The sequence below is a fragment of the Sander lucioperca genome, chromosome 3, assembly GCF_008315115.2.
Source record: "Sander lucioperca isolate FBNREF2018 chromosome 3, SLUC_FBN_1.2, whole genome shotgun sequence".
Classification (NCBI taxonomy): Eukaryota; Metazoa; Chordata; class Actinopteri; order Perciformes; family Percidae; genus Sander; species Sander lucioperca.
Genome location: NC_050175.1, coordinates 32,149,095 through 32,293,273, shown reverse-complemented (window position 1 = coordinate 32,293,273; position 144,179 = coordinate 32,149,095). Strand labels below are relative to the sequence as shown.

Here is a 144,179-nt window from a genome sequence, read left to right as displayed (position 1 = left end):
GTCAAAATAATCCAGCATTTATGTTTTTTAGTACTCGATCGAATTCAAGATGTATAAGCTCAGATCAATGAGGCATACAGGCCATAAATAACAAATAGACAAAAAGAATTGTATTATTCATAAGAATTTAAGTTAATAAAAACACCTAAAACAAAGAATTAATGTATTATTTAAATTTGTATGATGAGTATTAATGGAACGGTCATTTTGTCAGTCATGACAGACTGAGAAAGTAATTTGTCCCCAGGGCCATACAACTCTACAATGCTTCATTAAAGAGAAGAGGAGAGAGAGACTTCTTTGCATAATCTGTCTGCCTCTCCACCACTTCCACTACCTCCTATAATAACAGTTATGTACTGACTGTCCACTGGCCCACTGTATACTGTTTACACTGTTTACACTGTTTACACTGTTAACTGGCTATATTAGCCCATATATGCACAATCCCTCCCTCCCTCCACCCGCCAGCCTGGACTGAGGTCTAACATAACTTAATACTTGAACAATGGCTGTAACACTATTACTTCAAACCTCTTATATTGACTTTTGATCTCTTATATTGTCCATATTTAATGCTGGTCTCTAGACTTTATCCTTGCACTATTGGACCTATTTGCACTACCACCATGACGCACAATCTCATACTGAATCACAGGGTCAGTCCCTGCCCTCTCACTGCAAGCGTCTCATATTTATACATCCCTTAGTACATTCATGTGGATTTTTTATTGGATTTTTTTTATTTTTTTATTTATTTAGTATTATTATTTTTTTTATTTATTTACTATTTAGTATTTTTTCATGTGAATTTGCTTTTTTTTTATGATGTATGTGTATGTTGTGTGTGATGTCTTAAGCTATTGGGACCTTGAATTTCCCCTTGGGGATCAATAACGTATCTATCTATCTATCTATCTATCTATCTATATGTCTATCTATTTTTGACTGGGAACAAAAAATGGTTTAACATGACTTTGAACACAACAGGATTAAACGATGAGATGGGTCTTCCCCTCTCATACAAAAACAGATCGTGCCTTTTGTCTGTCAATGTGTGAACATATATTTAGGCTATTTCAATAGATTTTTTCAGTGAGTTAAGCCAAATAATTGGGTGACAAAAAGCATGCATATAGACTATTAATTTTACATATAGACTATTAATTTTACAGGCTAACAAATACAGTGTGGGTAAAATCTTAATTTGAAAAACAATGAATGCATATCCTGCCAATCAGATTTAGCACCACCAACAGGGGAACATCGGAATATCAAGTGGTTTTTCTGATTTCCGTGCAAGAACGGGAAAACCAAAAATCAAGTCATAATTTAGTTTTTTCGTTTTTCTAAAAAAACGGAAAAACGGAAAAAGGAGTTGTTTTCTCATTTTTTCATTTTCATATGTGAAAACAAAAACAAATGATCGGATGATACACGGACCGGATTCACCCTTCCTTTTGTTCCTTTAGAATATACCAGATAAATTAACCAAGTTAATTCAGATCGGTATTTTAAAGGGAACACCACCGATATGAGACTGTTTCACAGTTTGATTATTGGTCCCTGACTTCCAGGGTGGTGCCCCGTTTTGATTGTCGATTTGATAAAGTTATTAATAACCATATTCATAACTTTATTAATATTGATAAAACATCTTTGATAATTTGCCAATAATTAAATCTGTAGCCTACCGATACCCAACAGTATGTATAGTAATGTTTTGGTTTCAAGAAAATAATAAAATGTTCTTGTATTGTCTTGATAACTGACACAACAATTTCAGTATAATAAATAAAGACAAATACTCTAATGACGTTTTTCCCCTGTAATTACAATTGTACAGGCCTAGCGAATGCCTAAAATAACGCCAAATATCCATTGTGTTCCCCCTATTTTTATTCTGTGCATAGCTGTGGACTGCAGCGAAGCACTGTCTTGAGTCCATTAATGAGGCAACTGTCTGTGGTTAGTTTACATCTGTAAGAGCAGGACAATCAAGTGCTAAAGTCAGTTGAAATGTTGTCGGTAGCCTTACGGTTACAAACAGGCTCGGTAGTCAACAACACGCTAATGTGCTGACAGATTCTGTGTTTTTAGCTGAGCTGGACCAGCAGCTTAGTCCGTAGGGACTTGGCTTGGGAACCAGAGGGTTACCGTTCCACACGGACCAAGTACGGACTGTGGCAGTGCAAAGGCACCAAACTCTCAACTACTCGGGGCGCCTTTAATGGGCAGCCCCACCACTCTGACATCTCTCCATTAGTGCATGTATAGATACCGCTTGTGCATGTATGTGTATTTTGGGCCTGTGTGTAACATGTCATTTATTACCAGGGTGTAATTTCCCCCTGGGGATCAATAAAAGTATCTCTTCTTTCTTGTTCAGAGAATATTCAGATAAAACCATTAACTGGTTGAAGCAGATCAGTGATGCTGTTTTGCCCTCATTGTTCTCCTTGAAGTTTGATGGAAATTATGTAATGAAGCGTTTTAAGTTGGTGTGAGCACTGCGCCAGACTCTTTGCTGCTAGGGAAATAACGGGAGTAACAGGTGAACCAGCTTTAAAGCTTTAGTGCGCAACTTTTTGATATTAATGAAGGTCAGTTACATTCAAGCCATTGCCAAATGAGTTGCTACAAAGCTAATTAAGACTATGAGCTCCACACAACTCTCTCTGTATTTCTCAGTATGGCTATGTTCAGAAGATTGTGTCGTCCGGTGAAGATAATTACCTCTTCTTTTTTTAAAGAGACCATCATGTTATTTTAATCCTCCTCCACGTAGTTGCTAGTAGCCAAGGAGGACCTTATGGTGGTAGGTAATACATCAGATTTCATATACTGCTTTAGTAAAAAAAATATTACCTGGCTGACGATGGGAGCAGCAGGACGCAAAAAACGAAAATTACTGTTGCACTAGTCTGGATATCTTGCCGTGCCAACCTTGCAATAAAGGTTTCCTAAATGCCATGTATATAATAATATAATATAATATAATTTGATGTCAGCTTACTAATTGATTGCGGGTTTTGTGTAGATTTGGACTTTTATACGTTTATTCCACTTTGTTTAAACGGCGAAGTGAAGAGGCCTCGTTCACCTGTTTGGAGCTGGCTGGTGAATGTGATGCTCGTATAGGCCTTGCTGGATACACCGTGACCCTTTGTGGATCTACTGATCGCTGTGGATTACTTTTTTTTTCGTGTCATTGTATTACGGCAAAATACGGATCTTTTTTCTCAACGTGTCTTAACGTTTTATGGTGTGACTGCGCTTCATTTCTGCATTTGGATAGGCATCTCAACAGACTGTAGGTCGAACACTGATTGTTCACTGTTGCATTTTAGTTGAATTTAAGTGTCGGGGCATTCCGCCACCGTCTGTCTATTGCGTTCCAAGACAGCTGTGCCGCGATTGGATTTCATAAGGGCGAATTGTTAAATTTTTACAATGTAATTTAAAATCTGCTTTAAAAATAAACATATATGTTTTGGAATATAATGTTCAGCTTCGGCAGCTTTATCTATGTGCTAAAATATACAATGACTGAGGAAGCCTAGTGACGAGTCCATAGCAACCAGTGTTGAATTTGTTATTTCCCAGTGTCCATTGCTGAATGGTCTCAATTTTATTTCATGTGAATACTAGTTTACTAGAGGAGTAACTTAGTATTTGAAGTAATGCAGGAAGTGTGCATTTAGCTTCCATGCTTATTGTGTTTCCACAACAATGTTAGTGAGTAAATCTACTGAAATGGCCACCACACCATAACAGAGGAGTGTGATGTGTAAGATCAGAAAGCAGAGGTTAACTCATCTATGCCATGGCTGTAAAAGATCTAAGGGCATCTGTACGTCTTCACTAAGTGCAAACTAGCACAGAAGGCATCAATAAATGGCTGGGGAGGGTCATGCCTCTTTTTCATATAATTTTGGAGGGTCATAGAAAAATTATTACTGGCGAGGGGAGGGTCAAGTCTTTTTAGCCTAAAGGTCCCAAAAGTCCTCCGATGGCCTCTGAAATAAATAACGAACAGTCCCTTAGGTGAAAAAAATAAGAGTAAGAAAAAACTAGTTATGTGTTTAAAGTAAGATTAGCTTGCTAAAACAATGGATTGTACAAATGCTATTGTGCTCATGTGGGGTGCCCCAGGGTTAGGTTCTGGGACCAATTTTATTCTCCCTTTATATGCTTCCTCATGGGCACATTATCAGTTAATTTAAAGGTATTTTGTATCACTGCTATGCAGATGATATTCAATTGTATTATCTTTTAAACCTGACCAGATTGAGAATTTAAATATTTTACAAGAGTGTATGTGTGCTATATAGGACTGGATGGCCAGTAACTTTCTTCAGTTAAATGCTGACAAAATTGAGGTTCTGATTGTTGCTGCGAAAAGCATTGGTCCTAAGATGGCTAGCAGTATTGGGTCATTGAACTTCAACGTGCATTCCAGCCTGAGAAATCTTGGTGTGACTTTAGATCAGGCTATGCGCCTTGACAAACATCTTAAGTCCGTAACCCGCACTTGTTTCTTCCACCTTAGAAACATTGCAAAACTCAATGAAATATTATTATACATACCTTTGTTTCCTCACGTTTGGATTAATGTAATTATCTTTTTACTTGCCTCAGTAAATCATCTGTAGATCGTTTACAATTGGTCCAGAATGCTGCTGCTAGGCTGCTGAAAAGGTCAGACAGGTCATGTCACATTACCCCTATCCTGGCCTCTTTGCACTGGCTGTCTGTGAAATTCAGGATCCAGTTCAAGATTCTTGTAATTACATACAGAGCCATCAATGGTCAGGCACCGGCCTACATTAGTGATCTGCTGCACCCTTATGTTGTCAGCAGATCTTTGAGGTCCTCTGATCAGGGCTTACTGGCTGTTCCCTGAACTAAGCTGAAAACTAAAGGTGATAGAGCTTTTGTAAAAGTCGCTTCCTAGACTGTGTAACACATTGCCTCACGTTTTAAGAGTGGCAGCCTCTGCTGACATCTTTAAAAAGCAACTAAAGACGCATCTTTTTAGTCAGGTGTTCGTTTAACCACAGTGTTGACTGTATTACTATGTATTTTATGCTTTTGTGTTTTACTATGATTTACTGTGATTTATTGTGCTTTTTATGATTATCGATTTGTTATAATGTATTTATTTGGCCCGTGAAGCACTTTGTGACTCTGCCTGTGAGAAGTGCTAATAAATAAATTTTACTTACTTACTATTGGAGTACAGTGTGAACGTAAATAATGTACAGTGTTAACAAAATGCAGCAGTGAAGAAGTGGCTGAACCATGTCAGACTACAACAATGTCAGATATTGCACATAATATATTGCAACGAGTAATTATTGCACATAATTGTCCAGTCTAGTGAGTCCAGTGAGTCTAGTTTTGACAACCCCCCCTCCCTGACCCATCCTCCAGGCTAAAGCAGTCAACCTAGTGGAAACACTATAATTGAAGACTCCAGTGTCAGTTTTATTACTTGACAGTGACATGGTAAACAGCTGCTTAATATATGTCCTGACACAGCAACAGAGCTGCATACAGACAGCTCAGTCAGGACCCATTCCAATTAACATCCCCTCCATTTAGCTTTGTGCAGAAAGGTCACAAGGAATGACTAGTGTGTTTAACACCTGCTAAGACATTTTGACATTTCAACATGCTGTTTTAAAAGCCTATCCCCAATCAGCAGGGATGTGTGGGGAGCAAAACAATGAAGATGAAAATGTATCTACAGTAGCTAAAAAAATGTGAAAAGTTCAACATTTTGGAATATATATTTATTTGTGACTTTCTGATCACTATAAATTTCAGGGCGTGCTGGAACTAGGTCTGTGGTACATGGATATTGTTTCATTCTGTAAAATTCTGTCTTTCCTAACTAAACAGAATGGAGAGTTAAAGCATTTGTCTTGCGGACTTGTGACTACTACTTGTGACCTTTATTAACTCTGACAGTCTTCATAACATTCAGATCTAGCCAACTCACACTTGGTCTATGTCACACACTAAACGTTTCCCGGAAACGTACAAACTAGGAACTACAATCCTATTGTTACATCTTTTCTTTCTTTTTTCTTGAAGTAACAAAAAAAACGTTAAAACAGTCGACGGTACAGTGTGTTAAAGTGCTATAGTATGTAGTTAGCAGGGCAGTGTGTTAAAGTGTTATGGTGCTCAACACAGAATATGTTAAGTGGCGATGTGCATTTAGTACAGTCCTTTTAGAAGCAGAAAGGTTAGGGGGGCACCAATAATTTAGGACCAATTCAATGGTGCCATTGTAGAAGGTGGTGAGGTGTAGGGTGGGGAGACCTGCTTTTTTGAGTTTCCGGAGGGGGTGGAGCTGCTGCTGGACTTTCTTGATGATGGCTGAGGTGTTGATGGTGGAGGCTAGGTCATCTGCTAGGTGAACCCCCAGGAACTTGGTGTTTACCCTCTCCACAGTGGCACCCCCCGATGGTCAGCCCTACTCCTAAAGTCAATCAGCATCTCTTTTGTTTTTTCTACGTTGAGGGAAAGTTGAAAAAAAATGTAAATGCTCTACCTCCTTCCTGTATGCATTACATTATATGTCATTTAGCTGACGCTTTTATCCAAAGCGACTTATAATTGCTATATATATGTCAGAGGTTGCACGCCTCTGGAGCAACTATGGGTTAAGTGTTTTGCTCAGGGACACATTGGTTGATGTATTGCAGTGGGAATCAAACCCGGGTCTCCCACACCAAAGGCATGTGTCATATCCACTGCGCCATCACCACCCATGGCACGTATGCAGTCTCATCATCGTTGCTGATGAAACCCACCACTGTTGTATCATCAGCAAACTTAGTGATGTAGTTGTTACTGAACCTGGCGGTGCAGTCATGGGTCAGCAGGCTGAACAGCAGGGGGCTCAGGACACAGCCTTGGGGTGAGCCTGTGCTCATTGAGATGGTTTTGGTTGTGTAGCTGTCAACCCTGACTCTCTTGCTGTCTCTGTGACAGGAAGTTGAGGATTCAGAAGCAGACACCAAAGTCTACATTCAGCCTCCCTAGCTTATTTACCAGTTGTTGTGGGATGATGGTGTTAAAGGCAGAGCTGAAATTGATAAAGAGAAGCCTGGCATAGGTGTTTTTCTCCTTCAGATGTGACAGAGTAAGGTTGAGTACAGTGGAAATTGCATCCTCTGTGGAGTGGTTGGCTCTATATGCAAACTGGAGGGGGTCTAGGTTTGCGGGGAGGTGGTTCTTCATGTGCAGCAGGACAAGCCGCTCAAAACATTTCATAATTATAGGTGTAGGAGCCACAGGGCGGAAGTCATTCAGGTCAGCTGGTTTTGACTTTTTTGGCACAGGAATGATGGTGGCACTCTTGAGGCAAGTGGGGACTACTACCTGAATGAGTGAGATGTTAAAGATGTCTACAAAGACATCTATCAGCTGTTCTGCATAATCTTTCACAACCTGCCCAGCAATATTGTACGGCCCTGCCGCCTTGGGTGGGTTGATACTAGTGAAGTCCCTTCTCACTCTGGCTCGTGGTGGGAGCAACTGGGCCTAATCATCTTTGCCGCTCTCCAGACCCTTTGTGGTTCAAAAAGCTGAACTCTCACACTGTCACCTTCCTTAAGAAAGTCCATGTCCTTCACTGTGCGGTTGTAGTATTTTTCCTTCCTCTGTCTGTTGTGCATCAGTCATTGCATGTTGTTTGTTGTCTTTGGATTTGTTGTTGTCCTTGGATTGTTAATAGGCAGAAGGATCCTTGTTCTCCTACTGCCAAGTCTCTGTGTTGGTAGGTAGTTTTTTTGGGGCATGTTCTACTGCAACAGCACTCTCTGTACTCGCTTGACCGCACGCCTCGTCTTGTCTATGTCCTCCTGTCTCAGTATCTGTCTGTGTATCCCGTTTAGGTTACTACGTATGTTCCTTCTACATTTGTTTAAACATGATCACCTTTTACAAAGCCTTCTTCTATGGCTAATCTGCAACAGCATCGCACTGATTCCTGATTCTGAAAACCGTTAACTTACCTAACCCCCCGCCGTGATGAACCAGGAGTTCATCACGGCACTACACCGTAATTCACTGCTGTATAACATCAAACTGGCGGTATTAATACACCGCAGCTACAGCCAAGAAAAAGAGGGAGACGCAGAGGTGTTCAAAGCAGAATAACTTCACCATCATTCGTTCAGACGGAACAAGGAAATCGGGGAAGACGAGAGGTGGCAGGGTCTATCTATACATCAATGACAGGTGGTGTAGCAACATCAAGACGCATTGGAGGGTCTGTACGTCCGACCTGATAATGCTGACCGTGTCCCTACGTCCCTACTATCACTCCCAGGAATTCCCAACTGTTGTGGTCAGCTGCGTCTACATCGCTCCCAGCGATAACATCAAGGTAACAGCGGAGCTGGTAGCTGAGGATGCTAACGCTATGGCAGCTACACACTAAAAACTCCTGGGTTATTTCTTCAACCCAGTTTCTGGGTTATTTGTGTTGGGTTAAAATTATGGGTTATTTTTTCAGAGAGTAACCATTTTCTGGGTTATAGGGCTAATATTTTGACCCAATTCCTGGGTTGTTTGGGTTTCTGGGTTATTTTTCAAAGAGTAACTGTTCTGGGTTATATGGTTGGCTTTCTCTCTCTCTCTCTCTCTCTCTCTCTCTCTCTCTCTATAATGTATTTTTTGTTGGAGGGGTGTATTTTATGGAGTATGTGTATGTGTATGTCTTGTACAGTCTGTCATGTCAGTTGTCATGTACATGTATATGTCATTGTATTGTCTGCATGAAACTCAAAATCCTTCACTTCCAAATCCTGGTACCCACACACAGACGCACACACTCAGTCTCTCACACACACACACACACACACACACACACACACACACACACACACACACACACACACACACACACACACACACACACACACACACACACGTACACACACACACACACACACACACACACACACACGTACACACACACACACACTCATGAGTCATGACATGGTATGGAAAGAGTAAAAAACGTGACATAAAAGCCGTATAAAATCATTACATCAGATCATATCATATGTGTATAAGTTTAGCTTAGTTTAAAAACAGTCAATTTTATAATAATAGCCTGTTGATTTAGGTTTGTTTTATGCAAGTAACGTTATAAAATATAAAGCCAACACGATATGCGTTGCAAATAGATACCAGCAAAGGACTATGGCGGGTGGAGACAGAAAAACATTGAGGAGTGCGCTCTATCTGGCACCCCACCCGCTGGATCTTCACACAGGAATAAAAAACGAGTGCACCTCTTCAACTGGCGTAACCCAGACGGCCACACATCGTGAGTTGGCATCGGACCAGCAGCTTATTTTCTCCTCTAAACGACACTTCGGTTCCTGGGGCAGGGAGGCGAGGTAAGTGTTTTCATTTGACCGGTAGTTTGTTGCAGAAAATGTGCTTGTTAAAACAGTGCTTCTAGAATAAACTCTCTAATGTTCCACACTCAAAAAATGTAATCAGGGGGGTTGTGCACTTTAAATAGTTGTTTAATGTTCAGTTTACTTAAAATACATGTCTTTGTTAGGTTAAAATGTTATTTTCAAGTAAAGTCCTTGTAATTGTGTCTATTGTTACCTGTAAAAAATATGAATGTGTTGATAAATCCCAAAACATTTAATTAGTGAATTAGGATTGCAATACTTGTTACATCCTGAAGACGGCAGTATAAAACACCAGCTGCCATTTAAACCAAAAAAGGAGAAGAAGACTGAGATGCGTCAGACTGCGCATGCGTATAGATTTGAACTCCTGACCTGACCCCGCCTGACCCTCCTTCGGTTAATTTCGGTAATTCTGTCGGAAAAGTTGCAGTTGGTGTTTGGTGTCTGATTTGGAAAAGATAGGAGGACATTTTCTTTCACTCGAACCTGTTTTGTAATATTTTCATGTTGAGCATGATTGTACTTTGTGTTTGTGATGCAAACTGCTGTAAAAGCAGGTGGGTCTTCGACATGTTCGCTAGCAGACTTAGCTAGCTAGCTAACGTTAGCTGTATGACCCAGGTTGGTTTGCTGTTTATCCAGCAGGGCGCCGCTTAGCTATAGCTAACGTGTGTAGTGTTTCTAAACTTGAATTTAGTGCTGGTGGCCCAATGTAATTAGCTCAGGTTAGCGGTTAGCTCCGGTCAGCTCGAGTGGAGCAGAGGGTGAACAACCAGACAAATGACGTTAGGGGTTGCTTCCACAGTGGTGTGGCCACGGCGCTTTCGCGGTTTATTAGAACAGGTAATCCGGCAGGCCACAACACCACAAGCAGCATGCTGCTACTAACGTTAGCCTCTGAGCCTGAAGTGAATGTTGTGGCTGTGTCATGCTCGCTGCACGCTAAACTTTCTGCATTTATTTAATACAGATAAACAATAGAAAAGGTGCCCATTTGTGGACCTGACCCATCCACTTATTTGTGGTGAATTTGAAAGTTTACTTTGCACATTTATAGTATGTATAGAGTATAAAATATATAGCCCCCCCAGCCAAATCATTAGTTATTTTTTCATTATTTTTTTAATCGGGTTGAGTGTGTGAAAGTCATGCTAAGGAATGATGTAAAAGCAGGCTTTACGGACATTTTTGTCATATTGTAGCTCAGCAACACTATGTAACTACAGCTCGCGCTACCCGTCGCTTCGGTTCCCCTAGAGGTTGTCTCATTGGAACTACAGCTTGCACTACCAGCCACTTCGGTCCCCCTACAGGTTGTCTCATTGGAACTACAGCTCGCACTACCAGCCGCTTCGGTCCCCCTACAGGTTGTCTCATTGGAACTACAGCTCGGGCTACCAGCAGCTTCTGTCCCCCTACAGGTTGTCTCATTGGAACTACAGCTGCAGCTAAAAGTTGCATAGTGTTGCTTTAAGAACCATGTAAAATGTGTCCCAATAATTGATCTGTTAACATCTTTATACATTTATTTGTCTCTTTTAGTAATCATTATGTTGCAACATTTCAGATCCTGAACAATTGCTTCGTTGATGATTTGTACTCCTGTCTGGATAAGACCTACTTCTAAAAGGTAAGATCATAACTAGCTACCTAATTACTGCAAAATCGGGTTTTGCATATTTTTAGGAACACTTATTAGATGACAGCTTCATTATCTTATTCTGAATAGATTTTTTTTATTTTAAGGTATAGAGCTCTCTTAAATGCAAGTAATGCATTTCAGTAGTTGATGGCTTCTGTTAATATGTTGAATTTCAGATCCTGGCTGGGATAGCCTTTGTCAGCTCCCTCCTTATTGATGTGTTATAGCTGGACTGCGGAGCTTGCACGTGGTACGTTATGGCAGAACATAGAAAAACCTTTTTATGAGGTATTACTAAAATAATGAATGTTGACTGTTTTAGTAGGTACCATTAATACAATTTGTGTTCGTGGACATGTTTTCAGATGGAGGCAGAATTTGTCTTACTACTACTCCCCTTCTCTCAAAGTTCCTTACACAACTTGACCAACGCACTGAGCAGCTCATGAAAGTGTTGAAGAACAAAGGAGGCTCTGCAGGGAGGAAAATCAGGATCATTATGGCCCCAATGACACAGGTATGTTTTGCTGTTGATAGAAAATATTATGGAATTATAAGTTGATGTTGACTAGTGAATCTGACTGACTAGACAGTATCTGTGAATGCACCCTTAAGAGTAGGCTATAAAGTTGGGTTTTGATAGTTGCCTGAACAGCAACTCTTGTGCTTCTTTCAAATTATCTTTTATTTGCAGCCTCCTCTGAATATAAACACAGATCAGTCACTGTATGTGTTTAGGGATCAAATGTATTGAAATTTGGAATGAGAAACAGAAGTTTGCTTCTCAACATACAGCACTGATTACACAAACAATTGAGGCCAGTTTTCAGGTTTATCTGTTAGTGAGTGTTGTGAAAAGGTAAGGGACAAAAACTTCAGTTTTCGTACATGAAAGAGATTTAAAACAAACAAGATTCTTTACTGTTTTTTTGTTATGTGGACATCTACAAAGTGGTGGTAACCTTGTTTGAGATGTCATCCAATTAACATGTTTATAGAAATGTGAGGTGTGGGTTTGTGTACGCATTATTGTATTAAACTTGTACATCTATATTTTTTTTTCGGACATTAACAGTAAGGTGATAATTTTACTTCCAGTTAATTACTGAGGTTGTAGTGGGTGTTGGTGGTGTACAGTTTTAATGTAAAAATGTTTTAAGTATTATTATTGCCTACCTACATGAGAATATTAGGAACACAATGTAAACAAAAACTGAAAATATCTAAGTATAGTTAAAGAGAATCTATAGCAGAGCTGTTGGATTGCATGGCCCTACCTAATAAAGTGCTTGGTCAGTGTTTATTAAATAATGTAAATGTTAAAAATGATCTCTATTTGTTACAATCACCCAGCATTACTTCATCTTATTAGTTATACACATACTGTTTAAGGTGTGATGCTATTAAAATTATTATACAGGAAATCTGAATCGCGTAGGTAAAACATTTTCTAATATAATTGTTTTTCTCCTTGTTCTTTCTCCTCTGTAAAGGAAGCCGATGGTACAGCTGTTGAGAGGGAGCTTGAGAAGTCACCTTTGGTATCTACAGCATCAATGTTAAGGGAGGTGATACCACCACTCCTCCAGCCGATGTTGGAATTGTGATTGAGGGTGTTGAAGTTCTGCACAACTTGGGAGACTTGCCTTTGCATGTGCCCTCAGTTATCCTAACAGACTGAAAGCCTTCTTTGAAGTACTTCAAAAGCTCTTCCTTCAAATGGATGCTTGCAGACTCTCAACCAAGGTACAGCTGCTCAAGAATTAACTGTATGAATGAGACAATCACTGATTTGGATGCTGAATGTTCCATAGAACAGGAGAAATATTTTGGGCCGAAACTGAATAAAATTATTACCTGTTTGAAAATAGAGCAGATAAACTTCACTTGAGGAAAACAACCAATTGTTTTGCAAACTTTTGAAAAACTTTTACCATACATGAAAAGTGGTAGTTGAGTGGCACTACTAGAGAACTGATGTAGAACTGAGAGACCATGCTGCGCAAAAACGGTTGATATATAACTATGGATATTTTGTGGATGTTTTAACACTAAGCTGCATCAAAAACAACTGCAAGGAAGTTCAATCATCAGACCATCTTTCATATACCCGTTAAAGAAATACTACTTTAACAGAGTATATGTTTGTTAAAGTGTTAACATCTAAAATAAAGTTTCCAGTGGCAAGGCTGTTAAAGGAAGAGACTCTTATTTTGTTGTAAACAAATTTGAAAACTGTAAAGTTAATTATTTATTAAATCGTAAAAAGTATGTTATTTATTAAAAAGTGTGAATTATTTATTAACTTGCTATCAATCAATCGACTAATATTTGCAGCTGTAATTCCATGTGTTACAAATGTGTACATGCATTTAAATGTTACTTTATTGTATACAATGTTACTGTAGTGTATAGAATTGCACCAAAATGTTACTGAATCACTGCTGTGTTGGTGAATAAAGGAAATAAGAAAACTATGTTGGGTGTACCAAATTCATTTGTGTGGAACCGGTTGACAAACTTGAATTATGTCAAAGTAAATAGTAAAACTTATAGTAGATGAAAACCTAATGTTTTCATTAACTGAACTTAAATGTATTATTTTATGACCACAAATAAGATATATGCTGAATTGACAAATGTAAAATATGTAGCCTATACATAATTATTTAGGTTAATATAACATAACTGACTTAATTTGGTTAAGCTTAAATATATCTTGTTGATCAGAAGTAAAACATTTTAATTAGCTGGATTTACAATCATTGTAACATAAGTTAGTTAAATTAAATGACCTTAATATTTTTGCTTTTAACTAACTGAATAAAAATACGTGGAACCGGTTGACATAATACATTTAATTAAAGTCAATGATTCAATCAAAAAGTGCATTAGCTAATGTAACTTAGCTAGCTAGCTAGCTAGTTTATGAAGATTAACTGACATTTTACACAATTAACGTTATTTCAAAGGAGTCGTTAATGGAGACATTTCAAGGCTGTATCGTTGTTATCTATGTCTGTTTGCACATTCAGATTTACGTTATCTAATAAGTTATCAGTTTTCTTTTTTATTAAGATGTATCTGAGTCATTGTATGCTACATTGGCTGGCTAGCTAGCTAGCTAGGTTAATGCTACAACAAATGTTAGCACGCTAAAACGTAGCTAACATTGATTGAGAATCAGAATCAGAATCAGAAAGGGCTTTATTGCCAAGTACGTTGCACATACGAGGAATTTGTCATGGTGTTATTGGATTTGGATTTAGCTCACTTTAAGGAGATGTTTATGAATAAAACGTTACTAATGATAGCCAGGGGCGGATCTACCGGGGTGGCATAGGGTGGCAAGTGCCACCCTAAAAGAAAGCCTTGCCACCCCTGCTGCCACCCCAGTTGGCAGCAATGAATTAAAAGTTATGGCCAATTTGACAATTTATGAGCGCGAATCTCCAATGTCCGACTGCAGTGAATGCAGCACGAGATGATGCCAGAGCGGCAAGAGCCTGATTTGTTTGGAAAACTGAGTGGCGCAAAGCGAGGGAGCCAGGAGTCGTGAGGAAAGGAGACACAGGAGGAAAGAGGTCAAAACAGATTAACTATCTATCAAGAAATGAAATTATAACGAAAGAACAGTGCTAGCATAGTTGCGATGCTGATTTTGAGATGATAAAAATCAGGTTGAAGAACATTATTTTGCTAACTATACATATAATGTTAGTTAGGTCTGACGTTTGTTCTGTGTAAAGTCGGCTACAAAAGCTAATACTGATTCAACGTCTGTCAAGGAAAACATTGTAAAATTACTTTTAATCTTATAGAAATGAAGAGGAAAGGTAGCATATGTAGTTTTTTCTCACCAAAGAGAAAGGCGAGAGAAATAGAAAATGAACAACTGAGCAAGGTAGACTGAGAAGATGAGGTGGAAGGAGAGAGAAAAGAGGTGGAAGGAGAGAGAGAAGAGGTGAAAGGAGAGAGAGAAGAGGTGAAAGGAGAGAGAGAAGATGAAGACGAGGTGGAGAGAAAAGGGCAACAGAAAGGTGACAGAGATAGAATACAAGGCCAAGGCGACCGGGGACAGGAGGAGGTGGGAGAACACCACAGCGGTGAAGATATGGAGGGAGAGCATCACCAAGATGTGGAGGGAGAAAGTGAGAGACAAGATACCGTGCAGGGCTCAGACAGTGAAAGGGAAAGCAGAGTGCCTGGGCCATCACCAACGAGCTCCAGTCAAGCTGCTCCACATGGTATGGAAACTGTTGCTGCATATATACTAAGTTACATATGAATAAGAACAACATCAAATAAATATAAAAATTCATGTTTGCTTAAATATGAAAAATTAGGGAAAGTTGTCAGTGTGAAAGTGTGATGAGATGGGGAGATGAGTTTTTATATTTTGTGTAGAATGTATTTTAGATCTATTGCTCAGATTAAATAAAAAAAAAATAAACAAATTAACCTAAAATACTCTCCCAGGCTACAATGTTAGTGTGTGTTAACACAGTCTGATGGTTAGAACTAATCAATGACAGTTCCTAATCTTGTACAAATGCTACCTGCAACGCTGCCTCTCTGACACAGTCCAAAACTGTTTGCTTCCCCTCTCATCACCTGTGTCTTACCTTAATGCCTTTCCTGTGATAATGCCCCTTACTTCTATCATACTTCTGTCTCCTATTAAGTGAGATCTCATCGTATGGTCACTTATTCCTAATATGAACTGTTTCAAATGAAACCTCAAATGCCAGATATTGATTGCATGAGATTAAGTTTGTCTGTCTGAGTATGTAAATGGCAGCCTGTGCCCTTTTGTAGTGTGTACAGACTATTTCTCATCAAACTGTGATAAAATTCAGTATATATAAGTCTGCCATATGTTGCCACCCCTCAAAAATTCCTGCCCCCCTCTCGCCACCCCATAATATTTTTCTAGATCCGCCCCTGATGATAGCTAATCCACTGACCATTAGAAATGTACATTATTGGACATTATTATTATTATGGACATTATTATTATTGGATATTTTAATTTAGAAGTGTAAAAATGGGCGGCAAAAGCTTTTTTCACCGGCCACTGTCACTATCCTCAGCCTAACGTTACGTTACATTACGTTATGTCTGTATTAAAAGACGAATGCCGCCATCTTGCTTGCTGAAAAGTGAACATGCAGAAAAAGGAGGAAAATTTGTATTCAGCTATCATGTAGCCTATTTTGAATGCTCACGTCCGTCCCTTTACCTGGCAAAGGGACGGACTGAATTGTTCAGTTGGCTGTTTTTAAGGAACATTGATGGCATCCAAAAGTAAGTGTGACTTTCCAAATTAATTATTGTGAAGTGGTTATGACACACACCTGATGTGTGACTAACTTTACGGCGACTTTGCGGCCTTCACAGCCTCCATTTACGGCCATCGCCCGGGGTTACTCAGTAACCTCCGGGTTTGCGAGGTCGAGGAGGCCGCAGAGGCGCACAAGCCTGGCAATGAGGGTATTGTGATCTCTGTAAGTATAAAAATCTCGACTTGTGTCCTGTTGTCATCACTGCTTGTGAGTCTGTTGTTTTTGTTAATGTTTCCTCTGAAAGAGTCTGTCCGTTTTCTGTGTATTGCAGATCAGGGAACACAAGACTAACAAGTAATTTGGGGTGGCCCAAATGTTCTTGGAGACTGACGAGTTTCGCTGACTGGAGAGGTGGCTGCAGCTGCGGGTGGCCAGCAAGCCACCAAACCAGCTGTTTTGAAGATGGTGGCCACCTTTATGTGCCACAACATGGCCACAGCTGACTGCTTTTACGCCCCCAGCCTGAACGTGGCCCAGTCAAAGAGGATGAGGGAGCATTTCCACCAGGCCCTCACCCACACCATGCCATTACCAGAGTCACCAGAAGCCTCCTCCTCCACCACCAGGAAGAGGTCCCGCAAGCCTGAGTCGTCCTCCAGTTCCGAGGACAAAACCCTTGTCCCCTACCAGGAGTCAGGGACCTCGGGACTAGAGGAGGAACTTCAGGACATGGAGGAGTAGAGGGAGTTTATGGCGAGGCTGCAAAATGTAAGTAAAACTCTTAGATATGTACTTGAAAGACTCAGTCCATTTTATGTCTGTTACACCAGACCTCACTCTGTGTTTTGTGTTTGTGTTTCCTCAACAGACTCCAGAGAAGGCTCGACAAGTCTCGTGAACACGCCAGTGTGCGTCAACCTAACTTGTGTGGAGGGAAACGTCTTCAGGCACACGGGAATCACCGGAAAATAAGTTTTGTTTTTAATTCTTTGCTTTTGTATGAGCTGGATTATACAGTACATCTACCAAATGTATTATGAATAAAACAACATGGATATTCCATTACTATGGGTTCTTACCGACATTTCAGGACCATTTATGACGGATCGGGATATTGCCATCCTTGTGTTACCCACACTAAAGGGTACACAGGCACGGATGGAGGGGGGCACTTTATAGCATTTTGATAAGATGCATAGTGATATTAATCAAATACAGTAATGCACAAAAAAATGTCTATGTTTCTATGGGAAAAAAACAAACAACTTACATATGTACATTAGCCATGCCCTACAGGAATTGGGATTTTGTGCGTTGACACATTTTGAAACCACTGCACCACTTCAATACATGATACATGATGTATGTTCTAATGTCTGCAAGTTTTACATAAATTAAATAATTTGCACATATATGTATGTGTATGTTGTCAGTCATTGTACATTTAGGTTGAAATTGAGTGATGCTTAACAAAAAGAATAACCCAATTTTCTGGGTTGAAATAACCCAGAAATTAGTTGGTCCCTTTTTAACCCAGGAGTTTTTAGTGTGTAAGTACCCTGGAGCTCCGGTGCTTATCCTGGGGACTTCAACACCTGCAGACTCAACTCTGTGCTTCCAAAAAATATCCTGGGTTCGTGCTATGGAAACATCCCAGAAGCTTTCAGGACAAACTCGTATCCACTGCTCAGACTCGCAAACCACAACATAATCTGTTTACTTTCGCTGTACAAACAAGTACTCAAATGTCTTGAACCAATGTCCTACTGCGCCCCACAATGGTCGGAGGACTCCATTACACAACTCCAAGGCTCCCTGGCATGCACTGACTGGAACATCTTTGATGGAGATTTGAATGACAGGGTTACTGCCATAACTGATTATATACATTTCTGCATACATACTACCATTTCAGTGACAGTTATAAAGAAATACCACAACTCCAAACCCTGGATAACATCTGAAATAAAACAAAGCTTGAAGGAGAAGCGCACTGCTTTCAGGCTCAATGACTCAGCTGGTCTCAGAAGTGCAAACCGTAATATTAAAAATAAAATTTATCAAGCCAAACTAAATTTTAAGAACAAACTAGAGCACAAGTTTAGCAACATGAACACAAAACAAGCTTTCGAACAAGCTGTTCAAACCCCTCACAGGATATAAACCCAGTCACAGCATGACAAAAATCACCCAGCACAGATCCTCCCACTACTGAACTAAACTCATTTATCGCCTTCAGCTCAGCCAGTGCAATCCAGGCAAGGCCCCAAAGCCGGACGGCATCCCAGCAAGAGTGCTAAAGACCTGCGCCACTGAACTCGCTCCAATTGTTCACTCCCTCTTCTGTGAATTCTACCGGACAGCCACAATACCCATCCTCTGGAAAAGCGCAACCATAATCCCTTAAATAACATTTATATCTGCATTTATGTCAAAACCTAGAGACTTTCAAAAATCAAAATGTCATTTATTAATAGGTATTTGTGTCAAAATGACATATAAACATCTTTTTGTATTCTATTTTGCCTGGAAACGCTTCCAACATGCTTGCATGTCGCGTGAAAAATAGGCGTCGGACCTATTTCTAGCATGCACGCGTTTCTGAGACGTGCTTGTCACGCAGGCAGTTTGCAAACTCTAACCTGTTAACATAGAAGCCGAAATAAAAACGGGCACGCAACGCAGCTGACACGCTCACGCCACGCAGGCAGTGTGAAGCCAGCCTAAGACTCTCCAGGCACCTTTGCTAGGATCCTCTTCAGATATCAGCTCCGCTTTTAACATCATCCAAATCTGATCTAGAAACTACATAAAGTCAACACTCCACACCTTTTGATTTATCTTCTGCACAACTTCCTCAGTGACATATGGCAAGCTGTTGGCACAACCACCACCACCTTGCACAGCCCGCGGGCCACATCCGGCCCTTTGTCTGTCCCTGACCGGCACGCGTGAGGCCAATGGAAACTAGTAATTAAACATAAATAAGTTTCCATCATGCATGGAATACAACTGCATTGCTTTTATTTTGAAGGTGACTGTTTTGTTTTCTACATACGTGCGTAAGTGACTGTATGTGCACTGTGAACTGAGCTCATGAGACATGTGAGTAACGTTAGCTAGCTCTCCAAAATGTCAGCTCATGTTAAAAAAGCAAGGTTGATACAGAGTGCAAAGCCTTTAACAAAACATGGACTTATAAGTATATATTCACTGAAGTTAAAGGTAAAACCGTGTGCGGGGAAAAATCGCTGTGTTTAAGGATTTTAATTTGAGTTGCCATTACAGACAAAAGAGAAATACAAAAACTTGACTGATGCAGGGCGGGAACATACATCTGAAACTTTTCTAGCTAAGCTGCAAAAGGATGATGCTTTGCACATCCAGGGATGCAGCAGCCAAGACCAGCTTTGTGATATCCCACAAAATCACATGTGATGTCCAGCCCAGTTACTCATCTTTATATGTGGAATAACGAAAGACTTTGAGATAACGGAAGAGCTGGCAGCAATGTGGTCAATGAAAGGGACGACAACGGAGAGTGATTTGTTAACTGAGGTAAATGCATGCTTTGACAAGCTGGGACTTCAATGGGACAAACTGGCATGTGTAACAACCAATGGTTGTCCGAATCTCACAGGGAAAAATGTCAGACTTTTGAAGAGAATGCAAGATAAGTGACTTAAAATATCCCCGAACTGAAATTGGTATTTTTGCAATGTAGTATACATTAGAATGTGTTGTGTAAGTCAGTGCTAAAACTTAACCATGTTGTTGATGTTGTAACTAAAGCTGTTAACTTCATCAGGGCAAGAGCCTTAAATCACAGATAGTTTGTCTCACTTTTGGAGGAGCATGAGACTGAACATGGTGGCATAGGCTACCACACAGCTGTCAGATGTCTCAGCCTGGGCAAAGTACTTAAAAGAGTATGGGACCTGAGGGCAGAGATTCGTGAGTTTTGTGAGCTGAAAGGTAAGGACATCCCAGAGCTCTCAGATGTAAACTGGATGGCAGATCGTGGGAGGGGGGGGGGGGGGGGTTACTTATTTTCGTAACAATCAAGTATCAAAAACTGAGGACACACTGTTGGATGCTGTCCTCTCCTACTCTTTCTTCAATGCCTAACAAATCTATCTCTTTCTCTCCCTGACCCTGTCTTTCTGCTTGAGCAGCACTGGTTGAAGTCTGAAAATATTGTAAACAAATTAATAACATAACTAATTACACTGGTTGGACTGTTCAGCTCTGTTTCAGACTGATACCTCCGGTTCAGGCTGGTCCTCATCCTCAACACATGCCTTTTTCAGTCGTGGAAAATACTTTTCAATACTCATCTGGATTGAAGCAGCAAACATTCAGTGTAAGAGTAAAAAAATTACATAACATTATTTATAAGTTTGTTTGATTCACAGCTGCTACATATAGTGTTTTGACCGCGACAACCCAACTGCATTTTACTGCAAACTTGCGACTAGTTAACTTTCTAAAGCAAGGATCCGGTTGGGACTCCAACATTAACACACTGACAACATTGTATTCAGAATATAAAATATTTTATAGCACATTTTAATGTGTGATTGTGTAAAGGTGTTCACGAGATACCAACCTTTCGTGAACTTGTGAATTTTGCCTGTTATGGTTTTGGTGTTTTGTCTTATTTTGGTAGTCTTTCTGTTTTGTATTTTGCTCTGTTTCCTGTTTTATTTTGATAGTCTGGTTTTCTGTCTTGTCTGGTCTGGTTTTACTTCCTGTCTTGTGTTTTCCCGCCTTTTTTAATTGTTCTGCCCAGCCCTAAAGTGTTTCACCTGTTTCCCAGCCCTTTCTTGTGTGACAGTCACCTGTCTTGTGTTACCTTGTTACCCTGTGTATTTAGTCTTTGTGTTTTCCCTTGTCCTGTGTCAGATCATTGTATTGTTTTTCTGTTTGCTGTGTCTGTTGTTAGTCTACCCGTTTAGTCTCGGTGTTTTGGTTCCTGTTAATCCCGTTTTGACTTTTACTTACTTTGGATTGTCCTTGCCTGCTGTTTTGCTGGACACCTTGTGTTTGTAAGGATTTTTATTATTACATATTCAAGCCTTTCTCTGCCTGCTGCCTCTGCTTTTGGGTCTGCCATTCTCCAGAACAACATCGCCAGCCGTCTTCTCTCATTTACATGGAGACAGATTGTGTGTGTGTGTGTGTGTGTGTGTGTGTGTGTGTGTGTGTGTGTGTGTGTGTGTGTGTGTGTGTGTGTGTGAGAGTGAGAGTGTAAGTGTGAGAGAGAGAGAGAGACGCGTGAGTGACAGAGAGATATGTGACGGCCGGTGTTGATTGTGTGGCGCACCGCCACAAATAGTCTATGTGTGGGAAACACTTATGTTTGTACTTTTTGGTTGTGCTGTGTCCATAACGTACGGTTTTTGACAAAGAATTTCAATAAAGTCTAAAGGTCTAAAGTCCAACAGTCTTTGGTAGGCACAAGGGTCCTTGTTCTCCTACTCGGAAATCATTTGCAGGGTGGAAGCCTGAATAAGTCCCTGTTGCACTGGAACCAATGTTATTTAAAGATTAAACATTTAACTATCGCTCCATATTCATAAACTCCTTTAATGCTAATGGTCTAGTTAGCGCCATCTTGGGAAAGCAGTCATGACCAGTTGAACGACAAATGCCGTGCTTGAGCTATGTTACTGGTTACTAGTTGCTGGTCATGACTGTTTTCCCAAGATGGTGCCCGCATGTATACATGAACGGTACTGTCTTTATAAACTATCTTTTTAATAAACTGTCTGTACACTTACAAAGTTCTCAATGCTTCGGTTTACATGTAGGGACCCTCATTATGCTACTGTGGAAGTGTGGTGCTATTTTGAGCCTTGTTAGTGGTATAGAAATAACGATTTCTTTTTACTTTACCCGTGCCCCGACGACTAGCTTCATAAGCTAATTAGTGGTTTGCGCTAAAACTGGTCACATTCGATTAGCATTAAAACATATCCCAGAGAACGGTCGATTCGGTACACGTGTTATTAACCCCGAGGTTCATTTTGCGCCGGATTTCTCCTTTAAGGGAATGTCTGCAAATTTTCAACCAGCTCTGTGTGCTGCCGTACATGCTGATTAACAGCGCCAGGGCCAGTCTGTCAATCAGCGACTATCCCTCTTTAGCATTTAGCTTAGTGCCATTAAGACCATAAACACTGGCTTAGCCACTTTTGGCTCCAAAATACCAAGATGGCGACGGCCAAAATGCAAACTCCTGGCTTCAAAACAGAAGTCCACAAACCAATGGGTGACGTCACTGATGCTACGTCCATTATTTTTACAGTCTATGGGCAAAACACTTTTTTAAATGTTTATTCACAAAAGAGCTTTCTAAACCTGTGAAATAGGTTGACTGTAAATGACAAACTGCAGTAAAGACTCACGCTGAGCTGAAATGGAAACACTGTTGTGTGGTAGCAAAAATTTATTCTGACATGATTCTCTATATATTTTTCTGATTTATTTCTTTTATGTTTCCGCCACAGATGTAAAGGGAGTTTATTTCACTGACTGGTCTCACATGTAGACTTTTAAATCTTCTCTTTATAATGAGCTGACGCCTGGGAGTCTACTGAAATATAGATGGACTCTGTGTGAACTGATAAGGGTACAAGGTCAACTGAAACATCTTCCTCTGTCTTACAGTAGCTTTCACCAGCCCACTGATGTACGGGGAATGTGACCCAAGAGGTGACAGTAAAGGCTAAGATAGGGACACTGAGGCACCAGAATGTAATTTTGTGATTTAGTTGTGCTGACTGATAGATATGCTGTCTAGGCAATGTTCAGACTTAGATCTTAAACTTAGACCATGTGCGGAGAATCACTCCCCTTAACCTTGTGTATATAAGCTCTGTGTTTCTGTTCACTTATTTCGAAGAGACCTTTCACACCAGTTCTGTGTGCCTTTTGTGTACCGTGTGCTTCCTTGTAAACTTGCAAGTTTATAATAAAATACAAAAACCTAACTTGGCTTAGTCTACGACTGTTCTTTTATTTTTGTTTCACAATTCTATTTTCTTCCAAAACCTCTACACCTGCTGCAAAGAAAACTACCACCACATTGGTTGGTTTAAAAGTGGGGGCGTGCAGAGTGTGTGGTTACATTGCTAATGATTACTGTTTTGCTGATTAATCTGATAATGTTTTTATTAATAAATGGCAAAAATTGTGAAAAATCATGTGTTCAAATGTATTGTTTTATCTGACCATCCAAAACCCAAAAATATGTAGTTTACAATTATCTAAAAGACAAAAGCAGAACATACATTGAAAAGAATAAAAAGATGGAATGTTTGGCATTTATTTTTGATTAATGACTTATGGCTGGCCAACAAGGTTTTTAAAATCTTAACAGATATTGAAAATAAAACTTCACACAGCAACGATGTGGCCAGAACAGCGCACCACACACTAACAGATTCCATTCACAAACAACTAGTCTGTCACTGTAGCTATTCACCAATATTTCATGAACAGAAATCAGTGACGGAACTATTCGACTATATGAAGAAAAAGAGTTATGACATTCTCTAACGATATATACTATGCGGTTTGGATACTCCACAGAGCTCAGTGTCCATTAGTATTGGGCCACATAATACTATTTACTGTGTGATTATACACATTGTGAAGCAGTCAGAGATTTAATACAATGACACAAATCAATGTGCAGGACCGTTTAATGGCAACAAAAACAGACAGTCCTGTTGGTCAGTTTCTCAACAATTTCTTTTTCATATATGTCACAATATACATCAATACCATGACATAAAATTCCATATTTAGTGATAAAAGATTGTATCTATATGCCTCACTCCTACTCCTCCTGTCCATCAACACATTAGATTAGATAATTTCTCCCCCACTTCACTAACCCCCACTAATATCTCATTATCACCATCACAAATGTAAGCACAATTTATCTTCAAATGCAAAGAGTAAGGCTTTTGCTTCATTTGCTAATGACCTTTTGCGAATAATTTATGGTTAGAGTTAAAAAGATCAACATTCACAGCTTCAAAGCTGCTAAAGCAGTTACTGCTAACTTCATACTCCAACAAACTCAGCACTTACTCTTTTTTTCCCTCTCTCTCTCCACCACACACTTGCTAACGTATGGGCTGCAGCGGCCGCTGTGTGCGCAACATTCATGGTGTGGTTGTGCCACTGTGTATGCGAACCATCATGTGGCACGTGTGCAGAAAACAACAATGCTCTCCATCCTATATGCTCTCCTTTCCCACTGAGTTTTTTTCACTTTGATTTTTTGTCTTTGTGTTTCCATACAGTATAAGCAATTGTCTATATTTGACACCTCTATTATGTAATGTACTGCATCTGTTCTATTTAATTATTCCATTTACTAAAGCCATGCTTTAGTTTCTACATATGTGAAATACTGTCTGATTTAAAAGTGAATTTAAAAGTGTATTTACCTCTTTAGCCTTCCGGTGTCTGCCCTTGCTGTCTCGGTCCTTGTCCTCGTCTTCAGGGTGGCAAGAGTAGGAGACTGTCCTCCAGTCTCGTGTAGAGTTGGTGATGCTGGCGACCTTTGAATCAATGGCACTGTTCTCCTCGTTGAGTGAGCGGGACGACCTCCTGATGAACATGGTCTTCTTTAGAGCTTTTACCCTGAGGCTATCGCTGGTACTCCCATCGGAGCAGCACCACTCCCCTGAAGTGCCATTGTCCATTTTAACATTGTGACCGGTGGTGTGGCACTGGAAAACACAAGGTGAGAGGGTGGTGTCGGGATGTGGATGAAGGTGGGGCTGTGGCTTGTCGGGGGTGGCAGTGGATCCAGATCCAGACGCCGTCTTCCCGTGTCTCCCATTGGCCTCAGGCTCCTGGATCTTCTCGTCCAGCTTATTGAGTTTGGAGAGCACCTGGGAGATCTCACTGCGAACCTCTGACAAAGACTCTAGCTTCTTTTCGATCTCACCAATCCTCATAACCAGCTTGCACACACTCAATTTGAGCTCATCGTCTGTGTTTTCCAGCGAATGGAAGAGGCGATCCAGCTTGGACTTGGCTAGTTTGACCGTGTTGCGTTCAGGGGAGCTGTCGCCTTCAGATTTTAGCGTTACCTGAGAGAGAGACCCATTACTGTTGTAGCATGACGATTGGACAAGGCCCAAAGAGTCACAAACACTCATATCATCCAGAAAACGAAAAATGTCACTTATGTCATCACTAATGACCTCAGAGTCCTCATCACAGTGTTTGAAGGCATGACTTTCTCTTTCACTGTACTTAGCTGGGTATTCCTTTACCTTTTTCTGCTCAGGCTGCTCTGTTTGAGTCCCAACACTAGAGGAGCTGTCCACTTTCTGAAAGGATAGACTGTTCATATTTTTGTCCTTAAATCTTTTGGCTGTGTCTCTTTTCTCCAAACCCGCAGACCCACTTACTATCAGTGCTACATCCTTGTTTTTTATTCCATTAGTTTTCTTTGCAAAGCCACATGGAGAAGCTACTACCTTTTCCTTTGAGCTCTGAAAATGCTGCTCGTTGTCAGTGCTTATGATGTTGACATTGCGGTGGTGGTTTTCTTTAAGTGGTTTGCTGTTCAGAAATGACCTCTCAAAGTCTGAAGGCCCATCTTCTGTGTTGAGACTAAGGCTCTTTACCGGCCACGCTGGCTGCTTCCTTGCTTTGTTACTGTACTTCCTGCTGCTAACGCACTCAGAGACTGTGGTCGGACCAAAGTATGTGGATGCCTGTAAGTCGTCCAGGCTCTCGTGCTTCACCCTTCGTCTGTCTTGAAGAGGGGAGTTAAATGTCGGCTCAAAGTAGGGGTTATTGTAGGGTAATTCAAAGCTGTGGTTAAAGAATGTAGCAGGCTTGTGCAGTTCCCTCCGGTGGTAGCCGTCAGCAGCCTTCCGTCCCTGTTTTTCCTCAGTGGTGATCACCTACAAAGTAACCCAGACAAGGACTGTTCATCTTCAAAACACACAAACACAGCAAATAGACAGAGACAGTGCACTAATAGTAACTAAGGAATCATAAAAAAAGGAATTACAAAATATAGCCGCAAGCTGCAATTCGTGGGTTCGAACCCTTTCTCGGCCAACAGAAGGTTGTAGTTCTAGCAGTTACTGTAGTTTCTAGTCTTAATGACTACTCCAAGCGCTTTTACATATTACAGGCACCATTCACACACATTCATACACTGTGGCCTAGGCTGCCATATAAGGTGCCACCTGCTTATCACATAAACATACACATCTGAGCCACAGCCGCTCCTAGGAAGCAGCCCAATTGCCAAAAATCAAAGCAGCAAGCAGCATTGAACAGATGCCCAATCGCCAAAGTCAGAGCTGCAAGCAGCTTTGAATGGATTTCTAGCTTCACAAAGCTGAGCAAAACCAATTCAGATGGTTTAATGCTGTATAGAAAAAGTGGTGAAACCAAGCACACACCTGTTTCATCACTACAATTGGCCGATTTTCACGTGATCGGCCATGATCGGTGACTGGTTGGTCAGTCTGACATATGCCGATTTTATGCCAGTCAGATGCTGTAAATAAATAACATTGTAAAGGCTACCATACACAATGCATAGGAATTATATATAGGCTAGCAAATAATAACAATAAACCCACTATTAATTACATTATCTTAATGCAGTGTAACTACTGTAGCATGTACTGTAAATAATGCACATAAAATACAAACGTGAGCAAGGGCGTTTAACAATCGCCATTATATCGAATCAACAGCCACATGCAACCTAGCTAGCAGGTGAAGAACACAAACAACGAAATCACCAGTTAACAATGAACTGACAACATAAGTTATACGACTTACAAGGACGCACGCACACACGCGATCTCCACTGGCTAGACAGCGAGTCTCTTTTTTCTTTCTCTCACTTCTCCACTGTGTGTCCGCACTATTCTCCGACATGCACTCTAACAATCACTGCTTATAGACGGCCTTTTGTACAAATGCATTACCTGTTTTCCCTGTTTTCATACAGAAGTTTAGTTTGCTAAATATATCACATTTTTTTAGTTGGATATTGGATGTGAAAACAAAGAAATGGTTATTCCATAACATTGCACTTTAGATGTGTGTGAATTTCCCACACCAGGAGTAATTTATATAGTTCTATTTTATAGCGGTCGATTATCTGTTCAAAAATGTTCTATGTTCTATGCCAAATGTAAAATGTTCTATTAAAGAAAAGATAGAAAATAAATATTTGGTAGCACTATACATTACACCATGGTAATAAGATGGTAATAGTAGGGTAACGGTGTGATAATAAAGAGGTAATATATAGGTAATAACATGTAATTACCAAAGTAATTACTAGGAAAGGGTTCGATGATAACCATATGTATATTTGGGTAATGGTAATATAGTTATATTAATATTGTAATAACATGATAATAATGGGGTAATATATGTTGATGTTTTCACAGTATTATAGGCTACTATCAGCGTAATACCTTCCAAATTAGATAAAACTTCTTGGAATTTAAAATTGGTAATTACCATACTATAATGCTGAAATTCATCCACCCTTTATGTTCCAAATATTTCCCTTTTGTTTCAAGGTAATACTTTACAAATTATATGTTTAATCTTGTGCCTTCTTACCTGGAAACGTCTGATAATTTCTGTGTAATAACCATGAATCAGTGCTGCAAAATGCAAAACTAGCTGTTTCTATTTCATTTTGTTCTGTCCCCATCAGGACATTAGTTCACTTAAATGTTTTTTTTCTCCCATTGCTGGCAGTAGTTTGTTCCACATGCGAATGTGTTCCTTTAAGAACTGTAGGACCTTCGCACCATGGGACTTAGTCAGGAAGTTGAATGTGAGCAGGACAGCCTCACGTGTTATCATCTCTCCATACTATCCGCTTCAATCTTCGACGTTCCATGCCTTTGGTAGCATTCTCGGTATGTGAAACAGATGCAATCTAATATTACCATGGGTAACACTTTACAATAAGGGTACATTAATTAGTATTAGTTAATGCATTAATAAGCATTAACTAACCGTTAACAGTTGAATAAATTGTCATAAACATTTATTAACAATGCTCATGTTAACTAAGGTATTAATTGATGCATTATTTACCATTAGTTGATGCCTTAACTAACTGTTAATCACAGTTAACTAAGGTGTCTATTTTACCATTAGTTAATGCATTAATAAGCCTGGACAAACTGTTAGTAACAGTTAACTAAGGCGTCTATTTACCATTTGTTAATGCCTTGACTAACTGTTAACAGTTAAATAATGTGTATATTTAACCATTAGTTAATGCAGTAACAAGCCTTGACTAACTGTTAATAACAGTTAACTAAGGTGTATATTTTAACATTAGGTAACGTACTAAAAAGCCTAAACTGGAAATAACAGCTAACTAAAGTGTCTAAGTAAACCCTTAGTTGATGTTAATTAAGGTATTTCCTAATATTACTAGGTGGTTGATAAAGATGTTTGATAGCATGTATGTCTTAACGTTCACAGCCAAGCCATGTCATTATGAAAAAAATGTTTTTATTGTTTATTTACGGGTAATGGTTGGCCACATACCTTTGTCCATCCTCCAACATATGACTTACTTTTGGTAGAGGGTGAGATCAGTGAAATGACTCCATAGTCTCCATGCAGAGGTTTGCTTCTTCCTTTGTCTTCATGTAGACATTAACTTAAAGCCCAACCTATATAAATTATTGTGCATGCTATGTAAGCATTACTTAACCTTAAATGGTCACTTGAGTAATGTATAATAATACTGAATAAGTATTACTAAACCATAATTAAACAATTATTAATGCTGTTAGATAGCCTTATTGTAAAGTTGAGAACATATGCACCTTAACTAACACTTGATAAATGTATAATAATACTGAATAAGCATTACTAAACCATAACTAAACAGGTATTAATGCTCTTTGGTATCCTTATTGTAAAGTTGAGAACATATGCACCTTAACGAACACTTGATTAATGTATAATAATACTGAATAAGCATTACTAAACCATAACTAAACAGGTGTTAATGCTCTTTGTGAGCCTTATTGTAAAGTTGAAAACATATACACCTTAACTAACACTTGATAAATGCATAAGAGTGCTGAATAAGCATTACTAAACAATGATTCATAGTTTAATACTCTTTGACTTAAACATTCACACAGCTTTTAAACATTAGTGAAACATTGTCAATGTGAAATCAAATCTTCATGACAACCTTCTGTTATGCACACATATTCAAAATGTGAACAAGGTTTTCATTTGATTCTGAGTTTGACTCAGTCAGTTCTCATCTTTCTTTCCACTGAAGACTCAGAGCTATAACAGTGTGAGTCCTGTATGGAGATTACACTGGACATTTTCCCACTCTTGTCATCTTCACTGTCATGTCTTCTGTATAGTTTTCCTCCCTTGAAACCTAACAAACCAAGTGGGATATATCAATTTCTTTTAAATGCATGCAAAAGCTACAGATGCAAGGATTGATTGTTCACTAGATCAACGTCAGGGGTCTCATTTATAAAACTGTGCGTAGGATCCTTACTATAAGTGTACGTACGCCCAAAAGCCCAAAATGGCGTATGCCAAAAAAAAAGTCAGTTTTATAAAACCGTGTGTACGCACACCTGTAAGCAATGTTCCCTTTATAAATCACAGATTACCTACAAGTGTGCGTAGTGAATCAGCCTCTTATCCAGCCCTGTACATGCCCATTTTTAATCATAAATAGTCAATGCAAAGCATCTTGTGAATGCTGATCAGTATATGAATGACACTGGCAGTTGTTACACCGAATCATGATGACTGGCGGAGAAAAAGCAAAAAACTTCTCAGATGTTCAGGAATTGCTGCAAATTGAATTACAATTTCGGCCTGTTCTTGCACAGTGTAGGGAAAACGGATCTATAACTACATGTATTAATAATACGTCCAAAACGGCAGGCATACAGCACTCGGGGCAGCTTCGATATACCAGACGTATATAATAAGATTTAACAGAACTCTATATTATATCCAAACAAGCCTTAGTGATGAAGTTGAAGATTTTATATAATATTTATGAAAAAAAAAAAACACTTAGCTGTCTGCCATTTCCCTCTGGAAACAGCCGGTTGCCCCCAGAGTGGCGAGAACCTGTATTTGGACCGGAATGGCACGGTTCCGGCGCGTTGCCCTCTCTACGGGACCCAATTCACTACATAGATCCAAGAGTGCAGCTTTAGGGAATTTAAATCAGCATATTAGCCAGTCATCATCATGGTCCCTGAAGTCTCTTTTTCTCTTGATTCTTCCATTAGCGTAGTCCTCCTGCAGGGCCATCAGTGCCATCATGCAGCATTACGCACAGGTTCACCACAGTATTTATATGTTTACAACAATTTGTGATTGTTAACACCTTGCCAAAGGTATCCCCATTAAGAACAAATTTTTATTTAAGATTTGAGTTTGAGGTGTTAATAGAAAAACTATCACTCAGTACAAGCGCAAATAACACTCCTGGATTTAATCTTCATGGTAACATGGATGATATGGAGTGAAAAAATGTGCATGAGGCATCAATAATTGAAAATATTACGAGTAATCGTTATTCCCACATTTACTTTCTGCAGTCTGACTTTAGTTCACCACCTCACCATCTACGTCGCCATATTCCTATTCCCATGGGTCAGAGTTTGCATGGAGGACCGCACATTCTCCCGTGAAATTAGTTTTTTATAAATCACAACCTTTGCGTGGGAAGTGGCGTACACACATTTTCAGCCCCGTTTTGTGCGTATGCCACGTTTATAAATGAGACCCCAGGTCTTTACACATGTTGTGCACTCAAATGACAACAAAACATGATAGGGCACCCTTAATGGTAATGGTATACACTCTACCAAGTGAGTGGTGAGCTACATTGACGATCATGATTATCCTTTATCTAAATCAGTGGTTCTCAAACTTTTTTCAATAATGTACCCCTTTTGAATTGTTTCTTTAAGCCAAGTACCCCCTAACCAGTGCTAATCATTTTCGGTAGAAAAAAAAGTGTATATAAACAGGAACAGTACAGCGCTGTCAGTGATAGATTTACTAAACAACAGCCTTGTAACTGAAAAAAACATTTAAATGCTAATGAGAAAAGGAGACAAAAACTGTAAAAAAGACAAAAACTTGGAAAAAGATGGTAGAAAGAAGGAAGGAAGTAAGGCAAGAATAGGTCAAAATAGTATCAAAAACTTCAAAAACAGTGACATAAGAAGAAAAACGCGAGAAACTTGTAAAAAGTAGAAGGACAGTAGAAGGAAGGAAGGCAAGATTAGGTCCAAAGAAGGCGACACAAATGTCACATTTTTGGTAGGAAAAAAAAAAGTCTACATAAAGAGGAACAATGTTCTGGACAACAGCCTTGTAACTATTAAACATTTTGTTAAATATCTCACATACCCCCTGCAGTCCTCCAAAGTACCCCTAGGGGTACACATACCCCCATTTGAGAAACACTGATCTAGATTGTGTCCCGAATATTAATGCACTGATGCATCTGACAGCCAACAATCACAGCATTCAAATGTTTGTTTGTATACATCACAGTATACTATGGACCATAAATAATCATTATCATAGTGTAGCCTCCCCGGCTGAAAGATGGTCTTCATGGTTGGATGGTTTATTCACTCTCTATGCAGAAATCAACCTAAATTAAAGGCCTAATACAATATTAAATTAAATATAAAATGATTCTCCTTTGAACCTTCTGTCACATCCAATATACCGTAGTAATTGCATTTCTATCTCTCACGTTACACCGTTTCATGTAGCTAAACAGGCTCATTAGCGTGGTAATTAACTGCAGGCTAATATGTTGACATGCTAGCTTTACTTGCTCATCTCCAAGTCCTTAAAACTCTTAAACCGCATATCATAAAGTGACTGAAAATACAAACGATATTAGAGGAAACACTGACAAACCTTGTGCCCTTATCAGCCGGATGATAAACAAGATAAGCATACACCATGCTTTCTTTGGCAATCAGCAGCACATGTTGCCCTCGGCCGCAGCCCACTTATAATACGTCCGGTTTCGATCTTTTCAAAATAAAAGTGCTAGCTAGCTAGCTAACTTTAGGTAACCAAAATGACCCTGTTCTCTGGCAGATTTTTCTGCCATTAACTTATGTTAAGCTAACCTAACAGCCAAGCTAGCTCTAAGTGACCCACATATTATTTTGTTTCACTCATTTATTAATCCATAGCAGTTTCCAGCGTTAGCTTTTTATTTTGAAAAGTTCGGAACCGGAAGTATATAGTTGATCCCACAAGCGGGCAACGTGTGCAGCTTGGGGGGGGGGGGGGAGCAAGATGGCGGAGTGAGCAGGCGTAAAAGGTGCAGGTTCCGACAGAAAAAGTGATTTTGACATCTAAAATAGTTCATTTTGAACAACAGTCACCGCTTAAGCTATTGTAAGGTAGACAACACTCTTAAAAGACTATTGTGAGACACTTTTTTGAAAAGACGCACAAAATAATACACGCGGAAAAAATGGCTAACACTCAGGACCAAGCTAGCCTCAATGAACATGACTACAGTCTGGACGGGATACGTGAGGCATGTTTTGACGAATGTGTTGAAGAAGAGATGCAGTTGGCGACCACACTCCGTTACAGAGCCCAAATCCAAAGAAACTGAAGAGGAGAGATACATCTAAAGAAGTAAGCATGGAAAGCATATACGATGCTATTCACTCTCTGTCACAAAGATTTGAGGAAAGACTGGATGCGTTCGAAAAAAAGTTTGAAAACTTCGAACAGCGCATTCAGAATAATGAAAAAGAGGTGACAGAAAATAAAAGTGAAATAATTCAACTCAAAGCGCAAGTGACAAAAGAGAACAAGGAGCTGAAGGAAAGATGCCGGGAAATTGAGCGATACGGAAGACGATGGAATCTCAAATTGATCGGGCTACTGGAGAAGGAAAACGAGGATACAAGAGATGTGGTGGTCGGTATTCTCACAAAAGTGATTCCGATGTCAGTGGAAAAATTACGAGACAAGGTTGATACTGTCCATCGTCTGGGAAAGAAAGATGATCCCGCCTTCAACATGAGACCACGACCGATCATCATACAGTTTGGCATGCGGACGACGAGGGACGAGATCTGGAGGAGGTCGAGGGAGGCCAGAGTCTGCAAGGAGATGCATGTTCAATTCAGACAGGACTGGTAAAAAGAAGATCGTGAAGCCCAAGCTAAGCTGTATCCAATAGTACAGGAGGCCAGACGTAACGGGAAGAAAGCTTACTTGAAGGAAGGGTATGCTATTATAGACGGAATAAGAGTGGAGGCACCTTTCACAGGTTAAATATAGTGTCATCACATTGATTCAGAAAGTTTGATTAAGGGGACTGTTACGGTTAATGCCAAAGTTGAAATCTATGACAGATTGTTCATTCCTGCCTTAAATCCTATTTTTTAAGCGCATTTAAGAGCGTGTACTTTGTTTCATTCGCATGTCTATTGTTTTTAGTTCTTTAAATGTTCGAGGTTTAAAGAATAATATTAAGCGTAAGGCCATTTTTTTATTTTGTAAGGAAGTCAAAGCCAACCTTATTTTGCTACAAGAGACTCATTCTAACAAGGACAACGAAAAATTCTGGAAGCAACAATGGGGAGACAATATTTTGTATTCACATGGAACCTCTCATTCTGCAGGAGTGATGATTTTATTTTTTAGATTTATAGGGAAAATTATTGATTATAAAAATGATGAAGCAGGTCACTGGCTAATGGTTGTGGTGGAAGTATTTGATTTTAAAATGATTTTGATTAATGTATATGGGTACAACAACAGGTCTCTCAATAGAAATGTGATGTTAAAGTTAACTCAAGCCATCAGGGAATGGAGTGCAACTTATGGCACGGATAGCATAATAATAGGAGGTGATTTTAACATAGCACCTAATTCATGGCTTGACAGAAAACCTCCCAAGGGGTTACAACCAGAATATAATGACATGTTACACAACTTTTGTATATCCAATAACTTGGTAGATTATTGGAGCGTGACACACCCTAACACAATGCAATTTACATGGATCAGCCCAGCAGATGCTAACCTATGCTCAAGGTTAGATTATTGGCTTGTGTCTCCAAATATTACTAATCTTACACCAAAATGTGATATTCATTCATCTCCTCTCACGGACCATTGTCTTATTGGTTTGTCACTATCAATAGTCAAACAAAAACAAAAATCAAACAATATTTGGAAATTTAAATATTGTTGCTGAACGAAGAATTCTGTAGCCAGATTAGAATAATATGTCTTGAAACTAATGACATGGATTTATCAGATATAAGTAAATGGGAGTGGTTTAAATTTCGAGAAAAGCAACAAGCTATTGAAGCTGGAAAGAGAATAGCTGACAACCGTAAATGTAAACAAAAGGTAGTGAATAGTTGAAAAGATAAGTTTATTATGTGGAAAACCTAACATGACTGTAGAAGAGACACAAGAGTTACACACGCTCCAGAACAGATTAGATGGTATATACTTGGAGAAGGCAAAAGGCGCCTTTGTTAGATCAAAAGCCAAATGGATTGAACAGGGGGAAAAAAACTCATCATATTTTTATAGCCTTGAAAAATGGAGACAGACTAAAAAATGTATAACAAAATTAAACCAAAATGGAAATATCATTCAAGACACAAAAAAAATAAAAGAGGAAGTATGTCAATTAAATGAAAATGTAACAAAACTAACAGATGAAGACAAATTTTTACTAGATAAAGATGTAACCTTAACAGAAATTGAAACAGCTTTAAAACAAATGAAAAACGGTAAATCACCAGGTATTGATGGTTTATCTATAGAATTTTTTAAGACTTTTTGGACAGATATTAAAAATGTATTATTTAATGCGTATCTCGATTGCATAAAAAAGGGTCAGTTATCCCCAACAATGAAAACTGGTCTGATAACCTTGTTGCCCAAACCCAATAAAGACTTATTATTATTAGATAATTGGAGACCTATAACTTTACTTTGCAATGATTATAAATTACTAGCTTTGGTATATGCTAACAGAGTAAAAAAATGTCTTGAACAAGTTAATAGACGAATTTCAGTCAGCTTTTATTAAAGGTAGACATATTCATAACAATGTGAGACTAATTATGGACATGTTAGATTACCAGAGCCTTATTAACACAGAAAGCCTAATACTGTTTATTGATTTTTTCAAGGCATTTGATTCCATCGAACATGACTTTTTACTGAAATTGCTCCAACTTTTTGGGTTTGGCAATAACTTTTGTAAGGTAATCAGAATGTTTTATGATCAAATATATAGTTATATTTCACTTCAATCAGACATCACTCCAATAATCAATGTCTCTTGTGGAATAAGACAAGGGTGCCCAATTTCACCAAAATTATTCATTCTCTGTACGCAGCTTTTGGCCTATTTTGTAGTAAATAACAAAGACCTTGAAGGGATAAAAGTTTGTGACACCGAATTGAAAATAAGCCAATTTGCTGACGATACAGTCATATTTCTAAAGGACAAATCAATTCTTCAGAAGGCTTTAAATGTAATTTCTGTTTTCTCCAGGGCATCAGGCCTTTGCCTTAATCTTAAAAAATGTGAAATACTACCTTTGTATAATTGCACTGAGACAAACTTGGAGATGATTCCAGTTAAGAATGAGGTAAAATACTTGGGTATTCATCTTTCTAAAAACTTAGTAATAAGAGAATCCAAAAATATCACAGAGAAACTTGAAGAAATAAAAAGAAACCTAAATCATTGGTTAACAAGAGACTTAACTATTTTAGGACATAATCTATTGTCAAAATCAGAAGGGATTTCTAAATTAATTTACCCAAGCTATTCTCTCTATATTAGTTCACAAAACATAAGAAAAGCAAATACTATAATTTACCAATTCATCTGGCGTAATAAAACTTACTACATTAAAAAATCACAACTTGTAAAGGACTATAATAAAGGGGGGTTAAAAATAATTGATTTTGAATCTATGGTTGGAGTTTTTAGAGTTAACTGGGTAAAAGCTTTTTTAGATAAACCTGATTCTCTATGGTATCATATTCCCAAAAACATTTTTGATAAAGTGGGAGGCTTAGAGTTTCTTTTAAAGTGCGATTTCGAGGTATCCAAATTGCCAGTTAAACTGTCTGATTATCATAAACAAGTTCTTCATTACTGGAAGATGGTATTTACTCATAATTTTACACCACATGGCTCCACCTTGTGGAACAACAGAGTGATAACAATAAGTAGTAAAACACTTTTTTTCAAAAATTGGTTTGAAAGGGGAATTATTTTCATCACAGATATATTAGATAAACAAGGTACTTTTCTTAGGTTTACGGATTTTAAAACAAAATTTAATATACAAAGTTCGATAAGGGATTATAATAAGATATGTAAAGCAATACCAATAGCCCTATTAAATATGATACAAAACTATTTACATTATTCCAAAAGTCAAATAAATTTGCCTAAACTGCAACTAAACCAAATTCCCCTGAATAGCAAAAAATGTAACAATAATTGTATTAGCAAAATATTCAAAGGTAAACTATTTCATGATTTTAACCAAAATATAAAAATAAGGCATTTTGATGACAATATAACAAATAAATACATCAAATTCATGAAATGGCCTATACCTCCTAAAATTAAAGAAATGCAATTCAAAATTATAAATGGATATTATCCAGCAGCAGCAATGCTTAAAAAGAGATTTGGTTTTGAAGTGGAGTCATGTGTGTTCTGTTCCCAGGAAGATGAAACTATTGAACATTTGTTTTTCTCTTGTTCAGTGATAAAAAGATTCTGGCAAGATGTCATGAATTGGCTGGAAACAAAAATGGGGAAAATTACACAATTAAAGTTAGAGCAAATTCTTTTTGGTAATGAAAACCTTCCGAAAGAACTTTTTAGAATTTACAATATCATAACAATTATGGGTAAATACCATATCCATAAATGTAAATGGCAAAACAAAAATCCATCCCTAATGGTGTTTAAAATTGAATTGAGGGAATACTTTGCTTCTTTGAAACTTCTGAAAGACTCCAGTGTTAACATTTATTTTCTATGTGAAGATGTCTCAAAATATTTGTCATTATAATTTGTAAGCTTCCATGCAACTTTATTTTAAGAATATATGTAGACTGAAGACAATATATGTATGTAAACAACTTTGACATGTCTTGTGGACTGTAATGCCTTTGCTTAATTTATTTTAGTTTTATTTGTATTTCCCTTTTTATTGTAATTTGTTCTATTTAACTGTGTTTAACTATGTTCTACACATAAGTCTCCCAACGAGAGATTTTGTAAATTATGTTTTTGTAAAAAAAAGTGTGTTCAATAATAAAAAAATAAAAAAAACGTGTGCAGCTCATACAAGCAAAACATTTTATGGTTATCTTGTTTAGCACTTGGCTGATAAGGGCATAAGGTTGGTCATTGTTTCCTCTAATATTGTTTGTATTTTAAGTCACTTTATGATATGCCGTTTAAGAGTTTTACGGACTTGGAGATGAGTGTTGTGAAAGTAAAACTAGCATGTCAACATATTAGCCTGCAGTTAATATTACCAGGCTAATGAGCCTGTTTACATGAAAGGGTGTAACTTCAGAGATAGAAATGCAATTACTACAGTATACTGGATGTGATAGAAGGTTCAAAGGAGAACCATTTTATATTTAATTGAATATTTCATTGTAATTAAGGTTGATTTCTGAAAAACAAGTGAAAAAACAAAACGGGAAGTAACACTCAATTTAAGCACTCAAAGGGACATTTACAATAATGTATGTGTAAAAGGGGTTAAAATGAAAAATGTATGGATATATTTAAAGAAAAAGTATTTAGTTTTCTTTGTTTTCTCAGCTCTTACAGTAGTTAGATGCAGTGTGTTCAAAACATGTTTGAAACTGCAAAGGAAAAATGAAGTCTTTGTGAACCATTAGTTAAAGAGATCCAGACCATCTTTCAGCCGGGGAGGCTACACTATGACAATGCTGTGATTGCTGGCTGTTAGATGCATCAATGCATTCATATTCTGGACACAATCTAGATAATGGATAATCATGATCATCAAGGTAACTCACCACTCACTAGGTAGAGTGTGTACCATTAAGGCTGCCCTATCATGTTTTGTTGTCATTTGAGTGTACAACATGTGTAAAGATCTGATGTTGATCTAGTGAACGATCAATCCTTGCATCTGTAGCTTTTGCATGCATTTAAAAGACATTGATATATCCCACTTGGTTTATTAGGTTTCAAGAGAGGAAAACTATCCAGAAGACATGACAGTGAAGATGACAAGAGGGCGAAAATGTCCACTGTAATCTCCATACAGGACTCACACTGTTATAGCTCTGAGTCTTCAGTGGAAAGAAAGATGAGAACTGACTGAGTCAAACTCAGAATCAAATGAAAACCTTTTTTACAATTTGAATATGTGTGCATAACAAAGGTTGTCACAAAGATTTTATTTCACATTGACAATGTTTCACTAATGTTTAAAAGCTGTGTGAATGTTTAAGTCAAAGAGTATTAATAAACTATGAGTCATTGTTTAGTAATGCTTATTCAGCACTCTTATGCATTTATCAAGTGTTAATTAAGGTGCATATGTTAACTTTACAATAAGGATACCACAGAGCATTAATACCTGTTAAGTTATGGTTTAGTAATGCTTATTCAGTATTATTATACATTAATCAAGTGTTAGTTAAGGTGCATATGTTCTCAACTTTAAAATAAGGCTATCAAACAGCATTAATAACTTTAATTATGGTGTAATAATGCTTCTTCAGTATTGTTATACATTAATTAAGTGATAGTTAAGGTGCATATGTTCTCAACTTTAAAATAAGGCTATCAAACAGCATTAATAACTGTTTAATTATGGTTTAGTAATGCTTATTCAGTATTATTATACATTTATCAAGTGTTAGTTAAGGTTAAGTAATGCTTATATAGCATGCACAATAATTTATATAGGTTGGGCTTTAAGTTAATGTCTACATGAAGACAAAGGAAGAAGCAAACCTCTGCATGGAGTCTTATGGCTTGGCTGTGAACCTTAAGACATACATGCTATATATTAGGAAATACCTTAATTAACATCAACTAAGGGTTTACTTAGACACTTTAGTTAGCTGTTATTTCCAGTTTAGGCTTTTTAGTACATTACCTAATGTTAAAATATACACCTTAGTTAACTGTTTTAAACAGTTAGTCAAGGCTTGTTACTGCATTAACTAATGGTTAAATAGACACATTATTTAACTGTTATTAACAGTTAGTCAAGGCATTAACAAATGGTACATAGATGCCTTAGTTAACTGTTATTAACAGTTTGTTCAGGCTTTTTACTATATTAACTAATGGTAAAATAGACACCTTAGTTAACTGTTATTAACAGTTAGTTAAGGCATCAACTAAAGGTAAATAATGCATCAATTAATACCTTAGTTAACATGAGCACTGTTAATAAATGTTTATCAGACAATTTATTCAACTGTTAATAACGGTTAGTTAATGCTTATTAATTTGAGGACTTTCAGTCAGGATTTAGAATGCATCATAGCATAGAGACGGCACTGGTGAAAATTACTAACGACCTTCTAACTGCTTCAGACAAAGGACTTGTCTCCGTACTTGTCTTACTAGATCTTAGTGCTGCATTCGACACTATTGACCATACCATCCTGTTACAGAGACTGGAACACTTAGTTGGCATTAAAGGAATCGCACTGAGCTGGTTAAGTCCTATTTATCTGATCAATCTCAATTTGTTAATGTAAACCTGTAATGTAATCCTCCAGGCACGCTAAAGTTAGCCATGGCGTTCCACAAGGCTCAGTGCTTGGACCAATTCTATTCACCTTATATATGCTTTATATATATATATGAAACACTCAATTAACTTTCATTGTTATGCGGATGACACCCAATTATACCTATCAATTAAGCCAGACAAAACCAGTCAGTTAACTAAACTCCAAGCATGCCTCAAAGATATAAAATCATGGATCACTTACAATTTTCTGATGTTAAACTCAGACAAAACTGAAGTGATTGTGCTGGGCCCTAAACACCTCTGAACCTCATTATCTAAAGATATAGCTACTCTGGATGGTACTGCCCGGCCACCAGCACTACTGTCAGAAATCTAGGAGTTATTTTTGATCAGGATATATCCTTTAATGCCCACTTAAAACAAACCTCAAGAACTATCCTTACTATCAGGATGCTCAAATAAAACTCTAAAGACTCTCCAGCTGATCCAGAATGCTGCAGCGCGTGTTCTGACAAGAACTAAGAAAAGAGATCATATTTCTCCTGTATTAGCTTCTCTGCATTGGCTTCCTGTAAAATCCAGGATTGAATATAAAATCCTTCTTCTGACCTATAAAGCTCTAAATGGTCAATCACCATCATATCTTGAAGAGCTCATAGTACCTTATTGCCCCACTAGAGCACTGCGCTCCCAGAATGCAGAGTTACTTGTGGTTCCTAGAGTCTCTAAAAGTAGAATGGGAGCCAGAGCCTTCAGCTATCAGGCTCCTCTCCTGTGGAACCAGCTTCCAGTCTGGGTTCGGGGGGCAGACACCGTCACCACATTTAAGAGTAAACTTAAAACTCTCCTCTTCGATAAAGCTTATAGTTAGGGAGTGAGGAGTTGCAGCGTTCAGCCAGACCGGCGGAGGAGGGTGTGTGTCTGCAGATGCAGCACCCCTTCTCTTCTCTGTTTCTCTTCACAGTCGTCAGATTCATCTACCATATAATCAATGATATAATCAAAGTAGAGGGAGGCAGGCCAGTACAGCCCGGGGGAAGAGTTCTAGCCCGACCAGGCTCCTCTCCTTAACCTGTCTCTCTTAATTATGCTATTATAGTTTTGGACTGCCGGGGGACTTCCTTTGACACACTGAGCTTCTTTCTCCTCCCTCTTTCCATCTGTGTGCTTCCATGTCCCATAAATGCTTGTTACTAACCTAGCTCTGGGGAGCTTATTCCCCGTAGTCCTTATGTTTTTTTTTCACCAAGCATGTTTCCTTGGATTAGGGTGGCACCTAAATCATGGTTGCAGCTGTCGCCGTGCTATGCCCTGTTACACCCTGCTACGCTCTGCAGTGCCCTGCTACATCCTGTAACGCCCTGCAGTGCCCTGCTATGCCATGAACTACTACAACTACTATTTCTAGTCACTGTTCCATTATCTTTATTGTGACTATTATTGCCACTGTTCATCACACCCCCAACCGGCACTGTTAGACACTGCCTACCAAGAGCCTGGGTCTGTCCGAGGTTTCTCCCTTAAAGGAAGTTTTTCTCACCACCAAGGTTTCTTCCTAAAAGGGAGTTTTTCCTCGCCACTGTCGCACTAAATGCTTGCTCTTGGGGGAATTACTGGAATTGTTGGATCTTTGTATATTTTAGAGTGTGGTCTAGACCTACTCTATCTGTAAAGTGTCTTGAGATAACTCTTATGATTTGATACTATAAATACAATTGAATTGAATATAAATAGTTTTAAAGGTATATGATTGTAGTGAGTATCACTTACTGTTTGTAAACACACAGCAATCATGTAAATGAAGACAGGGAGCACCAAACAAACCAGTGAATTAGAGGAATAAACGTTATTTTCTGATTGTTTTACAGCAGTTATTTTTTAAAACATAAATGAGCACACACATCTCTGCTGTATGCTGCCGCACTGTCGGATTATAAGTGAATGTAGAGCTTCATCCTGTCCGTTTCTGTTTCAGTTAGACTTGTGTGTCCATGTGATATGAGACACTAAGGGGCAAAGTGGCGATTGGGAATGAGAACGCCCCCCTAATGGCTCTCTGCTGACACCCATAAATGTACTTGGTTTTACCATATAGCATAGGAAAAGGGCCTTGTGGATTTGTGTTTTGTAATTTATTTTTTTTTTAATTATAACTGGTTACACATATATCATATACAGTGCACAGAGAGGCCAGAGAAATGTGTGCAACTGCTGGCAACAAAACTACCTGTACAATGTGCTGAATAGCCGGAGATCCTGGGAATTCATCGACCATGTGTTTGTCTTTGCAGCTGTCACCTGCTGATGCTGTTCTACCCTCTCTGCAGTAACCACAGGCTGTAAAAAATAATGGACGTAGCATCTTACAAAGTAATGTTAAAGCATGGATTAAATTAGCGGAGGTATTTTGCAGGCAGTTAGTGTAACCCAGTGACAAATAAAGGGTTAAAACAGAGACATTTATTAAATAAAGTAACGTTGTGTAACCCAGTGTGTGATAAGAGCATTAGAATATATTATTTTAAGATTATTTTATTATTTATTTTATTTCCACCATTCCTATTCGCTAAAATGGTATTTCAATTTTATTATTCACACCTCAGGCTCCGTGAAGGAAAAAAAGAGTAGTATAATATGGCTTTGAGTGAAATAAACCACACGGAGAGATGATTAATTTTAAAACTAGTTGAACTACAAGTGGGAGTGGAACAATAGTTGTATGCTTGTTGAAGTGAAGGATAACCTGTGTATCAGAGGTAAACCGCTTCTGGCGTTGTTTCAGTGAGTTTCACACAGTTGGGCTAAGGCTAATTATAGTAACAGGTGTTGCCTGCCAATACATGGCTACGGCTAATAATAGTAACAGACCTGTGTCGCCTGACGATACATGGCTAATGTGGCTAAATATTAGCTGGTATGTTTTTCCACGTGCAGTGTCACGGAGAGTATGTGTTTTCTTTACTAATGTGTAAAAGTAAGTGTGTTAATGCTTTAGTTATAGCAGCCTTCTTGCATTATTAGCCTAATACGAGAGTAGAACTATGAGTCATAGTTAAATAATTTTACTTTAATGCTTGATTTATTTTGTACACTTATTGTGTTGTATGCTGTACACATGCAGCGTAGCTGTATTATTGTGAACTGTTAGTATTGATATAAATATGTAGCATGTTTGGGAAGACATTTGAGTACTCACTGTACTTGAAATTATATAATTGAATGAGAATGTGAGTTATATGATCTAATGTCATTTAGGCTAGTTCATGACTTAAAGAAAGAAACAAAATGTATAATCACAGTTCATGGTTAAAAAATATAATCCTTATTCATGGTTAAAAAAAGCTGAACATTCATTAAATCTACTGAGTTACAATAGTATTTTGAGAGTTTGTTATGATATTCATTATGGCAATATATGACTTTGTGACGTACGAAAATAATAGCCTCATTTTGTACAGGCTAGGTTTTTTTCCCTGGGAACACTTGATTGGATCTGGATTCTGAATACTCCTTGATGAAGAAGATGGCAAGCCACCCTAAGACCTGATTACTTTCTTATCTGAGGAGTTGAAGCTGATTTTGTTTCATCCTGAGGGAAGAATCATCTATCCTTTCTTCCACCTTTGGAATTCACAGGTGCGGTAGGATTTTTGAAGACTACTCAAACTGACTATTTTCTTTTTGGTTGACTAAATTACTTACTAAGTGACTTGACATTACACTCTGGATTGGAGACACATGACCATACTTTCCGATATCGAAGACACTTGACATTACAGTCTGGAATGAGACATTTCTACTTAGGACAGCACAGGAAAGTTAAACTTAAAAGGACCACAAACATTAAAAGCCACAAAAGAGGGACATTTATTGCATTTCAAATGAACTGTTTATTCATGGGATTTGTTACATTGTGTGTTAAACTGAGAAGAACAGTAAAATTGTTATTGTTGAAATTACTGCACCAAATACAGTGTCCACTGTAAATACCTCTAAGCTAATTGCTAATTGAGGAAACTTTATTTTATTTCCAGTTTTCAATACATTTACATTTTAAAAGTGAGGGCCATATTTTAACGATCTAAGTGCACGGCGTGAAGCGCCTGGCGCAGGTGCGTTAAGGGCGTGTACGAATCCACTTTTGCTAGTTTAACGGTGGAAAAAAGGGTCCGTGTGCCAGGTTCAACAACACATTCTCATACCCATCTCGTAAAATATGGAAGCTTGGTCAGGTGCCTTTGTCGTTCTTATTGACGCTAAAAGTCTCCTTTAGCGCATTAAGTAAACGCGCTTAGTCGGGACTATTGCCGTCCCTTTAGCGCCGTCCCTTTAGCGTTTTAAGTAAACACGCTTGGTCGGGACTATTGCCGTCCCTTTTGACGCAGTTACGTTAAGGAAAAGGTCGTGGGTGAAAGCCTTGTGTTTGACCCATCCACCACCCCAACCAACCTCCTTACATACTACTCGCTAAATCCTATCTAACTGCTGCTCTCCCCGGTGCGTTACACAAACACGCTGAAAGACGCCTTTTTCGTCGCATCAGACGCTGACAGCCACTGACAGCCACTGTCCAAACGTCCTTATTTTACGAGTTCGAAATGAGAACGGGTTGGGTTCACAAGGGTTGTACTTAGTGTCTTAATTAATCTGGTGTGTTTTGGGCGTAACAAGCAATATACTAATCAGAGTGAAATCTCCCATTCTCTTTATAAGTCAGGCGCGTTTGTACCTTGGCGCATTGCTATTATGATGGCGGATTTGCTAAGCAGGAAGGAGAGATTTTCAGGAGAAGAAACTGATCTGCTCGTGTGTGAAGTGAAAGCACGCGAGCAGATCATATCATAATACTATTTCACATTGTAATATTTTCATTTTTATTCTTTTGCATGTTTGTGTGCTGTTATGTTTGCGTCCGTGTGTGTAACAAGCATAGTGTGCACACGCTGTCCACGAGCCTAGGCGCATTTTACTAATGCCCTGTTAAAATAACAATGATATGCTGCGTTATTGACTTCAGACCAGACCATTTTTGTTGGTCAATGGCGCGATCACTTTCCACTGCCTCAAGAACACTAAGAATGCACCTGAACACACCTCCCTGTAAGACCAGCACGCCCAAGGGGCACAGATGGGCGCAGGTGCATTTGCTATTTAAACGATGTGGGTGCTGGACGGGAAATTGACAACTGCGTCAGCCATAAACTAGCAAAGATAGGGCCCTTAATGTATATAAACTTATCTTGGTAATTACATGTGTAGTCAATGTGTCACTTAGCTCCTCCCGAACCTAGAGCAAGTGTTACTTGCATAGAAGCTTTGTGAGTGTTACCATACATGAAACCACCTGTAGCACCACCTACAGGTTAAAATTCTGAATTGCAATTTTACTTTTTCTATAATTGTGGTGCTTTTCTTGTTGAAAAAAAGATTTAAGGGTGAAAATTTAAGTTTTAATGGTTACATTTTCAAAATGGAGATTGTTATGTAATGTAATAATAATATAATGTTTACAATAATAAACATTAACCTTCTATAAGAACAAGGAGCGATGCATTGTACCAGGTTGTAGCACAATTGCTATTTTCCACCCGTAGTCCCTAGGCAGGTAGGTAAAACAAATATTCAATGCAAGTGAAGTAAAAAACATCAGAATATAGAATTTTACAAACACATTCACACATAATTTTCAATCATGGGCTCAATCATTCCCACATCCTAAAACCAGTCCCCCCCACCCCTTCCCAACAAAGCTATGCAATCAAAATCCTAATCCCTCCCATTACACAAGGTGTGTTGGGAGAGTATTCCACTGACTGAATAGAAAAGGATGATTTGTCAAATGAAATATTGCGATTGGGAATACTGCACTATCCTCTATTAGCTGACCGAGTGGCTCATCTTTTTTTCTGAGTTGGCAAAGTAGTGAACACCCCCTTGTCATTCACCATGTGAAACTGGCTAGTGACTATGACACCTGGCGAACCAGTGTTAATTTCTACTTGACTGACCCCACCGTTTCCCATTCACAGTTGGTCAGAAGAATTGTTGACAGCATCTTACCTCCTGTTTCTAATGTGGTAAGGCCTTTAGGTCCCCAGGCTACTCCAAGAGATTACCTGGATTTGCTTGATTCAGCCTACGCAACTGTTAAAGATGGTGATGAGTTATTTGCCAGATTTCTCAACACTCACCAGGATTCAGGAGAGAAACCCTCTAGTTATCTCCACAGACTGCAATCATCTTAGAGTGCAGTTGTGAAGAAAAAGGTTGTAAGTGACAGGCAGCTGCTCAAACAATTCTGTGGAGGGTGCTGGGACAACACATTAATTGCAACTCTCCAGCTGAAACAGAGACAAAATAACCCACCAACCTTCTCAAAACTTTTTCTGTTGTACTAAAGAAGATAAGCAAGCCGCCAAGGTGAGTGGAATGAAGCAGTATCTTTGATTCACAAAGACAAAAGCTCAGGCTAATGGACAAGCTGCATGTGTCTATAAGATAACCGATTATGACATGAAAACCCAAGATACAGTATACCAAATTAATGCTCAGCAAGATGGCGCCTGTGTTCGGCTTTGCCTCTGCTCTGTCTCTGCTCTCACGTGTATCTGTGGTTTTTCTAGTGTTGTTCTTTGTTTTATCAGCCCTGAAAACTAATAGCTGTGTCTCAGCTGTTTTAAAATATGATCGTCACACGCTATTCCGCATCAAGGAGACTATAAATGACTTTTCTATTACCTGGGCCAGGTCCTCTGAGTTTTTTCCTCCAAACTTTGAATATTCCACGTCATCGCCGGTGTACCTCCTTGTCACCAAGCATCGCGGCAGGAGAAGGAAGCGGGGATCCAGGGCTGGTGTCCAGGCCAGGCTGAGGAAACAACGTGGACAGCCACCATGTTCAGTTGGTCCCGGATCTTTCTGGGTCGAGCGGTGCTTGCAGTCAGTTCCTGTCGGTAAGGTGTTCTGTGCGCCTCCGTCCCTTTGGAGTAGTCAACCTGACCGAAGTTTTCTGACTCGACGGCTCCGAAATCCCTTTCCGTGAGAGCGGATTCTGTGTCCTGTGACATGCCAGCTAGCAAGTGTCAACCCCGACCCATCTGAACGTGCCCAGCCAGCGCGATTTGCTTTGTTTAACGCGTGCTCCATTGCCAACAAAGCGTTCATCCTCAATGATTTATTTACAAAGGAACATATTGACTTTATGTTCCTAACTGAGACTTGGCAGCGAGAAATGGAGTACACCCATCTAAATGAACTGTGTCCTCCGGACTGTCCTGTGTTTGGGACACCGCGGGTGTCACGGCGAGGAGGTGGACTCGCACTCGTGTACCGGGACCGTTTCTGCTGCAGGATGATAAATTCGGACTGCGTTTTAATTTACCGACCTCCTGGTTCTGCTCGCTTGTTTTTAGATGATTTTGCAGAGTTTTTATCTTCAATTATCAAACTTGAAAGTGTTCTGATACTTGGGGATTTTAACTTCCATATCGATGACTCTTCATGTACTGTGGCATCTGAGTTCTTAACACTCACTGAATCATTTCATTTTAAACAGTATGTCTCCGGTCCTACATATATAAAAGGCCATACTCTGGACCTTGTTTTTTCTTTAGGCCTGAGCATTGACCAACTGAGTGTTATGAACATTAATGTGACAGATCATTGTTGCATATTTTTCAATCTGTCTTCTAATGTGGACTGCCTTCCTTGTAGACCGATGCTGCAAAGACGCATTATTAATCAAACTACAGCTGAGACATTTTCTGAGTCATTTGACCCTAGTTCTTTTATTGACTGTAGTGATGCTGAATCATTTCTTCAGTCTTTTAATAATCATTGTCTGTCGGTTTTAAATAATGTTGCTCCCCTGAAAAGTAAAAGCACATTCCCTAAAAATTCTTGCCCTTGGATGAATGAAGAAATAATGTCTTTCAGGAGAAAGTGCCGTAAAGTCGAACGTTTGTGGAAATCCACAAGTCTGGAAGTACATAGACTGCATTTGAGGGAGCTTATCACACTGCTTAATGTTATGATAAAACAGGCCAGGTCGGATTATTTTGCTAATATGGTAACTCTGAACAAGAAAAATCCTAAAGTCTTGTTTGATACAATATCTAAGATTGTCTCTCCCCCTGCTCCCCAAGTGCCTGTACACTCAAAGTCTGATTGCAATAGGTTTTTACGTGCTTTTTTAAACAAGGTGCAAGATATTAGAACTACTGTAAATCCATCTCTTGATATCTTATCCTGTGGGTCAGTAGTCTCATACTCTTGGGATACTTTTTCACCTATCACTCGAGATGATATTAAGGGTCTATTAAGTAAAGTGAAACCATCTTCAAGTCCGCTCGATGTATTGCCGACTTCATTGCTATTAAATGTGTTTGATTTAGTTGGACAATATGTTGTTAAAATGATTAACCTTTCCCTTTTAACCGGTTCTGTGCCCAGCCATTTTAAACAAGCAGTTGTTAGTCCCATACTGAAGAAACCTAATTTGGATTCTTTTGAACCAACTAACTACAGGCCTATATCTAAACTGCCTTTCTTATCTAAAATACTTGAGAAAGTGGTGGCGGGCCAGCTGACTTCATTTCTTGATGGAAAAAATTTGCTTGATAAATTTCAGTCAGGTTTTCGTAAATGTCATTCAACTGAGACTGCGCTTCTTAAAGTATCAAATGACATTCTGATGGCTGCTGACTCTGGACAGTACACTGTGTTGATTTTACTTGACCTATCATCTGCATTTGATACACTGGACCATACAGTATTGTTGAATCGGTTACACAATGAAATGGGGTTTTCTGGGTCTGTTCTTAAATGGTTCACCTCTTACCTGAGTGATAGATCATTTTGTGTGTCTGTTAACAACATTTTGTCAGAAATGACCCCTCTGTCTTACGGAGTTCCTCAGGGTTCGGTTTTAGGTCCTCTTTTGTTTCTATTGTATATTAGCCCTCTTGGTGAAATAATCCGTAATTTTAATAATGTGTCTTACCACTTTTACGCTGATGACATTCAGTTGTACTGCTCATTCAAAGAATCAGAGTTCGGTAAATTAACTGATTTATTGGAATGTCTGTCATGCATCAAGACTTGGTTATACAACAATTATTTACAACTGAATACAAAAAAGACTGAAACTTTGATCATTGCTCCAGAACAAAAACTACCCCAAATTAAACTACACCTCTGTTCCTTGGACTCCTCCTTCCAGTTGAGCCTAAGAAACCTTGGTGTTTTGTTCGACCAATCGATTTCTTTGGATGGTCATTCTAGACAGTTGGTCAGAAACAGTTTTTATCATTTGAGAAATATCTCTAAATTGAAAACAATACTGCCCAGAGTTACCATGGAGATGATCATTCATGCTTTTATTTCTTCATGGTTAGATTACTGTAATTCTCTTTTTACTTGTTTTAATAAATTTTCTCTGAGCCGTCTTCAAATGGTGCAAAATGCAGCAGCCAGGCTTTTAACAGGAACAAACAGAAGGGCACACATTACCCCGATTTTGTTTACTCTCCACTGGCTTCCAGTAAAATACAGAATTGATTATAAAATTTTAGTTTTAACTTTTAGAGCACTACATGGACAGACGCCGAAATATATCACTGACTTGTTGACCCCCTACTCTTCTTTCCGCACGCTTCGTTCCTCAGGTCAAAATCTCCTGATGGTCCCAAAAACCTGCCTTAAAACTCGGGGAGACCGCTCCTTTCAGGCAGTTGCTCCCAAATTGTGGAATGCCCTGCCCCTGTCGCTGTGTGTGGCCGATTCTATTGTTTCTTTTACAAAACAGCTGAAGACACTCCTATTCAGACAAGCTTTCACTTGACTGAACTATCATTGTTTTTATGTTTGTATGATTGTAAATTGTTAAACTTGCTGCATGTAAAGCACTTTGTGACTGTGTCTGTGATAGGTGCTATATAAATAAAGTTTACTTACATACTTACTTACTTACTACTTACCTTCAACCATGAAACATTAGCTGACCTCCAAGCTTTGGTTGCTGCTTTCAAAGTTTTCACGGGAGAAAAAGTTGTGAAACCTAAACACATAAGGCACCAAGGGCAAAGCCAAAATATAATCCCCCTGTTTTGCAGAACCAATCCCCAGCTCAACCTATGACCACCAGGAGGCCAAGGCACTGGTATTGTTTCAACGCTGGGGAAGATGGTCATATTGTCACCAGTTGTAGTAACCCTGCTAACCCCACACTGGTTGATGCAAAGAGAAAGGAGCTGAAGGAAAAGCAACAGGCTTGGGATGAGAAAAACGCTTCTAACGATCCTTCTACTTTAAACTAGAACAAACAAAAACTTAACATCCAAGCAATATTGAAAGAGCAGAAAGTTAAACAAACCAGAAAAATTCCAAAAGGGCTTGTTGGACGAAAGAGCACTGCAAATGTTACAGTTGGTGGAGTGGAGTGCAACTGTTTACTCAATACAGGTTCACAAGTTACCACTTTATCTTTATCTATTTGTCATTCTACAATGATCACTTGTCAGAGTACATAATCAAGCAAATGCATGACTTATTGGAGGTTGAAGGAGCTAATGCTGGTTATGTGGAGATAAATCTGAAGTTTCCTATAGAGTCCATCGCCTCAGAACCTTAAGTGGGATCTTTAGCTTTGATGGTGCCAGATACTCGCTCAAGCAGAAGCAGAGGTAACGTTAAATTTTGACTCACCGCTTCCTGAGAACTGGAAAACAAGAATGACACAGAAGCTAAATGACTACGTCCCATACATCCACAAGATTATGAATCACTGCAACATCATCTCCAAACCCTTCTCCAAATCAAAGTCCCATTTTCATCACCAATTGTGGTTGTCAAAAAGACAAATGGTGACATCAAACTATATGTGGACTACAGAAAACTACACCTCCAGACTATCAAGGATGCATACGCCTTACCAAATCTAGAGGAATCATTTTCTGCACTCAGTGGGTCATAATGGTTCTCTGTGATAGATCTGAAATCCAGATATTATCAGATCAAGATGGAGAAGAATGACAAACAAAAAAACAGCATTTGTCTGCCCTTTAGGCTGGGAATAGAACTGCATGCCACAAGGAATAACTAATGCAACCTCCACGTTCCAGCGCTTGATGGACAAGTGCATGGGAGATATGCATCGGTGGCAAGTGCTTGTTTTCCTTGATGACTTGATTGTCTTCTCTAAAACCTTGGAACACGAAACCAGACTGACCGATTAAGAGAAAACGGCCTCAAGCTGTCACCAGAAAAGGGCAGTTTATTCCAAACGATCTGCTGAGTCGTCGAGTTTGCAGTTACGGGCGCAGCCATCCTGGTTGCGGATGTGACGATTTTAGACGAGAGGGAAGAGTGAGGGAGGAGCCACGTTACGTTACACACTTTCACTGGCAATCACATCATAGCCACGCCCTAAAACACCCCCTGCTTTATCGCCGATTTTACAATCAACGAGACCATAATTCCAAAAATGAACATCATTCTATATTGCAGAAGACTTAAAACTAGCGATTGAGACCATAAAGTCATTATGAAAATGTTTACTGAGGTAATAAATTAAGTGAGAAGTGGGTCACTTTCTCCTAGACTTCCACAGAAAATGACCTCCTTTTGCAACCGCACGTGTCGCCCCCTGCTGGAATTCAGATAGAATGCAGGTTTAAGGCACTTCTGCATTTGCAGCACTATGCCGAACCGGATGCTTTATCCATTAATATTATACAGTCTATGGTTGAAACTGACCCAGAAAAGGTTTAAGCACTCAAAATCTGGCCAAGAACTCAGACCCTACGCCAAGATTGTGAAGCATTTGTACAACCTCACTGCTGGTTATCCTCCAGTTCGAAAAGGAAGCAAGCCAACCCAAACCAATGGCAAATACTTCCACCCTAAACAGCCATTTGCTGACATTGTCCCATGTTAGGATTTGCTGATCCTAAGTTACCATATGTCCTCCACACAGACGTAAGTACAACTGGACTAGGAGCGGCATTGTATCAGGAACAGGATGGACAGAGTCGTCAGAGTCATTGCCTACGCAAGTAGAGGGTTATCGCAAATTGAAGCAAGATACCAAGCAAATAAGTTGGAATTTTTAACATTAAAGTAGGCTATCACTGAGAAATTCCATGATTACTTGTATGGTAACTACTAAGGTCGTAACCGACAACAATCTACTGAGGTACACTCATACTCACCACTGCTAAGCTGGATGTTGCCAACTATCCCTGGTTAGCTTTGCTGTCCATGTATACGTTTGACATCACGTACTGAGCAGGCAAGCAGAACCAATGTTTTGTCAAGAAGACCACATGGTGAATTAACAATGACGATCAGTCACAAGGCGAAAGTCAAAGGATACAAAAGTTCACCTCTTATCATCTGACTCCTGAGAACAGCAGATTCTGCTGCACAGAGACAGTTAAGGCAGCCTGCCAGAGTCATACTGCTGCTTGTGCAGGGGAAGACTTCACCGCTCCGAGCTTAGTCATTCGCTATCCATTCAGAGGCTATTCCTGCTGAGTTTGAGGATGAGGGAGTTCAAGGTCTTCTTACAGTTCCCAAGTATAGCAAAGATGAGCTTGCCTGATTACAAAAACCATACCCAGTGATCAGTAACATCATGAAATTAATTCAGTCACAAGAACCTGTACCTGACAGTCTCAAGTCTGAGTTGCCTAAGTTTCAGCTGATGCTCAAGGAGATGAGTCGTCTTAAACTGAGGGATGGCTTGTTGTACAGGAGACGACTTTGCGACAATAGACCAGTTTGCCAACTTCTCTTACCACAAGTATTAAGGTCTTTTGTGTGGTATGAAACATACATGGGTATTGAACGTACTCTCAAGCTGGTTAGGTCAAGATTCTATTGGCCTAAATGGCATCCGATGTTGAAACAAAGATTCAAACCTGTGACAGATGTGTGAAGAGGAAAAGTCAGCCAGAGAGAGCTGCACCTCTGGTTAATATCTAAACCAGCAGACCCATGGAACTGGTTTGTATGGACTTTTTATCCTTGGAATCGGATAGTTATAGCACCAAAGCTATCCTGGTTATCACTGATCACTTTACACGGTATGTTGTGGCTATACCTACAAAAGATCAAAAAGCCAGTACAATCACCAAATGTCTGTGGGAAAAGTTCCTCAGTCACTACGGGTTCCCGGAACTCCTCCATTGCGATCAAGGATGTCACTTAGAATCGCAAACCATAAGAGCGCTCTGTGCTTTGGCCAGCAACCGTAAAGTTAGGATGAGTCCATACCATCCCAGAGGAACCCTGTAGAGCGGTTCAATCACACATTGCTGAGCATGTTAGAAACTCTGCAGGACAGAAAAATACTTTGCAAATCTACAACGTAAGACGTGAGTTGGAGGGGGACAAGCAGGTCAAAGGTTGCAAAGAAAACTCCTGCACACTGTCTAACTTGCAAAAAATATATAGTTTTAATAATAGGCAACATTTCAGTACTAGACCATCTTCAGGCAAATGGCGTTACATCCTGAGAAGCCATCTTTTGTAGGAGGTGATGTTTTGTGCACCAATCAACAACTTCCACATGGAATCAGGCATAAATACATAACATTCATTCATTCACATATCCATTACTATAGATAGAGCTTAAAATTCAATAGAATATATATTTACTATATATAATAACAGAGCAATACATAGTAGACGGAAGGCGATTTCTGTATAATAAATCCACACAAGAGTCTTCACAAAAAATCATCGAAGGGCAAAGACTTCATTCTTTACGTTACTTTTTGTGTTAAATAACACTAAAATGTATAGGAAAATAGAAAAAGTCAACATTATGAATATTGCTTACTAGAGGTGTGACGAGATCTCGTCCCCACGAGATCTCGCGAGACTAAACATGACAAGATTTCTTGTCAAGGTGAAAAGTGTCTCGCGATATCAGTACACAAGTGCAGAGCTGCAGCCTTGAAATTAGCATAGAAAATACCCCGGTTCCTCTCCAAAGTTGACTCTGAGTTTACTTTTGCAGAGCGATAGCGGAAAAAAAAGCTGCCTGTAAAACCCATTGTTAGAACGTAAGAGAGTACTGCCGCTCTCTCTCTCCCCCTCTTGTCCGAGACACACAAGCGTCCTCAGCGTGCAGTTCACTGTGGCAATGTCTCGCGTAGACCACTCTCTTTTTCTGTTAAAATGAGTCAGGAAGCGGACAGCAAAACCTAACTTTACTTTTAATGATATTAAACAAATAGAAATGTTCTCCCTTCGTCCTATAATGGTCATAAATCGATACTAGAGTAGCCTAATTCCTTGTTTAGTGCTGCAATTAATAAAATGCAGAGGAGAAAATAGCATCTGTCTTCACAAAAATCATCTGTTGAGTGTTCGATGGTAATTTATTTGTGCTTTAGAACGTAATCAATGTGAAAATTCAAGTATGAAACATTTGGTCTCAACGGTCTCAACTACTGCCAGAAAATGCTTAGTTATGTTGTAACCTTGGTTCTCTGAGTGAAGAGACTATCTCTCCACCATACATATGGAATAAGTAACAGTGTAACTGTTAGTTATACAGGAGAGAAGCCAGTCATTTGAGTTTACGGCAAAACCATTCAGTGCTTGGTTTACATTTTGTGACTTTCGATTGAATAAAGGACTATTTTTCCAGTCTTATTTCTTCATTGAAGTTTTCTGTAAAATAGTGTTAAAATCTCGTCTTGTCTTGATCTCGTGAACCCAATTTCGTGTCTCGTCTCCTGAGCTGGGTGTCTCGTCACACCCCTATTGCTTACACAACTCCACACTATTATACAAATACAAAAAAGTCCTTACAAGATTCAAGCTACATCAGTGCATATATAAATGGACACAATCAATAGGATATAATACTTAAGGTCCTGATAATATATGTGCATATACATACGTATCCAGGACTGTGTAGAGCTGGACAAGGAATCCCCTCAGGTGAATCTTGATGTAAAAGGTCATATACAGCAGATAATTAGAAAACATGTTCAAAATTAGGGGTGCAAGATATATCGACTCAATATCGTTATCGCAATATTATATCTAGGGGTGCAAGATATATCGACTCAATATCGTTATCGCAATATTTTGAAAGTGTCGCAATAAGTATGCAATATTTTGTTTATTTTGTGGAGCGCTGCATCCCGTCCGTTGGCTGTGTGGCTTAGTTGTGTTTGATTTAGAGCCCGCTTGAGACGCTATAATGATCATGTTTCATTGGCTAGTTACTGTGCCACTTGCACATGTTAGTGCACGTCAGCGAAACCCTACGTGTGTGCATATTTCAACAGAGTGACAGTGTAAGTGAAGAAATAGAGACAACAAAACGGATCGAATCAGAGAAGCGAAAGAAAAAGTTGTGTCCTGTTCTCTTTATATATTTTACACTGTACAACCAGTAAAACATGTTCTGTTCTGTAGACATGGTCGTTATTTATTTATTCATGTCGTACCAATCCAATATGACAGTTGAAATGAACCTTGTGTTGTAAGAAAACTTGTTTAATTTGTTATGAATCTATTTTGATGCATTTTCCTGTAACTTTTGTAATTTTACACGTTTAAAAATATCGAAATTAATATCGATATTGCAATATTCATAATCGATATCGCAATATCACATTTTGTCAATATCGTGCAACCCCATTCAGAATCACAAGAAAATATTAAGAATGAGTTCATCATTAAGTCCCCTAGGAGCCAATGTTTTCAACATGTGAATCCAGTAGGCCTCACAATGTTTTAGGTGGTGGTAGGGTGACCTATGTTCAACGCCACAGAATCTTAATGAGGCAATGTCGTGGTGAGCATCGTTGAAATCAAGAAACCAGACCGAAGAGGAAATGCAGATGCAGCAAACGCACATCCAAACACCGGACACCGGCTGTGGACGTGCAGCCACTCACAGACACGGTAATTAACATTTCTTCTATGGAATAATCCAGTGATCAGACATTCCTCCTGTCAAAAAGACTGTCTCTTGTGCCCAACAGTGGGCTTAATGCCTTTGGTTTAAAAGTGGATATTTTCAAGTGCTTCAAACAACAGCGGTCCGCCCACTGACACTTAGGTTTCCATGTTCAAAACCAAAAGCACCTTCTGCCCAAACACTAACAATGGGCCTCATTCACCAACCATTCTTACGAAGAAATGTGTTCTTAAACCCCACTTAGGCACTTTTTACGAAGACATTCACTAATGTTTTCTTATCTTGGATTTGTTCTTAGCTAAGAACAAAATCTACGAACACTCAAGAGCACTCTTGCGCACATTTGAGTGATGACAATTTGCTCCAAATAATTGGTTACTGCATGTTATTTAATTCTACAGTCGTTTACAATAGTATTGTACTGTAATGTATTTCTGATCATTTGTTGAAAAGGAAAATAACAGTATGCAAATAAACACTAACACTGCAATTTACATCAGCAATTAAACTGATTAAATCCTGCGTTATTTGGTGATTGATCGCGCTATTTATAGGGCCAAAATGCAGTGGTGGAATGTAACAAAGTAGAAATTCTTTGTTACTGTACTTAAGTAGCCTATATTTTTCATGTATCTTCATTACATTTTGCAGCAATTATCTATACTTTCTACTCCACTACATTTCTACAATGTTCCGTTACATTTTGTGATCAGTTTTTCCCCCTGCCAAAACGTCTTCCTGACCACGTTTGTCTCACCAGTGAAGTTTGGTTACCATAGATATGGGGCACCGCCGATCCTTCATCGGCTTCCAAGCCGGCTCCGGTGCTTCAGAGCTCGGGCGCAGCGCCGCTGACCCTCGGTAATACAGCCTCCGGTAAAAGTGAAAATGAAAATGTTTGTTTTTTATTATTCCTGTTTTTAAATCATAGTTGCCATCTATTTCTCTCCACAGCGTCTTTACTCTTCCGCCAGGCGTAAGACGCGTTCATATCTTATTTATTTGGCTGGACCTCTTCACATCTCCTCCCCATTTTCGCTGCTTCACACACTTTATTTCCTTACTTGCATGGTTAAAGAAAATAAAACCGTCTTAAAATACATCCAGGAATAAAACCAACCGCATTCCGATTCTAACAACATATTTCCGTTTTATGCTGGTTAGGATAGGAACTTTTTTTAAAAGCCAGGCCTTGTTTGTGGTAGTGGACATCTTCTACTTTTACTAAAGTAAATATGTCTCTGGTTATTTGTACTTTTACTTAAGTACTGAGATTCAGTACTTCCTCCACCACTGCAATGTACAAGTTATCTGCGACTCCGACAACCATCTCCTGAACGCAGTCTCCCGCTTCCCAGGAGGTGCACAGGAGCACAGGTGCTCATGTCCTTATATGGGAATTTGCGGGGCGTTTTCTTATGCTAATTAGGAACAACTGGCATGCGCTTTCAATTACGAAGACGTGGGATTCATCAATCCTAAGAACACAGTTGCGAACAATTCTGTTGTTTAAGAACACGTCATGAATCCGACAGACTTTTCTTAAGGACTTTCTAAGAAAACTTAGGAAGATATTGGTGAATGAGGCCCAATGTTTCTATAAATTAAATCATGACACCACTATTCCTTTTCAACAAAGGCAATAAACTATTATCTGGAAGATGCTAAGCAGAGAGTCTGGATCACTCAATCTGAATTTATTTTCTTATTTTACAAACATCCTATATGCCCTGTAATGTACACTCTGCCAAAAGTACATAAATCAGTCACTAACCCCCCAGGTCATCCCATTGTGGCCCAGACATTATAAAATCTGTTGAATCCTTGATGTAGGCTGGCAGGGTCTACAAACTCCACAAACTTTGATAGACAAAATGTCATGTCTTAATGATTTGCCAGATGATGTCCTCCTGCTTACTCTCGACATCACAAGCCTTTATACTAATATACCACATGAAGGTAGTCTGGAGGCTCTATGCTTTTATTTAAAAGACCGGAACAGTACATCTAACCCTCCTAACCAACTGATCATTGAACTAGCACATTTTGTTGTGAAATACAACTATTTCGTTTTCGTTTTGAAGGTGGTTCGATTCCGGCCTGAGGCCCTTTGCTGCATGCCATTCCCCTCTCTCTCCCCTTTCATGTCTGAGCTGTCCTGTCACAAATAAAGGCCTAAAATGCCAAAAAAAATCTTAAAAAAACACACAAAATTCTGAGCACAATAACCAATTCACTCAATTAACACAGACACGCCTGCACCCTCTTCCAAAGGGCAACTATAGCTGTGGCAGCTGCGCACAGTGCAATAACACTATAAAAACGGATAATTTTTCCCACCCCTACACAGGCAAAACATTTTTCATCAACAGCGTCATCACTTATGCATCCACACACATGATTTATATGGTACGCTGTCACTGTGGCCTTGCATATGTTGGCAAAACCACCAGAAAGTTAAAGCTAAGGATCAGTGAGCACAAAAGCACAATACGGAGAAGCGATCAGGTTCATCCCATAGCTGCTCATTTCAACAATGCTCACCACGACATTGCCTCATTAAGATTCTGTGGCATTGAACAGGTCACCCTACCACCTAGGAGTGGGGACCATGACATAATACTAAAACATTGTGAGGCCTACTGGATTCACACTTTGCAAACATTGGCTCCTAGGGGACTTAATGATCAACTCATTCTTAATATTTTCTTGTGATTCTGAATGTTTTCTAATTATCTTCTGTATATGACCTTTTATGTCAAGATTCACCTGAGGGGATTCCCTGTGCAGCGCTACACAGTCCTGGATATGTATGGGTATGCACTTATATTATAAGGACCTTTGAGTATTATATATTGTTGATTGTAACCATTTATATATGTATGCACTGATGCAGCTTGAATCTTCTATGGTCTTTTTTGTATTTGTATAATAGTGTGGAGTTGTGTAAGCAATATTCAGAATGTTGACTTTTTCTATTTTCCTATACATTTTAGTGTTATTTAACAGAAAAAGTAATGTAAACTATGAAGTTATTGCCCTTTGATGATTTTTTGTGAGGACTCTTGTGTTTATTGTGATATTTTTCCTTTATTTATTGATAAGGTACCAGCAGGTTTTGGAAATATGCCTAAATATGAATGCTCTACATAAATTGTTATGTGGATTTATTATACACAAATCGACATACGTCTATTATAAATTGCTCTGATATATATATATATATATATATATATATATATATATATATATATATATATATATATATATATGCTGTATATATTATGGTTACTATACAGGGTTTAAATTGAATTTTAAGCTCTATCTATAGTAATGGATATGTGAATGAATTAATGTTATGTATTTATGCCTGATTTCATGTGGAAGTTGTTGATTTGTGCACAAAACATCACCTCCTACAAAAGATGGCTTCTCAGGATGTAACACCATTTGCCTGAAGATGGTCTAGTACTGAAACATTGCCTATTTTTTTAAACTTTATATATTTTTTGCAAGTTAGACAGTGTGCAGGAGTTTTCTTGGGAACTCTGCGGGAAAAAATACAAAGTGGCGGGAACATAAAACCACTAGCACATGCAAACAATTGCACAAGAAACGATGCTACTGGTTTTTCTTCATCCTCTGTCCGTCTTCTCTGTTCTTGAATGTGCAGTAGTGACCAGAGCCTCTCTCAGCTTAACAGACTGTTATGCCACCTGGCTAGCTAGCAGCTATAATGTTACCTAGCATGCCGTTCAGCAGTGTAAATTTGTAAATGTACAATTATTAGTGTTACAAATTGTTTATTTCACAGATTGTTGTGTGCTATGGTTTTTTATCCTGTTAAAGTGCTCATATTATGCTTTTTGGCTTTTTTTCTTTCCTTTATTGTGTTATATATCTTTCTTGTGCAAGTAATACAGGTTTAGGTTTACAAAGTGAAAAAGCACAAAGTCCACCCCAAAGGGAATTACCATCTCCAACAGAAAACACTGTTCACAAACTGCTCCAAACGGCTCTATTGTAGTCCAGCCTTTACTTCAATGACAAACGTGCATCACTTTGAAACACACGTCATAATGCTCGCTTAGCAGGGCTGGGCTGGCCATCTGGCATACCGGGTATTTTCCCGGTGGCCGACGCACTTTTGGGCCGAATCGCCGATATAATTTATAGGCCTTTTTTTCATTTTTTGGCCGTGCCAAACTGACAGCGGCCCATTGGTTAATTTTCTTTATTGGCACTGGCCTGACCCAATCAAATCTAGGAACCCCCTTCCCCACTCCCGGCCCTGAGACACAAGCTGTAATAGTTATGCTTATGCTGGAAGTTTAGCATCCACGTTAAAATGGACAAACGACCACCAAAGCACAAGGGAGATGCAGAGAAATTACGGGAGAAAAAGAATCTACAGGCGGATGCCTCAAAATGTGCCAAAATTTCTGACATGTTTGGGGTTGTAGTAGCTGCTTCAACATCAGAATTACCTGAAGCAGAGGAAGGTGGAGAGGTGGCTGGCTGGCTATACAGAGAAGCAGAAACAACATCATGACAGGGAAGAAGCTGAGGAGTAGGAGAGTGACCATGACAGGGCCATGGGAGCGAGTGAGGAAAAGATGGAAGACAGAAAAGTTGACAACGTGGTAAGGAGTAGGCAAATTAACAGGGATTCTCAGGAAGGGAGGGGAGGCTCTGTGTGTGTGTGTGTGTGTGTGTGTGTGTGTGTGTCTGTGTCTGTGTCTGTGTGTGTGTGTGTGTGTGTGTGTGTGTGTGTGTGTGTGTGTGTGTGTGTGTGTGTGTGTGTGCGCGCACGCGCGTTATGTGCGCCTCACGTCATAATGACAACAAACAGTTTGGCTGTAACATTAAAGTTAGTGGCTGTCAGGTAACCTTACTGCTTAAGCTTACATTGAAAATGCTAGCGGTTGGCCTGTTCGGTAGCTGAAAAGTCTGTGTGATCTATGCAGCCTGTTCTACTAGGCTCATGTATACAATGTATACAGCTGTCTCTCTACAATGCTCAGACATTTAAGCTAAATTAATTCTGTTTCTCACTCTTTTAAAGGTTACCTTGTTAGAGTAAATCTTTCTTGTTCATTGGTGTGGGCCAAGGCAACATTTTGACTGACTTTACTGACAATACATACTTGTATACTTAAATGTTATTAAATAACTTGAAATTATACTTTAAACTCTTCGTCTTTGGCAATTACTTGCACTTGAGTAGGGACATTGTGTACTCTATGGCCTCCAGGTCATCAATCAAAAGTGAGTGAGTACACTGCTTCTCTTGTATTGGTGCTCTTTTCCAGGGCATATACTACTCTCAGCTTTATTGTAGCTTTTGGGAAGGGTATTGGTTATGGTTATTGTATTTAGCAGACACCTTTGTCCAGAGCGACAAAATATGAATCTTACAATAGTTAAAATTAACAGTAAACAGTTTTTAAAAGTTGTAAAAAGCCAATATTAAGCAAAATAGTAATAACAATAATGGCAATACAATATAAAATATCAATAATAAAAAAATAAACAAATACCATAAATATACAAATCATAACTCTAAAAATGAATTAATTATTTAAGTGTAAGATCAATAGATAAGTCTTGAGACCCCTCTTGAAGGATCCAAAACTATCACATGAACGCAGAACACTAGGCAACTCATATCATAGAATGCACGCATATTTTAAGAGGACTGTCTGCAGGGAATGTGTCTGACCAATCACGGTGGGTGTGGGCCGCTTGGGCCAAAAATGCCAGGGCCGATTTTTTGTCCCAGTCCAACCCTGTCGCCTAGGCACGCCCTCATTCTCTACTTCTGACTGGCTTGTAGTGCTGACCTAGGTACTGCGCATGTGCCACTCCCAAAAAAGATGGAACAGAAGTGTGATGCCTCACTCAGTAGCTAAAATAGAGAGCTCAACACACAGGGTGAAAAGAGGAGCTGCAGCCATGTGTAGTACAACAAAAATATGGTGTTTTTTGAAAATTAAACCATGTAAACCTATTCTGCTATAACCTCTAAATACAATTACGAACCTAAAAATGAGCCTAATATGAGCACTTTAAAAAGAGTTAGTTGTGGGTTATTAATTGTTCTGTTTCTACCACGAGTGATAAGGGTACGCAGTTAAAAGGGGTCCTGTTCCCAATTCTCTCGCTGATTACTACGGCCGTAGCACTCTCAGTGGAAATGTAAAATGAAAAATTAATTATCATAAGGGAAATTAACCTGACATAGGACACCACATATATAGTTAAACTTCAAGCATGCATTAAGGACATAAAATCCTGGATGACCTACAATTTCCTGATGTTAAACTAAGACAAAACTGAAGTTATTGAGCTGGGCCCTAAACACCTTCTAAGCTCATTACCTAAAGATATAGCTACTCTGGATGGCATTGCACTGGCCTCCAGCACTACTGTCAGAAATCTCTGAGTTATTTTTGATCAGGATATCCTTGTAACGCACACATAAAACAAATCTCAAGTAGTGCCTTTTTTCACCTGCGTAACATTGCCAAAATTAGGCACATCCTGTCTTAAAACGATGTAGAAAACTAGTCCATGTATTTGTTTGTTAGGCTGGACTATTGTAATTCCTTATTATCAGGTTGCTCAAACAAGTCCCTTAAGACTCTCCAGTTGATCAAGAATGCTGCAGCGTGTGTGCTGACAAGATCATATTTCTCCCGTACTAACCTGTCTATTCTTGACCCAGAGGAGGCAGAAGAACTGGGTCAACCTATAACGTTAGAGGAACTTAAATCAGCATTAAAAACGGTTAAAAAAGGGAAAACGCCGGGGTTGGATGGAATTCCATCAGAACTTCTTCTACAGTACTTTGACATATTAGGACCTATCATTTAAATATAGATATAAACTTTAACCTCGGCCATAGAGATCGGTACTTTTCACCAACAAACCAACGCTGCATTCATTTCCATTATACCCAGAAAGGGTAAAGATCTTACGGAGTGCTCAAATTACAGGCCCATCAGCCTCATTGGGACCGATATTAAGCTCTATTCCAAAGTCTTAAAACTCCGCTTAGAATGCTTTATTGAGAAGCTAGTCCACCCCGACCAATCAGGTTTTATACCAAAGAGTCACGCTGCAGACAATGTACACAGCATTTGCATTTTGTTGTACATCTCTGATCTTGAGGACTCTATTCCAAACATTCTTAAGATCGTCAACGAATTTGGCTCAATCTCCGGCTATAAAATTAACTGGAATAAATCTAATCTTTCAAGGGCGTAGGAACTGGGGGGGACGGAGGGGACGTGTCCCCTCCAATATTGGAGACAGTCGCATTTGTCCCACCCAAAAATTATACCGCGGAGGAGAAAAATATTTGATTTTGAAATCTTTAACTTGCATGCTTTTATTTTGAAAGCACAACACAGCGTCTTGTCACCGGCCGCCCCCTCAACGGCTCAGACTGTTTGGGAAGCGGGGGTCTGAAGCTGGCGATAGGTCGTCAGAGGTTAAGATTAAAAGACAGCAGCAGCTCAGTTTAAGTGATTTCTTTCTCATGGGGAAGAAAAGAAAGAAAGGAAATGTGAGTTGGTAATAATTTTGTCCAGGAGGATAATTATATTTTCTGTCTAAGGTTAGACTTGTTGATGTTAAGCTGATGTTGTGATTCAACATCTAACTAGTACACTCTTGCTAGGTAAACGTTGTTACTATTAACGTTACTAGCCAACGCTGGCTGGCGAAAATATGAGGGACTTTCCAGTAATATAATGGACAAAAGCGATTTACACTAAAAACAGTATTTAAGTTGATTGTAAAAGAACATGATTTTTCTATTAACTTAACCCATGTAACTTGAAAACGAGTAACGTTACACATCTCCCACATCTAGAAAGGAGTTAGTCTGTCTGTGTGGTTTTCGCTTGTCTTGACATTCCCATCAGTATTGTTCTATATCTTATTCATCTCCACTGCTTTCATATTAGAGATCAGATGAAGTTCAGCTGGAAACTAACAGTGGTGACACTGGTGAGGGTGATGCAGGGAGAGCCAGCACTGCAGAGCGGCAGGTAGGTGTTCTATGAAGGCTGAGGTGATTTTAGTTTGTTGATCATGATAAGAAGTGAACACGGTTTAACTTAAACAATAATATAACAAACATGATTTTAATATTGCACTAGCTTTCCCATCAGTATTTTTCTATACCTTATTCATCTCCACTGCTTTCATATTAGAGATCAGATGAAGTTCAGCTGGAAACTAACACTGGTGACACTGGTGAGGGTGATGCAGGGAGAGCCAGCACTGCAGAGCTGCAGGTAGGTGTTCTATGAAGGCTGAGGTGATTTTAGTGTGTTGATCATGAGAGGAAGGTTTGAACATGATAAGAAGTGAACACGGTTTAACTTAAACAATAATATAACAAACCACCAAATACCTTATTCACGTATTAAAGGGTTAGGGTTAGGGTTAAGGTGCTTGTAGTAACTGCAGTCTCGTCGCATTGTGTGACATTGTGACTGTTTTCCTTTTAGGGTGTTCAGAGCAGGGACAGACAAATGAGAGACACTGAAGTCAGGGGACAGAGGACAGAGTCATATCAGCCACACCCAAAATGAATTGACACTCAAGTTGTGTCTAACAGAACTCTCTCCTTCCAAGAGCAGTGGTACAAGGACTTTCCCTGGCTCCATTATGATGCAGTGCAGAAGGGGGTTTTGTGTTTTTATTGCATGAGAATTTACCAGGACAAACTCACACCATTTGCTGTAAAATCAGAGCCTGCCTTTATCACTTCTGGATTCAAAAATTGGAAAAAAGCTATTGAAAAATTTAAAGCACATGAAAGTAGTCATACACACCGTCATGCAGTCTCTGTGACTGCACAAGAAAATCGTCCTGTAAATGCACAGTTGTCCAGTGCTTTGGCAAATCAACAAGCAGACAACAGGCACTGTCTGGGAAAAATTGTCAGTTCCATCAAATATTTGGCACGACAGGGACAGGCCTTGGAGAGGACATGAGGATGAAAACAGTAATTTTTATCAACTCTTGAAAGACAAGGCAGAGGATGATGTCATTTTAGCCAAATGGTTGCAGAGGTTCCAGAAAGACTACATCAGTCCACAGATCCAGAATGAAATTCTGTCTAAAATGAGCAACAACATTGTTAGTGGAATAGCTGATACAATCAGAGATCTACCAGTTCTTCAGTATGCAGTTATTATGGATGGAACACAAGACATTTCCGGGCAAGAACAAGAAAGTAGGCACATCAGCCTAAAAGTGCCAAGGACCACTACAGAGGGGAATTCTTTAAAGTCCTGGATATTGTAGATGCACAGCTCAGTGAGCTAATTAACCATGTGAGTGGATTGATGCTTCAGTCATTGAGAAATACCCAGAGTTGAACAGAGTCACTTTCAGTGCAGCTTTCTATGTTTCGCCTGAACTACTCATTTAGCAACAGTGCAGAGGCTGCAGGGATCATTCGTGGATTGCCTGTAGATGTACGTAGACTATTTGGGCAAGTGGAAAACCTGGTCAGGTTGCTTTTGGTAGTCCCTGTGTCATCCTCTGAGGCAGAGAGAAGTTTTAGTGTCCTCCGCAGGCTCAAAACTTGGCTCCGTTCCACAATGACTCAAAACAGACTTAACCATGTTGCTGTTTGTCATGTCCATCAGGATAAACTTGACTTACTGGACAAGAAGTCAGTTTGCAAGCAATATGTGGCTGCAAATGACAGGAGGAAAAAACATTTTGGCTCTTTTGCCTAGGCCAGTGTTTTTCAACTTTTTGTGTGCCACGGCACATGTTTGACACTGGAAAAATCACAGCACGCAAATTATTGAATGAAGGACTGTACAGTGCTATCCAACTTTTATTTGTAACAGAAAACTACATAGGAATTGATATTTATCAGTTCATTACATCCATTCTAATGTCTTTTTCGTTTACCTTTACCTTCACACACCAGTTAGTTAGTGGAAATGTGGAAGGATATCACACTCGAGAGTAAAAACAAGTTGGTTTATATGTTAAAATTCTTGATGCTGTTTTTGCCTTTCACCTTAACCTCTGCATGTATCTGTGTCTGTTCATTGAGGCATAAGATACAACTAAGAAAAGAAAATGTATTCAGACAATTTGAATTCAAATGTTAATCAATATATGTTATTTATTAATCTACAAAACTGGATGATTAGGCCTGCAATTAAAGAATTGATGATATTTATCAGTTAATTACTGCCATTCAAAATGTGTTTTCTTTTATCTTTACAAATGTATCTTTTTAGTAGAGTACAGTATGTTGGTGAATGTTTTGCAGTGTAGTTAATTTATGACATATTTCTGTTCAAACCATTAACGGATCTGTCAGGTTTCCGATATGTGTCCCCCCCAATGTTAAACTCATTCCTACGCCCCTGTCTTCTTTTATTGAACAACAGGCATGTGACATCAGCCATTAGTGTTACAATACCAACGCAAAGCAAAATTACATATTTGGGCATCATCATACACACATCGCTACAGCGAGTTGTCCAGGACAACTATGAAACTATATTACAGGGCTTAAAGTAAAAAAAAATCCTGAGCCTGAAACTTTTTTTTGAACGGGGAGTGTCACAGTGTAATATATATGCAATATGCACTCATTAAAGTTATTTTTGTTATTTGACTGGCAAAACAGTTAAAGTCCTTAAATTACACAATAATAAAAGTCATAATTTTTAAGAACTTAAAAGTTTTGTATCAATTTTTACTTCTTCCAACCATATGTTAAATTAAGAGTCAATGTACATTTACATATTGCAATAATATCATAATCCTACAATGAATCATTGTGAAAACAAAACTTTCTAGATGTTGTGTTGTTACTTTGGCCAGGTCATTATCAAAAAAGTGAATTAGTACATTCATGATTTGTCCATGTTGATATTAGTTGCTTCAAGTACATTTATTAAAAACTTATATTGTATAGCTTTTCATATAGCTAGACGTCTAAACTCTGGGAAAAGGCCGCTATGTTTAAATACCTGCCATGCTGATTTCAAAGAGACAGCTTTGTCAAGGCAGTTTGGGCTTCAGATAGCTTTTACCATAGCCATCGTTAATGACAAATCGTGTTCCGCTATGAATGTGCACACACATAGTGTTTGTATCACGGTCGGTCAGTGAAGGCGCAGTCGCAGCGGTAGCGGTAGCCGTCGTTGCCAGTAACTTATTCGTATGACAGAGTGCACAGACCGAAGCTTTGTGACTAGCAAGCACTTTCTTACCGCTGCTACAGTACAGTATCTTCCTTGAACATGCGCTGCAGAAGCAAGCACCCAGCTCCCTCAATTTGAGGCATCAAGTGCTAAACGGCTTCCCATCTCCACCCTTTTCCTCTTGTCCTCTATTCATGCCCAGCACCATTTGTTTTTAACTCCTTTCTCAACTAAAGCTGTATCTACATGCTCCAAGTTTGATAAACTTTGCCTCCATTTTTTTTAGCTGCGTTACCACGGAGACCACACCGCACTCTTGCATTTCGGCAAAGACCCGCCCTACTTTGCATCTGATTGGCTAGAACTCGTTTCATTGGTAGGTGGAAGTTCGATGATTGGTTAAATCCAGCGCATCAAAAACAAATCCCATGTGGACTTTTTAATTTATTTATTTTTCTAAAATAGTCATACGCCAGAAATCGGGCACCAGGCCCGAGTACTTAAGCCCTGCGTTAGTTAGAGCTGCGTTCCTCTCATATGATTGTTAGGTGAAATCAATTGACTCGAAAATAATAAACTGCATGCAAGTTTTTTTTTAACTCACGGCCGCACGGTGCCGGAATACTTTAAGCCCTGATATTAAGTAAGGTTCAAAGAGATCTGGCCAACTGGTCTGCGCTGCCGGCATCACTGCGGTCCAGGATTGCTGTTGTGTGAATTTCTTAAGTACAATGATCCCCTTACCCCCACCAATACATTTCTGGAAGAAACTTGATACTTTAATCTGGCAGTATATTTGGAATAATGAACAACCTAGGCAAAAATTCTCTACCCTGCAACGTACCACAAACATGGGAGGCTTGGCCCTCCCCAACCTTAAAATGTATCACAGAGCCTTTTAGCTACGGGCCCTCAGAGTGTGGATGGACCCCTCATCTACAGTTCCATGGAGAGAAATAGAGTAAAACCTCACTGGAAGTCTAAGACTGCAAGACCTTGCCTTTGCAGGGATGTGTCCAAAAAAGTGTATGCTAACCTATGGCCCTATTATCACCAACACATTGACCGACTTTAAACAGGTGGAGGAGCAACTACGCTACACCAATAAGTGGCATTTCAAACCCTTTGCTTGTAAGCAGTAGAGTGACAGAGGTATTTATACTTTAGACCAGCTATTCGATGAGAAAGGTATGTTGAGTTTTGAAGATCTAAGAGCTAGTTTTGGGTCCCCAGGACATCCTTTTACTTTTATCTTCGCTGAAGATCAACCCTACAATGTTATGGAGTACCAGAGATGTTCACAAGTCATTTTTTGCAAGTCCAAGTCAAGTCTCAAGTCTTTGAGCTCAAGTCCAAGTCAAGTCTCAAGTCTTTTGCCATGAGTCCAAGTCAAGTCCAAGTCAAGTCTCAAGTCTCTGGCCATCTGATCTGTCCCTAACACCGTATTGTTAAATCTTGTGAATTCAAAGCATGTCCTGTAGCTGTCACATCATATGGATACAACTATAAAGATACAATTTGCATGTTCCCAGCATTAGCACAACACTTTGCAATGGTTAGCTTGTTACCTGTGATGATATGTGCTAAATTTAATGTCTCTTTCACTCAAAAAAAAGTCGAAGCGGAAATCAAGAGAAAAGTGGCAGCGCCACACCAGTTACAGAACAACATGCATCTCAGTGTCAGTCCAAATTACGCACAATAAGCAGTTTGAACTCACTGATGTAATGCCATTTATTTTCTAAGTGTTAGTAGAAAAAAATTTCTTCATAGGGCGTGGCCGTGGCGGGGCAGCCATTTTGTGCGTTTCGCCATCGAAACAGAAAGTGGGTGTAACTCGAGTGTACATTGTCCAATTGCCTCGAAACTTTTCATGATTCATAAGACTCTAACTCTGAGGACATCTACCCGACAAAATTGACTCAAAGTCATAGCACCCCCTAGTGGCAACAGGAAGTAGGCCTAAAAGTCAACGTGCTATACTTTAACGAACTCCTCCTAGAGATTTCATCCGATGGACTTCAAATTTGGTCTGTACCATCTCAACACCTTAAAGATGAAAAGTTCTTAAAAGAAAAACTTTTCGTCAAACGGTGTGGGCGTGGCGTGATGGCCATTTTGAGTGTTTAGCGATGAACGAGAAAGTGGCTGTAACTACAGTGTACATTGTCATATCTGCTTGAAATTTCCCACAATCAACAAGAGTCCAGGCCTGAGGACATATACAGGCCAATACTGACTTTTGGTCATAGCGCCCCCTGCTGGCAACAGGAAATCAGCCTTATATGACAAACATCATCCGATTTACATGAAACTTGTGTGTGGTCTACATGTGATACTAAGCCGCCCCCTATACGTTAACCACACCCACTTACTCAGGCCACACCCCTTTCATAACATTTGAACCGTTTAAGGTAGAGTCTTGTGTGAGGTATCATTGAACTCAGCAGAGAGTTCCTTCTTCATTGGTGATGGTTTGCCCCTCCCCTTATGCTTAAGCCACGCCCCCTTTCATAACATTTCAACCATTTAAGGTAGAGTCTTGTGTGAGGTATTGTTGAACTCAGCAGAGAGTTTGTTTGTCATTGGTCATGGTTTGCGTCGCCACATATGCTTAAGCCACGCCCCCTTAAATAACTAATGACCCGTTTCTTGTACACTATTGTGTGAGGTATCATTGAACTCAACAGAGAGTTCCGTTTTCATTGGTCATGGTTTGGCCCACCCCACATGATTTAGCCACGTCCCCTTTCACAGCTAATTAACTGTATAACGTAGGGTCTTGTGTGAGGTATCATTGAACTCACCATAGAGTTCCCTTTTCATTGGTGACGATTTGCCCCGCCACATATGCTTAAGCCACGCCCCCTTAAATAACTAAAGACCCGTTTCTTGTACACTATTGTGTGAGGTATCATTGAACTCAGCAGGGAGTTCCGTTTTCATTGGTGAGGATTTGTGGTGTCTGAGTGCTGTGCAAATGCACAGTCGCAAGGAGCGGCGTCCGCCAGTAACCCCGAAGCGCGTAGAGGTGCGAGGGCCCGTCCAATGCTGCTTGCAGCTTTAATTAGGGCCCGAGCGCCGACAGCGGCGAAGGCCCTATTGGAACTGAAGGAATTATTTTTTTTCGGTCTGTACCATCTTAAGACGTTAAAGATGAAAAGTTGTTAAAAGAAAAACTTTTCGTCATAGGGCGTGGCCGTGGCGGGGCGGCCATTTTGTGCGTTTCGCCGCCGAAACATGAAGTGGGTGTAACTCGAGTGTACATTGTCCGATTGGCTCGAAACTTTTCAGGATTCATAAGAGTCCAACCCTGAGGACAAATAAAGGCCGATATTTACTTAAAGTCATAGCGCCCCCTAGTGGCAACAGGAAGTAGGCCTAAAAGTCAAGGTGCTATACTTTAACGAACTCCTCCTAGAGATTTCATCCGATGTACTTCAAACTTGGTCTCTATCATCCCAACACCTTAAAGATGAAAAGTTATTAAAAGAAAAACTTTTCGTCTGACGGTGTGGGCGTGGCGTGGCGGCCATTTTGAGTGTTGAGCGATGAACAAATAAATTGTTGTAACTTGAGTGTACGTTGTCGTATCTGCCCGAAAATTCTCACGATTGACAAGGGTCCAGGCCTGAGGACACCTACAGGCCATATTTGACTTATTTAACTCAGCAGAGAGTTCCTTCTTCATTGGTGATGTTTTGGCCCGCCCCCTATGCTTAAGCCACGCCCCCTTTCATAACATTTGAACCGATTAAGGTAGACCCTTGTGTGAGGTATCATTGAACTCAGCAGAGACTTCCTTTTTAATTGGTGATGGGTTGACCCGGCCCCTATAATTTAGCCACGCCGCTTTTTATAACTGGTGACCCATTTAAGGAAGAGTCTTGTGTGAGGTGTCATTGAACTCAGCAGAGAGTTGCTTCTTCATTGGTGATGGTTTGGCCCGCCCCCTATACTTAAGCCACGCCCCCTTTCATAACATTTGAACCGTTTAAGGTAGGGTCTTGTGTGAGGTGTCATTGAACTCAGCAGAGAGTTGCTTCTTCATTGGTGATGGTTTGCCCCCCCCCCCCTGTGCGTAAGCCACGCCCCCTTTCACAGCTAATAAACTGTATGGCGTAGGGCAGGGGTGGCCAACCAGTTAGGTATAAAGAGCCACAAAAAAAATGCACCATAGCAAAAAGCCACACAACACATGCACGTCCACACTACAACAGCAACAGTGTCTTCCAGATCTGATGACAGTCATAATACATAGCAGTTTTCATAGTTTATTTTCTCACTTAGATTGACTCAGTGGGAAACCTGACAGTCTTTGTTGTCCTCAATCCTTTTCAGGTCTTGCTTGAACTCCGTTGTGGCCACTCGAAGAACTCTCTCACTCATCTGTCACTAAAGGGGCTTTCAAACAATCGGATTCAGCAGTGAAAGGGTTAACGAGGAAGGTGATCTGTGGCCGCTGTTTTTCCTCAGGTTGCAGAATCTGTCCTCAAAACTCTGCTGCATTATTTTCCATTTTAAAATAATTGGCAAATGTATTGGCAGTATTGGCAGATGCATTCAAATGTGTTTTTTTTTTACTTATCTGAAATACTGTATGTTTCAGAAAAGTTAAAAACAACAATCAACCAATGACACAGCCCCCAGCCACACAGGAAGAGCCTCACAGGAGCAGGCAAAGAGCCACATACGGCTCAAGAGCCACAGGTTCGCCACCCCTGGCGTAGGGTCTTGTGTGAGGTGTCATTGAACTCAGCAGAGAGTTCCTTCTTCATTGGTGATGGTTTGGCCCGCCCCCTATGTTCAAGCCACGCCCCCTTTAATAGCATTTACACCGTTTAAGGTATACCCTTGTGTGAGGTATCATTGAAATCAGCAGAGAGTTCCTTATTCATTGGTGATTGTTTGGCCCGCCCCCTATGCTTAAGCCACGCCCCCTTTCATGAATGCTGATCCATCTAAGGTAGAGTCTTGTGTGAGGTGTCATTGAACTCAGCAGAGAGTTCCTTCTTCATTGGTGATCGTTTGGCCCACCCCCTATGCTTAAGCCACACCCCCTTTCATAACATTTGAACGATTTAAGGTTGACCATTGTGTGAGGTATCAATGAAATCAGCAGAGAGTTCCTTCTTCATTGGTGATGGTTTGGCCCGGCCCCTATGCTTAAGCCACGCCCCCTTTCATACCATTTGAACGATTTAAGGTTGACCATTGTGTGAGGTATCAGTGAACTCAGCAGAGAGTTCCTTCTTCATTGGTGATGGTTTGGCCCGCCCCCTATGATTAAGCTACGCCCCCTTTCATAACATTTGAACGATTTAAGGTTGACCATTGTGTGAGGTATCAGTGAACTCAGCAGAGTTTCTTCTTCATTAGTGATGGTTAGGCCCGCCCCCTATGCTTAAGCCACGCCCCCTTTCATAACATTTGAACGATTTATGGTTGACCATTGTGTGAGGTATCAATGAACTCAGCAGAGTTCCTTCTTCATTGGTGATGTTTGGCCCGCCCCCTATGCTTAAGCCACGCCCCCTTTCATAACATTTGAACCGTTTAAGGTAGACCCTTGTGTGAGGTATCATTGACCTCAGCAGAGACTTCCTTTTTCATTGATGTTTTGGCCCGCCCCTATGCTTAAGCCACGCCCTCTTTCATAACATTTGAACCCATTTAAGGTAGTCTTGTGTGAGGTGTCTTTGAACTCAGCAGACTTCCTTCTTCATTGGTGATGGTTTGGCCCGCCCCCTATAATTTAGCCACGCCCCCTTTTATAACTAATTACCCGTTTGATGTAGACCCTTGTGTGAGATATCAGTGAACTCAGCAGAGACTTCCTTATTCATTGGTGATGGTTTGGCCCTTCCCCTATGTTTAAGCCACGCCCCCCTTCATAAATGCTGACCCATATAAGGTAGAGTCTTGTGTGAGGTATCATTGAACTCAGCAGAGAGTTCCTTTCTAAATGCTGATGGTTTGGCCCGCCCCCTGTGCTTAAGCCACGCCCCCTTTCATAAATGCTGACCAGTTTAAGGTAGTCTTATGTGAGGTATCAATGAACTCAGCAGAGACTTCCTTTTTTATTGGTAAAGGTTTGCTCAGACTCCTATACTTTGACCACGCCCTCTTTCACAGCTAATGAACTGTATGACGTAGAGTCTTGTGTGAGGTATCATTGAACTATGCAGTGCTGTTTTCATACTATGGTTTAACTGTTGTAATATGCACTGTGGCCATGCATTGCTCTTTCCATGTGTTGGTGGAGCTGTTGTACTATGTACTGTGCTTTAACATTGAGCCTTTGTATTTGTGTTGGATGTGATTTGAGTTGTCAGTTCTCTTACTCAATTCCCCCGTTTTTGTTGACATACTTCTGTTGGCCGAGAAAGGGTTTGAACCCGCGAATTGCCGCTTGCCAAATTTTCCTATATATGTTCCGGCTTTATTAGGTGTACACTAAATGATTAATTGTATGTGTATGTACACAAACAAGCACATACAATAATCATTTAGTGTACGTGTAAGTGTCTTTCAAATATCTAATAGCAACACGTTCAATATTAATGAACTGTGAATCTAACTTTTTATCACACTCTTTTTTCACAGACTTTTTGCTGCTACTAACTTTACATGATTGCTGGATATACAAAACAAACTTTTCTTCACTTTCCTGGAGTTAACGAGCATGCACGGAGACATCCCAACTCTTATGTAAGTTTGCCATACTAACTTTTGTTAAGTACGCCTATAGCTCACACAAGGCAAAATCACATATATTACATGAAGACAACGTTACATGCATTATTAGAATCATTATAAACAATGTTGTTTTCGTCCTACTATTCTGTCGGACTGTGACTGTCTTAACATTGACTACATTAGCTGAAATAAAGCCACTGAATGCTGTTGAGCCAAGATCCCAATTCATTAACAATAATAATTAAAGCTGCAAGCACCGATGCACAGGCCCTCGCCCCTCCGAGCACGTTGGGGGGTACTGGTGGGATGCCGGTTGCCTGTAACACTTCCTCTGTCCACTGTGGCGCTAGAGAACATACACTAATTATACGTTATTTTGCTGCATATTATGTGTAGACCACACCATAAAAATGTAATGTAAATCGGATGATCTTTGTCACATAAGGCTGACTTCCTGTTGCCTGCAGGTGGCGCTAGAACCATGACTCAATATGGGTGTAGAGGTCTCCAGGTCTGGACACTTATGATGCATGTGAAGTTTCAGGCAGATTGGACAATGTAAAGTGAAGTTCTTCCTGTGTTATGGGGAAACGCACAAAATGGCCACCACGCCACGCCCACGCTGTCCTACGAAAATACAAAAGCTTTGCAATTTGACATTGTGAAAGTCTTGATGCTGACCCAATTTAAGAAGTATCTGTTGAATCCTCTAGGAGAAGTTTAAAAAATACGGTCAATGGCTAAAACTAAATGGGGGCGCTACAGAGCCACCATGCCACGCGCAAGCCCAAATACTTCCCACAAAATTTCGTGAACATCAAAGGAACTTTATTTGAACCATGGCGTGCATTTGGGGGTGCTATCAGTGGCGGTTTCTCTAGGAGGACAAAGGCAGCCTGGCCTCCCCATAAAAATATAAAACATTATTTAAAATATAAAAACTTAATTTATGATTCCCACAGTTGTGTGTTTTACTGATTTTGCCATTTCCCTTAACAAAACATTCCATTATCATTTTCTTCTTTAGCTTGTGGAGCGAAACAGCGCCCCTCTGCCACTGCGTGTGTGGTGCAGTCCTGTCTGTGCTCTGTCTAGTGGTTAGTAAAATACTACGAATGCTCAAAGGAGGCCAGCTTTTCCTGGCATGCCTGTGAGAAAAAGTAAACATTTTCAGCCAATCAGATTGAGGCCAAGTTTGACCGAGCTCGACATTGAATGGTCAATTCATCGTAAATAAAAAAAAAAAAAAAAACAGGGAGGCCAGGTTGTACCTGGCTTCTCACCAATCACATGCCTCAGACCAGATGCGTAACTATGGTAACTACACGTATGCCGGTGTCAGCTAACAGTAAGTTATAGCGGCAAGATTACACAATTTATGTATCTTGAGTTTTTTGTGAAAAATGACTTCACTGAACTTGCTTTTTAGCTATAACTGAAAATTAAACACAATGGTAGGCCTACACCGAAGGGGACTTACGTTATGACGCATTGCATTTCTGACTTTTTTTACATTAATTTTCCACCAAGAGCATTCAGCAACAAACTCAAATCAACACAGAACCCTGTTATGAAACATTATCTTACAAGTGTAGGCTCTGTTGTAAAGGCTAACAGTGCTCAGTTAGCACAATGACAGCATGTTAGAAAGCACAGCTGAAACGATATGCCATAAACGGAGTAACATAGTGTTAGCCACGATGCTAACGGCATTGATAACCAAACCACACGGTGCTACTATTACTACTAGAGATGCACCGATTAACTGGCTGGTGACCGTAATTGGCCGATTTTCACGTGATCTGCCATGACCGGCGACCGGCCGGTCAGTCTGACATATGCCGATTTTATGCCGGTCAAATGCACTCGGGCGCCACATGATTAACATTGCGCAACATCAGCATCACACGTATCACACCGCTATATGCATGTTGATGATGATGATGGCTGATGCATGTTGATGATGGCTGATGAAGGCTGATGGAGCAGAGTCGTTTATGAAATGTCGTAATTATACATGGCTCTGTAGAGCCGTCTGCTCTACTGATCTCAGGCGAACAGTCAGCCAACTGAACAACTGGAACATGAAAACCGCACTCACGCGGGTCCCATGAAATATGACAGCTACAGTTTATCGGAAAATAGCGTTGGGCACACAGACTTTGATGAATTTACCGTTTATCAGACCCCAGATGAGACAAGAAGCTAACGTTAGCGAACGCTGCGGTCCCTCTGCCTCTGACGCCCCGCTGCAGGAGACGCTGTATTCCTCCGACACGCTGTATTAACGTTACAGTTTAAAAATGCTTTCCAGGTTAGTGGGGATGCATACCGCTCATAACCAACATTAAAAACGTAGTAATCTTCCCTCGGCGTTTAGTTTTGTTGCTAAACTGTGTGTAAAATGAGCGGTGACGTCAGTGACGTCACTAGGATTGAAAGACAGGGGGGGCTTAGCCCCGAGGCTATGCAAAACTTTCCCTTGAAAAATCTTACTTAGGGACTGTTCGTTATTTAATTAAGGGGTCACCGGAGGAGTTTTGTGGCCTCTAACCTAAAAAGACGTGACCCTCCCCTCGTCAGTAATAATTTTCCTATGACCCTCCAAAAGAATTTGAAAAAAAGGCATGACCCTCCCCTCGCGTGCAAGTTTGCACTTAGCAAAGAAGTACAGATACCATTTAATTTTTACAGCCATGATGTACAGGAGTTAACCTCTGCATTCTCATCTTACACATCCCACTCCTCTGTTATGGTGTGATGGCCATTTCAGTAGATTTACTTACTAACATTGTTGTGGAAACACAATAAGCATGGAAACTAAATGCACATTTCATGCATTACTGCATTACTTCAAATACTAAGTTACTCCTCTAGTAAACGAGTATTCATATGAAATAAAATGATAAAACATTGAGACCATTCAGCAAAGGACGCTGGGATATAACCAATTCCACACTGGTTGCTATGGACTTGTCACTATCGTCATTGTATATTTTAGCACATAGGTAAAGCTGCCGAAGCTGAACATTATATTCCAAAACACATATGTTTATTTTTAAAGTTTTTTAAGTTACATTGTAACAATTTAACAATTCGCCCTTATGAAATCCAATCGCGGCACGGCTGTTTTGGAACGCAATAGACAGATGCTTAAATTCAACTAAAATGTAACGGTGAGCAATCAGTGTTCGACCTACAGTCTGTTGAGATGCCTCTCCAAACTCACCATAAAATGTTAAGACGCGTTGAGAAAAAAAGTAGATCCACAAAAAGGTAAATGATACAGTGTATCCAGCAAGGCCGATATGAGCGTCACATACGAGGCCTCTCCACTTCGCCGTTTAAACAAAGTGGAATAAAAGTATAAAAATCCAAATCTACACAAAACCCGCAATCAATTAGTAAGCTGACATCACATTTATATACATGGCATTTAGGAAACCTTTATTGCAAGGTTGGCACGGCAAGATGTCCAGACATAGTGCAACAGTAATTTTCGTTTTGTTGCGTCCTGCTGCTCCCATCGTCAGCCAGGTAATAATTTTTTTTACTAAAGCAGTATATGAAATCAGATGTATTACCTATCACCATTTAGTTGTTTTGTGTTATTTAAGATATTTATTTAATATCTGGTCATGCCAGATGTAATTATTCCACAAATTTTTTAAACAATGCAATTACCCGTTTGAGCCACCAGGGGGCAGCGCTCCTCGTGCCCCCCCAGTAAACTCCGCGTATGCTGTCAGACCATCTGCTAGGGGGCCGAGACTGAAAGCTACATGGATAAATATGCACCAAACAAGCCACTTTGAAATTTTTCTCTTTTCATGAATAAAAAAGTTGGGTGACCCCCCCCCACCCAGACTAAAAAATGTTGGATGACCCTCCCCTCAGCAGAAAATAAAAAGACATGACCCTCCCCTATTTTCCTCTGGTGGTCCATTCCATAAATATCGAACGGTCCCTTACAAACTCTAAAGTTAGCTTTTAGATACATCAAAGCTGCATGGGGGGGATTTACTTAGGCCAGACTGTGCTCCTGCTGAGTTCTTCTTTAGACTAAGACTTAACCGCTATCTAGCTGCCCGTGTAAATGTGTGGTAAAGTAATACCATACCTAATTCCTCTCTCTATTAGATAAGTTGCAGGTCAAAATAAGACTATTTAATTACTAGGGGTGTAACGATACACATATTCGTATTGAACCGTTCGGTACGAGGCTTTCGGTTAGGTGTGCATTACAAACCGAACGATCCGTTGGACTAATCCTATTTCATTTTTTAAAAAAGAGCTTAAATTATGTGAAATATAATGTTCTCAGCGCCGCTGCACTCAACAAGGCAGCCCAAATGACGTGCACTGTCTGCACTGAACATGCTGTCTGCCCTTCCCTCTCCTAAAGAAAAACACACTACTCCAGTCAGGCATGATACGCTGAACTAGCTCGTTGCAATATGGGGGACAAGGATTTAAAGTATGTCTGAATTTAATAACCTGATGGCGAGATGAATAAAAGTTCTAGTATGTATGTATGTATGTATGTATGTATGTATGTATGTATGTATGTATGTATTTATGTATGCTCATATATAGCCTAGTCTACATTTAGGCAACATCTACATACTACTCTACGTTTAATTTATTACAGCAAAGGAATGCAGAAAGTTAAGTTGGTCAGAATCAAGCATATATAATAAAAATCATAAAATAATTTAGTTTAGGCTATGTCTCTCTCTCTCTCTCTCTCTCTCAATATCTTCCAGTATCCATTTGTTCAATGAATTGAAGGATATATTGGTACAATAGCATTAACAGTGACACTATGATATTTAGGGACTGATATTGGTTTTAATACTATAGAGAAAGCAGACTATATTAATGGTAAAGAATAGAGAGCTTCGGATACCTTACTAGGCGAGCTATTTCTTATATTTCACTCGTTTACACTAGCTAGACTATTGTTTTCTATAGCCAACTAAAATATTCCTTTATCTTTACCTCAAGTAAATGTAGCTGAAGTGAAGCAAGTAAAAGTCATTAACAACTTACAATTTCACTCTGTATCACTCACTGTGTGTGCGGTAGCAAGTCCAGACCAAAGATTTGCGACGAGACAAGATAAATCCTGCAGCTACTTGCAACACAGCGGTCTTCAGCATTCTGAAAGCTACCAGTTTAAACCAATGAGAAGAGACAAGACGGTGTATCAGCTTCATAGCCATTGACTCTTTGTACTTCTGTCTAACTTTCGACTTTCCGGCTTTTTTGTAGCTGGATATAGCCTATTATTTGTTGTTTCTAATATAGAATTTGGATAACATTAATGATAGTGAGATACTTGCTACAGTTGCATTTTGAGTGATAAATCGGCGAAAACAACATTTTATTTCTCTGATTTACTGCTTTGTTTTAATGCTGCCTGGCTCTCTCTCTCTTCAGTAACTCTCTACCTCGCTCGTCCACATACCGTTAACGTGCAAGCGGCCACTCGTAAGCCTCTCTCTAAAACACTGCCATTTCGACCAGTTGACAGTTCGTGAAATAAAAATAAAACAGACTGCAGTGCACGACGACACAAACAGATGAATGGTGAAGGAAGATTGATTCCACATAGTGAGTGATACAGAGTGCACTGTAACAAAAAATAAAAATCTAATTATTATTTTTATTATTATTATTTGGGGGGGGCTTAGGAACATTTTGGGGTAGCTTCAGCACCCCTAAAATAGGCCTAACGACGTCCCTGGGTGACGTTAAATCATCTGTTTCAGGTAACGCACCTAGGGTTCCGTCTATTTGGTGGATTGTTCCGAGGTAACCGTCGGTAGCTAACGTTAGCAGATAAGCCCGTTGACAGCAACGTTCATATTTATGCACAATGACAAATTAAGCAAACTTGCTAAAAAAGGAACTACATGCTGTTTTCAGGTAATGTTACTGTTGACATTCAAACAGGCCTGTGTGTGTGTGTGTTTTGAGAAATATCTTTATACTGCAAGGCTATATTTATTTTATTTTTATTTGTTATTTATATATTATTTTATTGCCATTACCTGTTTCCCCTGTTTTCATACTTACAGAAGTTTAGTTTGCTAAATATCAATTTTTTTTAGTGGGATATTGGATGTGAAAAGAAGGAAATGGTACTTCCATAACATTGCACTTTAGATGTGTGTGAATTTCTCACACCAGGGGTAATTTATATAGTTCTATTTTACAGCGATTGATTATCTATTCAAAATATGTTCTATGCAAAATGTAAAATGTTCTATTCTATATACTAAAAAGATAGAAAATACATATTTGTGTGTGCTGTAAAGTGGTTAGAAAAAATGAAATCTGAATCAGCTAAAATTGGTAAATCGGAATCGGCCTAAAAAATTGTAATCGGTGCATCTCTAATTACTACAACTAGTATCACTACTTTTTTAGTGGTTTATAAGCAACTTGTTTCTTGCACATGTCCCATAAATAAGAATACAGACGTCTGACAGCTGGATTAACATTAGCTGTCTACATGAACCTCCCAGCTGAGGTCCTATTACGTTAACGTTAAGCCGTTAGTTAAGAAACAAGAACGAGCTAATTAATGACAACAAAAACATTTTGACTTGGTGGATGTCAATTATAAATTCATGTTAAAACAGTACTACTAACGTTACTCAATCTTTCTACCGTAAAGTTAGCTCCGTGCCCTAAGATATGGCAATGCCTTGGGGTTGACTTCTGGTGCTGGTGTATAAAAATGACAAATAAAGGAATCTTGAATCTTGTGTTACTCACTCCCGCTAACTTTATTGATCATCAGAAGTGACGTGGCAAAAGCATTTCGTTTTTAAATGTGCATAGGCATGAGAAGGGTGAGATTTGCAAACGCTGGCCAACACATTTATAAAAAATACATATTTGAATAGTAATTTCAGCATTTGATTAGTGTCAATTGTTATGTGATACTCTTCGAATTACATTTCGACTTCCGGAATTCGTTTCAACAGTCATTATGTAACCATAAAGCAATATGATCTCCATACTAAGCTCACAGGCTTCCTCTGTAAAATTTGCCACGCACCCCCAGTGGGTGCTATGGAGCCCACTGGCCACACCCGAGCCTTGTCACTGCAGAACTTTGCAACTTTCGCCAGGTCTGACATGTGCAAAGTTTTCGAGCATCTCAAGCCCTTCAAAAATGTGATTGCGCAGCAGAAAAATAAAACTTACAAAAACAATAGGTTCCTTGCACAAAAATGTAGTAAAAACAAAAACTCTTTAATTTTGCTTTCCAACTTTTCTTCCCCCCTCCTCTCACTCAAGCACACACACCCACACACACTCATATTGCCTGCACCGGCTGAGTTCATCTCTGTACTCAGTCCGGTTCTAGTGGTTGATTAACGCATATTTTTGCTGATTGGCTCTCAACGGGCCTGATGGGTGGTGTCATGAGTCCATGAGGCAAATGTCTGTTTTATTATTATTATTTTTTAATTATTTCACATTTTAATTGTGATATTTTGTGAGTAAACTCTGAATCTTCAACGTAACCAGTTTCACCTGTTTCAAATGATTTTAACGGGCACTGTACTAGTAAAAATAAAAATAAAAACACAAACCTGTGGTGAGAAGGACACAAAGTTGTGGAAGTCCTCCTTAAATATGTTCCTCTTTTGGATGCAAGAGTGAACAGAGAAGGTCTCTGGATGGCTGAGGGGCTGCAGGGACTCCTGGTCGGTGTTGGACTCGCTGTCAATGTCCATGGGAAAGTAGGTGCTCTGCATTTCACAGGATGGAGATTGTGGACTACCACTGGAGTACTGGGGCAGATGGTGCAGCTTGTCCAGAGAGCCTGCTGTACATTTCAGGTCCTTGCTGACTCCCAGAAGAAAGTTAGGGTCCGAGGTTGGAATAAACTTCTGGCAGTTGTTGCACTCAGATGTTTTAGGACAGGGAGGGGCGCTCTGAGCTGCAGGGTGCTGCTTCGGGCGGTGATGATGGTGGTGGTGGTGGTGGTGATGATGATCATCCCTGGGGTGAGCCATGTGCTCATAACTAAGCCCTCTTTCACAGTCCTGAAATGTATGGTCATTACTGTCAGAACTGCACAGCTCCACCGACTGGTTCTTGTGGAACTTGGCTCTATGCACTATGGGGAGCTTGTCTTTGGCTATGCCTCCATTCATCTGGATCAAGTTGAACATGGTGACAATGTCTGCTGCCACCATGAGCTTCTTGGATTGCGGGTCCTCCATGGAGCAGCGCATCTTGTCCTTGAAGAGGGTGGCTGGAAAGGCTGGATCCAGGCATGCCGTGTAAAAGAGCAGGCTGCGGAGCTTGACCAGTTGCACTAGGTCGAAGCGAGTGCACAGGGACTTGCACAGGTCCTGGTAGGAAATGATGTTGTGCTTGGCGTCCAGCTCATCCAGGATGCGGACCATGAACATAGAGTACTCAGGGAGGGGTTCCATGGCTGCTGGGAGGCAGGAACAGGCCTACAGAAGAGGTCCTACCTTGGGAGAAGCTTGGCACCTGGAAATCACATATCTAAATGTTTATTCAATGCTTGGCTTGCATTGGGTTATTTTGCCCCAACAGTAGACAAATAAAGCATTACAAAATCAGAGATGCTCACTTACAAAGTCAAATTCAAAATGATACATAGTTTACTGATTTTATTACACATAGTCAAGACCTTGCACAAAAAGACCCCAGGTGGTGGTCAAGCACCTACCCTTTTAAATGTGGCCAATGGCATCAATTCTCAATTAAAAGTGTGTTGTAATGCCCAACAACTGCATTTTCAGTTATAATTCTGCAAGACCGCACAAGCCCCTGCCTCTCACAGCCACCACTGTTAACACTAGGGGTGTGCAAAAAAGTTGATTCACATTCGTATCGCGATTCAAGCTCTACCGATTCAAAATTGATTCATAGAATTCCAAAAATTGATTCATATTTATTTATTTTTATTATTTTTTTTTTTTTTTTTTTTTCCATTTTGTAATGGCATCTATACTATTGTCCTGAAATGAGTTTAGCTGCTCACCATTCCCATAGATGGCGCTACGACGAATTCACACTGACGCCTGGGCACTTGTTATAATCAAAAGAAGAACGAGTGCAGCAGACGTAGTTTAGTCGGCGCAAACAATGGCAAACCTCACAGAAAGAATTATTCAACCTGCTCCATCCTCATTGAAGGCGAGATTTTGGGCACATTTCGGCTTTTATAACCTTGAGGGGAAGACGGAACTTGATAGGAATCATGCTATATGCAGGCTTTACAAAGCGAAAGTTAAGTATTTTGGAAACACCTCAAACTTGAGAACTCACATGGTACACCATCACCCAGAGATTAACATTAAAGACGTGGACAAACAACAACCTAAAGTACCTAACATGCCAGTCAACCAATGCACTCTTTCAATGCTCTAAACTCCCACCGAACTCTGAACGAAAAGCTCTTTTTAGTTAACAATTTTATTTTATACTTGAATTAAATGTATTGAAAGCTTGCCAAAGCTTGGCACTTTGCAGTTTTTAGTTGCAAAAGTTTTTATTTTTGTATGAAGACATATAAAGAAATATCAAACTATATTTAATTTGTTGTGTTTTTTTTTCTTTTAAATTGTATGTCTACTGCAATCACATGGGAAAAGTAACTACATTTACATACTGTGAATCGTTTTTTAATCGAGAATCATTTTTTAATCGAAAATCGATTTTGAATCGAATCGTCAGCCTAAAATTCGATATTGAATCGTGACATTTTCTGAATCATGCACCCCTAGTTAACACGTTCAAATCGAGCGCCCTGCAGAGCAGCATCCACGTTTTCCTGACCTGCCTTAATTGGTGACATCCAGCCAGGTAATGATAGTGTTTGCTCTCAGGAGCAGAGCAGAGAGGCACTTCTGAAACACGCTGTGGCACATCTGGTGGAATCACAAGCATTGCTTAGATCTGTGATTAGCTCTGATGGCCATGTCACAGCCGGAACACAGTGAATCTATGGTTTATTAGACCAAAATAGTAGAGTTGAGCGATTTTATTTAGCTAATTTAATGGTCTGCCTCAGAAGTGTGGAGCCAGCGTATTTTTACATCTTACTCTGTGAATTAAAGCTATAGTGCGTAGTTTCTGTCTCCCGATGAGGAATTCTAAGTAATGACAACAAAACTGTCTGCACATCCACGTGATACAAGCCTTCTTCCACACACCACCCCCACCCCTCCTCCACGCAGTTGCCAATAGCCAAGGAGCACACAGAGGATTAAAAAAACATGGACTCTTCAGAAGAGGTAATTATCTTTGCTCGATTTTCTGCGCAGGAAAGTCACCGGACAACACAATTTTCTGGACATAGCCATACTGAGAAATACAGAGAGAATGTGGTGGAGCAGATACTCTTAATTAGCTTTGTATTAACTCATTTGGCGATGGCTTGAATGTAACAGACGTTTATTAATATAAAAACGTTACGCACTAAAGCTTTAAGGATTTATTTTGACCAAACCTGAGTTGGTGTGAGGCCCGCTCCCTCTCAGTAGCTGTGTACTCTCTGTTCCTGTCTTGTCTGTCTAGGAGTGAAGATGCATGTCATCAGCCACAATCAACCTCCGCTTCATATACCCGGTTCTTCCTTAACTCAGCGTCAGATTGTTGACAATACTTATGTTAGTTACGTTTCAGCCACTCTGTTCGTCTGTTTTGCTAGTGCCATAGTCAGAGATAATGTATGTGATCTGAGATGGATTATATCTGGATTTGTTCATTAGCTAGGCCTATGTGTGAAATCTGTAAAGCTGAACAGACTCACAGTAGTAAAACAGATTTTATTCTAATCAACTTTTCCTCCAACTGATACAAGCAATAGAACTTTCCATCACCAAAAATCTTATGAATTTTAAATCTGAGGTCTTCGTCAGTCCTTTTGCACAATGTTATAAATGTAATTCGGCATAAAGCTAAGTTAAGTAAGCAACTGTTATTCGCAGAGGTTCTGTGATTGTGTACCTCACACAATCACAGAACCTCTGCGAATAACAGCTTGGTGGTGTGTTCTTAGCACAGGTCCTCTCTTTTATAAAGCTCACTGCAGCCAATCATTACTACAGAGCTCATCTGGTCTAAGGTTGAAGTTAATGAAGTATGAACCAGTTAAAGAAAAGGCTGAAGGCTGTTTGTGCTGCCAAAGCTAGAGAGGCAAACAAGAGATCCACTTGTGTGAAAATAACTTTTTAAGAAACGACATAGGCCTACTGACAAAAATGGGATATAAGTGTAAGTAAAAACATGTAACGTTTGCCTATAAATAATTGTAACGTTAGGCCTCGTTAAATATGATAATAAAAAGGTCTTAAAAAGTCACCTTTTTTCACTTAAACCGGTGCCCCAGACGTCTCTGCACATAGCTAGTCAAAACGAGGACTGTTATCGACGTCAAACCTAGCAGAAATGTATCCTGCTCTTTGTAACCAGTTTTCATTGAGTCCACCTGCATTTCGACAGTAAAAGCAGCTGTAGGCTGCAGAGTAGGTGCGTACACAGAAAGATTTCAGCCTTATTTCAGTTATATTAGCTGGCCGTCACTTACCCTGAGTTGTTGGGAACAGAGCGGAGATTCGTCTGATCAGTTCGTTGTAGAACTGCATGTCTCGAGATCATCGGAGATCCAACAAAAAAGAAAAAAAATCAGAGTAATCAAGCATCATTCGCTCTGGATCTCGACACAAGCACCTATAATCAGGGTTTACAGAGACGAACTTGAACCTATCCAAGCATCAGTATAGAAAAATCTAAAATAAACAAAACGCACAGTCCAGCTAACATGCACCCGCACAGGTAAATAATGATAACATAGTATTTTGCCTACTGGCTCTGTTGGTTTTGATGTTAACCACAGATCCTTCCGCCTGAGCTCCTTAGTCACCGCAAGCTGTCTGTCTCAATTGTCCGACGTTTTCCCCTCCCTTCTGTGATGCTGTGGTAAAGAGCTGTCCGGGAATTGAAACTGCATGCTGTGCTGAAAAATAACCAGCGTCAAACTAAAAACAATAAACACTATGCTACCGGTTTCCGCTTTCAAAATAGAAGCCTAGAAAGTGTGTGTGTGTGTGTGTGTGTGTGTGTGTGTGTGTGTGTGTGTGTGTGTGTGTGTGTGTGTGTGTGTGTGTGTGTGTGTGTGTGTGTGTGTGTGGATCTGTCTTCTAACATCAAACCAATCAATGCATAGAATTTAGGTTAGGTATGTTTATTAAAATCCCTTAAATAAATTTGTTGTGCTGGGGAGAACAATAAAACAAGCATTATTAAAATGACTTTCATTACCAATAAACATGTTTACCCCCAAAAAAGTGAACATTCTCAGGGTGACTGGTTCTCAGTTACTTACAGCGCCCAGATACATTCACTTTTTTCTCAGTGCAATAGAAATAAACATTTCATATGTTAAGAATTGCTTCTGAATTATAAAACTTACAGTATGTGAATTTAATATGAATCAAATATTTACAGTGAATGACGTATAGCATCTTAAAAACAGGCATAGGGTGAACTGTCTTCTTTTAACAGGATGCATGGTGGAATTAGCAAGATAGCTAACTAGCCAGCCAGCTGCTAAATGAGTTGAACAACCATTGCCATTTTCCTTCCATCCACCAGATGTCCTCTAGCCTTACCAGCCCACCTGCATCAACCAATCACCTGCCTGGTTCCCATTCCCTCTGATTAGATCCAGCTCAAGCCCCCAGGAGGAGCGCCGAGTCTAAAAGCCACCATGGGCTTAGCGGATAATGGTGGTACTGCACCCCATGGCCCAGAAAGACTTTTCACATAGACTTTGCATGGCGAAAGAAACGTCTATATTTCAGCGGATAATTTGTTTCTGGGTATATCAACTTACCAGCCCGAACACTGAAAGGGTCCTTGTTTAAAACGTTACGTTTTTAACATTTTTAACATTCACTAGAAGCGAATCCAGAATTATTAAATTTGGCATGATGAACGCGCATAGTGGATGCGAGCAGAGCTGCGGGACTGCGCCCGCCCGCTCACATGACTGTTCTCCCTAGCTCATGTAGCTAGCTGTAATAATTATAGCTAATGGTTGTAATTCACAATGTGTTCTATGAATACGTCCATGGTATTATCTTATGAAGTCATGATACATCCCAGGGATGTATGTAGCTATGCTGTAAAGCCTGTTAGCTACGTGGATGTAACGTCATTAGCGTTTCCCAAACTGGCGGGCTATCGGCTAGCTAGCTAGTTGCTAACATCAGGGGTAGCTAGCATGGCTGTATTAAGATCTATACATAGCTAGCTATATGCCTACATAACGTTACTACAGACATAGTGATTACATCGCCTTGGTTCTCTCTTATGATACATCCGAGGGCTGTATGCTGTTAAGCTTGTAACGTGGATGAGAGCTGAAGCCATGGATGAGCTTTGTTCACGAAACTGCAGGCTAACAGCTAGCTAGCGCTAGTTAGTAGGTAGCTAGCTAGTAGCACAACATAATTATTAAATCTCCTTGGTTGTCTAGCTAAATACATCTATCGTTTATTTAGCTAAGTATGTAAACGATAGTGAACAACGAAAACAGTGTTTAACGTTAGTGAATATTTTAGACAATGAAAACGGCGAGTTCATGAGTTCGCCACTTGTAAGAGACACGACAGAGAAGCTCATGAACGCGCATGTTGCTACCGGTTGCTACGATAATGCAAACAAATTGTTGCTAGTGCGCATGCCCATCGTGAGCCAACCAGCGTTATGGGCCAACAATGCGGAAGAGCCGAGCTCCATGTTTGCTTTATGCGCTTTTGAGCACTCTCATGATCCAGCTCTACAAAAAAGTTACATACTGTAACTCCAGATATAGAGCTCAACAGTCCCGCCCCTCCTCCGAGAGACCTTGGGTTCCGGAAGTAAATTTCCCATTCATTTCTCCCATTGACGTCTGGAAAAATCCGTACATAAAGAGTTTTAGACCATGCCTAACCAGCTACGACGTGACTCATAAGCATACAACATATAATTTCGAAAAAACAAACAGAAAATCCAAAAAAGTCAAAGGTACTGTAAGACTGTAGTTTCATTATCGAGTGAAGGAACTACTCATCCCATAAACCACCGCGCACCACTGAAGAAAGGAAGCTACGTTAGTTTAGCTAACAGCTAATTTGGCTAACCGCTAGCTGAGACAGCATGTAATACATTTAAAAGACTCAAAATAAAACCTGAAAATAACCGTTAAAATATATAACAGCTGTTACGTCAGCTGTAGCCTGCTTTACCCAGTGTTTAGTTTGAGTTAACATTATTTTAGACTGAATCAAGCTGTCAGCTAGCGGTTAGCCGAATTAGCTGTTAGCTAAACTAATGTTAGCTTCACGGTGGAGGCTAACGCAGAAGCGTGGAACCGATCGTGTTTCGTGCAGTGTCGTCAATCCTCGTAAAAAAGGATTATCAATTTGGGCATGCACATGACGGATCGTGCAGGCAGCTCCCCCTCTTCACCAGCATGAGTTCCACCAATCAGAAGCATCACTCTGGGATTGTTCAGGATTGTGGGTAATGGCGTACTTATCCAAGACATCGCGAATAAAAGACATTTATCTCAAAACAAGGTTGGTGCCCCATGAACTTTTGGCCTCTATATGAGCATATACAATCGCTTAGTCATGTCGTAGCTGGTTTTAAGTCTACCATCGACAGTTACAATTTTATGGCTTATACTCCAATTTGTCAATGGAGAAATTGCATTGTATTTTTACTTCCGGAACCCGCTGTGGGACTGTTGAGTTCTATTATGAGTACAGGCGAAGCCCTCTAAGGCCGTCGCTACTGGGTTCATCCCATGCGCACTTGAGCAGCACTAAAAAAGAACTTATCCATGCCCACCAGCTGGGTGGGCCTCACCTCAGTCACCTGTGTATAAATAGCAATGAGACTGGACAATAGCTTCCCAAAATAACATCTTGTTCTTCAGCCATTCATGGAGCCAGTGAGGCCAGCGTTTGAAGGGCTACGCCTATGCTCAAATAATCTGGAGTTACAGTACGTAACTTCCGTTGTATTTAGCATAGGTGCCGCCCTCACTAGTGGAATAAGGGCAGAGCAGGGTACAGTCAATAGGCTCGTTCGAAATGAGCCAGGTCTACGCAAAATCAATCACCGGCCGTTGCATGCTGGTTAGATTTGTGTCCAACTTGATCCCGACTTGCTCTGACGTCATGCACACGTGGGCAACGATAACCTCACGAGATCAATGCGGCCGCAGGTTTAAGACGCAGGCAGCGCAGTTGCTTTTCACCGACTGGAAGACCCAGGTGGACCCAGGGCATGTCGGGAAATGCCTGTCTCTCAGCTGATTGGTTCAGAATCGACTCAAAATGATGATGTTTTATATAAACTTTTTATTGTTTTTGAATCTGAGGGATTTTAATCGCTATTTGTCTGATTTAAAGGCTTATTCTCCACAGAACACATGTTGTGTGCCTGATAGTGACATTTAGAAATCAGAGACTAAAGTGTCCAACTTTACCGCGGCTTTTTGTGACCGCCCCCTGCTGCTGCCGCCTGCTCTCGTCCACTTTACAGGCGAGGCGCAGTTCATCTCGCCTCACTGGGTCCGTCCAGTACCACAAGCAGAAAGAGACGCACACTTTATTAATAATAATAATAATAATAATAATACATTTTATTTAAAGCCCCTTTCATGAGTGTGGCCTAAGTACATGGGCATGGTTAAAGTATAGGGGGCGGCTCAGCATCACATGTAGACCACACATTATAAGTTTCATGTAAATCGGATGACGTTTGTCATATAAGGCGGATTTCCTGTATGACCAAAAGTAAATTTTGGCCTGTAGCTGTCCTCAGGCCTGGACCCTTGTCAAACCTGAGAAATGTCGGGCAGATATGACAATGTACACTAAAGTTACAACAACTTCTTTGTTCATCGATAAATGCTTAAAACACTGCCACACCGTTGGACGAAAAGTTTTGCTTTTAATAACTTTTCATCGTCAAGGTCAGGTTAAGATGACAGACCGAATTTGAAGTCGATCTGATGAAATCTCTAGGAGGAGTTTGTTAAAGTATAGCACCTTGACTTTTAGGCATACTCTACTGTTGCCACTAGGGGGCGCTATGACTTTGAGTAAATATCAGTCTTTATATGTCCTCAGAGTTAGAGTCTTACGAATCATGAAAAGTTTCGAGCCAATTGGACAATGTACACTCAAGTTACACCCACTTCCTGTTTCAATGGCGAAACACTCAAAATGGCCGCCCCGCCACGGCCATGCCCTATGACGAAAAGTTTTTTTTTTAATAACTTTTCATCTTTAACGTCTTTAGATGGCACAGACCAAATTTGAAGTTGATCGGATGAAATCTCTAGGAGGAATTATTTAAAGTACAAAGTGGAAATGGCCAAAATTTTGTCCTGTTGGGTTTAGGGTATGGCTCCAGCAACGTTTTTTGTACGTCTTGACATGCTACATATGTGTACCACTCAACCGCTCAACTTTTTAAGTTTTGCAGGGGGCACTAGCGAGCCATTTTTGTGCACCTATGCCCGAAACCCTTAAAATACGTACATTTTCACTAGACTTGATGCAACCGCCAATTTCGATGAGTTTTTGAGTATGTTAAGCCCCTCAAAAAGGCAATTCATTTGCCGGGAAAATAATTCCTTCAGTTTTAATATGGCCTTCGCTGCTGTCGGCGCTCGGGCCCTAATAATAATAATTCCTTCAGTTTCAATAGGGCCTTCGCTGCTGTCGGCGATCAGGCCCTAATTAGAGTAGACAAATGTAATGTTTGGCGATACGTCTGTGTCTATCATGGATGTGTTTACTACTGTTGCCAGGCAGCCTGCTTTCCTTTTCCGCTCTCTTATTCTCTACTACCCGCTTGCTTATTCACAGATTATTTTGTTTGTATGCCCCCTGGTGATTCGGAGAATACTGTAACGAATAATGCGCAAACGTAGCGGGCGCACCATCTACGGAGGCACCACGGTGTCGCTCGCAAATATAACCAAAGCTCTCTCTCTCCCCTTTCATGTCTTCAGCTGTCCTATAAATAAAGGCCTAAAATGCCCAAAAAATAATCTTAACAAAATAAATAATAATAATAATAATAATAATAATAATAATAATAATAATAACTAGAACTGCAAGCAGTTATGACGGGGCCCAAGCCACCCACGCCAGTCGCCCCCACCCCCCGGGGAGCACGCGAAAGCGGAACCTGAAGCCCGGCGGCGGGGAGGCAAACGTCGGTAAATATCGCCGTTGCAAACGTAGCGGTCAACAGTTCACCTCCACGCATATACAGACTACCTTTAAGAATGCTCTACAATAAACAAACTTCTTAACCCCCCTGACCACAGGAGACAGCAGAGAGAAATGAGAGAGTGACCGAGAGGGTGGAGGGGGGGAGGCAGGTGTGGTGGTTGAAGGAGCAGGGGAGGTGGTCAAGTTGTTGCAAATGTCGTCATAGGCGCCGATTTATGTTTTCCTCCGTGGGTGCTTTGTGGGAAATTAAGAATCAATAACACCGACATAACCAATCACACTATGACAGATGCTCCACTTAGCACCAAATGCAATGTTTAATTGCACGGTATCGGCGCCTATGAATGGTGTTGATTTTGGATTGAAAAAGTGAGAGAAGAGAATTGCATTTATCCACTGAAGGTTGTGGAAACTTTGTCAAGTGGGTTAAGAAGTTTGTTTATTGTAAAAAACCAGGGGAGCACACAACAGCAAAAACCAAAACCAAAACCTAACGGTAGGAGGCAAACATCAGTAAATATTGAGAAGTGTGAGCTGCAAGGTCTGTGGTACATTTCCATTGCAAATATGTCATTAACATTGAGTAAAAGGGCCAAAACTCATCTACGTTGATTATAGCGCCCCCTAATAGCCGATATTTGCCAAATTTGGTAGGGAGCCTCAAAGCGGCATGCCGAACGAGCATCACAAGATTCGTGTTGATTGCATTTACTGTGGCAGAGATATTGCAATTGCAAATTTCCCATTAAAATGCATTGAGTTATTGGCCAAAACAAATAAACGTTGCTTATAGCGCCCGCTTAAAGCCGATAATCAATCAAATTTGGTACAGAGCATCGTAGTGGGATGTTGAACAATGATCTCAAGTTCTTTGCTGATAACATTTAATTTGGTCAAGATATGATACGATACGTGTGTGATAGCTAGCTAGGAAATTTTGTTTGGTCGTCAAATGTGCATACTTTAATGTAGCAAAATTCCTTGAGTAACTTTTGGTCAGGTCCATCTGGAGATGCTACCTACTAGGTTTCATGCTGATCCGTCGCACGGCCTAGGACGAGTTCGAAAAAGTTGGTTTTGCGCATTGCGGAATATTGCGGAAAAAAAGTTTACGCGGAAATGGGCGTGGCCTATATCATGTGATTCAGCTTGATTCAAGGAACACGTGGATGTATGATTTTCTAATGTGCGATGTGTAATGTGGGAGTTAAAGGCAAAAAAACATTATAGCGCCACCTAGTGATCCACATGTGTAATTCTTGGTAGGTGTGGTCCATGACCCATTGTCTATCTACCCTGTAAATTTAAAGTTGTTCACGTTAGTGTAAGTAGTAAATTTAGACGTGGGTCCCATAGGCCATGCCCACTTTGACCCCTCAGTACCCCAACTCAAGGGTTGGCCTCAGGAGTCTCTGAAGTTTGGCGTTGATGGCATTTATTTTGGCCGAGATATGGCAAAGTTGGTGTTTTCATAGTTAGCTACACAAATTTGTTTGTGTGTAATATGCACAATTTTTATCCTATCAAAATTCTTTTCATTAACTTTTTGTCAGGCCAATCTGGAAATGCTACCTGCAAAATTTCGTGCCAATCGGTTGCACGGTCTAGGAGGAGTTCGAAAAAGTTTTTGATAAATCGCGATTTTTCACGCATAAAAGTTTAGGCGGAAATGGGCGTGGCCTATATCACGTGATTCAGTTGGATCCAGGGAACGCGTGGATGTATGGTTTTTGAATGTCCGTTGTACGGTGTGGGAGTTATAGGGCGAAACACGTTTTTTCTGCTATAGCGCCACCTAGTGGTGGAAGTGGGTGAATTGTTGCGCCTGAGGTCCTTGCGGAGTTTCGGACCAGTCCTGAAAATGAATGTCTGAGTTTTAGGCGGAGAAGAATAATGAAGAAGAAGAAGATTAATCAGTAGAAAAACAATAGGGTTCCACAGCCCTGCTGTGCGAACAGCATAGCTTTGCTATTGCCGGTTCTTGCAGACTCGGTCTTGGACCCCTAATAATGGAATGACATGTTGAAAAGTGGCCATTATAGTAACAATACATATACATGTTTTATAAAATACATAACTAGAACTACGACTAGTAATAACAGTGATAGTGCAGGCCTTAGCAGGGTGTCAAGCAGGATCACGGCAGCAGCTGCAACACAATCTGGTACCATCACAATCCAAAGAAATCTGCAAGGCAAGAAAGCATACGGACTCCGGGGAAGAAGCTAAGTTAGTAACATGCATTAATGGGACATCTGCACACAGATGGCGAGAGAGAGGAGGATAGAGGAGCTCAGTGTGTCATAAGAAGTCCCCTGGCAGCCTTAACCTATAGCAGCATAACTAAGAGCTGGTCCAAGGCAAACCTGAGCCAGCCCTGACTACAAACCTGAGCCAGCCCTAACTATAAGCTTAATCAAAGAGGATAGTTTTAAGCTTAAATGTGGAGAAGGTGTCTGCCTCCCGAACCCAAACTGGGAGCTGGTTGTATAGGAGAGGTGTTTGGTAGCTGAAGGCTCTGGCTCCCATTCTACTTTTGGAGACTCTAGGAACCACAAGTAATTCTGCATTCCAGGAGTGCAGTGTTCTGATTTGTGGGTCAGAAGCAGGATTTAAATTTGATTTTGAATTTTACAGGAAGCCAATTCCGAGAAGCCAATACGGGGGAAATATTGTCTCTTTTCCTGCAGCGAACTGCAGCATGAAGCTGGTTTGCCGGCAGAGCAGGAGGGCAAGACGCTGGTGCAACCAAGGTGCGCCCACCCTGCTGGTGGGCGTAAATGAGTTATTTTTAGTGCTGTCCACGTGCACGTGGGATAAACCCACTAGCGACGACCTTAGAGGATAGATCTTTTACAATATAGAACAGCCCAGTTCCTTTGTTTCTTGTCAGTTCAACATTGTTGAAATGTTGTTTCCTGCTACCAGTTTCCTGCCTGCTATGCCTGCTACCTGCCTGTAAGCCCATCCATACTCGTTGCATTTGGGTCCAATCGCTATTGCCACACAAACCAAAAGCGACAGTACAAACTTACAAACCAAAAATGGACCCAGCAGATGAAGCGTGTTGAAGCGTGGTGGAGGAAGTTGATTAGGTGATTCACACTTGGGCAGAGCCATATGGCTTATAATAGTAAATCTTTATTTTAAGGCTATATCTAAAATGATATATCTAAATATTTTCATATTTTCTCTAAAATAACATTACTAACAGGATGTTTCTCAGTGACTCTCTGAGGTGGTGTACTGTCATTTTGAATTATATAGATGGCCTATAAAATAATTAAAGAATATTTCGAGTATTTTGTAATTTTATGGCTTATAGTTCTTGTAGAAGTGCTGAGGACATGTTAAAATTGAGCAAATGTACAGAAGAAAATTTAAGCCATTTGTTTGAAATATTTGACAAATTGTAAAACAAAATATGAGGAAATTCATGGGGACAGAAATGTTGCTGCATAACAGGAATTACCCTTGATTTATTTAGCAGTGAGCACCATAATCATTGCACTGCTTATATTGATAGCCAACACATATGTTATATTGTGCATTCCAAGGCTCTTTCATTTTAGCACTTTTATTGTGAAGGAAAAAATTCTTACTTCCGGTCATATCCAAGTTAATTCTGTGTAACCGATGCAGTTCTTTGTTTCCACTTAGAATGACGTAACTACACCAACTGCTGGACACTAGAAATATTAATTACCTAGTACACTGACTCACTGTATTATTTAACATGAGGATGTCACATCTCTGCATGTAGTGGAGTTAATAGAAATATGCTCAGTCTGAGCGTTAGTTCTGTGTCTGTCACTAGGTTCACACCGTTGTGTCAGCCAAATCCTCCAGTATGAAATAACATATGTATACATTAACTTTCATGCAATATTACCAAACCTAAAATAAAAAAAAAGAATCTGTGTACTATGAAGTATGCCATCAGCTGTACTATGAAGAAAGTTCAACATACCCATAATATCTTGTTCTAGAAAGTTTGGACCTCTCCGGTCACTTCTCCGTCAGCTCCGCAATATTAATGCTACAATGTCTATTATACAAATATTAGTTGTGCTTTATGATTGATAACAGACAACAATGAGTCAGCCTACAGGGAGGAGATTCAGCATTTTACAAAGTGGTGTTCTCACAATAACCTGGACTTAAACACAACAAAAAGTAAGTAAGGAAGTAATTGTGGATTTCAGAAGATCCAAGTGCACCAAGCACTCTGCCCTCTACATTCACGGGGAGAAGGTAGAGAGAGTGTAGAGCTTTAAGTTCCTTGGTGTGCACCTTTCGGCTGACCGTACCTGGACCACATACATCTCCCATCAGGTGGGGAAGGCCCAACAGAGGCCCAACACTGTGGAGTCCTTTTGCTTACTGAGCTCCATCATCTCCCAGGACTTGAAGTGGAAGCTGAACATTAGCTCCCTTATCGTCATAAAAGCACAGTAGAGAGGATGTACTTCCTGCGGCAGCTGAAGAAGTTCAACCTGCCAAAGACAATCTGCTCTGCTAAGAAGGCGATTGGCTGCAATCTACGGTCCCTTCAGGACCTATACTACTTCAGGACCTATAGTACTCCAGGACGCTGAGGAAAAGGAAAAGGAAAGGAAAGCTGCGGTCCATCAGGACCAAAACCTCACACAATAAAAACAGTTTCTTCCCCTCTGCAGTCAGCCTTATCAACAAGGCCTTATGACTCTTTTGACTTTTTTCGACATACTATACTGACGTTTTTCGACATACTATAATACTATGACTTTTTATGATTTTTTCGATAATGTATGCTATGACTTTTTTAGACTTTTTTTTTTTTACCATACTATACTCTGACTTTTTCATGATTTTATTACCGCATATATAACTTTTTTATGACTTGAAGAGGGATGCACTGCTGTGGTGGGTACAGATCTGTCAATGGCAGACATTGACCAGCTACAAAATGAAAACACTGAATTGAAGAGAAAACTGGCTTTACTGGAGAAGAAACTGGAATCTCAAGAAAAACACCTAAAAGATTATACTGTATGTCTGGTAGAGGGTGACACAGGAATCAATTGTCGCTCCCATCCCATCCTGAGCCCACGAAAATACTCCCGTCATATCCCGATCACGTGACTGCCCCCCCAAAAAAATCCTGTCCTGCAAAATCACAAGATAAAGACTCCCGAATCCTGTCTCACTCCCGTTTCGTTCCCTATGTTGTCTAAACTTATCAGACTCTGTTGCCGCCCTGTAGCATCTTTGGTTAATCACGGTCAAATCACTGAGGTTGCCTCGGAAATTTAGGCTACACTATACATGCATTACCTGCAGGCCTAGGCAATTTCATTACGTAATTCCTAATGGATGTGTTGTTTGAGTCTTAAAGAAGAGACTTAGTTTTTAATCCACAATGAGCTTGTGCTCAAACTTTAATGTACGAACCAACATCATCACCAAAACCTAGCCTGTAGCTACTCTTCTTCGTCTCTCTCCCTACCAACATACACCATGATCATATAACTAGATGGTTCCCTCTGCTGGTCACATTAGGTAGTACAGTTGATTCATTGCATTATCAACACAACAGAGATCTTCTCAAACAAAATGCCTCGCAATCTTTGGGCACAGCGTCATTTTTTTATTTAGTCTCCGGCTCCGTCCCGCTCCCGCCCGCTCCCATTGATTTCTATGCTCTATTCCGTCCCTATCACGTTACCAACAGTGAAATTGACTCCCGTACTGTGGGACCCGAAAAATTGTCATCCTCTAATGTCTGGCAGCATGTCCGATTTCATTTGAAATGATGACAAGCACACTTATTTTTACACCGGTTTACCATCTGCCTCTGTGTTTTTCACCCTCCTCACTTACCTGACAACAAAATGGAATGCATCATCAACCATACTTACTCTTCCTGAGCAGTTTCTTGTGGTCCTGATGAAGCTTCGTCTAGGCTTAAAGGAGAATTCCGGTCAATTTCAACACGTAGCTCTGTTGTTTGTAAATTTGGAGTGCTGGCAGTAGCAAAAAAAATGAAAACAATCGGGGCTGCCTACACCGTGTTATCCCCCTGCTAGCGTTAGCACCCAACAGGCTTAAAGGAGAACTCCGGGCAATTTTTACGTTAATCTTGATCGCTATACTTTTTTGAGTACTGTCTATAGCAAAAACCACGAGCCGAATTGGTGCTAGCAACATGGAGCTTCTGTAGCTAATGCCCAGAGCTCCCGTTAGCTAAAACTGCAGTTATGGGGGCATAAGCTAAAGAGTGCCTTTGTGCCTCTTAACAGACTCAAAATGCTATTAAAATGTCTGTGCAACATGAACAGGGCCCTTACATGACAACAAGATGCGTTTAGCAACTTAGCCATTGTTGAAATTCACATACCCTGTTAGCTGCTAGCTGCCGTCTGGGATGAGTGAGTGTGTTCAGCTAGGTTTCGGTAATAATCATCACGCTGCAGTCCCGTGTGTATTTGTAACATAAATATCCATTTAGTGTGCAATCCATCTGGCGTTGGTGAGTAGGAGTCTTGTCCGTGTCGATCGTTGTGGTTTCCTTAGCCGGACTAGCATGCCCCGCTCTGAGGCTCTATACCAAATTTGGCGAAGATTGGCCATTAGGGGGCGCTATAATCAACGTAGACGAGTTTTGGCCCTTTTACTCAATTTTAATGGGATATTTGCAATGGAAATGTACCACAGACCTTGCAGCTCATACTTCTCAATATTTACTGATGTTTGCCTCTTACCGTTAGATTTTGGTTTTTACTTTTGCGTGCTCCTTTGGTTTTTTACAATAAACAAACTTCTTAACCCACCTGACAAATTTTCTACAACCTTCACAGTGGACAAATTCAACTCTTTTCTCTCACTTTTTCAATCCAAAATCAACACCATTCATAGGCGCCGATACCGTGCAATTAAACATTGCAGTTGGTGATAAGTGGAACATCTGTCATAGTGTGATTGGTTATGTCGGTGGCATTGATGCTTAATTTTCCACAAAGCACCCACGGAGGAAAACATAAATCGGCGCCTATGACGCCATTTGCAACAACTTGACCACCTCCCCTGCTCCTTCAACAACCACACCTGCCTCCACCCTCTCGGTCACTCTCTCATTTTTCTCTGCTGTACCCTGCGGTCAGGGGGGTTAAGAAGTTTGTTTATTGTAGAGAATTCTTAAAGGTAGTCCGTATATGCATGGAGGTGAACTGTTGACCACTACGTTTCCAACGGCGACATACCACAGACGTCGCGGGTCGCGGCTCTCGATATTTAGCGACGTTTGCCTCCCCGCCGCCCGGCTTCGGGTTCCGCTTTCGCGCGCTCCCCTGGGCGACTGCCGTGGGTGGCTTGGGCCCCGTCATAACTGCTTGCCAAACCTTTAATGGTGCGGGGTTGCCGTTTTCAGGACTGGTCTGAAACTCCGCAAGGACCTCAGGCGCAAAAATTGACCCACTTCCACCATTAGGTGGCGCTATAACAGAAAAAACGCGTTTGGCCCTATAACTCCGGACATTCGGACATTTAAAAACCATATATCCACGTGTTCCCTGGATCAAAATGAATCACGGGATATAGGCCACGCCCATTTCCGCCTAGACTTTTATGCGTGAAAAATCGCGATTTATCAAAAACCTACTTTTTCAATCTCCTCCTAGACCGTGCGACCGATCTGCACGAAACTTGGACCGTAGCATCTCCAGACCGACCTGGCAAAAAGTTAATAAAAGAATTTTTATAGGATAAAAATTGCCCACATTACGCACAAATAAATTTGTGTAGCTAACTATTAAAACACCAACTTTGCCATATCTCGGCCAAAATAAATGCTATCAACGCCAAACTTTAGATTCTTCTTTGGCATGACTGTCTGGAGGTCAACCACACGTTTTACGAAAATTGGTCACTAGGGGGCGCTACAAGTACAAAAAGTTTATATCTCATGAACGGCTCATCGATTTTTACAAAATTTGATGGGTACCATCTAGGGACACTCCTGAGGCCATCTGTAGAGTGGGGTACTGATGGGTAAAAGTGGGCGTGGGCTATGGGACCCAAGTCTAGATTCACCACTGACACTAATGTGAACAATTTTAAATTTACAGGGTAGCTAGACAATGGGTCATGGACCACACCTACCAAAAATTACATGTGGACCACTAGGTGGCGCTATAATGTTTTTTTGCCTTTAACTCCCACATTACACATCGCACATTAGAAATCCTTACATCCTCGTCTTCCTTGAATCAAGCTGAATCACATGATATAGGCCACGCCCATTTCTGCTCAAAAGTTTTTTCGCAATATCGCGCAATGCGCAAAACCAACTTTTTCGAACTCGTCCTAGGCCGTGCGACGGATTAGCACGAAACCTGGTAAATAGCATCTCCAGATGGGCCTGACCAAAAGTTACTCAAAGAATTTTGCTACGTTAAAGTATACGCATTTTACGACCAAACAAATTTTCCTAGCTAGCTACCACACACATATCATATCATATCTCGGCCAAATTAAATGTTATCAGCAAAGTTGATAACATTGTTCAACATCCCACTACGATGCTCTGTACCAAATTTGGTGAAGATCGGCCTTTAGGGGGCGCTATAAGCAACGTTTATTTGTTTTGGCCAATAACTGAACGCATTTAAATGGGAAATTTGCAATAGAAATATCTCTGCCAAAGTAAATGCAATCAACACGAAACTTCTGATGCTCGTTCAGCATGCTGCTCTGAGGCTCTTTTGGCCCTTTTACTCAATCAATGTTAATGGCATATTTGCAATGGGAATGTACCACAGACCTTGCAGCTCACACTTCTCAATATTTACTGATGTTTACCTCCTACCGTTACGTTTTGGTTTTTGCTTTCGCGTGCTTCCCTGGTTTTCTACAATAAACAAACTTTTTAACCTACCTGACACAGTTTCTACAACCTTCACAGTGGACAAATTCAACTCTTTTCTCTTACTTTTTCAATCCAAAATCAACACCATTCATAGGCGCCGATACCGTGCAATTAAACATTGCAGTTGGTGCTAAGTGGAGCGTCTGTCATAGTGTGATTGGTTATGTTGGTGTCATTGATTCTTAATTTCCCACGAAGCACCCACAGAGGAAAACATAAATCAGCACCTATGACACCATTTACAACAATGTGACCACCTCCCCTGCTCCTTCAACCACCACACTTGCCTCTCCCACTCCACCCTCTCAGTCACTCTCTCATTTCTTTCTGCTTTTCCTTGCGGTCAGGGGGATTAAGAAGTTTGTATTTTGTAGAGAATTGTTAAAGGTAGTCTGTATATGCATGGAGGTGAACAGTTGACCGCTACGTTTGCAACAGTGACGTACCGCAGATATTGGTACGATGATATGGTCTCGATATTTACCGACGTTTGCCTTCGGGTTCCGCTTTCGCACGCTCCCCAGTGCGTGGGGGGCGACTGGCGTGGGTGGCTTGGGCCCCGTCATAATTGCTTGCAGTTCTAGTTAGGGCCCGAGCGCCGACAGCGGCGAAGGCCCTATTGGAACTGAAGGAATTATTATTATTACACCAAATGAATTGGCTTTTTGAGGGGCTTAACATATTCAAAAACTCACCAAATTTGGCGGTCGCATCAAGTCTGGTGAAAATGTACGTATTTTAAGGGTTTCGGGAATAGGCGCGCAAAAATGGCTCGCTAGCGCCCCCTACAAAGTTAAAAAAATTGAGCCCCTTGAATGCGTTTAACGTAGACTCACGAAACTTGGTACAAATATGTAACATGTCAAGCTGTACAAAAAAGGATTCAGGATTCATAAGAGTCCAACCCTGAGGACAAATAAAGGCCGATATTTACTTAAAGTCATAGCGCTCCCTAGTGGCGACAGGAAGTAGGCCTAAAAGTCAAGGTGCTATACTTTAATGAACTCCTCCTAGAGATTTCATCCAATGGACTTCAAATTTGGTCTGTATCTTCTCAACACCTTAAAGATGAAAAGTTATTAAAAGAAAAACTTTTCGTCAGATGGTGTGGGGGCGTGGCGTGGCGGCCATTTTGAGCATTTAGCGATGAATGATCTCATTTCTCTCTGCTGTCTCCTGCGGTCAGGGGGATTAAGAAGTTTGTTTGTTTTAGAGAATTCTTAAAGGTAGTCTGTATATGCGTGGAGGTGAACTGTTGACCGCTACACTGTAAATTCCAATAGCTGTCATAACTTGCATTAATGAGTTAGCTGTAGCCGGGTATCAATAATATGTGCTTCTTAATTGTTTTTACAAAGTAACGGTTAATTGCATGGTGAAAAAAGCTATTTACGTATTGTTTTGAGTGAATATAACTTTGTTTGAAGTTATCTTAACTTGCTTAGAGCGACTATTTGGAACTCATCCTAAGAGCAATCAGGGCTGGGTGTGAGCATGCGCAGTAGAAGCCACCAACGTTCAGTCTCCTGCTCAGGACCATGAGTGGTGCCGATCGGACTGTGCTGACACATTTGCTGGAGATTTCATCGCTTGTGGAACAATAAGGTAAGTTTTCAAGCAAGTTAGGTTAATATTTGTGTGTGAATTAGTGTTTCTGTCTGCTGCCTCAACATAAGCTATCATATGTTAGCTAGCTAAACATTAACAAGCTAACAGGCAGAGCACATGTTCGGGCATGTTTTGGGCGGCTTTCCACCGCCATCCCGGGATTCACCTGAAAATCCATTTTAACTTAAAGTGAAAACGCTCACATTTTAAATGTAGCTACAGTCATTTTTAGTTTTCCCCGAGTTGACACAGTGGATGTATTTATGGTCGAATGTTGGGTATTAACAACACAGAAATTCCGAGTTACAAATGAAATTTGCTGCATCAAGTGTGTAGAGGAAACACAAAACAAGGCAATTTGTAAGCTACACACAGTTTGCAGCCACATTGGTCGGACAATTAGGAGAACATAAGTTACTTTACTGCTAGTTTCTGTTTTAATCGTTTGCAAAGTCACAAACGTTGAGAATACATGATGACGGTTGGCAGAAGTTATATTTTGTATTAAGAAAAAGGACATTTACGTTTGCAATTGCATATTAAGAAGGACCCTGTCAAGCATTTAAAATAAAAACAAGACAAACATTAAAATGTATATCGATGTGTTTCTTCCATCCCACCCCTGTGTTCGGGACGGATGGAACAAGCACCTTTCATTCAAAGTCAAGTTAAACCGAAGTCATTCCATATTTTTACAAGATAGCACCTGGTATTGATAGAACACACACGTGAGTTGTTGATGACAACAACAAATTATTTTTGTCTGTAACGTTTTCTTTTAAAATGAGGTCTATCTGAAAAGTGTCCCGGCTCTCCCCTGTTATTTCTTCATGTAAATGCAGTTGCTAATATTGCTGTAATTTTACTTAAGTCAGGATTGTTTATACTATATATACTTAATTTTTCGAATTGTTTTTATTACTCAATCTGAATCTTCAAATATTCATATAAGAGGATATATCTATAAGGATTTACATTGGAAAACAAGCATTCTCCTGTAATGCTTGTAAAGTATGCACATATGTGTCTTTAATCTACAAATCACATCACTTTAAGTGGAACTCTCTTTTAACTAAGACATTATTTGTCCTTTACAGAAGTGCTTGTGGCAACTGCCTTGAGGGCTCTTCACAGCTGCTTTGTCAGTGGGCTTCAGTACACTGGAGGTGAGATAAAGTAGACAATATTTTGGGGATATATATATATATATATATATATCCCCAAATATAACTTACACCTAAAATGTCCACTTAAAATAATTTCTTGCAGATGCAGTGGACCTGTAAGCAGTGTAATTTTTCTACAGACAAAAGAGGACAGTTGTTAAAACACTATCGCCTAAAACATGGAGGCTTTACTCGGCAACAGCCAATACCATGTCTTCATAACGATTGCTTGTGCACTTTCAAATCTTTTAATGCACTCAAAGTGCATTTATCGGTTTGGCACTGTCAATCAGACATTGGACAAACAACTAAACCCAGAGTTGTATTTCACTGCCAATTATGTGAATACACAGAGCCCTGCACTGAAGAAGAGTTTTTAACACACTTGCGCAGCCATTTAAAACTTAAGCAAAAAGTTCTGTGTCCATACGACGGCTGTGATTTTCACAGCAATGTATATTCAACATTTAATGCACACAAAAGTAGGGTACACAGAGGGAGTGCTACAACACATTTTAAAACCGGAATTGTATCAAACATTGAACATCAAGATCAGTTGACTGAAGTGGAGAATGATATTTCCTCACAGGATGACACTGAGTGTGAATTTGAAGAGTCTGTAGGTGACATACAGGACTTGGAAAGTCAGCTGGAACGTAACCTTGCTGCTGTTTTTGAAAATGCAAACAATCCTGCATATATCAGAAAGTGCTACACAAGAAGTTATTCAGCAGATCAATCAGATCCACTTACTTTCACAGCCATTACTTCAAAGTAAAGTCCAGGAGATTATCAGTCAGCATTGTGGTGATACATTGGACATTGGACATGGATAATTCCATTGTGAGTGACGTTGTAAATGCAGTTTCACAAACTAATGTCCTGCTGAAATTCACCTCTACAGGAGGATCCTTATCAACAGCTAGCAGGAGAGCATCTTATATACAGCAAGAATTTCCTCTCGTTATGCCAGTTGAGTTTCGTCTTGACAGAGATAGTTCTGTTGTATATGTCCCCACACTGAAAATGTTGCAGGCTTTGTTAAGAAATAAGGATATTTTGGATAAGGAGCTGCATGTAGAATGTGGTGCTTCACCAGAAGGATACCACTCATTCAGAGATGGCTCTCATTTTAAAGAAAATGTTCTTTTGAATGCGGAAGAATTTAGGATTGCTCTTGGGCTATATATAGATGATTTTGAGGTTGCTAATCCACTGGGAACATCCAAGAAAAAACACAAACTATGTGCAGTATATTGGGTACTTGCTAATCTTGACTCCAAATATCAGTCAGCTCTTCACTCTATACAACTTGCACTTTTATGTAAGGTCAAGACTGTGAAGGAACATGGCTATGCAGAAGTTCTTCGTCCTCTCATTCAGGATCTTGTTACTCTTGAGGAACACGGTGTGTATGTTGAACAGCTAGCAGAAAGTGTTAAAGGCACTGTATTGTATGTAGCAGCAGACAACTTGGGGGCTCACGCTTTGGCAGGATTCCAGGAGAGTTTTGCAGCACATCTCTTTTGTCGGTTTTGTATGTGTAAGAAAGATGACATACAGGATAAGGAGGTCAGATCAGGTCTACATCAGCCAAGGACAAGAGAGGACCATGACAGACATGTGCAAGAGGTTATACATGACCATACTATGGCCAGACATCTTGGTGTAAAAAGAGGGTGTCCACTGAATGAAAACTTAAAACACTTTCATGTGGTGGATGGTTTTCCACCTGACATTCTGCATGACTTTTTAGAGGGTATAGTACCAGCAGAAATGTCACTGTGTCTTCAGGATTTTATGACCAAGAAGTATGTTTCTTTGGACTCTTTGAATAAGGCTATTAAGCAGTTTCCTTACACATTATCAGATAAAGCTGACAAACCACAGATCATTCCAAAGACCTTCATCGCTAAGGGAACCATTGTGGGCAACGGCCACGAAAACTGGGCTCTCCTGAGGCTGCTTCCATTGATGGTAGGCCATAATATCCCAGAAGGAGACCAAGCATGGGAGATACTGATGTTTCTAAAAGATATACTAGAAATAGTAATGTCATCGCACTTTACTGAAGAGTTAATCCACTTTCTGGTTTGCAAAATCTCAGAACATAGAGAGTTACTGCAGCAAACTTTTCCGACATACAAACTCCGTCCAAAACATCATTTTATTGAACATTACCCTCAACTGATTAAAACCTTTGGCCCACTAGTCGATGTGTGGACGATGCGTTTTGAAGGGAAGCACAAATTTTTCAAAAAGGTTGTGCATGACACTCATAATTTCAAGAATGTAGCACAAACCTTGGCTGTAAGACACCAGAAGATGATGGCCTTCCATTTGGATTCTGCGTCATTCTTTAAGCCTTCTGTGGAAATTGATAAAGTGAGGTCAGTTATGATCACATCTTTCCCAGAAAATGTTCAGCGCTCACTACATCAGCGAAACGCCAAGCAAAGTACAGTGCTGGTTGCATCTTCTGCTTGTGTTCATGGTGTAACGTACACTGCAGATATGATCATTTCAGTTGGCTGTTGCTCGGGTCTCCCAGAGTTCCAGCAAATAACACATATTGTTGTTATCAACACAGAAATCCTGCTAGTCTGCAGGCTTTTGACCTCATGGTATGTTGAACATTTACGTGCTTATGAGTTGTGCTTCAGTGGGGGAGGGTCTCTCACAGTCACCCAGCTGTCTGAACTGAATGATGTTTTCCCCTTATCTTCCTATAGAGTGAAAGGCAATGTGTATGTCACACTAAAGCGTTACATATTATGCTGAATGACATTATGTGGAATGGGTACTAAAGTGATCTTCACTCTGTCTAGGACCATGGGAAGCTATAAACTAAGAATCATCATAAATGAAGGGGACATACGGAAAGTGTCACTGGATGGAAAACCAGAAACGGTTGAAGAGCTGAAGATAAAAGTCAAAGAAAAATGCAAGCTGCAGGATGACTTCAATCTTATGTATGAAGACCCTGACTTTGGTTATTCCCTCTGCAACCTAGATGACATAGGAGACTTGCCAGCTACAAAAGCAACTGTGAAGGTCATTTCATTGGTGACACTGACACTGGTGCCTGCTTCCACCACCAGCATTTCTGATGCCTCAAATGTCTCAGATGATACAGAGATTCTGTCGACATACAGCTCACCGTCATCAACAAGACAAGAGCAATGGCCAGAGTTTTTTGAGATTCCAAACTTCTCAGTTGATGTAGAATTTAGACTGAGACAGGCTAATCTTCAGTTTTTACGAGACCAAACTTACCTGAATGTACCAAGAGACATGAAGCATGGTATTTTGGAGAAGCTTGCTGAAGCGATCTACAAATTTGATGCCTATCCAAATGAAGAACGTTGCCATTCTGTGGCATTGGCGCTCATAAGCAAACATCCCTGCCTGAGGGAACCAGGCTCGCCAGATGGGTGTTCTGGCTGGAAGAATAGCTTGACATACAAAATGGGGAACTATCGCACTAAACTGAGAAAAGCTGGATGTGCAGAAGTTGCTATAAATCGGGGGAAAAAAGGCGCCCCAGAAATGGCATCAAAAGGCCTCAAAAGACCAAAAAGGTTTGAGGTCAATTACTTACCAGACCTCCCTGAGGGGCAGAATGAAGATAGACTAGAGGTTGAAAGAAAGCTCCTGGTTGAAGAAATGAAAAAACGGAACCCCAGTGGAACTGTCATTGCATCTAAGATGGACCAGACCTTCCCACTGCGGAGACGGGAGATTGTGGAGGCTGAACCTCCAGTGAAAACCCTGAAGGAGCGCTGGGCAGCTCTTTTTACAGAGAGACAAGTACGTACGGATATTGATATGCTTTTTTTGTATTCTCCTATGATAAAGTGTGCATTTAGGTTTTAGGACTGGTAACCAAAGGTTTTCCAAAATTTCCACACTGGCTCATGCCAGTCTACTCGCTCACATTTTTTTTCTGTGTCTTGTAGGTGTTTTCTGAGTTCAACAGGATAGCCACGACAAACCTGGAGAATGACTTTTTTGGTGCTGTTGACCGCTACACACCACGCTTTGTCCCAATCTTCAAGTCCAAGAAAGGAAGTGTTGGAGAGAAACTGGCTGAGATTGTGCAGCAAATTGATTCAAGGGTCAGTCGACTACAGACTTGTTAAGTTTTAGCTGTGGATTAGATCTTCAAATAACTACTCCAGTCGGCAACTGTTCTCTGCACTGTTAAGCATACATGGTGACACCTTTTTCATATGCGCTTTTAGAAATGGGTTTGTAGTGTAACTTTTGAATGTTGCATAATCTTGAACTTTATTTGTTCTATCCACTTCTAGAAACCAGATGTGACAGCAGTGCATGCCCTTGTTCTCCAAGGCATCCCTGTTCTGCTTGGTGATGACCCCAGTAACTTCTACAACACCTCCTTTGTAAGTTCTCATATCTTAAAAGAGCACATACTGTATATCGAGTATATGTGAGTTCAGAACAAAGATGGGCTGCATGCTAACTGTGACAGTTCAGTGTATGCCAGCAGGGTGATAAAAAAAGAGATAAAACAACAAAAACCCTAAACAAACGATGAAGCAGCCATTCAACTAACTCCATTTGTAGTCCATGTCACAGGGTTGCACTGCTGAGTGCAACAATGCTAAGCCCACTTGCCATGCTGCACAAGAGGTAGAACATTTTTCTCCCTCACATGCACTAGCTGTAACAGCAATAACATCTGAATACATTTTATATTAGGACAGACATCAGAGCTTAATTTCATTCATGTTATTTAGTGGATGTCTGTAAGCTGGGTGTAAAGTGAAAACTTAATAAAAATAGGCTGGAGGGAAGTGTTGGCAGGACAGATGACTTGATGACAATTGATAATGCCAATCAACATTTACCTGTTGTAATGTTTGTGTTTGGTTGTATACAGGATTCTGACAGTGATGAGGCCTGGGCCCAGGTATCTGTTGGGTTGCTGACTATCATCAGTGAAGATGAGCCTCTCTCTCCAAATCATCTCCATCTTGACCCAGTGTCTACTGCCATCATTCTTGAAGGAGGTATTGTAATGGACAATCTCCAGAACCTACCTCAAGCACTTTGCCTCTTGTTTGGGTTGTCCTATGCACTACACTTGGACTACCCTAAAGCCATGAAGAACACATTCAACTTCATTCAACGAGTGATGCTTGGCCTGGGAGAGAACAAACTCCCCTCCAAACTTCAAACTCTTAAAAATCTCCTGTTGAGTTAGAATGGTAAAAATCAAGAGTGACATTTGGCATACAATATTATTTGTTTATAAAAGTGGGTCCAGTTGCTTTTTATTGTTAGCTAAATTAAGGCACTCCTTTCATATTGTTTTATATCAGCCACTGGGTTCATCAGCAAGTTACATTAAGAGGCTGCAGGTGGGTCATTCATACATGTGATCGGTTGCCATAGTCATTATTGTACACTAACTGGATGTCACTTGTACTTGTCAGCAGGTTGATTCTGTCAGCAGTTTGGTCTTTAAACTTTATTGTTAATACAAAAGTAAAGCAGTTTTTCAGGATTATGTTAAATAAAAGGTCAGGGTTGGAATTTTCTTTCCACAAATGACAAATGTATGTCTTTTTATAAAAGGCTGCCTGTTATGGTTGGGGTCGGCTGGCTGTGAGTCTTTGTTTTATTTTCTGTTTCCCAGTACCATTTTATTCCCACTGTCAGTTTCTATTTGTTTTGCCTCATTCTGTGTCTCCTGTGTTGTTTCCCTCCTCCCGCCTGCTCCTGCCAGCTGATTACACGCACCTGTTCGTCATTCCACCATCACCCTTCCCGCTGCACACACCTACCAGCCATCTACTATCAAGCCAGTATATGAACCCCGGATCCACTCATCATCTTCGCTTGATCGTTGCTTCAGCCATTCTGGTGACACGCTACACAAGCTCTCTGAGAAAAACATTATACTTACCTGTCCTTGTCTGTCACTAACCTTTTGTCTCCTCTCTGCAGTCATCCTCTCCACTCGCTTCCCGTACCTCCAGTCAGCTGGCCTCACCGTTCGGTCCCCCTCTCACGGCTCTCCACCTCATCCTGCTCTGCTCCTGCCCTGCCCTGCCCTCGTTCCTGCTTCCAGCCACCCTCCACCTCGACTCCCCTCTTCCCCGGACTCCAGTGCCTCCTCTTCGGCCCCCTTGGTCCCGGTTCCCCCGCGCATCCCCGCTAGCTCCCTCACCATCCTAGCCCTACAGCCTCCCTCTGCATTCCCTCACCATCCTACCCTACAGCTTCCCCCTGCATTCCCTCACCATCCTAGCTCTACAGTCTCCCTCCGCATTCCCTCACCATCCTAGCCCCACCGTTTCCCTCAGTATTCCCTCACTATCCTACTCCAGCCCCAGAGCCCCTTCTCCTGTCCCCGGCGTCCGCCTCCTCACTCCCTCCTCTTCCCTAACCTTTAATAAAACTTGTTTGTCTGCTGAGCCTAGCGTTTGGGTCCGTTCTGTCTTCATCCTCACACTGCCAATTATTACTGGAAGATTATTGAAGAACAATTTTGGTACCGATGTATATGGGCAGATAGGCAAACATTCAGTCCAACAGAGTCCGTTGTTCACACCCCTTGGTGTTGCTTTCACTCTGTACTTTTGAAGAATGTTTTTATATTTTATGGCAGAGTAATAAGCGTGTGTGCATTCTGGTTCTGTGAGAAGAGATATTCTGTGGTTGGCGCTAATACCTTGACATTGATCATTTTAGTCTGAATGTTGTCTTCAAGTGGTACTGATCACTTATAGTAATGACTAACATTTTTATCTCCTCAAAACTAATTAGTATCTCTATCAGCTGTCTAAGGTGCAGATTTGACGGTGTTTTCCCACTAAACATCTCTGCACTGGATACACTCATAAAATCAAGTATATTTCCCAAAAATTCATACTCCTATAAATAATCCGGTAAAAAAATGTTAACAATAAAATTATTTATCAGCCAAGTCAAGAATTCAAAATCGTGAAATCCTGTGCCAAAATTTGATTGATTGAAATAACAAGGTTTATCTGGGCCAAGCACACCATAATAAGTTTTAAGATGATAAAATACAATCAGAATAAAATTACAAATGTCAAGGTAATGCATACTTTATACCAGATTCAAAGACATTGTAAACTAAATAGCAATGGTTGAGGTTCAAGGAATAAACCTGTTTCAACTATAATGTGGTTGTGTGTTAAATATTTCTATTTTATGATACTTTATACTTCTCTGGTACATTTATGTGACAAGTGTATAGTGAGTTGGCAGAACAGAGTTAACATATAGGTGAGCGTTTGGTGTCTATTCACTGTCTAATTGATAACTGTAAATGGAATAAGGTAAAATGAATGTTTGAAGTACTTAATTTACACAAGTAACAGTTACTTGGTCTTTTCAAGGCAATCGGTTTGCATGGTTTAAACAAGTAAATCAGAATCGCTCTTCAAGTAACTAAAAACAAGAAATTCTAAGTTGCAGGAATTGGCACATTAGTTAGCCCAACTTAAATAATTGTGTTTAGAGTACACACAAAGTAAAGTTCACATGACATTACTTAGTTGTTTGAAATAGTAATTCTGAGTAGTCTATACTAAGTCAGGAGTACATCTAAAGTAAATTGTCAAGTACACCGCACAAATTGTTTTTAGTTACTTAAACTCAAGAGTAAGTATACTATACTAAACAGGGATTTATTAATACAACACGCAATACCTATTCTACTGTACTTAGTTTTTTAAGTGCAATCGGTTTGCATGCTTTTTTTAAGTAAGGTTAACTAATCGGATTTTACAGTGTACGTTTGCAACGGCGACGTACCGCTGACGTCGCGGCTCATGCCTCTCGATATTTATCGACGTTTGCCTCCCCGCCGCTGGGCTTCGGGTTCCGCTTTCGCGCGCTCCCCGGGGCGTCGGGGGCGACTGCCGTGGGTGGCTTGGGCCCCGTCATAACTGCTTGCAGTTCTAGTTTAGTATTGTATGTGTCATTTTCTTTGGCGGGCTGCAAAAGAAGCTCCTTCCCGAGACCATTTTACAGATCAATCATCTTTGCAACCGGAGATTAGCGCTGCCCAAGACAATTGAGATTAGTTTAAAGAAATGCAAACAACCCAGACTGTTTTTTCTCCTATCTGTTTATGCACTGATTTTGTTTTTGCCTGTCTTTGTTTAGTTTGTTTATTCATACTACTGGGCATTTATAGGTTTTAGTCTCCTAGACCTGTGTGGTCAAGATGAACTGGGCATACTTGTACCTCTACCCCTATTCTATTCTTTTCATGCCACTTTTTTCCCATTCTGTTCTGTGCATGGCCAACTCTCCCTTCTCATAGTACTGTACCCTCTTTCTGTCTGCCCCTGAGGGACCTGGTGCAGCATCTGGCGGTATTAGTCCTCTCATTTGCCAATCACTCATCAGTTTTTCCATTATCTTACGCGTCTTTTTCCTTTGTCCTGGATCTGTGGTGGCCTCTAGCCGTTGATAAATTTTTTCTTTTAATATGCCTGTTGTGCTTTTTTGAGGGGTTGTCTTGATCTTCTGCCATTATCTTATCCTACTCTCGTCCCGTCCCTGATGTTTTTATGTCAGTGTCTGTATCAAACGTGGCTATAAGAGCCCTATGCCCAATGTACTGAATAGCTCCTTTATTTTTTATTATATATATATATATAATTATTATTTTTATATCTACGGATATTTTATTTATTGTTATTATTATTTATATTTTGGGCAAAAACACTCCTTTTAATTCATTAATTATGATATCTAAACCTTTATTCTTCCACTATGGCCAAATACACCTTAACTGTGGAAAAGGATTTTCGTTTATCAATCAAGTCCTGTAAGAACAATAAGATCACCCCCACTGAACACTGATAAGGAACGTGTCCTTCTTTGGGACACCATTCCTCAAAACACCTTCCACTTATAGCTTTACAGATCCAGCTTTCTGGATAGTGGCTACCACCCTCTGTGGGAGTCCAACAGCGGTCAGGTCGAGCCACTCACGTGCCAAGCCCACATCGCCAGGCGCTCTGGATGTGGTTGAAATACCACTCCCCCAAGGCTGGGCACGCAGTAGCTAATAAATCTCTGCCAGTCAGTACATAGGGGGCCAGTGTGGAGGTATCAGAATCAGTGCGTGACCCTGTTCCCTCACCCTGAACAGAGTGTGAGGAATCAAGGCCAGGGGCGGGAATGCATAAAGCAGGCCGGCGTGCGGTAGTGCGTTCACGCCGAGGGGAGCTTCGCTCTAAGGAAGCCAACATGTGCAACTGTCGGGAGCGCAAACCTCCCTGACGGCTGCATGACCGAAATGTTCCAGCCAGGTTGGAGCTTTGTGCTCATTATATGTCTATTTCTGCTTTGCTTGTGTATCAATACCTGGCTGCTGCAATGAGATGTGTGTAAAAATGCAGAATGAAGAAAATGCAAAAAATTATGCAGGCAGCATTAAAATCACACCTATCTGTACTGCATCCAAAGAGTTAGAAAAAACAAATCTTTTTGCATTTTGAATGTGTAAGAATCATTCTAGTCGAAATGGTAGAAGGATGCAGTTAGCGGGTGGGACATTGTGGACGAATGGACATGTTTGAGTATAAAGGGAAAGATTTGAGCAACGTGCATGTGTGTGTGTGTGTGTGTGTGTGTACACATTTCAGCTTATGCAACTTGTTTTGTGTTTTGTGAAAGAATATTAATACAGTATAATTTGAAATAAAATGAAAAAATAAATCTTCAGTCCTTCCCTTACCCTTTAATATTTCCCTTAGTTTCAGGTAACGCAAGTCAAAGCTGAGCCAAAACTCTGGCTGCAAAGCAGTTGTAGAGTTTTTGACAGCATCAATAATAATTTAGCCAAAATTTGTCTTTATTGTCACATCTCTGGAGTACATTTTAAAAATGTTCAGACGAGCTTTGTTCCAACTTACCTTCTCTGTGTGTTTGCGCGTCTGTGTTGCCTAATAACGAATGTACAGTGGCCGAGACTGGTTACATTGAGGCAATCGCTACGTGTTGCGGCAAGAAACTTCACTCTGTATGCCTGCGCCTCGTCCATCCTTCTCCGTGTGTTCGTGTGTCTTTGTTGCCTAATAACTAGTCTCGCTTTGCCAGACCCTACTCCAAAGCGTGCTGGAGGAGAGTCTGGCTACTCCACATAGCATTCAGGAATGGGAGGAAAAAATGCTCTGGTTTATTGGCATTTCTTTAAACCAATCACAATCGTCTTGGGCAGTGCTAAGCACAGGAGAAAAGCCGCGGTGCTGCTGCACGCGTTCACCAGCCAATCAGGATTGCCATAATGAGATAAGTGCTTTTGAGGGTCGCAGTGAGACTTGCTCCCATATTGAGACACTGAAACGAATATTTTGAAAAATAAATAATTATGATTTTGAGAATAACACAAAACCTAAGCGAGAAATAGGGTTGTTATTGCATATGAAAATAAAGACCCCACTTGCAGCTCTGGGAACTGGTGATATGCCAGGTGTTATACCTGCAAACTAAAACTATTGATTAATTAATAAAGAAAATGAATGCTGCAAGCAGCTATGAACGGCAATGGCTTGGCAATTTAGCTTGGCCAAGGCCTTGGGATTGTACTGACCAATTTTGAAGTCAATCGGGTTGAATCTGTGGGAAGAGTTCGTTAAAGGTCCAATATGTAATATATTTACTGTATTAAATTAAAATTAATTAATTAAAAAAACAAATATTTGTTTTTGTTTTGGCCTGTGTGTTGTTGTCCATAGATTTATACATAGATACCACATTTGCCGCTGCTGTTCACTGGAACGATACGTTGACGCGGTCGCCATTTTAGGACGGACGTGCTGCGCTTCCTAATGCTATCTATCGATGTCTATCGAGGCAGAGTTATTACAATTAATATAATAATTTCTCGCTGTATTTCCAACCGATTTTCAAGCAGTTTGCTTTGCTACAGATGCCAGACGTGTATTTATGATACACAATACTTGTTTAAATTAAAAATGAAGGTTTTCATACCAAAATACCTTATCTTGTGTAGATAGTAACAGTGTGCGGCTTTAAGCGTTAATATAAGCGTTAATATAATTTAAACAGGTGAGTTATATAAAAATTCAACCCCTGTACAGTTGTCAAGAAGGGGGAAATTATCTATAGAGACCAAAACCGTTTTTTTGTACCAGGCTGTAAACATGTTAAATTCTGCTGCGATTTTTTTACATGGGGTCTATGGGGAATGACTCGCCTTAAGCAGCCAATTGAGGAACTGCGGTTTAGCCCTGGAGCTGCCGCTTCAATAACACACACACACAACAAACATCATGTTCAGCATCTTACTGATATATTACTAATTACTTAAATAAAAAATACTTTACTTTACAAGCTAGCATTAGCTTAATTCAGTATCAGGTCAGTCACTTAACTTAATGTTAGCTTAAAAGAAGGATTAACATTACCTCTTTTGATTTTAAATTAAACACGTTCGTAACATAAAAAAAATTGTAAAACACCTTTTCCATCTGTAAAATGTTATCCCCATGTTGATTGGTTTTGACATTTCTTTCGCATGAACATATAAAAGTTGCACAAAAGTCTGAGTTATTCTCTGAGTCTTTATAGTCAGATGTCCGTCCTAAAATGGCGAAGTCACAGAAGCATCTCACAAGCCAAAGGCGGTATTTACGTCTATGGTTGTTGTCAACTGCCCATTCTGACACCCGGGTTGCCAGACAACACGCAAAAACTTGCTGCAGCTGTGGTAGAAGCAACTGGATAGTACAGTGGCCCTGAAGTGCAAATCACAACAGCAAATATGAAAACACTTCAACAAATCACAAAGCACAACGGCAAATAGGAAAACACGACAGCAAATATGAAAACACTTCAACAAATCATAAAACACAACGGCAAATAGGAACACACGACAGCAAATATGAAAACACTTCAACAAATCATAAAACACAATGGCAAATAGGAAAGCACGACAGCAAATATGAAAACACTTCAACAAATCATAAAACAAAATGGCAAATAGGAAAAGATGACAGCAAATATGAAAGCACGACAGCAAACATGAAAACACTTCAACAAATCATAAAACAAAATGGCAAATAGGAAAAGACGACAGCAAATAGGAAAACACGACAGCAAATATGAAAACACTTCAACAAATCATAAAACAAAATGGCAAATAGGAAAACACGACAGCAAATATGAAAACACTTCAACAAATCATAAAACAAAACGGCAAATACACTGCAAAATTTTTCGTAGTGAATTTACAATAAATAATTGGATAAATTTTGCATGACTTTCACAGTAAGGATTACAGCAATATACTGTGAGATATACTCACAGCAATTTACTGTAATTTTATATCTGTGATATTACAATGCATTGTTGTAAAAGCACAACTGTATACTGTAACTTCACAGCTTCAATGACAAAGCAATTACTGTGATATTACAGTACATTACTGGGGAATTACAATCTTTTGCTGTACATCATTACAACAAGGCCCTGTACTTTTACAGTGTGTACTGTAAAAGTAATGTACAAGTTGACAATAATTTACTGTGAATTTACAATGTATACTGTGGAAGTCATGCTAAAATTGTCCAGTAACTTACTGTAAAAGTAATGCAGATGAAGCTTCCATTCACTGTGAATTTACAATCATTGTACAATTAACCCCCTCCCCCCAACAAACAACTCTGAGGTAAAGTCAATGTTAGCCCAATGGCATATTTATTAGCAAATAAATATTTTTCAATGTACAGCAGATGCCAAGAACTTCAAGAGTTCAAGAAATTCAACTTTCTAGTCATAAAAGCCATCTTAAAATGCAGAAAATGCAGAGAAATTGTGCAAACTTGCAATTCAACTACCTGTCTCACAATTCAACTATTCAATTAGCTGTGTCACAATAACAGTAATGGACAGGATGGGAATGAGGCCTTCATGGCAAGATAAGAGAGCAAGGGAGAGAGCGATAAAGGAATGTCGTAAAGGGGTCAGGCGCTCCTCTCAGTCTCAAACATTATAATGAGTCCACACGCAACAGCATTGTGTAAAAATCTTGTAGTGCAAAGTTGTCTTGAAAAATTACAAAAAGAACAAGGCTACTCAAAACTGAGCCTGACAACTACCGCTGCAAAAAAAAACTATGATACCCACTCAAAGTCAATAAGTTTCCTCAAAAGGGTGCTCACATGAGGGTTCATTGTTGTCCGCTTCTTGGTCTTTGAGCCTCTTTCAGGATTGATGCCCAGGAAGCACCTGTTAATAAGCAAAGATAGTTTCAGTTTTAAATAGACTTACAGTATGTTTTGCAGACAGCATTTATCAAGGTGTGCTTTTTGATGTGCTTTTTCCCCACATCAAACCCTAATAGATTTATAATCCAAACTTGTTAGATCTTACTCTCACCATAATTTTTTTTTGCCATTTTTAGCCAAGGTGCCTCAGGTTAGGTTTGCCTGAGGCAAAGTGGTTGATTTTCTACTATGAGAGGCCATATCAACGTGCGCCGCCACTGAAATGCGTCTTCACGCAATTGGCCAGTTGGTAAATTAAAACCAAACCCTGTTGAAAGTATGACAAACATCCTTTTCAATTAAGGGCCTGAGAGCATTTTGTTCTGCTTTTAAAGAAAATGTCATCTACTTCATTCAATACATTCGCATTTCGCAATAGACGTTTCGAAATCATCATCACATAGCCTGCCCCAAAACAAAATAAATAGCTGTGATTGGACCGGCAGGTATTTGTCAGCATAACATTTCGCTCTGCAGATCAGCCTGGGTTTCTACCCAGACTGATCTGCAGAGCGAAATTGAATGAGTTCGCGAGATCAGGATGGTCTCACCAGGCTAGCCTCAGGTACCTCGTTTGTCAGCATTTTAGACCTCAAGACAATCATTGAGTTGGAAGCCTGTACTATAATGTGAATTACAAGATTAAATGTGATCTTTATAAAATACCTTTGAATGAACTCCAGCGTCATCACGACATGTCCCTCGTCAGGATGGTTAGCCTGCCTGACACTGAACAGGATGGTTAGCCTCGCCCTCTGATGACCTGGAAAGAAAAGAAAAGAAAAAGGAGAAATTACACAAAGGCAACCAACAATAAGAATTTCAGTTTGAATGCAGATTATGATCATTGATCATTGTAATTTAATTTTAGCCGTATGTCAAAAATGATAGTGGTATATATATATATATATAGTGTTTTTTTTCTGTAGCACTTTGAGATTGCTCACTCAATGTAAAGTGCATTTACAACTTTTACAATTATTATTCATTCATATCAGGACAAGTGGGAACCCTAGTGTTAAAACCCTCCCGTTGTCGAACACGACATGAGACTAACTTACTCCAGTTAGCTCAGTCATGTTGTAACTAGGATATCCGCTGGAAAAATATTTTTTCATGGACCTTTTGAATCACTAAGTTATTAAAGTTAAACAGCTAACGGTTAGCCCTGCTAATCTATGATAACCTTGATTAATTACAGAAATGTGCACACATAAATAGTAATGTTTGTCCCATCATTGGTTTTATAAACTTTACAAACACCAGATTTATCTAAACGGTGATAGTGACATGAAAAATTATAGCGAAACTCTCGTCATTACTAACATTACTACTATTAGCAAATGCTGTGAGAGAACTTTCAACAATTCCGGGCACTTGCTAACAAAATGTGAACTGTGTCATGCGAGAAACATTTATTTGAAAGTAAATATTATTATCATATTAAAATAACATGGGTGTAACTGCTGCAAACATGCATGCGGCTCACCTTCTCCATTCAGCCCGGAATAGAAGAGGGACACGATGGCGCCTTCAGTTCAAAACAGTTCGGTTATGTCATGTGACTTCCCAGGGCATATTTCAATACAATATTTCACTGTAATAATACTGTCTAATGCTGTGAAATCCTTAAATTTTTTCATTGTGTTGCTGTGATATTACAGACCTTGTTGTGATATAACAGCAGGTTTTAGATTGCAAGATTTTACTGTAAAATAAGAGTTAAATGCTGTAAAATCCAAGGATACTGTAGTTTTTACAGGTATTCATTGGGATATTACAGTGAAACGTAATTACAACAAGTTACTGTAAAATAATACTGTTAATTATTGTGAAATGCTGGTAATTCTTAACAGTGTAGGAAAACACGACAGCAAATATGAAAACACTTCAACAAATCACAAAACACAACGGCAAATAGGAAAAGACGACAGCAAATATGAAAACACTTCAACAAATTACAAAACAAAACGGTAAATAGGAAAACACTTCAACAAATCATGAAACACAACGGCATTAACTTCTATCGGAAAAGGTAGGGCCTATCTAGCAGAGGACGGACCCTCCTGATTGGACAGACGCACTGTCTGTCTTATACGCTCCCAAATCACCCACAATCCTATGCGCGCAGCTTTGCTGGCTCGTTAAAAAAACAAAACAATGGCGGACCTAAGCGGGAGTTGGAGCGGCATCGCTGATGGCACAATTATCATTTAAATCTAAGTAAATGTAGTGTTTGCCGTACATTTGTTATCACCGTTAATGTGTTACATCAATGTAAAGCTCAACGCTTTAATGCTGATACAAATTGCTATTATAATTAGGTAGATACACCCCGAGCTAACGTTAAGCTAACTGAACCTATCATTTAACATTAGGCTGTTAGCTAGCTGGGTTGCTGTCTTTTATGCCATTTGTGTTCATAAAGTTTAATGTCCAGTGGCATTTTCATTTTCATTCTCTTTTTATAAGCCGTTACTGTATATGCGTGACGTTAGCTTCACTAGCAACGTTAAATGAAAGCTAAAATATATGAGCAGTATGTAACAAGTATAACGTTCCGTTATAGCATTCATAACTAGGGATGGGAATTGATAGAATTTAACGATTCCGATTCCATTATCGATATTGCTTATCGATCCGATTCCTTATCGATTCTCTTATCGATTCTCATTGGGTGAGGAAATAAGTACAAATTTGTTTGTTTGTATTAACTCGCTTTAATATCTGAATATATAAGAACACCGCACATACTCAGAGTATACACAAATTATGTGTAGCAACCTCAGAACAAACCTAAAAGTAGGTGATCTACAAAGTCCAGGGACCTATAGATTTTTTCACATTTATTGGTCCAGCCAAAAAAATAAATAAAACTGCCATTTAAGTGCCATAAAAACAAAAAACACAGACTGTAAACAGTCAAGGAAGAGCTTGTACCTTTTTCCTGCTACAACTGAATTCCCACGGGACTTCTAGCCATCTAAAACACTATTTTACTGTACAGCACCCAAACATAATTTGGTCTGTTTCCATGCAGCATAGTCACTAATATGGTCATAACCACTACAGTGCTCAATTACCTATTTTTGAGGGGGAAATAAAATACAATTTTTCGCGGCGAAGGCTTGAACGGTCTTCTGGAAGACATCCACCAGACCAGCAGGCGCTCGTTGGATTGTTGTCGGCCGCGTGAAGCCAGGAGGGCGGGGAGGAAGCAGAGGCAGGGACGCCGGCCGGGCATGCTAGCCCGGCTAAGGAAACCACAACGATCGACACGGACAAGACTCCTACTCACCAACGCCAGATGGATTGCACACTAAATGGATATTTATGTTACAAATACACACGGGACTGCAGCGTGATGATTATTACCGGAGCCTGCTGAACATACTCACTCATCCCAGACGGCAGCTAGCAGATAACAGGGTATGTGAATTTCAACAATGGCTAAGTTGCTAAACGCATCTTGTTGTCATGTAAGGGCCCTGTTCGTGTTGCACAGACATTTTAATAGCATTTTGAGTCTGTTAAGAGGCACAAAGGCACTCTTTAGCTTATGCCCCCATAACTGCAGTTTTAGCTAACGGGAGCTCTGGGCATTAGCTACAGAAGCTCCATGTTGCTAGCACCAATTCGGCTCGTGGTTTTTGCTATAGACAGTACTCAAAAAAGTATAGTGATCAAGATTAACGTAAAAATTGCCCGGAGTTCTCCTTTAACTAAATAGACAAGTTACCTTTGGCATTAATAGCAGATGGCGTCTCGTTAGCTCCGCTGCTGCTTGACTCACTTGTTGTTGCTGTGTCGCTGAGTAGTAGAGAATCAAACACGCGACAGTCCTGCAAACGGATTGCGTGCTGTGTGGCCAAATGCTTCTGCATATTGGAGGTAGTTCCCCCCTTTGCCGAAATTAAACTTTTACAACTGTTGCAAATGACTGCATTGCCGTCTTTTCGAGTGAAATATAACCACACTTTAGATCGCTTCTGCCTCGATGACATGTTTGCTGCGTAACCAAAAGAACGCAGCGCGTGTGTGGCATCATGGGCATGACACATTTGCAACGAGCGGAACCGTTAAGCGGAATCGTTAAGCAGGTACACTAACGGTTCCAAGGAATCGATTCACTGGGAACCGGTTCTCGATTCCCATCCCTATTCATAACGGTACATATCTTTTTCTTGTGTTTGCTGTCTTTTAACAGGGGACTAAGGAACAAACGGAGGCTGCACGAGCATCACCAGAAGGGAGAGATAAGGAGGAGAGGGAAAGCAAAAGACAAGCTGGGAGACAGAGGCCAAAGAAAGATGTTGAATAGTAGTCCAGTTATTTTAAGCCAAAATGGCGGTCAACCTTGATGATGGAGAACAGGACCTACCTTTTGTCTTCTGCATTCTCCTCACCCTTCTGTCTCCTGTTCTTCCCTCAGACTCAGCCCCCAGAAAACCAAGCCCCAAACCCCATCTCTGCAATAATAATTAATAAAGGCTGGTTTAAAGTACTTCTTCCTGCCTCTATGTATTAATGCTCATGGATAACCTAAATGGGTTCCATTCAGACCTTAACATTAAGTCTTCTACTGTAAGATGTCAACAAGATTCAACAAGACATTTTCACCTGGTTATACCTAATGTTTAGATCCGTTGTGGTATTTATGCAAATTAGCACATACGTAATTAGATTATGCACCGTTTGCCCATGTTAATAAACTAAACTTTTAATATATTTTTTGTTTGTCTTGATATAAATAATCAACTCAGTAACTTTCATAGTGATATCTAAAGGTTAAAATTTTTACCCTATTCACGTGAGAAAAAGAATGAATAGGCTATATTTGGATCTTTTTCTAAACTTTCCCCTAATTGGATTCTTTGGGGCTTTTTTTCCTTACTCAGGACATATTGAGGATACAAAATCAGTTGAGTTTGCTTCTGTTGCAATTTGTTCAACCTTTTTTCATAAAATGACTGGACTATAGATTATTTGCTATATTAGAGATTGCCATTCAAAAAATAAATGCATTAAATTAACTGGTTTGTCTGTGTCTTTAAGTTTTTGGGTGTGTATATAATATAAACAGTTTTTCAATGTTTATTTTTCCATCAAATTATGACCTGGACACAGGAAACTTCTAACTGAATAATTATATTCAGATGCTACCTGTTTTAATAACTCGTTAGGTATACAAGCTCTAAAAAGACATTAACGAAACGTGTATCTTTATTATAACATTTATTCAAACATTACTGTATACTGTACACAAGTATATTCAACATGAAGGGCGATCAGACGCAGCTGCCGAAGATGGTGTTGCTTCAAGACTGCACACAGAAGGAGAAAGCTTTAGGTTAGTCCAGTAGTTATCCAACCTTTAGGTTAGGCCAGTAGTTATCTGCAGACAGAAGGAGAAAGCTTTAGGTTAGGCCAGTAGTTATCCAACCTGTCCTGGTAACATTAGAATTGTATCACAAGTATATTTAAGCATACTGTAACATGAAGGTACTTCATGTAACTGTGTAGTGGTGTAGTTTCTTCATCATGGTCTTAACTGACAACTGTTGACCATTTAACACACTTAGACCTACCTTTACTGTGTTAGTGGGTGTTTATCAATGGTGTTATTATGACTTTTCTTATGTTGGTTGTAGCCTTGTAGCTTGTGTGTTTACAGTACTATTTACCCTTTCTCATATCATACTGCCTGTGGTAGCTCATTAGCTGGTAGCATATACCTTGTAGTTGCTGATCATATTTTGCACTGCATTTGTCTGAAAGCTAGAAGCTACTGGACAATGAGCTAATGTTACATACATGCAGTAAACTACAAGCTAATGTAAACAGTTAGCTACTGTAAGCTTAATGTAATTAAGATTAATTAATGCAATTCTCCTTACCAGCAGTGTTGGGCAAGTTACTTCCAAAATGTAATACATTATAGATTACTAGTTACTGTCATTTGAGAGTAATTAGTTATATTACAATATTACTGTCTCTGAATTGTAATGCGTTACACTACTTTTGCATTACTTTTGAGTTACTTTCACCAAAATAACAGGGGAAGTTTGATTTGACAGCTAGCTTGTGAATTTCACCACCGGATCAATAAAGTCTCCTCTTTATCCACTTTAATGCATCATAGATTATTCATATTTTGTATAATTAATATAAATATGCAAAGTAACTAAAGCTATACAAAATAGATAAGTAAAACATATAATAGGCAAGTAGGAGAAAATGAAAATACTCAAAAGTATGGCATTGTTGTAAAATGTTTGTTTATAGCACTTCAATAAGAAATTCATGTTGTTTAGGTTAAAACACTCTAAAGGAAATGTTCAATTATAGTGTGATTAAACTCACTATTCACTTGATTTACAACTGATTTGTGAAAAGGTAGCCTACACAACCTTATTTAACAGTAATTTAGTTTTACTGCGAACCGTCACAGGAAGTGCTTTTATTTTGAAGTAGGCTACACGGACGTTATCTGTTGTGTAGCCTACTCTTGCTAGCTTACTGAGATGCAACCATAGACTGTGTCGGTACACGATCCGTTCTGCCTGCACGATCCGTTCTGCACATGCGCAAGATAATACTGTTTTACGTATCCATACGACCTGCACGATCTGTTCCACGCTAGCCTATGGCTAGCCTCCACCGGGAAGCTAACGTTAGTTTAGCTAACAGCTAATTCGGCTAACCGCTAGCTGACAGCTAGATTCAGTCTAAAATAACGTTAACTCAAACGTAATGGGAAAAGCAGGCTACAGCTAAATTAAGACTTCACAGTAATAACAATAAAGACAAGTATTGAGTGATTGTATTTTAAATGAGCACAAGTAAAGTAGAACTGACGTAACAGCTGTTATATATGTCAACGTTTATTTTCAAGTTTTATTTTGAGGGTCTTTTAAAGTTATTACATGCTGTCTCAGCTAGCAGTTAGCCGAATTAGCTGTTAGCTAAACTAACGTTAGCTTGGCTGTCGACCGGAAGCGTGGAACAGATCGTGCAGTGTCGTAAATCCTCGTACAACCGCGCATGCGCGAACATTTTGCGCATGTGCAGAACGGATCGTGCAGGCAGAACGGATCGTGTACCGACAGACTGTATATATTAGTGGACAGCGCATCCGGTTCAGCAAAATGCCGCAAATGCGGAAGTGCCTTAAACCTGCATTCTATCTGAATTCCAGCAGGGGCGACACGTGCGGTTGCAAAAAGGAGGTCCGTTTCTATAGAAGTCTATGGCGAAATGACCCACTTCTCACTTGATTTATTACCTCAGTAAACATTTCAATTAAGAGTTTATATTCTCAATCGCTAGTTTTAAGTCTTCTGCAACACAGAATGATGTTCATTTTTTGAATTATGGTCTCGTTGATTTTAAAATCGGCGATAAAGCGGGGGATGTTTTAGGGCGTGGCTATGATGTGATTGACAGTTGGCGGCCTGTCAATCATGACAGAGGTTTAGCAAAGCTTATCCATGGCATGTAAGCTTCACTTTAGGGGTTGACCAGCTTTCGTCTTCGTGACTGTGACACTTGGTCGCCTAATAATGTCTTGTTCAACGTTCGGTTGTACGACAAGACACTCAAAGGAGTCGGCAGTTCAGTTTTTCCGGTAAGTAACGTTACATTTTGTTTTAATACCGTTTTTCGTTAGCCAACGTTAGCATCCCAATGAATATCAGTTAGCTAGCTAGATTGCACCTTGCTAACCAAGCTAGCGGGCTAACTAATAACGTTATGCAGACCAAACCGTATAAACGGATTAAAATTTATATATTTAACGTTACAGTCGTATACAGTAGGTATGCACAACGGTCTCGCCGGTAATCTGTTTTTAACCATATGTGATGTTATTGCTAATCGATGCGCATGTAATGGTAATGTTAGCTTAAAGTCAAAGCCTGATATAGCTAACGTTATAGTGCAAATTCATATAAATCCTATTCGTACGGGATTAGAATCATTTTGGGACCGCGTGTGATTTAGAAAGTACCCCCTCACATCTGGGTTTTGTGTGGGGCATTCGCACGGGACAAGCGGAGATGCTTTTACTTGAATATACTGAAATATATGTACCCCGCCTGAGAGTTGGGCAACGTTACCCGGAGGCGCCCGAAGGACAGGCACAGACACCCACACAGCATCACCGTCACCCTCACCTCGGACAAAGCCGCGCTGGAGCGCGTCGACGGACGGGGCAGTAGGCCAGAATATCCGTTTTTGCAATAAAATGTCGCACATTAAAAAATATATATATTATTGTAAAGTTACATAAGTGTTCTATCTTGAAAAATCTTCAGTTCTGCAGCCAAATGTATTGTATAAAGCACCAGGTTCAATATTCTTTTCTCAAAATTCTAAATACATTATTTCAGACTGTTAATGTACCTAACAAGCATGCTGCAGGAGTTATTAACCACTGTTGCTGATGCTGTTACACTGAGGTCTTTCTTCCACTTACTGTAGTTGTGTCTGCTAATCTATTTGAAGACCTTCTGTCAGCACATTAGTCTGTTTTAAGATGAGTCACATACATGTTACAATCTATATTTACAAATTCTGTTTATTACTAAAATGTACATATCACTAAAAAAGTGTTGCGTACAATACACATTGTCTAAGATAAATTTGACATGTAGGAGTATGTTTACTTAATACTGCATGTCCTCAACTGAAGCATGCCTTCATGTACAAGCTCATATATTAATATAATTCATTGTGATCTACCATGCCTTAACTACATGTTTGTCTTTACAAAGGTATCCACACTGAAAACTGAATGACCAGAGCCAGAGGGAAGACCTGGTGTATAGAGCAGCGTATTTGGTGCCATTCATCTTGTTGTGGAAAACAGATTGCATTGACCACATCCAAAGTTCTCAAATGTGTTCTGATTATAACGATGCCAGAAAATCATTTTCGGTTCAGCTTCTTCTGCTGAAAGGACAGACCAACTTTTAGCACTTAAGCAGTCATTGGTATTTAGAGGTTTAAAATGTGAGTCCTGTAATAGATGTGTCCTCTTGTGTTACTGTTAGGCCTGCTGCTCCTAGGTAGCTTCTCTGTCTCTCCTCCCTCCCTCTCTCTGTCTGTCTCTCCTCCCTCCCTCTCTCTGTCTGTCTCTCCTCCCTCCCTCTCTCTGTCTGTCTCTCCTCTCTCCCTCTCTCTGTCTGTCTCTTATTGCAGGAGTGGAGTCTAGAGGGTGGGAGTCTGGGTTCCAGCTGCCTCTCATCTACCACAATCAACCAACAATTTGTGATAATACTTTTGTTATAATGAATTTGCAATAACCTTACACAGATTAAACAGCACCTAGTGCATTTTCAATTACCTACTAAACACTTGACTATGTATGTCAAAATAAATATGTCTATAAATTAATCTAAAAGGATTTTGGTGAAGTGTTTTCATGGTGATTAAAATTGACAAGTACATAAAGACACACAAGAAAAGCACAAACTACATTTCCCTGATCCTTCTATGTCAACATTCAAGTATGGTAACATTTGAGAAATCATATTTTTGTTGATTAAAGCCAAAATAGACACTTTTAATCAATTACAAATTCTATCAAATTACCAATGTCTTCTTGTATGACTACAATATTGTGTATGTTCCTATAGTTACTTCAGAAAAACAAATGTAGCTTTAGAAAGACCTTTATTTCACATTGAAATGGGCATTAACTACAAAAACTACATAAACCACAAACAACACTGGCAATATTTTTAAGATTATGTTAGGGTTAGGGGTTAAATTGATGAATTAAATAATGTAGTTCACCTTTTACAATCCGGTGTACATTCCACACATAAAACACTGCTGTGGGTCAAGGTAAGACATGTCTGCATATGAAAAAAAAGGGTAGTTGAATCACTAGTGTCACATTGTTAATTACAGTAGAAATGGTTGACATTACAAACCACAATATAAAAATATAGCTTAACATATAAAGCTTAAAACACTTGTGCAGCACTCTGTTCAGTCAAGTCCAAATGCCTGGGTAAAGAAATAAAAGCTGCCTTTACAATTAAAGTGAGCATAGTTTGACAGTCTGTTGGTTGTCTGTAATGCACAGTGGAAAAAGAAAAAAAACCCTGCGAGCCTTGTCCATCTTCCCCGGATTGTTAACAGCCCTCCACCTGCATCTCTGGGTGATGCCAGAGAAGATGGACTTACTTCTGAGGTATTGGGTGGGTGCACATGCCATCGTGGCTCTCCACACTCCTATTTCTGAAAAAAAGAGTCATCAATTTCCATTTGAGCCCCTCATAGTTAAATATATATGCACACTAGCATGTAACTGTACTTCATTAATTATCGGGGGAGAATACAGATGAATCGACAACAGTCTATTGTTCTTTAGTGTAACTTTAATTTAGTTAAATGAGCTTATTTCTGATAACGTTAGCTCTTAAAAGCATGTAAAGGCTAATTGTGCCAACCATAGACTGATGGAGCAAACAGTAGCAAGACATTATCAGTGCATTATGGTTATTACAGTTAACCAAACGTTCTAAGAAACTTGGTTATACATCTGCTAATACTTAGTGTTAGATAATGATAAGCATTAACAATCCCCGTTTTGCATTTCGCTGACACGTCATGGATGCAACATGTCCGTCAGGCTCGAGTTGTTCACTTTCTTGTTTGTAAAACTGCAACATATTGAACAGTAAATGGTCAGTAAAACACAAGCGCTTTTGGTCGTCATTCGAAGCCATTCCACTACAGGCATAGTTACTCTCCACGGCTGATAAAATGCAATGATATTTACGTGTAGCAATAAGTAGTATATAACTATATATATAATAGTAGTATATATAAGTAGTATATAACTAGTAGTAGTATATAACTATGAGGGGCTCAAATGGAAATTGATGACTCTTTTTTTCAGAAATAGGAGTGTGGAGAGCCACGATGGCATGTGCACCCACCCAATACCTCAGAAGTAAGTCCATCTTCTCTGGCATCACCCAGAGATGCAGGTGGAGGGCTGTTAACAATCCGGGGAAGATGGACAAGGCTCGCAGGGTTTTTTTTCTTTTTCCACTGTGCATTACAGACAACCAACAGACTGTCAAACTATGCTCACTTTAATTGTAAAGGCAGCTTTTATTTCTTTACCCAGGCATTTGGACTTGACTGAACAGAGTGCTGCACAAGTGTTTTAAGCTTTATATGTTAAGCTATATTTTTATATTGTGGTTTGTAATGTCAACCATTTCTACTGTAATTAACAATGTGACACTAGTGATTCAACTACCCTTTTTTTTCATATGCAGACATGTCTTACCTTGACCCACAGCAGTGTTTTATGTGTGGAATGTACACCGGATTGTAAAAGGTGAACTACATTATTTAATTCATCAATTTAACCCCTAACCCTAACATAATCTTAAAAATATTGCCAGTGTTGTTTGTGGTTTATGTAGTTTTTGTAGTTAATGCCCATTTCAATGTGAAATAAAGGTCTTTCTAAAGCTACATTTGTTTTTCTGAAGTAACTATAGGAACATACACAATATTGTAGTCATACAAGAAGACATTGGTAATTTGATAGAATTTGTAATTGATTAAAAGTGTCTATTTTGGCTTTAATCAACAAAAATATGATTTCTCAAATGTTACCATACTTGAATGTTGACATAGAAGGATCAGGGAAATGTAGTTTGTGCTTTTCTTGTGTGTCTTTATGTACTTGTCAATTTTAATCACCATGAAAACACTTCACCAAAATCCTTTTAGATTAATTTATAGACATATTTATTTTGACATACATAGTCAAGTGTTTAGTAGGTAATTGAAAATGCACTAGGTGCTGTTTAATCTGTGTAAGGTTATTGCAAATTCATTATAACAAAAGTATTATCACAAATTGTTGGTTGATTGTGGTAGATGAGAGGCAGCTGGAACCCAGACTCCCACCCTCTAGACTCCACTCCTGCAATAAGAGACAGACAGAGAGAGGGAGAGAGGAGAGACAGACAGAGAGAGGGAGGGAGGAGAGACAGACAGAGAGAGGGAGGGAGGAGAGACAGACAGAGAGAGGGAGGGAGGAGAGACAGAGAAGCTACCTAGGAGCAGCAGGCCTAACAGTAACACAAGAGGACACATCTATTACAGGACTCACATTTTAAACCTCTAAATACCAATGACTGCTTAAGTGCTAAAAGTTGGTCTGTCCTTTCAGCAGAAGAAGCTGAACCGAAAATGATTTTCTGGCATCGTTATAATCAGAACACATTTGAGAACTTTGGATGTGGTCAATGCAATCTGTTTTCCACAACAAGATGAATGGCACCAAATACGCTGCTCTATACACCAGGTCTTCCCTCTGGCTCTGGTCATTCAGTTTTCAGTGTGGATACCTTTGTAAAGACAAACATGTAGTTAAGGCATGGTAGATCACAATGAATTATATTAATATATGAGCTTGTACATGAAGGCATGCTTCAGTTGAGGACATGCAGTATTAAGTAAACATACTCCTACATGTCAAATTTATCTTAGACAATGTGTATTGTACGCAACACTTTTTTAGTGATATGTACATTTTAGTAATAAACAGAATTTGTAAATATAGATTGTAACATGTATGTGACTCATCTTAAAACAGACTAATGTGCTGACAGAAGGTCTTCAAATAGATTAGCAGACACAACTACAGTAAGTGGAAGAAAGACCTCAGTGTAACAGCATCAGCAACAGTGGTTAATAACTCCTGCAGCATGCTTGTTAGGTACATTAACAGTCTGAAATAATGTATTTAGAATTTTGAGAAAAGAATATTGAACCTGGTGCTTTATACAATACATTTGGCTGCAGAACTGAAGATTTTTCAAGATAGAACACTTATGTAACTTTACAATAATATATATATTTTTTAATGTGCGACATTTTATTGCAAAAACGGATATTCTGGCCTACTGCCCCGTCCGTCGACGCGCTCCAGCGCGGCTTTGTCCGAGGTGAGGGTGACGGTGATGCTGTGTGGGTGTCTGTGCCTGTCCTTCGGGCGCCTCCGGGTAACGTTGCCCAACTCTCAGGCGGGGTACATATATTTCAGTATATTCAAGTAAAAGCATCTCCGCTTGTCCCGTGCGAATGCCCCACACAAAACCCAGATGTGAGGAGGTACTTTCTAAATCACACGCGGTCCCAAAATGATTCTAATCCCGTACGAATAGGATTTATATGAATTTGCACTATAACGTTAGCTATATCAGGCTTTGACTTTAAGCTAACATTACCATTACATGCGCATCGATTAGCAATAACATCACATATGGTTAAAAACAGATTACCGGCGAGACCGTTGTGCATACCTACTGTATACGACTGTAACGTTAAATATATTAATTTTAATCCGTTTATACGGTCTGGTCTGCATAACGTTATTAGTTAGCCCGCTAGCTTGGTTAGCAAGGTGCAATCTAGCTAGCTAACTGATATTCATTGGGATGCTAACGTTGGCTAACGAAAAATGGTATTAAAACAAAATGTAACGTTACTTACCGGAAAAACTGAACTGCCGACTCCTTTGAGTGTCTTGTCGTACAACCGAACGTTGAACAAGACATTATTAGGCGACCAAGTGTCACAGTCACGAAGACGAAAGCTGGTCAACCCCTAAAGTGAAGTTTACATGCCATGGATAAGCTTTGCTAAACCTCTGTCATGATTGACAGGGCGCCAACTGTCAATCACATCATAGCCACGCCCTAAAACATCCCCCGCTTTATCGCCGATTTTAAAATCAACGAGACCATAATTCAAAAAATGAACATCATTCTGTGTTGCAGAAGACTTAAAACTAGCGATTGAGAATATAAACTCTTAATTGAAATGTTTACTGAGGTAATAAATCAAGTGAGAAGTGGATCATTTCGCCATAGACTTCTATAGAAACGGACCTCCTTTTTGCAACCGCACGTGTCGCCCCCTGCTGGAATTCAGATAGAATGCAGGTTTAAGGCACTTCCGCATTTGCCGCATTTTGCTGAACCGGATGCGCTGTCCACTAATATATACAGTCTATAGTTGGGACATACATGCTGTCCGTACCGTCTCTGGTTCCGGCTCTGACCACGGGAACAGAAACAGGACAGCTCACTTCAACGCAGCGTAATAACTCCTGAAAATAATATCCATGTCGCAAATGTATCTGTCTCTGCAGTCATCTCAACCATCGAATACAGCGACAGGAAAATAATACGGCTTTTTTTTTTTTCCTGTGAAGAAATGTGTCGCGGTGTTGGTGAATTCTTAAAAAAAACAATGCACCACTAAATGTTGCGTTATAATGCGTTGTAACTCGCGTTACTGAGATTGTAACGAGTATATTACCGAAATTTAATTAGTAATGCGTTATATTACTGCGTTACAGCAAAAAGGAATACATTACTGTAATTGCGTTACTCCCAACACTGCTTACCAGTAAGTGTTATGAATACTACAAACATGAACTCCCACGAGTTTTTAATTTGACATGGGATAAATAAGAGAAAACGACTATTGCTTACATTAAAGCCTATCAGTGTCTGTAACGTTACCTACCTTCGCACATTGCTGGCAAAGTTCCTGACAGAATATTCTCCTGCAAGCAGACTGACGCCAATTCACCTTCTCAATCTCAACAAAAAAATTGAACAGCACAGTTCAGTTACACATCCATTTCGTCCAGTGTTTTGAAATGAGAAACGGTTAGTCCGTCTGTTAAAAGCATAGACAGTGAGGCGCTTTTCCATGTTTTTTCACCTCTCTTTTTTCACCTTGTGTTTTATGATTTGTTGAAGTGTTTTCATATTTGCTGTCTTGTTTTCCTATTTGCCGTTGTGTTTTGTGATTTGTTAAAGTGTTTTCATATTTGCTGTCATGTTTTCCTATTTGCCGTTGTGCTTTGTGATTGGTTGAAGTGTTTTCATATTTGCTGTCGTGATTTGCACTTCAGGGCAACCTTAGGATAGATTGATTCAACCTATGCGACCTAAGAAATCATCTTTCTTAACAGTTGTATGACCAGAGACGTGGTAAAACACTGGTAATTAAAGCTGCAAGCTTACCCATCTTCACAGTGTACCCATCTTCTAATGGCTCTTTCTAGCAGGGTAATGCGCCATGTCACAAAGCTCAAATTGTTTTTATGAACATGACAATGAGGTTAATGTACTTGTGTTGTCCTCGGGTCAAATTTGACCCGTTTTCAAAGATTCTATATCAGAAATATGGGTTTCCATCAACCAAACTGCCCAAAAATAACATGGTTCCATTCAACGCTCTTGGCAAGTAAAATTAATGATCAGTTCACTACTTTCATTGAAGTTTGGTTCTTTAAATTTTATAGCATTTGAATAAAAAAAATAAATAAATTTTCAAAACAGTATTCTGACTAAACTTTGACGTATACCAGTCTGGGATCATCCTTTCATCATCCTCTTATCTTAACTATAAGTCAAAATAAATCATAATTTCTGTTTTTAACAAAAAAAAATTGGATATGATTACATATAAATGAGGTTTATTGACAACGGCATTAACTTCTACCGGAAAAGGTAGGGCCTATCTAGCAGAGGACGGACCCTCCTGATTGGACAGACGCACTGTCTGTCTTTCACGCTCCCAAATCACCCACAATCCTATGCACGCAGCTTTGCCGGCTCGTTAAAAAAACAAAACAACAAAACATTTACTTAAATGTAAGTAAATGTAGTGTTTGCCGTACATTTGTTATCACCGTTAATGTGTTACATCAATGTAAAGCTCAACGCTTTAATGCTGGTACAAATTACTATTATAATTAGGTAGATACACCCCGAGCTAACGTTAAGCTAACTGAACCTATCATTTAACATTAGGCTGTTAGCTAGCTGGGTTGCTGTCTTTTATGCCATTTGTGTTCATAAAGTTTAATGTCCAGTGGCATTTTCATCTCTTTTTATAAGCCGTTACTGTATATGCGTGACGTTAGCTTCACTAGCAACGTTAAATGAAAGCTAAAATATATGAGTAGTTTCCCATGTAACAAGTATAATGTTCCGTTATATGAATATACATGAATTCCAAGAATAATTGTAAAACTTGTGGTAACAAGTTGGTATTAGTGGTTTATATAATGGTGGTATTGGGGAAAAAAGCAGAAAAAAGGGACAAAAACATAATTTTTTTTAAAAGTGTTCATTTTTTCATTTTGACCCGGGAGGATAACACAAGGGTTAAATGGCCCCCACATTTACCAGATCTTAATAGAGCACGTTCGGGATGTGGTGGTGGAACATTGATGCACAGCATGGTCATGGCGCTCACAGGGGCATGTGGTCCGCACCAGTTAAAATGTTCTAGTCTCTAGTGCCTTTACTGTCACCTGGGTAAATAAGTGTATATTATTCTTCTGCTGATCACTTCCTCTTTCCTATATTGTCTTACTTATACAGTAATTGTAACAAACCTGTGAATTTACTGACAAAGCTATAACACTTGGCTGGATAAATAAAGCTATTTTTACTAGCGACTATATCTTGTAACACATCTTCTTATCTCTGTAACAAAGAGTCTTCTATTCATTCTGCCGTTCCTTTTGGTATTGCCATTTTTTTCTAGCTGAAAAGCTTAAGTGGCTTAAATTAAGCTCTTGTTAACATTGGACACAGGTATCTAAAGATGTCATGTTGTCTTATCAGTCCTACATCCCACATAAAGGCTTTTCCTTCCCACAGCTCCAACTTAAATTGCATGTGCTTGGATTTCCAGATGCTGTGAAGCAGTGAGTGTGAGTATCAAACAACAGAATCACATGACACAGAATAAAATGACTGACATTTTAAGAATTTCAACAGTGATAGTTTTGGAATCACAAGTGAAAAGTTAGAACTATCACACTCTTAAAAGAAACCTTTGGCAGACAGCACATTAGAATCAAGACCTTGTAAACTCTAAGTGTCAATGCAAAGCTAAAGGACCTACAACACATAAAAACACCGTGGCTGAAAAACAAGAAGACTAAACATGTAAAGCTCTGCTTGCTGTGTTAGAAGCTGCAGTCAAACTATGAAGCATGAAAGAGCTCCACAAATCAGTTTATTTTCCTTATGCACAAGCTTTTACCTCAAGGTGGCACTATAGTAAAGGTAAGGAAACAAAAACATTAGGAGTCAGTTTCTGGGGACCATGAACATCCAGAGCACATTTCATGGAAGTCAGGTCACTGTCTGTGGCCTCACTGCTCAGGGGGCAGAAATTATGTCTAAATATATCTGTGGATATTAAGCTCATTAAAAGTGGACTGAATTACTCTGTTTAGGTCTTCACTTCACATAAGTGTGTAGACAACTTGGATAAAAGTGTTTTGGTCTCAAAAGCTCTACAGACAACATCCTGCCGAACTTCAAAACATCCAGATTTGATCATAACAGGGTTCATGCTTCATTCTCAAGCATCTCTCTGCAAACTCTATAGTTATTTAAAAAAAATACTCCACAGGATATTACTTTAAAACAGCCTTGAAATCCTTACTACAGTGATTAAAAATGGGTTTCATGAATCAGTTCACTCAGTGTGGTGTGACGTGGCAGTTCTCACCTCAGTCCCTCAGGTCATTTGTTCATTCACAATTCTCCCATCACCATATATAATTCTATATAATTTAATACAGCCATAATAATTTAGAATGCATTTACCTTTTTCCAGCTAGATATGAAACAGTAGAAGTGCACTGCAGGTTTACTGCAGACATATTCTACCCATACTAGTAACAACAGTATTAACATAAACAGAAGATGGACTCTGAACTTGACTCACTATAACTCAAACAGTGCAAATCAAACCCTGGGAATACAGACTGTGATACAAACCTAAATCAGTCTGACATAATTTTTCCAAATACATCTGGCAACCAGGATTCAATAAAGGGAGAGGAAACATATATGTGGCAAGCCAGGAGGCCTGGGAGCTCAGGTATGGCTGTGTGTGTGTGTGTGTGTGTGTGTGTGTGTGTGTGTGTGTGTGTGTGTCCGCTGTAAGCTTGTGTTCTGCAGTTAGAGCTCTTCAGCCATCTGCAGCAGAGAGTTGATAGCAGCGTCTTTGTTGCCTTGCTGTGCGTCCAGCACAGTGCGAACCACCTCCTTATCTAGGTTGGGGAACATGTCCTGCAGAGCCTTCAGGTCCTCCTCACTGCACACTGGCCCCTGGCCCTCAACAGCTGGCACGGTTGCTGGCATTGCCATGGGCACCATGCCCTGGTTGTAGACTGCAGGCACTCCTAAACACAGGACACAGTGCTGAGGTAAGAGCCATCTTAACTGTAGCAGTAACAGTGTTCGAAAATAAACATGAAAACATGCATAAGTACCCAAATATTGTGACATAAATTTCTAGTTTACAAATAGGTATGCTAATTTAGAGTTTTTTTCAAGACCGTTAGCCGACCCTCGTTAATCGATCATTAACCGTTGACAAGCAGGCAACGGAGTCCCAGTTCACAGGTCCGGGAGGCTCAACATACTTTCTGCATTCCGTGGACAGTTGCAGACTTGTACTGGTCGCGCAGCCACGATGTTCTGTGCATTGTCGTGGACCCATGTAGCTACTTTCCTGGAACGGCTAGCTTGACTGACACAAATCCACAGCGGTATGTCTGAGCCTGTCTCACATGTTAGGTTGTCAGCTGTGTGTCTGCCTGGCATACTCTGCATGTAGGACGGCCAATTTAACCCGCCAATCCTCATTGATGTATTGGCATGTGTGACGTAGCTCTCCATTGTGAGCACCGTCCAGCAGAGAGAACAGAAAACAGCAGCTTAAAACGCAACTAGCTAGTGCAAAGTTAGCACTAGCAAGTTAACTAGCAGTTAGGAAATATAGTATAGCCTATTTTTCTTTAACAATGCAACAAAATTTTAATAACTTTTATATTTTGTATTAAAAAATGTTTTTAACTATTTAACTGATAGTATTATTTGGTTAAAATTCCTATTGTTGGCTAATGGTTAAACGGTTAATTATTAACATCTGTATTTACAAGCCTAAGCTGTGATAAACCTTATGACATTGTAGCAAACCAGGAGAAACAGGCCAGCCCATCCAGCACAGGGGGCGGGTACATAGGCTCAGACTGGGAGAGGTGATAGAGGGAGTCTATCTGCCTGTGCAGGTGCTGCAGCCACTTGGCACATGGCACTGGTCACACCTACAGCCTATCAGGTAATCAGGGGGAAGGCATTAAGAGAGCCAGCCCAAGGCCGCAGGCGAGAGGGAAGACAGTGAGGAACAAAGGCCCAGAGGAGCAGCACTTCATGAGATGATGGTCAATAAGGATATTGTCTGGGAAAAAAGACTAACCTCTCGCTCTGCTTAAACCCCCCAGGAATACACCTCCTGAAGGCTGATGGACCCCGGACGGGAAGAATCCTAAGTTAAAGTTTGTACAATTTCCCTTGTACCAAGCGACTTTATTAAAGAACACTTTATGTTTAAGCCAACTGTCTCTGAGTTACCTATGTTCATTGTGAATCGGGCTTTCAAGTCCCCTGGGTTGCCACAACATCCCTATGATATCCTCAGGGTTAATTTCAAAGACTTGACAAATCTCCAACGCAACGTGCTGACGTGCTACGGTAAGTATTGTCTCATTTCTGGTGCTTCCGTGTGTCCAGAATGCTAATTTTGCTGCTCTAGCTGAACTTTGTTTTATTCTTCATTATAGTGGTTAATTACCTGAACTAGTTCTACTCAGGCACTCGTATTTCTCCTACAGCGACTGTCTTGTTAATCTCACAGTTGTTTACACGGTATTAGCTCTGTTAGCTACTTTAGCTTAGCAATGGCTTCTTTCACTCCCTCTTCAGCTCTCTCTTGGTCGGTGTGTCAAATGTTTAGCTATTCCTCTGCCTGCTTTAGTGATAATGATACATATAATAAATTAGGTTTATTTGCTACTCTGGAGGCGAGGCTTAGCGAATGACCCGGCTCTGCACAATGGAATCTAAATCGTATGCTTCTGTAGCTAGCCAGCACCCTGTAGCTGGTGCAGTCTGACATAGTATAGCTTCTGCTCGCAGTTTCCCGGCAGCCGGGAGAATGGGTGACTGTCTGAAGGAAGCATAGCTCTAAACCGAGGCCCGGGGATGCATATGACTGTGGTTGCTCTAAGCTGAAGCCCATGGTTAACCACCAAACCCTTCATGTTTCTAACAGTTTCTCCCATGGTCTCTCCCCACTCACCCACAGTGACACACCCGCTGAGGAGCCAACTCTGATTATTGGCATCTCCATTCTGAGAAAAGAGAAGTAGTGGCACCAGCAACCATAGTCAAATGTAGCCCTGAGGCCAGAGCGGGCGATGTTGAATTCTATTTAAAAACTGCTGGCTAAGGATAAAGGTAAATGCGGTAAGATTGTTATTCATGTCGGCGGCACCTGATTACACCAATCGGAGGTCAGTAAAATTAATGTTGAGTCTGTGTGTGCATACACAAAGACAATGTTGGACACTGTAAATTTCTCTGACTCCTGCCAAACCTGATTAGCGAAGACATGTACAGCCGCATGTCATAATTCCACAGCTGGCTGTCATGGTGGTGCCCAGTAAATGATGTGGGCTTCGTAGATAATTGGCAGACTTTCTGAGAAAAAACCTGGTCTGATTAGGAGAAACGGCATTCATCCCACTTTGGATGGAGCCGCTCTCATGTCTAGAAATATAACCAAGTTTATTAGTGGTCCTAAACCATGACAACCCAGAGTTGAAACCAGAAGCAGAGCTACACACTACTCTGTGCTTCCATTAGAGCAGTTACCCACTTACTACTCATATTTCCATAACAATGGTGTCTGTCCCTGACCACTTATTCATAAAAACCTAATAAAAATGAAAACCACCACTGCAATTGTAGAACTAAATGGGAGAATTAAAGGTGGACTTTTAAATATCAGATCTCTGTCATCTAAAACAGTACTAGTAAACAATTTGATATCAGATAATCATATTGATCTATTTTGTCTTATAGAAACATGGCTGTCGCATGAAAAATATGCTATCTTAAATTAATCTACTCCTCCCAGTCATAATACTTATATTCCTCGAGGCTCTGGCCATCTTGGACTCAAACCTATTCATCAAGCCTAAACCTCACCTAAATTATAACTCGTTTGAAAGCCTTGTTCTGAGTCTTTTTCACTTAACTTGGAAAACATTACAGCCAATTCGATTTGTTATTGTGTACTGCGGTCCAGGTCCATATTCTGAATTTTTATCTGAATACTCTGAGTTTTTATCAAGTTTAGTCCTTAAATCAGACAGAAAATGTCTTCCAGAAAATGTGGAGGGTGACGATGCCAAAACTTTCTTGGAGAGTTGGCTCCCAGACGTCCTTGGGAGTGAGAACTTCCCTACTCCGCTGCGGATCGAGCAAGCGTATCGCATACCGGCCAAATCACTCAGCTCTACAAACCCCACTTCAGCTCCCAGACCATTGATTGCAAAATTCTTGAACTTCAAAGATAAAGTGCGGGTGATGAACGTGGCACGGAAAAAGAACAAGGTGCCATACGGCAACCGACAGGTTAAGTTTTTTTCTGACTTCTCCACTGATGTGCAGCGCCAGAGGAAAGCCTACAATGTGTTGAAACAGACGCTACACTCCAAGGGATTCCAGTACGGGCTACAGTATTCTGCCAAGCTTCGAGTCAAATACCGCGGAAAAGACATTCTTTTTCAGACCCCTCAGGATGTGGATGCGTTCCTGCAGACTATAGACAGTGGCAATACCCAGGAGGGACCTAATTAGAATATATGGTCTTCTTGAGCCTTGAATTTCAAGGTGAGGAGGGCTACTTTAAGCAGCGCAATTTAGTCTGACGTCTCTATAATTTTACGGTTGACTGACTGAATAGGCTATCCTAGCCTGCATATTCAATATAATAGTCTGTCGATTAAATATTATAAGGAGTGAGCTATTTGAGTTTTTCCCCCAATGGGAATGATTTTGGTTATAACATAGAACAATTTACTTTTACAGAAATATTTAATAAGGGTTGTTAAACATTTGAAGCTAGTAGTCAGAGATAAAGGGTATAACGTGAGCTAGCACTGTTTATTTTGCTCCTTTTATAGGAGCTACAAGCCTAGGAAGGTGACATTTGTTTAGTTTGGACTGTATAGAAGGCAGTCAGTAGGTTGGATGTTAACTTTTAAAAGTTTTGCATATTCTGGCAAAATGTTCTACTATATTATGGTTAGTGCTTTTTTTGTGTCTTTCAGTTTCTTTTTTACCCTGCTTTCCATTTTTTGTTATATTGAAATTACATGCGATGTCACAGGAACTCTTGTCCAACTCGGTGCCCCCTGATAGAATATCCTCTAAGTTATTTCATGACGAGTAATCAGATATGTAAAATATCATCATGGAATGTTCGTGGCCTGGGTGGATTGGTTAAACTATAACAAGTTATGACTAGACTTAAACACTTGGGTTCTAAAATTGTGTTCCTTCAGGAAACACACTTTGTGTCGGCTGAGGTTATTAGACTGAGAAGAAGATGGCAGGGACAGGTCTATGCAGCTAAATTTTCATCTCATGCTAGGGGTGTGGCTATTTTAATCCACAAATCCATCCCCATTCAGATTAATTAAGGGGCAGGTAGCCTATATCATTTTACAAGGAAGTCTGTTTGGCCATTACCTCAACTTGGTTAATATATACGGCCCCAATAAGGACGACCCAGACTTTTGTAACAACATTTTTCTGTCACTTGCATCATTAAGAGGGGAAATTATTATGGGAGGATATTTCAATTGTGCATTAAACCCCAATAACGACCGAGTGGTCAAAGTCAAACGGAAAAGTAATTCTCCACTTTATGGAAGAGTTGGGCCTTTGTGATGTATGGAGGAAAAATAACACCGATAAAAGATAATTCTCCTGTCATTCAACCTCACACAGGACTTATTCACGGTTAGATTTTTTTTTTATTTCTAGAACTTCACTATTTAGGGTTAAGAACTGCTACTATAGCAGCATAATACTTTATAACCATGCCGCAGTATCTCTAGAGTATAAGGTCCATAAAGAATACTATGGACCTCCTAGATGGAGATTTGATAACAAATGGCTTCATGATCCAGAATTCATTCACTTTATCAACACAAATATGGATATGTTCTTCCAAGTCAATACATCTGAAACGTCATCCTTAATCAGATTGGACGCCTTTAAGGCTTATATCAGAGGGCAGATAATTAGCTATACTAGCTATAAGTCTAACAAACTTAAAAATAAACTGTTGGAAATGAAATATCAGTAAATAAGGCCCTCAGTAATTTAAATAGATTAAAACAGCAATTCTACGATCAGGGGGGAAAGGCTGGAAGATTGCTTGCCTGGCGTATTATAACTTTACAGAATGAGAAAACAATTCACGAGATGGAAGACTCAAACAGAATTATTACAACAGACCCCAAGGAAATAAATGAAGCATTTCAAACATTTTATCAATCACTGTACAACTCAGACATTACATCAGACAAAAACTAATTGAACCATTTTCTTGATGGTCTAGAATTCCCTACTCTCTCCGCAGAGGACAGAGAGGTTCTGGATAGACCATTGGAACTGGATGAGTTGTACAAAGCCCTAGCTAATATGCAGACAGGGATAGCAGGCGGTCCAGATGGGCTCCCTATCGATATATACAAGATTTTTAAAGATAAGCTACTACCTCCCTTATTTGATATGGTCAAAGAGGCTTTCAGGACTAACTTCCTGCCCCCTTCTCTTTCTAGAGCACTTATTACCAACATCCTAAAGCCTGGTAGATTACCATCTAAGTGTGAATCGTACTGACCTATATCTCTCCTGAACTCAAGTCATAGTCATAAAATAGCCCCACATCATCACATACCCTTCACCATACCTAGAGATTGGCATGGTTTTATGTCGGTTAGCCTAATAGCTGGTTTGATTTGCATTGAGAGATGATTTTATGGAAAGTACCCCATGCCAGTTAAGTTATTTTGAGGGGACAGCACATTTACACTGTTATACAAGCTGTACACTTAATACTTTACATTGTAGCAAAGTGTAAATTCTTCAGTGTTGTCCCATTAAAAGATATGACATATTTACTAAAATGTGAGGGGTGTACTCACTTTTGTGAGATACTGTATGTGGTGTTATGGTGTGTCAATATTGAAAAAAATCCAATAAATATAATTAAAAAAAAAAATAATTTAAAGGTGCAATATGTAATATAGTTACTGTTTTAAATCCAAAAATGATCACAATATGTCATCAGATATTAAGAAAACTTGCTAAGCTAAAATACTATCTTTTCTGACAACAATGCTAAAGCCAGTATTTTCTCTCTTTTGAAATGTTCATTCCTTGATGGAATGTTTGTGTTTGTGTTTTGGCCTGTGTGTTGATATCAACTGCCCATTTTGACAGCCAGGCCGGGTTGCCAGGTATACCTGTAGAAACGCAAACCCAGTGCGCTACAGCTATAGTACAACCATGGAGGCAGCAAACAAAAGAACGGGATCAACGGATATAGATTCTACCAGACCTAAAAAAAAAACAAACCTTGGCATGTTTCTAACAGTTGCATGACCAGAGACGTAACAAAAGAGGTGTATTTGAAAGATGGAGACAGCTTAGAGCCCAAAAGGACGCCGAGTTGGCTAATTTCCTCCTGAACAGGTAAGCATTAGCTTCAGGCTAATTTATCACGGCTACTAGGGACGGGCATTTTCAGTCATTTCAACAAGTGTACTCACATTGAATTATATAGAGTACTCGAGTTGGTTACTCGCAAAAACAATTGAGACACTGCCAGTAATGTGATCCCGACTGGTCCTGGCTAACGCCGCCATGCTAACACGCCATAACTGCTAACATTACCGGAGGACCAGGCAAGTGGGCCATGGCTGTTTACAATGTGTAGCCTGTTTGGCGGCCGTAGCCGACAACGGTGAGTAATTTTAAGCCAAGAAAGGGTGGCTGTAAATCGGGTAGAGAGAACCGTAAGTTTGCGCTGTTTTTAGTGGTTATTGCCGTCATTTTAAGCCCAGATCAGTGTGTTTGTCAGTCGGGTAGAGAGGACGGCGAGGTAGCGGTGTTTTTGAATGCTGCCATGCTTATGAAACATCCACATCTGAGTTGAAATCCCTAATCTTGTCATCAGCAACACACTTAATACTTTATTTTTTAATCGCCTGTGGTTACAGATGTATATGCGAAGTTCCAATTAAGGCATACTGCTTGCAATAACATTCCCTAAAACAAAATAGGCTGGGTCAGAGCCATTGTATGTGTGCTAAATTAAATAGATGCCTTCCAGTCAATGTGATCCCTGGCCCTGCTTTTTTTTTGCTGAGCTTCATAATTTGGGGTTCATACTTAGTCACTTTAAGTAGCACACAACTGCGGAGTGGTCAGTTGTCAAACGACTGCGGGAGGGGCTGAGCATGCTCTTAATATGCAAGAATATCTGCTCACAGAGATATGTCGATCCGAAGACTGTCAGCAAAGCTTCTTGACAGCAAAACTTCTCCAGTACAGACATCCAGCAGGTAAAGATGCAAGTTCCGTGATCATGCCTTCCAGCTGTTTCCGTAGCTCTGCAAACTTTGCCACCCAGAGGCGCGGGAAGATATTTTCGGCAGGGGGTGCTGGGGTCCATGTAGAGTCTAAAGATACTATGTTACACAGGCTCCGTATTCTGCAGACCACTCTACCTCTGTCTCCTTTTAAAAACTCACTCGCCCCTCCCCTCCATGAAGTACAGCTGAGCTGACGGTGCGTACAAACTATATCCCAACTACACAGCGAACTCCAAAAACCAGCGATGAAAAAAGTAGGCCTATCTATCATATCTGTGTGAATGCGTGCATATAAACTAAAATGTTATTTATACAGCGGGGAAAATAAATATTGAACGCGTCAACATTTTTCTCAGTAAAGATATTTCTGATGGGGCTATCGGCATGACATTTTCACCAGATGTCAGTAACAACCGAAGTAATCCACAGATATCAAAACAAATAAGTCCATAAATTAAGTTGTGTAAAATAAAGTGAAATGACACAGGGAAAAAGTATTGAACACACTTGCTGAAATGTATTTAATACTCAGTAGAAAAGCCTTTGTTGGTAATGACAGCTTCAAGACGCCTCCTGTATGAAAAAACTAATCGCACACATTGCTCAGCTTTGATTTTTGCCCATTCTTCCACACAAACTGTCTTTAAATCTTGAAGGTTCCGGGGGCATCTTCTATGAACTCTGATCTTCAGTTCTTTCCAGAGGTTTTCAATTGGATTCAAGTCGGGTGATTGACTGGGCCATTCTAATTTTCTTTCTCTGAAACCAATTGAGTTTCCTTGACTGTGTGTTTGGGATCATTGTCTTGCTGAAATGTCCACCCTCGTTTCATCTTCAGCATCCTGGTGGATGGCAGCAGATGCTTATCAAGAATGTCAAGGTACATTTCTCCATTCATCCTTCCTTCAATTATATGAAGTCTGCCAGTGCCAGATGCTGAAAAACAGCCCGATATCATGATGCTCCCACCTCCAAACTTCACTGTTGGTATGGTGTTTTTAGGGTGATGTGCAGTGCCATTTCTCCTCCAAACATGGTGTATGCTATGACAGCCAAAGAGTTCAATTTTGGTCTAATCTGACCAGATTATATTCTCCCAGTATGTCATTGGCTTGTCCAGATGTTGTGCAGCAAACTTTAAGCGAGCTTCCACATGCCTTTTCTTGAGCAGTGGTGTCTTGTGTGATGTGCGTGCATAGAGGCCATGGTGGTTGAGTGCATTACTAATTGTTTTCTTTGAAACAACTGTACCTGCTTCTTCCAGGTCTTTCTGAAGATCTCCGTGAGTGGTCCTTGGTTCTGCGAAAACTCTTCTTTTTTTTTTATTTATCTTTTATTGGAAAAGCATATTGAATTTTACAATTGTATGACATATTAAGTATATTACATTGCTTTACCGGTTTAAACTTTTAATACAAGAACAACAGAACTCAAGTACGGGTGGCGGGGGAGCCAATTTTCTTCCATATTATTTAAGTTAGTGGTATTCATTTAAAATTGAAAATCTGTGCAAAATTAGTAAGAGGCAGCAGTGTCTACACAAAGTCTGATCTAATCGGCTTAACATATTCCGTCCACTTGGACCATATCCTATAGAAAGTGTCCCTCTGCAATTTGAGTGAAAAGGACAGTTTTTCCATTGTGTAGATCTCGTGCACAATGTTAATCCAGTCCTCAGTTGTTGGTGGTTCTGGTTTGAGCCATCTCCTCGTTAGAGCCTTTTTACTTGCTGCCAGTAAGATGTAAAGAAGTTTCTTGTCCTTTGAGTCCAATTGATCCGTTGAAATGTTGCTGAGATATAAGGTTTCAAAAGCAAATGGAAAAACATTCTGTATATGCTCATGAATTTTAGACCAATACGGAGAAATAACTCGACAGTCCCAAAAAATGTGGTAATGGTTAGCACCACACCCCCCACATCTCCAGCAAGCATCTCCATTGCCCCGATACCTCTTCTGAACCGGGGTGATGAAAAATCTCATTATACTTTTCCAACAAAATTCACGCCATACATTAGAACCAGTTGAAACCCATTGTATTTTGCATATATGTTCCCAACATTCCTCTGTGATTCTCAAGTTACCTTCTTTTTCCCACCTCATTTTAACATAGTGTGTTGTCTTTTTTACACCGCAGGATGCTGTTGTATAACCTGGATATAATTTTATTGTGTGCTCCTGAATTTG

At 40.0% G+C, this 144,179-nt stretch overlaps 3 protein-coding genes and 2 long non-coding RNA genes across 6 annotated transcripts in view; 2 read left to right on the top strand and 3 right to left on the bottom strand.

Annotated features, from left to right (window-relative positions):
- Positions 1–14,553: 14,553 nt before the first annotated feature.
- On the top strand, positions 14,554–15,329 carry LOC116041455. Its single transcript, XR_004102964.2, has 3 exons — positions 14,554–15,061; positions 15,179–15,184; positions 15,242–15,329. It is a non-coding gene; the product is annotated as an uncharacterized LOC116041455 (long non-coding RNA).
- An 8,744-nt stretch (positions 15,330–24,073) lies between these two features.
- Positions 24,074–86,136, bottom strand: minar1 (membrane integral NOTCH2 associated receptor 1). Its single transcript, XM_031287326.2, has 3 exons — positions 85,680–86,136; positions 81,700–82,612; positions 24,074–26,323 (listed from the first exon to the last, which is right to left on the bottom strand). Exons 2-3 carry the CDS (start codon positions 82,549–82,551, stop codon positions 24,788–24,790), a joined length of 2,388 nt encoding a protein of 795 aa, XP_031143186.2. The 5' UTR covers positions 82,552–82,612; positions 85,680–86,136; the 3' UTR covers positions 24,074–24,787.
- On the bottom strand, positions 76,509–78,155 carry LOC116041451. The gene is made up of 3 exons (XR_004102963.2): positions 78,059–78,155; positions 76,948–76,957; positions 76,509–76,567 (listed from the first exon to the last, which is right to left on the bottom strand). It is a non-coding gene; the product is annotated as an uncharacterized LOC116041451 (long non-coding RNA).
- Positions 86,137–101,700: 15,564 nt separating the features above from the next.
- LOC116041408 lies at positions 101,701–108,478 on the top strand. 2 transcript variants are annotated; one of them, XM_035999860.1, is made up of 7 exons: positions 101,701–101,908; positions 103,009–103,077; positions 104,948–105,054; positions 105,906–106,887; positions 107,037–107,195; positions 107,391–107,483; positions 107,984–108,478. In XM_035999860.1, the coding sequence occupies exons 4-7, from the start codon at positions 105,910–105,912 to the stop codon at positions 108,305–108,307; spliced, it is 1,554 nt and encodes a 517-aa protein (XP_035855753.1). In that variant the 5' UTR covers positions 101,701–101,908; positions 103,009–103,077; positions 104,948–105,054; positions 105,906–105,909; the 3' UTR covers positions 108,308–108,478. The 2 variants fall into 2 exon arrangements, with proteins under 2 accessions (XP_035855753.1, XP_031143171.2); XM_031287311.2 differs by lacking the exons at positions 101,701–101,908; positions 103,009–103,077; positions 104,948–105,054 and having other exon boundaries at positions 105,594–106,887.
- Positions 108,479–133,196: 24,718 nt separating this feature from the next.
- Positions 133,197–144,179, bottom strand: part of LOC116041089 (toll interacting protein) — a 57,809-nt gene continuing 46,826 nt past the window's right edge. The window contains exon 6 of the mRNA XM_031286953.2: positions 133,197–134,655. Within this exon, the coding sequence (XP_031142813.1) occupies positions 134,432–134,655 (224 nt within the window). The 3' untranslated portion in view covers positions 133,197–134,431. The remainder of the gene's footprint in view (positions 134,656–144,179) is intronic.

Excerpts from the sequence above, each read along its gene's own strand:
- minar1 (XM_031287326.2), bottom strand. The coding sequence starts at position 82,551 with ATGGAACCCCTCCCTGAGTACTCTATGTTCATGGTCCGCATCCTGGAT. Across the intron at positions 26,324-81,699 it reads TTGTGTCCTTCTCACCACAG|GTGATCACCACTGAGGAAAA; the intron begins GTTTGTGTTTTT and ends GTTACTTTGTAG.
- LOC116041408 (XM_031287311.2), top strand. The coding sequence starts at position 105,859 with ATGACATTATGTGGAATGGGTACTAAAGTGATCTTCACTCTGTCTAGG. Across the intron at positions 107,196-107,390 it reads TGCAGCAAATTGATTCAAGG|AAACCAGATGTGACAGCAGT; the intron begins GTCAGTCGACTA and ends ATCCACTTCTAG. Across the intron at positions 107,484-107,983 it reads ACTTCTACAACACCTCCTTT|GATTCTGACAGTGATGAGGC; the intron begins GTAAGTTCTCAT and ends GGTTGTATACAG.